Source organism: Lemur catta, chromosome 2 (genome assembly GCF_020740605.2).
Source record: "Lemur catta isolate mLemCat1 chromosome 2, mLemCat1.pri, whole genome shotgun sequence".
Classification (NCBI taxonomy): Eukaryota; Metazoa; Chordata; class Mammalia; order Primates; family Lemuridae; genus Lemur; species Lemur catta.
The window spans coordinates 86,209,399-86,331,294 of record NC_059129.1 but is presented as its reverse complement, the minus strand read 5'-3'; the positions used below and the strand labels follow the sequence as shown (position 1 = coordinate 86,331,294).

Genomic DNA, 121,896 nt, shown 5'->3' with positions numbered 1-121,896 from the left:
TTAAAAATTATCAAAAAGAAAAAAATCTTTAGGGTTGTATTAGTTTCCTGGGGCTGCCGTAACAAAGTACCATAGCCTGGGTGGCTTACAGCAATAGGAATTTATTGTCTCACGGTTCTGGAGGCTGGAAGTCCAAAATCAGGGTGTTGGCAAGGCCAGACTCCCTCCGAAACCTGTAGGGAAGAATCCTTCCTTGCCCCTTCTGACCTTCTGATGATGGCTATTCATCCTCGGCGTTCCTTGGCTTGCGGCTGCATCACTCTAATCTCAGCCTCTGTCTGCATTTGGTGTTGCCCCTTTTCTCTGTCTCCATGTGCAGTTCACTTTACAAGGTCAGATTGGATAAGGGGCCCACATCTGCCCCACACCTGCAACAAACCTATGTCCACATACAGTCACCTTCTGAGGTACTGGAGATTAGGGCTTCAACATTTCCTTTGGAGGAAGGGGGGACACAATTCAATCCATAACAAGGGTTAATGAAGCACTTTTAAAAGAGTACTGGAGCTGCTGTAGAAGAATGTTTTAATCCAGTTTTAGGGACCGAGGTGTGAAGTGTGCCACTGCTGAGCTCTTGCAGAGAGAGGTAGCCTGATGCTGTTTCCACCAAGGGTGTCATCTCCTTGGCCATAATTCAGCTGCTGGAAAACGAGGGCCTAATCCACTGACTTCTGTAGTTAAGTTAAAAGAAAATAAATGAGGAGTTTTTTTAGCTCCTTTGGTAGCCTCCTGCATGATTCTATAATTCTTAAAACTAGGGGCTGTTTGTTTGTAGGTTACAGGCTTGGCACAATATGACAGTTCATCTTCATCGTAAAGCAATAATGTTGGTCTGAAGATGGGATTTTTTAAAAAGCCTCCTCATTTTTCACATTTACTCCAAGGGTCCTGCAGAGCCCCGTTTTTCACGAGGCACGGGTATGGGTTTTATTTTTCTATTGAAGAGTCAGCAGGTTTCCAAATGAGTAACAGGCACAGGGTGTGGTATGTGGCTTCCTTTTTGGTCGTGCATCCAAATTGCCCTTGAGGTATAATTAATCCCATGATTCTCACCACCATTGAAGTTATTTTTCTAATTTAATGAAATTATTATTTTTGTTGTCACTGGTTTCCAATATGTATGGCTCACTCTAGATGCTCGGCAAGTGTATGTTGATTGAAAGAAGAAAAACAGAACAACACTTAGCCACTTTAACAGTCTCGAAGTTGAACTGATTTAGGGCAGGCAAAATTAATCTCTGTTAGACAAACATTAAAGCAGTGGTTGCCTTTGGCAGAGGGGATTGACTGGGACAGGACATAGGGAATCTTTCTGTGTCTTGATAAGGTTTGGATTACACAGATATTTATGTTTGTCCAAACTCATATATACTTAAGATATGTACATTTCGTAGTTTATAAATTTTACCTCAAGAAAAAAAAACTATAAACAAATCTTTAACTTTAGCAAATGAAATTCCCCCTAAAGGGAAAGTGTGCTGATTTCTGCAATTTATTTTGATATGCATTGAAAAAACAAGATGAATTGGTAGATGGATGGATAAGAGCAATGGGTATAGATGGACAAATGTATAATGAAATAAGCATAATAAAATGTTAATTGTAAAATCCAAAGAGTGGATATATAGGTGTCCACTATAAAATTCTTTAAACTTTTCTGTAAGTTTGAAATTTTCCATAACATTAGAAAAAGTTTAAGGTACAAAACCATACAGAACCTTGCAAATGTAGAACCGAAGTCCACTTGCCATTTTTATTCCCTGTCACAGCTTGAACGTCCACTACTTAAAACAGGGAACAATGTCACCTGCTACGGGTCTTTTACTGAATCCAACAAGAAATTTTCGGGAATATACAGGGAACCTGTTTTACTGCCCTACTGGGAGTAAAAAGAAGTAGTTGGAAAGGGTAAAGGAAATTTATATTTAGTGTGGCATCATACAGTATGGTCTTGTGCCAGCTACCTATATGGAGCCCAGGAAGAAAGCTAGTTAGGCACCATTAAAAGCATTCCTTGCTTTATAATTGTGCTCATGACTCAAAGGAAACACATTTTATTTTCACTTGAAGAAAGACATGAAGAGCCACAGTTCTGTAGTGTTCTCTTAGAATGACTCTTCCTCTACCCACCCCCAACGTTATACATAACCCCCTTGTAGAAATGAAATATGGGTAAATGGGCTTAATTTTGGAACAAAAATTATCTCCATATGCTCACCATGCCCCTCCTCCTCCTATATTTTCTTTAATACAATATAGTGGAAACCGAAGAGTCAGACACTTTTGGGTTCTCCTTCTGTTTCTGTTACTAAATGGTTCTGTGATCTTGAGTAAATTATTTAATATCATTGAGGCTAAATTTCCACAATTTTAAAATGAGCAGATTCAATGAGATGATGTACAAGTCCCTTCTACCACTGGAATAAAACTGCTTTTTCACCCTGTCTTCTTCTGTCATCTTTTTGGGGGCCAGCTGTAATGAAATCTTGAATCCAGACCCTGGCAGACTCCAGGAGGAGGAACCCCCGGTCCCAGCAAGACACACAAACGACTCTGCAAGGAGCTCATTTAAATAATGCCCAAGATTTTAGTTGCACTGAATTTTCCATCTGTTTCTCCATATTAGTTGAACATGAAGTTAGTCAGATACTTAAGGCATTCAGGAGAGTAAAGCCAAGATGTCTTACAAATCTCTTCTATAAATACCAAGAAGAAAGAGCAGAGAAGAAAGTGATTTTTATATTTGTGGAACTGTATGTTTAGTTCACTTGGGCTCATCCCCAGGTGAAAATTCTCATTTAAATACTAGTTATGGGAAGAGGCCATCAATTTCTAGCCAGGTTTTTTTCCCCAAGGAATGAAGCAGAGCAGAGTTAAGTATTCCTAGTGGATGAGTGTGTTTTCATTCTCAGGGTGTAATGAAGGGCAAAGGCAAGAGTAGTGTGGAGTGTCACAATATATAAACAACCTAGAGAGGGTCATTGGATAAACTTTGTATCTCTTCATGTGCTATTTACTCAACTGTATTGCCAAAGACAGAGACTCAGCTTCCATCAAACCAAGGGACACAGATGTTTGTCCCTTGGTTTGATGTTTCATTACCTGAGGGGTAATTATATATGATGTGTATTCATAGTTACACCAGGTGTAAGTTACATACCAAATGTGGTTGTATCCACATATCTTTTGGATAGGTTAGGTTTCTATATTTGCATATTTTGGCATGAATACCTACGTATAGTCTCCCTTTGATTAACTGCAAACCGAATGTGAGTAGTAGGGCTACTTAAATAATGTAAGAGGCTGATTATCGAGGACTTCACTAATGTACTCAGATTGGAGATGTTTTAGGTGAGGAGAGCATGGGCAAGCCACCTGATTTGGTCCATTATTATATTTTCAATTACCTTTGGTGCTCAAAGAGAGACACTAATGTAGCTGGGGATGACATAGCAAATTACCACAGCTCTCTAACCTTTTAAATTGCTAACACTGTTGTAATCTGTAATTATAGAAATCAGTGTGAGAATTGTGGCACTGCATAATTATCTTTCCTGATACTTTATTGCTGAATGAATTATTAATCAGAATCAGTCTTGTATAGTATTTGCAGCAACTCAGAAGAATAATGTATAATTAAATTTCATTATTCCTATTTTTGTGCTAATGTTTTATGATGTTGTAATTGATAATTAATTGGCCAAAAACTCACACAATACTTGGGACTTTCAGGTGCCTGGAAAATGTACAGTGTGCTGAGTTCATTAACTAAGTAATGATCATTCTGTAAAGACCAAGGGGTCTAGTGCAATCTGTACAAGAAAAGCTTTTGAAATTGGTATATTAATCATTAAGCTTTTCATGTTTGCTTAAAAGAAAGCAATAACTATGAGCACATAAGAATAATTAAGAGATTTTAATGGATTTCAAACATGGTCAATTGTAAGTAATCAGACATTGGTTATTAATATGAGACTAATACACTAGATACAGTTGGTGTGCTTCTGTCTGTTAGTTTCCATTCTAATTAAACAACCAGCAATCTCCATATAACCACAGTTTCAAAAAGAGAATAGTGCTATAGCCTTAAAAGCCATTTCCTTCTGCCTTTGACGAGTGTAACCCAGGGTAGCACAACTTTATAGACAAAGTCGGGTCTAATCTTCTTTTCCAATTGTCTAAAATACTAAATGGTTTTCCTCCTCACAGACACGCAAGATTTAAAATCTGAAAGGATTATGAACTTTTCCTTGACTCGCATTCTAACTAAGAATTCCTGGTGTGAGTCTCTTTGGGTATCCTTTGCAACCTAGGTAACCAGCAAAAGATCAGAATCCAAGAATGTCTTTCACTCAGCCTGAGTTCTATTGAAGAGAAGCATTGCCGGGCATTTTATGTGAACTTCTGCTGTGCCATTTGATTTTTTTTTTTTTTTAAAGAAGGTGATGCTTGTTTCTGGTTTTCAAGTGTCCTCCTTTAGAAACATACAATTTTTTTAAATGGGTGAGCATCTTTTTTCTCTCTGAAGAATTTTGAAAGCACTGTAATAGGGAATTTTACAATGCATATGCTGTTTCTAATCAATCCTTTTCTAAGCTGATCAGAAAACCATCCACAGGGGACTGTTCCTAGGGATTGCTGTACAAACGCATCTTCACGTTCCCAGGAAGATCATGAGTGATTTATTTTTACATGGTTGCATTGGCTCCAGTGTCTTACAATTCCAAATTTTCTTATTTTAAAGAGGAATTTATCATCAAAATGACAATGAGTAAGTCATCAAATGAGTAGAACTAAGGCACATTCCTGTAGCATGTGAGGAAGAATTGCTTAATGGCCTTCATGCTGGTATGATATTTGAGTGAAGATCAGAAATTTTCCTCTTAACCATCTTCTCTCAAACCTAGGCCCTCCCCCTCCCCTGGCCCAGAATTGTGTCTAGTCCCAGAGCAGCAGAGGCCTGGGCACAAGTCTCCCCGAGCTCAGTCATAGTCTGAAACCATCATCTTAAGGATGATGGTCCTTTGTGCCGGCCATCTCCTAAGGGCTCGGCGCTGCAGACAGGAAGAGCATATTTGGTCTTCCGTTTGGCTGTTGGAGGTGGGAGTCAGAGCCAGCATTCAGAAGCAGGAGCGAGGAGGCTCTTACCAGGATAGAACAGCTAAATTATACTCTGCAGGGACCCACACTGTACACGACCAGTGGATAAAGAATATGTTTCAGGGTCCATGAATATTTGAGCCCAGGAAGCTTTGGAAATAAAGCACACTTAAGACCCTTGTACGCAGAACCTCTGCAGATGTTAGCTTTTCCTTCACTGTGTCAGTCTAAGCCTTTCTTATAGCTTTTGTACATCCCATTATCATGGTTGTGTGTCGTGGAGGTTAGATCATTAGTTTCCTCTAACAATCACACTGCTTAGAATGAACTGAGTTTGCTGTGGATAAATGGATAGGCAAGGCGACCTTGAGGCCCAGAAAAGACAGGCACTTCTGGAGAGTATAGTAAGATGTGTAAAGAAGCAGATTGCAAGGAGACCTCAGCAGAAACAGAAGTGACATAGGGACCTGTTGGGATCTATGAAAAGTCTTTTTTATTCATTTTCTTATATTATGAAGAAGTGTAAACAGGGAAGGAGGATCAAGATTACAGGTGGGAGGCCAGGGTCATGGTTTAAATAGGGTGGCCCGGGACACCTTGCTGAGAAAGTGATGTCTGAGTAAAGACCTGAAGGGGAGGTCAGGGGTTGAGCAATCACATTTAAATCTCAAAACAGTCTCTCAGGAGGCAGGTTCTATCTTCATTTCACACATAAGGAGTCTCAGAGAACTGCAGTGAGCTGCCTAAGTCATCTGGCTCTAGGACCTGGCAGGTCAGGGATTCCTGGTTTGTAGATCTGCTTTGGGTCAGCTGCCATGGGGGTTAAAATGCAGATGTCTGATCCCACTCCAGTTACCCTGAACCCATGCAATTTGAGAACTGTTGTAATTCCTAGAGATAGGAAGGTGGTTTGCAGAGTTTGAGTGTTATGTAGACAGGGCTAAAAGCAGGAAATACTGATGTGAAAGAAAGGCAAGCTGTTGTCAATTGAGGAATGAAAAGTGAATGGGAAAAGTTGGCATGGTTGCAAAAGAAGAGCGAATTTGATTGTCTAGTTGCTATACGTTGAATTAGTGAATTAATGAACAAATAAACAGGTGAATGTTTTTTTCCTCACAACCCTATGAGATAGATGCTCTTTATCATACCCTTGTTGTACAGATCAGGAAACTGAGGCACTGAAAAGTTAAATGTCCTGCCCACGTTTCTGCAGCTAGTAAGTGGCAGAGTTAGGATGCAAAGCCAGGCGGTCTAGCTCCAGAGCCTCCTCCAGTTGCAACCTTTACTCGACCTTGCCTCAATAAATCATATCTGTATGGAGTATTTAACGAGCACATTCTACGCTCCAGGAAGCATTCTAAGCACTTCACACGTTTGTGTGTTAAGTTGCTTACTCCTCGTGACAACTGGATCACAGATGAGGGGTCCCTACACAGAGCTCATGTGGTTGGTCTGACATGGCACAGTGGTCATCATTCAGTTGCAGACAGCTGACCCCAGAGCCTGACTCGTCACCGCTGCACTGTGCTGCCTTTTATGATGGAAGAGGATTCTGATTTGTGCCAAGCATATATGCAAAAGCTAGCAGAGGGAGAAAAGAGGAAAAGCCTGGAACAGGAAGGTGGAATATTCAAAGCACACACATTCAACAAATATGAAGGGATAGAATCTTTTAGGACGTGTTATCAGAGGAGAATCAATGCAAGTCCACCATCTGCCAGACGCCTTCTTTTGGCATGAGAGTGAAATATATCAGGGTTAAGTGCCCATAAGAGCAGACATTCTTATGTAATTATGTGCAGAATGATAGTGAGGATAATTCCTGATGCAAGCAGAGTGCTTTATACTTCTCAGGGAGCTCTCAGATCCATTGACTTATTTGACCTTCACAGTCATCGTGGAATGTTGCAGACAGAAGTTTGCAGTGGTGTCCAGGCCAATGTTGCCAGAAAACACCAGAATGCACACCTTGTCCCATCATTCTCTTGCAGGCTTGGATGGAAATTAAGCAAATTGGACTTTCCCCAAGTTTCAGCATGAGAATCTGGCTAAAGAAAACATACATCATTCTTCATGCAGTCCAGATTTGCCTCAATATGAGAAATTCTCAATATGTGCAGAATTATAAATTTATATAATGTGCAAAGAAATTAATTTTCTTTTCATATTAATAGGTTTTATTTGTGAAATATTTACTATAAAACAATGACCATCCTAAGTACTTTATTGCTTCATCTCATTTAATCTTCACATAATCATTTAATCTTCACATAACCATTTTGAAGGATTATGTGGTCTAATTCATGTGCCCAAAGCCCTGCAGCTAGGAAGCAGGAGAGCAGGGGTCCAAATGGAGGCCTTCTGTCTAGAGATGGAAGAAGAAATGGAAAACAGGTGCACTGTAGGGTCAAGAAAGTGCTAGGCAGAGTCCTCCTGCCTGGTGCTTCTCTGGTACCCCCTGGCCAAAGGCTAATCCTTGTCACACATTCCTGACTATTTGAAGAGGGGATATTTTCTGCCCCCCGTGGCAGTACAATTTTGACATTTTATAATGAATGAATTAGAAAATAATCTCCTCTTTAATATATTTTGCTGTATCTGGAGCCTGTTGTGTGAGGTGAAATGGTGTGTGTAGGCATATAAGACAATATAGTTTAAACCGCATGCTCACCGTTGTGAAGCATTTGTGTCACTACATTTTGGTGACAATAATCATCACTCTGAGAAGCTACCAAGGGCATTCTTTCTCCTGCATCCCTCTTTGCCGACTTCGTGCCTTCTCCGCATACTCTCGGGAGAGCGTTTCACCTGTGTGTTAACATTCCTGCTCCATTCGACCTCTTGTATGGTAACAGATGGTCTGAGAGCTTTTATTGCCTGATATGGGGTTTAACAAACTGCCAACCAGTGGTCTTAGTCTTGTAGTTTTAATCATTTTTAAATGGAAAAACAGGAGTGTGTTTCACAAGTGCCTAGGCTTCCGTGGAAATGTACAAACCTTTGACAAAACACTGCCTACAGGACCTTGAGCCAGACGACTCCTCTGCACTGATCAGCTGCTGCCTTTGGTGTTGAGTTTTGATTTTCTTGATTACCAGGTGAACCATCTTACAATCTAAACTGCATTCATTCCAGCTTGCATCCCTGCAGAGAAGATGATAGTTCAGAACAGAACCATGTTACCCAAAAGACCCCGATTCGTGAAAGAAGCAAGTTTCCTTTTATTAAGAACCTTTTCTGTGAAAGCTGTATTTCTGCCAAGCCTCAGTAACTCACTTCTGTTTCCTTTCCCACCTGTAAGCAGCATGTCCTCTCAGGAGCCGGGGCAGGCGTCAGTAGAGATCAGGAGGATGAACAGCCTTGGAACTATAGATACTCTTTATGTACAGGCAGGCCTTTCTGTCAGAGTGTGTTTGGAGGTAAAGCCCCCCACCCCAAGGAGGAGTTTGATAATCCGGCTCTAAAATCATAATTCCTGGTCTGATGAATCTAACTTTGGCACGTTACACATATTGGCACCTGTAAGCAATGATTAGCCCAGAAAACGTGGTAGGAACAATGGCATTACTAGTATTGTTTCTTGACTTCACATGGAAACTCAAGCCCAGCATTGTCACTGGCCCAGTGGGTGTATTTCTAACTAATTGTCATGGTAAAATCTTTTGAAACTAATTTAAGGAACACAATTATTTAAGTAAAGTACTTAGGTGTTCTCTTCTCTCCTCTCTCTCCTCTCCCCCCTCTCCCTCCCCTCCCTCCCTCCACTCCTCCTCCCCTCACTCTCTCCCTCTTCTCCCCCCCCTTAGCAGATTTGAAGTCCACTAGTTACTGAGCTCAGTTTTTCAAGCTATGTCTTAGGTTTGAAGTCATGCTAAAGTCGGAATTAGACAGACTTGTAGTCTCCCCTCTTTTCTGCATTTGACTATCTGTTGTCTTTTCTTAGTCTTTGATTCTCTGTTGTGAGTTTTGACTTGGTTCTTTTCTAAGACAGAATAATTTATGTCAGGTTCTGGGAACTCCCCTCCCACCCGACAAAGAGGTTTTGGGGAGGAGTTGTGAGCCCGGCGCTGAACTGTGCACTGGGTACGAATCTGCAGTGCCTTCTATTAAAATGTAAAATGATCCGTTGAGTCATCCTCCCTCTGGTTTGACTCAGATGCTTTATGGCACACTTTGCATGTCATTTCTCTGTAATGATTTCCCCATGGAGAAGGGTGTCTGATAGAATCCAGGCAGACTGAAGATTGCTCTGAGTCAAATGGATCCGTTATTCTTTTAACATTAACCCTTATCTCTCTGTTTCCCGTCCTCGCATTTTCCCTGAAGGAACCTTAATGAAGTAAATAGGTTCCACCACCCTCATTTAGCCTCCTAATCACTGTTCACAATTTCTTCTCACATTAGCAGCGTGAAGCTCTAGGGTAATATTTCTCTGGCTAGAAGGGGAGGGAAGGGGACACTGGGAGAGAATATTTCACACAGATGCCCTGATAAAGAAAAATGCAGAAAAGAAATGACTTTTCTCTGTCCTCTAACTCCTAATAGGCATGAAGCAAATGCTAATAGGAAGCAGAGATTGATGTATGAGAAATGAATATAAATGGAGAACGTAGATACAAAGAAGTGATGCCAGAGACAAACTGGAAGTGAAATATTGAAAAAGAAAACTTGCCAAGGGTAGAAAATGACCCATCCCAGAAAAATAGACAGGGGCTTTAGCTGTACTCTTAGCTGGGGTGTTGCCACAAAAAGAATAAAAAGAGCAAGCATCAAAATATGGAAGAGAAGACCAGGGGAGATGATTACAGGGGTGCATAGCCAACTCTGCCCATCCGCAGTTGCACCCTTCCTCCCCACTCCACCCACCTCCCTTGCCCACACCCATAGCCCCGCCATCACCCAGCCACCACTAACAGTAATCATGCATCTTGGACAGCCTGGCATGGGGTCCCTTTCACCACTGATTTATATTTAATTCTTCTATCAACTTTTTGACATAGCAGTTTATGTGTTATTGTTAAATCCAAGCTGTATCCCTTTCCCAGGTCCCAGAACAGTGTTGTCCCACCTGACATGGCTGGGTGGAGACTCAAACAAGAGGACAGGATGGACACCCCACTCGATTCCATAGCCACATATCTAAGCCAGCTGCTGAGAGACCCTGTCCTGCACCACAGCACTGTTTTGGGGGTGGGAAAAGAGCAAAGTGTTGAACTATTGCTCAGGGCTGATGAGCACTCTCTCCCGTGACTATGTGAAATTGGCCTTAGATGCATCCTTCCTTTGGGTTGGCTCCATTTATAAGGGGGAAAAATTCATACTGTCATTGGGTAGGTCTTCCTCTCTCCTTCATCTCTCTCAAAAGTTGTGTGATGGTATTTTTCCCTTCCAGCCAGTTGTGTTCTTTTGAGCATCTCTAACTTCCTTGTCTTCTCGGGAACCTCAGAGAAGCTCATGTGTCAAGATTTGCCTAAAGTTCCTGTGATTTCATAGAACAACAGAAATTAAAACTAGAAATACCTTGGAGGTCACCTAGGTTATTTCTGCATTTTATAGATAAGGAAATGGAAGTGCATAAAGTGATTTGATTTTAAGAAGAGAGAAGACACAACAGAGGATCTTTGAAAAGACTTTTGCTACAAAGCAAAACCCTGAATTCAGTTTTCTCATCATCTCCCAAAAGGCCTAACCCCTGTATTCAGCCCATTTTTGTAGATTCTTATTGAAAACTTGTGACTTGGAATTGGTTAGATCTGATTAACTTTAAGGACACTTCTGATCATAAATTGTAGACTGTGAGGTGTGGGTGTATGTTTTTCTTTGAAACCCAGAGTCTACCCTAGTACCTTTGTGATTAAGTTGCAGAACCTAAGGCAGACTCTCAATAAGTACTTGAGTTGTTAACGCTTTCCTACAACCTTTAATTTTAGGGGACCTGGGGTGTGTGTGTGTATAGTAACATAGATATAGAAAAGTACATAAAACAAATATATAATTTAACATGAAGTGAGCACATATGTACCTATCACCCACGTCAAGAAAGAGAACATGTGACAGCACCCCTGAGACCCCCTCAGTGCCCCTTTCCAATGCCAGCCAGCTCCCTTCCCCTAAATAGAACTTCTATTCTGAGTCTTTTCCTTATAGTTCTGCCATCTTTGTAGGTGTCCTAGTCAGTTCAGGCTGCTGTTACAAAGCACCATAGATTGGGTGGCTTAAACAACAGACATTTATTTCGTAATTCTAGTGGTTGGAAGTCCAAGATCAGGGTACCAGCAGGATCAGGTTCTTGGTAAGGACACTTTTTGTGGTATGCAGACTGCCATCTTCTTATTGTGTCCTCACAAGGTGGCAGGAGAGGGAGTCTCTTCTATAAGGGCACCAATCCCATTCATGACGGCTCCACCTCATGACCTAATCACCTCCCAAAGGCCCTACCTCCAAATAACACTGGGGGTTAGGATTTCAACATACGAATTTTGAGAAGACACATTCAGTCTGTAACAGTATGTATGCCTAGATGTTTAAGTGTTGCTCATTTTTGAATTTGACCTAAATAAAATCAGATTTTATATTATTATTTTGTGTCTTGCTTCTGTAGCTCAGTATTCAGCATTAGGTTTCTGAGATCTATCCATGGTCATGTAGTGCTAATTTGCTTTGTTATATTCCATTATATGAATATACGAGTATACCTCACTGTGTTCATGCTACTGACAGACATGATGTTGTTTCCATTTGGGAGTTATTCTGAGCAGTGCTGCCATGAACACTCTTATACAGAGTTTCTGCTACAGATATGTGGGAATAATCTAGGGTGTAACCTAGGAACGGAATTACTCTGTCATAGTCTATGCACAGCTTCAGCTTTGCTGGATAATGCCAAAGAGGTTGAACAACTATCAGAGGACAGGAATTCCTGTTGCTTTACATCTTCACAAACACTCAATGCTGTCAAACTTTCTCATTTTTTCCAGGTTGGTGGCTGTGTAACATAGCTCTAATTCTTTATTGCTTTTAGATCAACACATATAGTCTGCTACCAACATTCTAATATTTCTTCCAGCTCAGCTTCTCTATCAGACCCCATCTCTCCATGCAGTTTATATTTAAACATGGGAAAAATGCTAGTAGTTGTCACTACTTAATTACTGCATATTTTGGAATTTTGCATCATTTTTTTATTTGGGTTTGTTTAAAAGAATAAGTGACAAAAAATTATCAGAAAATTGGGGCTTGTTATGATCGTCCCTTTCTTAAAAAACTTTTGGTATATTTTTCAGCTGTGCAGGAAAAACCATTGTCGCAAACTATGTCAGTAAATTGAACTTCCCCCCTGAAAGGTCAAGGAAAATGGAAGTTTATACTGAGGTACAAGAACCAGTAGAGCTATTAAGGATTTGATGATACAATTGCAAGTGCTTCCTCCTAACAACAGCCTTAAATTTCAGTTCCCTTGGCACTAACTACTAGTACGCACGCAGATGGAGCGTTTGAGTAAATAAAGAACACGAAACGTTTTAGCTGCTCCATGTCAGGCCCTTACTTTAGCTATCCAAGGCATTAGCGACGTTAAGTGACAAGCACTGCAGTTTTCCATTAGAAAATACTGAAATTGGATTGCTTTACACTTTAAGTAAGAAGTTTGAGTCTTGATGTGGTTAGAAAGTGTTTCCAATCCAAAAGTAATAACTAAGTAATTTTAATAGCACTATGCACTCTGAAATGTCTATAGACTTCTAAGAACCAGCCCTTACAGTTCTATGATAAATAACTTTTTTTTAAAAAGCATGTTTGATAGCAGCAGAAATTTACTCAGCAATTACTAAATAATTTAGTGTTTGATTCACAGAAGTATTTACTTAATGCACTGTTTCTGGGAGAAATGTAGTTGGAATTTCAAGTGAAATGGTTTATAATTTGGTTTTTTTCATTACCTGCAAGGCATATTCATTTCTTTTCATCTGAAGCACTCTAGACATGACAGGTTGTCTGAAAAACTTAACATTCTACTTTTGTGAATTGCAGCTTTTCAGATTTCCCACTGTGGATTTTTTTTTTTTTTACTTTTTTGATTTATACTTTTACCTGCAGAACTAACTGTTAGACATTTTAATTTCTGAATATGACCCAATAATGAATGAAGAGTGAAAGAGTGAGTTAATGAGTAAGTCTGCATTCATTAATACTATACCTTTGAGTAATAAGAGTTGTGGTCTGTGTAGCTTTTTGAGAGGATGAACATACTATGATAAAATAATAGTAATTAACTTTTACTGGTGAACCATATGATGAGATGATTGGGGTATATGTGTATGTACATGTGCAGCTGGGGTTTTTTTTTTTTTTTTTTTTTGGCCTACAAAAAGAAGAATGAGATCCAGCCAAAACCCAAATCAGAACCTTTGGAAAGCTTCCTTACAATCTGATTTCAGCTAATGTCTACATACTTTAACACATTGTCTAATGCTTAGAATAAAGACTGGCTGTCAGACTCCTACATACTATTTTGGGCTCTGTTACTCACTATAAACCATTTCATTCTTAGATCCCATGGGTCCTGCTTCAGACTTCAGGATTTGCTGCATTAGGGGAAAAAAATGTTGTTTCATTAATATTAGTAAGGCAAGTGAATAAAAACTTAATGGGACATAGGAGAAGTGGAATTCAGTTTGGCATTGGTCAGTGCAAACCAGACCAATTGGAGAACATTCATAGAAGGGCATTTGTCTTAGTTTCTTTTCTTTTACTGTAATTAAATACTTGAGACATGGTAATTTATAGATAAAAGAAGTTTATTCCTTAGTTCTGGAGGCCAGAAAGTTCAGGGTCTAGGGGCTGTATCTGGTGAGGGCCTCCATGCTGGTGGGGACTCTGTGGAGTCCTGAGGTGGCGCAGGGCCTCACCTGGCAAGGAGGCTCAGGAGAAATGGCCAAATTGGCTTTTATGGCAGACCCACTCTCTTGATAACTAACCCACTCCTTCTGTAACCTGTTAATCCATTAATCCAATCACCTCTTAAAGGCCCCACCTCTTGATACTCTTGCATTGGAGATTAAGTTTCAACATGAATCTTGGAGGGGACAAACATTTAAACCATAGCAGCACCCGTGATAATTGGAGGATGGGCAGGGCTGACTCATTTTTAAAGGAAGAAGAAACGTGTGCTTGAGGAAGGGCCAACAAGGAAGGGTGGATGAGGGTCAAGAGGAAGAGACTCGTATTGGCATGGCATGAAAAGGAATTAACAAGGAGTAATGTAATGTAGTCAAGAAAACCCTTGGGCAGGTTAAAGTCTAGCAACAGCTTCATGAGGATGAGGGGTTCCAGATTATACCATTTGATGAAAAGAACAAATACTTTTTCAGAGTCTTCCAAAATTCTTTGGGTGGTTTAGCCTAAAAGGTAGATGTTCATGTGTAAGTGGCTATTACAGCCTACTTCGTCAACTTGGGGTGCATATATTGCCTTATCTCCTTTATTTTCCCAAACCTGCCCTATTAGCAGAATATGGAGCCTTTCCTTGACACCCCCAGCTATCTTAGATTCCAGAAAGAGCAGGAGCATGGGTCCTAGTTTCTTCCCTCCCAGAAGGCTTTGGTTTCCTTGTATATGGTCCACCCCATCCCCTGTAACCAGCTCTGCAGGGGCAGTTTCTTTAAGCCATGCAACGTTAACAGCAGTAAAACAGGGCACATAAATGGTCATCAGAAGGTCAAAGAAAACTAGTTTCTCTCAGTTAAGATGACAGTATTCCCACTCCCTGTGATCAATTAGGTGTATTTCTTTTATAGACTCTTAGACTCATAGAATTATAGATTTGTAAGTACACTGCTGGTCTTCTAGTCCATGCTTTTCATTTTATGAATATGGACACAGGCTCAGAGAAAGTTAGGCAGTTTGTCCAAATCCACAAAGTTGGTCAGTGCCAGAGCTGAACCAAAAGCCCCAGACCCCTGGTTTACTCCTCTTTCCACTGCGCCTCACTTTCATTTCTCTTTTTATTTTCTTTCATTTCATGTTTCACTAGAGAATTTATGGCTTTGTACCCTTCATTGCAAGCTTCTCAAGGTAGGCATATTAATATATATTACCCATAAATGAATTGGAAAAATGAGATGTCTCTTATAAATCTCCTACTTCTTATGAATTGAGCACACTATCCAGGTCCTAGAACATTAAATATTCCACCTAGTTTTTGAGTGTTTCCTGATACATGCAAGCTACTATGATTTTTTTAACTCAATAAATTTCTGAGGACTAATTGAGAAAACTGATGTGATAGGAGAAACAGTAATAATTTAAGAACTAAGAATAGAGAAAATAAATCAGAATTGAGACCCTATCTGGGAAATAAGAAAATCCTGAGAACAGTCAAAGGAAATGAAGGACTAATAAGAAGTCAGAATAGAAAATATTTGTCATCTTACTAGATAATAACAAATTTAGCAACAGTTTCCTAGTCATAGACAGAAGCCAGGTAAACTCAATCTTACTTACCCCATGGCTTAGGGTCATTATAATTGAATTATGTCATTTAAAATGCTATTCTGATTGCACTTAAAAATGATTCCATATAACAAACCTTACAAATATTTTATCTTTTATTGGAATACCAAAGGACTGATAATTCTTTGCAGAAACATTTTTGAAATTAGGTATTACAAACCATTATTTATAACAGAGCAAAGTTTACACTGTATGATTAGCAATGTGGTAAATTATTGTTTGTAAAATGTTTAGAGTAATTATAGTATAAAGAATAAATCCAGGACTTTTACTTCTAGCCAAGATAGACCAATAGGTACTAAATTTACCCTCCCACCAGAAACAACTATAGAAACAGATAAAATATATGAAGCAATGGCTTTCCTGATATTGGATACCAGGCAACAAAGGATGGTAATCCCCAAGAGAAGGAAAACAAGCCGAGCTCAGCATACTGCTTTGGGAGAGTTTGCAGGCCCTGTCACAGGAAGGAGGAACCAAGGAAGAGCTGGCTGACTCCTAAATTGAAGAGACAAAGCTAAGAGTCTGGAAAAATGACAGTAGCTAGAGTTCAGGAAGCAGGGTAGCAGAGAAGAGAGAGAACTTCAGAGATCTGCAGAGAGTTTCCCTACAGTATTTTGCAGAGTACTGATCAGCACATGCATTTGAGGAAACTACCTAAAGATGGAGAGAGAACCACCCAAAATGATTAAAGGAAACACGGAGCTACAGAGGACAGGGAATAACATCATTGCTTACCAGCCAGACTAGAAAACCCATATATCAGGGGTCATTGTATCGAGTACTCAGAAGTGTCTTGAATCAGTAGCGGGGAATAATAAGCCCTAGACTAAATGCTGCTTTTCCCATCTAACAAATCTCAAGCTTCTAAGTAACTCAACTGTGTCTGAGAACAAAGCTCAAGAATATTTATAGAAGCACAAAAATATCCAGCATCTAACAAAGTAAAATTTACAATGTCTAGCATCCAATCAAAAGTGTCCAGTCATGCAAAGAAGCACTAAAATATAACTCACAATGAAAAGAAATAGCAATCTCAAAACCAAAAACAGAACTAATTGCAAATGTTAGAATTAACAGACAAGGACATCGCAATAGTTTTTATAACTGTATTCCAGATGTTCAAGAAGTTAGAGGAAACATTGAACATCTTAAGTAGAAACATGGAAGATATAAAAAGAAACCCAAGTTGGACTTTTGGAGATGAGAACCACAGTGTCTGGGATGAAAATTACACTAGAAAAGATTAATGGCAGATTACACATTGCATAAAAAAAAAAATTAGTGAACTTGATGGCCTAGCAATAGAAACTATCCAAAGTGAAACATAAGAGAGAAAAGAAGAGTCCCCCCCAAAAAAAGAAGGAAAGAAGGAAGGAAGGGAGGGGGGGAGGGAGGGAAAAGAAAAGAAAAGAAATAGTAGAAAGAGAAGAGAAGGAAGGAAGGAAGGGAAGGAAGGAGGGAAGGAAGGAAGAAGGGAAGGAAGGAAGGGAGGAAGGAAGGGAGGAAGGGAGGGAGGGAAGAGAGAGAGAGGGAGGGAAGGAGGAAGGGAGGGAGGGAAAGGGGAAAAAGAAAGAAAAGAAAAGAAAGTACAGAGCATTTGTGACTATGGGACAACTTCAGGTCATCCAATATGCATATAACTGAACTCCCCAATGGAGAAAAGGGGAGGAGACAGAAAAAATATTTGGCAAAAATATATGAAGAAATTATGCCTGCAAGTTTTCCAAATTTGATAAAAACTATAAACCCACATATCCGAGAAGCTTAAGAAACATGAAGAAAACTACAGCAGGGCACATCAGAATCTAATTGATCAAAACATGAGAAAATCTTAAAAGCAGCAGAGGGAAAAAAGACATTACATACAGAAGAACAAAGGTAAGGATGACAGACTTTTCATTGGAAACAGTGCAAGTGAAAAGACAGTAGAATGACATTTTTCAAAGTTCTGAAAGGAAAAGAAAACAAAAAACTGTAAATCTAGAATTTATACCCTACAAAGATGACTTTCAAAAATGAATGCAACAGGCTTTTTCAGAAAAAAGATGAAAGAATTCATCACTAACATACCTGCACTGCAAGTAATATTAAAGGAAATCCTTCAGGCAGAAGGAAAATATATATATATGTAACTTTTTCTCTTATTATTTAAATCTCTTTAAAAGTCAATAGACTGTTATTTAAGCAAAAATAATAACAATGTAGTGTGGGGTTTTTAACATTTGTGCAAGTAAAATGCATGACAACAATAGCACAAAGGCCAGGAAAGGAGAAATGGAAACATACTATTGAAAGGTTCCTGTACTCTACATGAAGTGATAAAATATCACTTGAAGATAGATTGTGATGACTTAAAGAAGCATACTGTAAATCCTAAAACAACCAATAAAATAACAGCATGCCAACAAAGGAGATGAAATTGAACCATAAAAAATACTCAGTTAACGGTTGGTCCAAGTACAGTGGTGTTTACAACTAATTCATCACAACCAGGTTCTTTTGTTCCTTCTCCACTTTTACTGTTTCACTTGACCAGCCTAAAAAAAATAAAAAATAAATAAAATTTAAAAATACTCAATTAATATAAAAGGAGTCAGAGAATGAGGGAAAAGGAAATAAAGAATAGATGGGACAAATAGAAAATAAGTAGCAAAATGGCAGATTTAAATCTATCCAGCTCAATAATCACATTAAATATGAATGTTTTAAACACTAGAATTAAAAGTCAGAGATTGTCAGACTTTTTTACAAAACACGACCCAGTTTTATGCTGCCTACCAGAAATACACTTTAAATATGAAGACACAAATGGGTTAAAGGATAAGTATAAAAAAAGTTATACCATGCTAGCATTACTCAAAATAAGATGGAGTTAACAGCAGACAAAGTAGATTTCAGAGCAAAGAATATTTCCAGGAATTAAAAGATCATTTCATAGTTATAAAGGAATGAATACTTAAAGAGAAAATGAAATCCTAAATATGTATGCATCTAATAATAGGTTTTAAAACTGCATAAAGCAAAAATGGATAGAATTACAATAACTGACAGATCCGTAATTATAGTCAAAGACTTTAGTGTCTCAATACACGGTAGAATCTCTAGACAGACAATCAGAAAAGATATAGAAGACTTGAACAACACACATCATACACTTTAAACTTATTGACATTTACAGAACACTCCAGCTAACAGAATATATATTCTTTTAAAGTGCATATGGAATATTTACTAAGATCATATTCTGGAACATAAAACAAGTCTTTATGAATCTAAAAGGATTAAAGTCATATGAAGTTTATTCTCTGACCACAATGGAATTCATTCAGAGAACAGTAACAAAAAGATAACTGTAAACTCCCCCAAATATTTGGAAACTAAATAACACATTTATAAATAACTTATGCATTAAGGAAGAACTCCAAAGAGTTGAGTAAAAATTAAAATTCAACATTTCAAAATTTGTGAGATACTGTTAAATCAATACTTAAAGTGAAATTTATAGCATTAATGCCTATATTAGAAAAGACAAAAGATCTCAGATTAATGAGCTCAACTTTCACCTTAGGAAACTGGGAGGAAAAAAGAGCAAATTAAGCCCAAAGTAAGCAGAATAAAGGATATAACACTGAGAACATAAACCAATGAAATAGAAAACAGAACAATAAAGAAAATCAACTTAACCAAAAACTAGTTCTTTGAGAGTATCAATAAAATTGTTGAACCTATAGCCATACTGATCAGGGTAAAAAAGAGAGAAGCACAAATTTCTAATATCAAGAATGAGAGAGGTGACATCAGTACAGATTCTACTGATATTAGAAGGAAAATTTTAAATAGTATATATAATTTTATGCCAGTAGATTTGACAGTTTTTAAATTGAATATATAGTTAAAGAAAACCCCAGGCTCAGAAGGCTTCACAGGTAAATTCTACCTATATATAAGGAAGAGATAATATACCAATTCTACAAAAAAAAAAATCTTTTAGGAAATTGAAGAGGAAGAAATACTTTACACCTCATTTTGTGAGAACATCATTATCCTTATTCTAAAACAACAGCCAAAAAAATTATAAGAAAAGAAAACGATAGACAGATATCCCTTATGAATATAGATGCAAAAATTCTTAACAAAATGTTAGCAAATTGACTACAACAATATGTAACAAGGCAAATATATCATGACCAAATTGAGTTTATTCTAGAAATGCAGCATTCTAAAATCAATCAATGTTATTTATCACATTAACAAACCAAAATGAAAAACTGCACGATTATCTCAATAGATGCAAAAAAAAAGCATCTGACAAAATCCAACAGCCATTCCAGATTATTTTTTTAATTTTTTTAAACTAAAAAAAAAAAAAAAAAAACTCCCAACAAACCAGGAATAGGAAGAAACTTCCTGAACTCAACAGGAGCATCTGTGAAATACCTCTAGCTAATATCATACATGATGGTGACAGGCTAAATGCTTTCTTCCTAACATCAGGAAGGCAAGGATGTTTGTTCTCACCACCTCTATTCAACATTGTAATAGAGGTTCTAGACAATGCAGTAAGGCAAGAAAAAAACATTAAAACCATCCTTATTTTGAAAGGAAGCAAAATATCTTTATTCATAGACAACATAATCTATGTAGAAAATTCTATGGAATCTCTCCAAAAACAAAAAAAGGCTCTGACAACTAATAAGCAAGTTAAACAAGGTTTTCAAATACAAGATTAATACACAACAATCATTTATAATTATATACTAGCAATGAAAAATCAGAAATTAAAATTAAAAAACAATACCATGCTCGCTTCAGCAGCACATATACTAAAATTGAAACGATACAGAGAAGATTAGCAGCATGGCCCCTACACAAGGATAGCACACAAATTCATGAAGCATTCCCTATTTTTTGATGCAGGACTTGGTGGAGGCTGTGTCTTAGATCCAAGATCGGGTCACCTCTCTGGTTAACAGGGCTCCATTTTCTCTCAAGCAAGCGTGGCAGTCACACCCCAGTGAGGAACTTGATGTCCACCTGCCTGTCAGTCCTCTGCTACAAGATAGTTTGCATCAAAAATCTTAGAAATCTGCCACTGGAAATATCATATCCAGAGTCCTTAAAAATACATTGCAGTATTTAAATCCCCAAAACATACCATTTACAATGGCATCAAAAATATTAGTACTTAGATATAAATCTGAAAAAAGATGTACAAGACCTATAGACTACTATAAAACACTGCTGGGAAAAATTAAAGATGACCTAAATAAATAAAGATACTGTGTTCATGAGTCAGAAGATTCATTATTGTTAAGATGGTAGTTCTTCCTAAATTGATCGATAGATTTAGTGCAATCCCAGTAAAAATCCCAACACACTATTTTGTGGAAATTGGCAAGCTAATTTTAAAATACATATGGAAATACAAAGGATCAAAACAACTTTGAAAAAGAGCAAATCAAAACACTGTGAATGTGGCATAAAGATTGTCAAATAGAAAAATGGAAAAAGACAGTCTATAAATACATCCACACATACATAAATGATTGATTTTCAATAAAAGTGCAAAGGCAATTCAGTAGAGAAAAGATAGTCCTTTTAACAGTGGTGCTGGAATAATTGGATATTCATATTCCAAAGGAAAAAAAGAACCACAATTCATACCTTGTAATATAGATAAAATTAACTGAAAATGGATCATAGACCTGAATGTTAAGAACTAAAAAAAAAATAAACCTTTTAGTAGAAAACATAGGAGAAAATATTTGTGACTTTGGTTTAAGCAAAAAGTTTTTTAGATAGGACACCAAAAACATGATCCATAAAAGAAAAAAACTGATAAATTGGACTTCATCAAATGAAGACTTTCTGCTCTTTGAAAGATACTACTAAGAGAATAAAAGGACAACCACAGACTAGGGGAAAATATTTACAAATCACATGTCTAATAAAGGACTTTTATTCAGAATATACAGAGAACTCTCAAAACTCAATAATAAGGAAACAACCCAATTAAAAATGGGCAAAGACTCTAAATAGACATTTCCACAAAGAAGGTAAATAAGCACATGAAAAATTCTCAACAATTTTAATCATTAGAGAAAGCAATTTTAAAACCACAAAGAGATATTCCAGTGTGCTTATTAGAATGTCCAAAATTAGAAAGACTGACCATATCAAATGTTGGCAAGGATGTGAAAGAACTGGAACTCTCATACACTGCTGGTAGAAATGTAAAATGGTACAACCACTTTAGAAAACGGTGGCAGCTTCTTAAAAAGTTAAGCATACCATATGATCCGTTCATTCTACTCATAGGTACTTACCTAAGAGAAATGAAAGCATATGTTCATACAAAGTCTTATACACTAATGTTCATAGCTTTATTTGTAATAGGCAAAAACTGGAAACCACCCAAATATTCACCAATAGATTAATGGGTAAAAAAGTGAGCTATATCCATACAATAGAATGCTACTCAGCAATAAAGAAACAAACTTTTGATACATGGAGCAACATGGATGAATGACAAAATAATTACACTCAGTAAAAGAAGCCAGACAAAAAAGAATATATAATGTATCATTCCATTTGTATAAAACTCTAGGAAATGCCAATTATTTAATAATATACAATGTCAAAAAGATGATCAATGGTCCTAGAGGATGGGGGGAGACACAGAGAGGCACAGGGAGGTACTACTATTAAGGGGCTTCAGGAGACTTTTGGTGCTGATGGATGTATTCACTGTCTTGATTGTGATGATTTCACAGTTGCATGCATATGTCAAAACATCAAATTGCACACTATAAATATATGCAGTTTATTGTATGTAAAAGCTGTTTTAAAAAAATAAGAATAAAGCCAAAAAGAAAATAAGACTACTGGAATTCATACTAGCAGTAAACATTATGGCAAAAAAAATGTTATGTAAATTAATTACAGGTGCTGTATTCTAAAATACCTTAATGAATACTTTTTAAAGCATAAAACCCTTTTATGAAAGAAATTTTCATGGTTGAACACCTCTTTTTTCATGACTCCTATTGTGATATATTGTGTTTCCTTAAAAAGGATATACGTCAGGTCTGCTGGGATAATGACAGCACACTTCCACATCTCTCTAGGAGCCTGTTTGTGCTTTGTCTTGAAGTGGCAGAGGGCAGATGCAATAGCTGACTGTATCTGCTCTGTAGTGTGCATACAGTTTGGCTCACTTGTTAAATTATGCATTGTGATTAGATACGTACTCTACTTGGCATCTTAGCCAAATTTCAACTTAGGAACTTACATGTACTTCGTTAAGACAGGTTTACAAATACTTCAAAATGATTCATTTCCTCTTTACACAAATCTCAATTAGTACTTGCATTGAGGCTATTTATATGTGAAAGTTCCTTTTCAGCCTTCTAACAAAATCAAAACTACCAAGTTTTAAAGTACATATGTGTTTTGAATGTTTTAAGTGTTCCATTAAAAGAGCTGGCTTTGTTACCGTGGGGTAAAAGAATGCAGTAAGTGGAAAGGATAAAAGTCAGCTATAGAACTTTCCAGATACATTTTCTGAGTTCATTGTGCTAACTGAGCATGAGTGTGCCGAGTGGCAGTCCTGCTCCCTTCTGCGGGCTCATGGCAGTGTGACACATGCACCGTGATGTTCTTTCTCACCTTCCCTTTCTGACTCTGCAGCCTCAGTGACTCAGCCTTTCTTTCTTTCTTTCTTTCTTTCTTTCCTTCAGGGTGTGAACGGCATGTCTGTGGATGAGAAGCCTGACTCCCCCATGTATGTGTATGAGTCCACAGTCCACTGCACCAACATCCTCCTGGGCCTCAATGACCAGCGGAAAAAGGACATTCTCTGTGACGTGACTTTGATTGTGGAGAGGAAGGAGTTCCGGGCCCACCGGGCTGTGCTGGCCGCGTGCAGTGAATACTTCTGGCAAGCGCTGGTCGGACAGACGAAAAATGACTTGGTGGTCAGCTTGCCTGAGGAGGTACAGTAATTTGGTTTGTTTGTGTGGTTGTTAATGGACATTCACTGACTTATAAAAAACTAGCTGAGCAGGAGCTACAAGGCGCGCCGTGTACACATCCCCACTCAGGGGCTGATATCCAAGTCACCCACGTGTTAGGTTTGTGGCACAGCCGGGTTTCTGTTTGGTACACTTACAAGTGTCAGAGGCACGGAGTAGGAACAGAGCATCTTTCTTTAAGGGAACTGAACCTCACCTGTGGCACAGTCTCTTGTAGTTTCCAGTTCACTTACACTTCAGGTTTTGAGTAGTTCAGCCTGAGTTTGGTGCGGTCCTTGGTGTGGGATCTAAATCACTGCTGTGATCGCTCTTTCAGATGGTTTAAGGATCGCTAGATTTCCCTTGAGAATACGAGAATGAAAGCATTCACAGCGCCTTCCTTGCTTGGGGGAAACATAAATGCAACCAGTTATTTTCACCATTAGTGTAGTAAGATTCTAAGAAGTATAAACTTGTTTTTCTCACTATTGTTGAAAATACTCCACTCTGGTTTCTTAATTACTTCAGTGAGTCTAGTCATTTTGGTACTTTAGGGATATACCAGTAGCTGGACCTGCTCTGTCCAGAGATGACATTTGACTGGGTAGTTTGAGCTACAGGAATTCAAAAGATGGGCTTCACAATAGCAAACCGTGAAACTGGTCACCATTTGAATTATATATGCAATTCCTCTTCTTCCTCCAACATCCTGATTTCCCTTCATTTTCTTTTTTTTTTTTTTTTTGAGACAGGATCTTGCTCTGTTGCCCAGGCTAGAGTACAGTGGCATGATCATAGCTCACTGCAATCTCAAACTCCTGGGCTCAAGTGATCCTCCTGCTTCAGCCTCCCAAGTAGCTAGAACTGTAGGCATGCATCATCATGCCCAGCTAATTTCAGCTAATTTTTTTACTTTTTTTTTTGTAGACATGGGGTCTCACTATTGCCCAGGCTGATCTCAAACTCCTGGCCTTGAGCAATCCTCCCACCTCACTGCCCTTCATATTCATAGAACTAAAGATAATGCTTTGCATTCAGGGCAGACTCACTCCCTATGTACCACAAACAGTTGTGCAAGCTGTCTACTGCACAACTCCCAGGAGTACAATTCACATCAATAAATTTTATGAAAAGACCCCAAGTTGTGCAGTGTTCCACTGAACAGCATAAGACAGTAGGAAGTAATGGGGTCAGCACCTGCTCCACAGAAAGGCACCCAAATTCAGCATAAAAAACAAATAGGCAGACAAGGTATGGGGAGTGAGGGGGGTCATCAGATGCCCGTCCCTTGTTGGGCAACACCTGCTGTTAGCCCTGCTGAGTGGGAGAGCAGCCTGTTGACAAAAATGAGGACTGGGTAAGTACTCAGCATTTTCACATTAGTGCCCTTATTACGTCCTTGCCATAGAATGCTCCGTTACCTTTCCTCATACCACTGGCAAGTAGATAGACAGATCCCAACACTGGAAGCAAAAGGACGAATCACTTGCAGACGCGTAGCTGGGGCTGGGATGGGGCGCAGAGCATTATGTCCCGAGTAACGTGGGAAGGCCAAGGAACGCCCGCTGTGGTGTGGCCGGGGATCCTGGGCTGGATTTTCCTCATCTGCACTGGTGGCGGCTGCTTAACCCGTCAGGTGGCCGTGACCATTAGGTGAGATGATAATACAAAAGTTCTCAGCATGGTGCTTATTCTCTGGTAGGCATGTGCCAAATGTAAGACCCTTTCTTCTCTAGATGGGCAGCAAGAATGCCTTTCTTATTTACTGAAACTCTCAAATTCTCTGGAAATATTTAGAAAACTTTAGTTATCCAGAATGGTCTTAGAGAAGGAGGTGGGGCTTACAGTCAATTTATTATCTGTTATCTATTTGGGAACCATTTATTTTTTTTTCTGGTTTTCAAAAAATTAAGTCATATTAAAATGTATTTACAAATGAAAATCATACTTCACGTAATTTAGTCTCTCTTCAGTGACTCTGTTGGCCCCATCTTGAGACTCCCTGGACCGTGGGCCCTAAGCCCCAACAGCCCCCAGTTTAGCACTGGGATCCTGGTCTAGTCATTTAAGCTCTCAGCCCCAGTTCTTACCCATAAAAACCCCTAAAATTCTGAAATCCTTAAATTATTTATCAAAATACAATACCAAGACAGTAAAGGAAACTGGGATACACATATATATGACATAACCTTAAAGTGTCTTTTTAGATCAAGTCCTTGATAATTGCTTATTTCCATGGCATTGGGTGCTTTTTGAAAATGAGGCACACTGTACAGACATCACACAAAAATCTACTATTTGACCTTTCTGATTGTATTCTAGTGAGAATCTGCAGTAGGCTGACTGTCTTTATTCCTAGCCCTATAAGGTGATTGTTGTCCCTGCATCATCTGCATCCTCCACATCCTTAAAACATTCTGGTTGCTCCTGTACCTGGAATCTTCAGGTAGAATAGATACTTTTCCCCCCATGAGATGTGAATTCGTATTGTCAGTAATCCAGCGCCAATTATCTTGATGGAGCATGCAAGCCGGCCCCAGTGGCATTCTCCTTTGTGGATCTGTCATTGTTTCTGAGGCCTCCTTTGAAGAGCCCTCCCCCTCTGCACCTGCCTGTGGCCCCCTGCGCTGGGCATTGTCTTCCTCTGCTTGCTGTGTGCACACTAAAACGTCCCTGCAGGCTCGATGGTAATTGTCACACTTAGCTCAGTGGATGATTTCATAGAATTTGAATTAAGTGGTAAATAAGCAAACATTCCAAACACTGCCTTGGAAAGTAGCTGCCTAGAACTTACTGGCATTTGGTCCATAGGATGTAAGGAAGAGCATTAGATTAGCTCCTTAGAAATCTTTAAACCTCATCAGAATCCTATCACTGAATTCAAATCAATTTCTGGTCCCACCCCACCTTTGTTCACACTTGACCCATCTATACTGCCCTGGCAGCCTGACCAACCACTGTGCTTCTGGGGGGAGGAGGGCAGAGGAGGGGGCAGCATGAGAGCTCCTCCTTGGACCAGGAAGCTTCCAAATGCAAACTGCCGCCCCTCCCTCCCCGCTTCTTGGTCACTATAGGCCAAACCCAGATCTTGCCTCCAGCTACTGTCCAGTCATGCAGCTGCCCCAGAATCCTGACTTCTGATGGGTCATGCCATTACTGGCAAATTAGAGCCACTCCCAGAGCCAGCATAGCTGCTAAACTGAAAGGAGAAGAGACAGAAAATAGAGGCCTCCCTCTAGAAATCAGGGAATAATTGAATCGTCTTGCTTTTTCTTTTCTAAAATAGAATGACAGTCCCTAGGATTTCTAGGACTTGAGTATTGGCTCCCTATTGAAAAAACACACCCAGTATATTTACACCATGGATTACTACTCAGCCATAAGAAGGAATGAAATAATTTCATTTGCAGAAGCTTGGATGGAACTGGAGACCATTATCCTAAGTGAAGTGTCTCAGGAAGGGAAAAACAAACACCACATGTTCTCACTAATAAGTGGGAGCTAAACAAGGGTATGCACAATGGGTACACACGGGCACAAAGGGATATAAAAGACATTGGAAACCAAGAAGGGGGAGGAGGGATACAAACTTACCTACTGGGTACAGTCAGTGTACACTACTCTGGTGACAGTCATACTAAAAGCCCTGACTTCAGCATTATGTTAATACAGTTCATCCGCGTAACAAGAATGCTTATACCCCCTAACATTGTGAAATAAAAATTATAAAACACACACACCCAGGTATGTGTGTCAGCAAATAGTAGGAGATAAGCCATTGCACTTAGTACTTCTGTTACATGGTAAAACCGATAATTTATAATTAGTAAATATGTTTTGTGCTAAGAGATAAAGAGAAAGTGGTTGATATACCAAGCACCGCAGGGCCGCTCTTCCACTGCTCATTAGGATTAAAGATGGCTCAGCAAACACATCCTTGCTGTCGTCATGGAGACCATCTCGGGCTAGATGCCAGCCATGTTGGAAGTGACATCATGATTGTGAACTTCAGTCTTATGGTGTGCCGAGGACAGAGGGCAGGAATGGGATGTGCTTCCTTGGAAGACGTGCAGCCCACAGTGATTTGTGCCTCAGCCCCATGGTCATGAGGCTGCGTGGCTCCTCGCAGAACGCCAGGGGAAGAGCTGCTGTCAAGAGGCTATTGGCAAAGCCCCACCACCCTTCTTTGACTTGTTTCCTGTGTCCCTTCACCTGCTAGAGAAGGGGACAGGTTTGTGTGGACAGTTGGCTGTAGAGTGGGAAGAAGTATGGCCCTTGCAGGTATAAATTTTTTAGGTATAAATATATTTCAGACTTCCCCTGCTTTACACTCTCTATCTTTTGCATCCTCTCCCTCTCTCAACATTTTGGGGCAAATCTCACTTTTCAGTGCTAAACGAGAAGGAAAGCTGACCCAGAAGGATTCTAAAGAAAAGGCATTTGTTGTTAAGTCTTAACCACAGGGTGCAATAAAGTACTGCCAAGCACAGATGCCAACAAGGAAATTATGGAATCTTCTTGTCTGGAAGTTTTTAGAAGACATGAAAGCTGTTAATGTTTCTGGGATGGTTTGGGTTCGTTCTTTTAAGGAAGCAATAAGGCAGTCATCATCACTATCTTTGGACAGTCCTTTCAGTATGTAATGCCACAGGAAGTACATTTTATGCCACAGTGCAAGATGCTAACAGCACTCTGAGCCTGAGTGCGACTGTAGGGGCGGGTGCAGGTTTGGTGGGAAAGAGGGAAAAGTCTTTGGGCAGTGGCATGACCAGGATGAGAAGGGCAAAGCAGTCACCTCCCCCAGAGCACAGAGCCTGCCCTTTGGCCTCACCTAAACAAAGCTCTGAAGAGGACACCACTACTCTGCCTGAAGAAGAGTAATAGGCTGATTTTAAAAGCTGAGGTGCATCAGCCATGGGGGCTGGGACCCACATTCTGAGCCTTGGCACCAGCTGCCTGTGAGGTCTTGAGCAGACCAGTCAACGTCTTCCGGCTGCAGTTTTCTCACTCATTTATTCATTCATTTAACAAATATTTACCAAGGTCCTACTATGTACTAGGAGGCACTGCTCTAGGTGCTGGGTGAGCCTAGCTTACATTCCAGTGGGGAGAGGGAGGAAAGAGAGGAAATTAATAAATATCAAAGGTACTTCATTAGGTGCCATTGGGGAAAATAAAGCAGAGAAGGGAGTTTGGGACTGTCAGGGTATGGGTATTGCAGTTTGAAATAGGGTGGTCAAGAAAAGCCTGCTTGGGGGAGTGACTTGAGAAGCCTGAAGGAGGTGAGGGAGCCAGGCATGCTGACTTCTGGGCTGAGCGGGAGCCAGCAGAGGAATAGCAAGGAAGAGGCCCAGAGGCAACAGCAGATGCACAGGAATAGAGTGAGCAAGTGCACAGTGGGAGGAGACGAGTCAGGTGATGGGACTGGACTGCACCTCGTTAGACACTCAACTTTTGCTGGGAACGAGCTGGGAGGCCACTGGAAGGTTTTGCAGGAGACCCTGTTGACTGTGATGTGAGAAATGATTGAAAGAGGTCAAGGGCAGGACCAGGGAGAACATGTCAGAGGCTAAGGCAACAACCCGGGTGCTCCACGGTGGCCCAGACCAGAGCAATAGCAGTGAAGTAGTCATCAGTGTCAGATTTGGGTGATATGTTAATGGTAGAGCTTATGAGGTTTCTTTTAGGTTGGATATACGGTAACAGAGAAGGAGGAGTTACAGATAATGCCAAGGTTTTGGGCCTAGGCTGTTGGAAGTACCAAGTTGCCGTTAACTCCCAGTCCTGCTAACGGCACTGGAGGAGTAGGTTTGGGAGTGGGAGGACTGGGAGTTCTGTTTCATATATATTAAGTTTGAGATGCCTACTCACATCTAAAGAGAGATGTCTAGTACACAGCTGGATTATACATGGCCAGAATTCATGGGAAGAGTCTAGCCTGGAGATAGAAGTTTTACTACCAGAATATTAGGAATATTCAAAGCCATAAGACTGGATACCAGCACCAAGGGAGTGAGCTTGGACAGAAAAGAGGTCACAGGACTGAGCCTTGGGCTTTCCAGAATTAAGAGGTCAGGGAGATGAAGAAGAGCCAGCAGGGCAGACCACCAAGGAGTATCCCTTGAGGCAGGAGGAAAAGCAGAAAGTGTACTGTGCTATAAGCAAGGTAAAGAAAATACTTCAAGGAGAAAGCAGTCAATTATGTCAGATGATGCTGAGAGTCAGCTAAGAGGAAGGCTGAAAATTGACCATCCAGCAATTTGGAGGCCATCTGTGATTTCATTGAGCACTTTTGGGGGAGTAATAGGAGCAAAAACCAATTTGATTGTGTTTTAGAGAGAATTGGAGAAAGCTAATGTAGGCTGTTTTTAAGGCCTTTTGCGTTAAAGGAAGCGAAGAATCAGACCAGTAGCTGGAGGGAAATGGTATCAAAAGAGGTTTCATTTGGTTTTTTGTTTTAAGTGGGAGGGAATTGCAACATGTTTGCACTCTGTGGTGAAGATTCCCAGTGCTCAGCCACACCCAGTTTTCCTCTCTTTCCTAGATGTACAGGAAGATTAAATTTGTGCTAGGGAGGTCGCGTGACTAGATGTGGACAATGAAATGGAGGTAATGTGTCACTTCTGGTTGAAACTTGATGGTACAGGAGACACAAGTCCAATTGCTGAATGCATGTACACAAGAGAGGATGGGATCTACTGCCCAAATGCAGACTCAACTTAGCAAGGCACACCCTTATCTAAAACCATGGAGTTGGACTGAAGGATCTCTGAGGTCCTATCCTGTGTTAGAAGTGTATGGTCCTTGAACTTTGCTAGCTTCCATCTGGAGGGAGAGAGAAGAGATCCTACTGGTCAGGAAGAGAGGAGAGATGTTTGGATTAAGAGGTAGGGAAAGGCCGTGAAGATGGGAGGCAAACTGCCCAGGAAAAGAGAACCACAGGACTCCACAGGAGCAAGCTCAATTCTCGTACCCCTTGTTTTGACTGCTACCTGCCTTTTCAGAAAGAGTCTTAGCAGGCATTCCCAGGAGATGACAGTTAAGGAGCTGTAGGACCACTGGGCTATTTGATAACCTAGAACACAGGCAGACTGTAAAAGATACAGATCATGGCTCTTTAACCATTTCAGGGGGTTTCAGGATTTTGAGACAATTATTTTACATTTAATGACCTCAATTTCAATATGAGTATGCAGGGAGTAACAATGCTAGTTACGAGCTTGACTTGCAGGGCTGCTGTTCAGTTTAATGAAATGCGATATGTTAAACTTCTTGGAAGGATGGTGCTATAGAAACAGTAGGTGTTATTATTCCCATAAAAGGAAAGAACAGTCTTCTCTGATGAAATGGCTCTTACCTCAGAATCCTCATTAAAAGCTGTGGTGCAATTTTCCAAGTTGCATTAGTGAGACTTGGCAGCAGATGAAAAAAGAAGCAAATAAATAAAAAGAAGTCAAAATATTCCAGGTAACTACTTGCTGGCAAGTAGGAAGTTTTCAAGCCCTGGAACCATGCTGATAATTTTGAAATGCCTAAAGGCAGAACTTATTTATAGTAATGCAAAGGTGACTTCCAGACCTGAAATCTGGGCCTCAGTCTCCGATGGGGGTACAACAAAGCAAAGCCCTGAAAAGGGGAGCTAATACTATTGTGATTCTGTCTCTGGAGGCTGTGGGATATGCTGATACAGAGGGAGGGAAATCTAGGGTGAAAATAGCCACAGCAATAGCTAATTTTAAAACTGAGACACATAAGCTGTTTCCAAACCTCTTACATTTTTTAAATCCTGAGGCCAGTAAGTCCTATTTAAAGAAACTTATGCAGAAATGCATTCCTCTTTTTGGCATGGTAGTAGGAGTTGAGTAGACAAAAACCTAAGACATATCTAAAAATTATTTTTAAGTGACCTGGTTTCAAAGCCAGTTTTGAGGTTTCTTTTCACTATACTTATTTATCCCTAGCTGATATATGATGACCACAATAATCAACATTTTTAAGTGTATTTATACACTTAAAAGGCCTTTGACAGTAAAGTCGTTTGCATTAAATTTTCCAATATTAGTTACCAGTATAACTATTCATTTTAAAACTCTTCTCCATATATGAACAAAATGTCCCTTACATTTCTTTCTTTCTCCTATTACAGAGCCTCTTAGCTGTTTCAATTAAAATTAATAATAGCTTTAAAGACAAAGTTCGGAGCTATAAAGTTCCTCACTTGATCAATAATCATAACTATTATTTTGTCATAGTTAATCATAGAACCTGGGCCTTTAACGGAGTACTTAATTAAATTTTTAATTCATGATAAGAAGTTAAATAACACTTGGGAAGGATTTAAAAAATTATTTCCACTTCCCATCTAGATTACACTCCCCCCCAAAAAAAAAGTTGTGATAAAGAGACATAATGGCTGTGAGCCAGGGGAATTGTAGGTCAGGCCAACATGAGCTGGCAGCAAGCCATTGTCCAATTAGCATGGCTTCATCCTTGCAGAGTAATCACTCTTGAGTAGATGGTTGAGTCACTCATGATGTAGTGGTACTTCACTTGAGCCAGTACTTCTTAGAATAGGTTTCTTGTTCACTGTTATTACCTGTCCTACTTTGCCAATAAATGTGCAGGACCATTTAGGCTGAAAGCCGAGCGGAAGGGAAATATCGATGATGTATCTCATTTCTTTTTGCTTCCTGAAAACCAAGATTGCAATTAAACAGTGAAAGCGTAGTGTGTTTTTAAGCGAGTTACAAGAAAATACAGTTCCCACACCAAAATACTCAAGAGTTGGAATCCAAGAGTCAGTTTTTGTTCTGTCTTTTCTTTGGCAGCTTTCTCATTTGGCACAAATTTGAGGATATCAATAAAGTTACCTAATAATCTTAATGGATTCGCATTCCATTCAAAAACTTGGAACGTCACCAAACTTCTTCAGGTTTCAGCTCTATTGTTGGGGTGTTCACGACATTTCTGGTGGGTGTGCAGTTATAAAAGCAGACAGATTTTGAAAGAGGCCTTTCTTATGGTGAGAACACCTGGAATCTTGGTTGGATAAGCTGTAAGCCAGGAAACTGATTCAGGAATTTTTTAATAAAATGGATCATACGCAGGCATTGGAGTGATGCATGATTGTCAGTTTAAAAAAAAAAAAAGGCTGTTCTTAGAAGCACAAAGTAGAATAAAATTGTAGGTACTAATCAGTTAATACCTTTATATTTATATTCTTGTTTGTTTTGGTTCTTAACCAAATCACAGGCTAGATAAAGGATTGGCTTGTTTTTGCTTTGAGGAATAGAGCAATTAAACTTCCTGTTTCCTAATATTTTGGAAGTGTTCTTTTTTTTCTTGTTAACTTAGTGCACATAATAAAATTCATCACTTTGTCTTATTCCTAAAATATGTTGACAATCTCTCTAACTGACATTGGCACCGTCTCCAAGCTAGCTAGTGATGCAGTGAGCTTTACTGTCTGAGATGGACTTTCTTGTGCAGCCTGGCAACCACTGTTTGTAAAAAAGTTACTGCATTCAGCACCCTGGGTGGGATGGAGCCAGGCCTCCAACGTGAGCACATTTTTTGACTGACTGGCAGCTAAGAGAAATACTGGCAGCTGTTCCCAAGTAAGCCAAAAAGTTGGCCTGGAGGTGAAAAAAATGCTGGGATTTAGCCAATGAAAGATTCCTGGATTTAGAAGAAAATCAAAGGAAGGATACAGAAGGTCACAATTATAGGCCTCCAGCTTGTTGAAGTAACAACTATTAACATTTCATTTTATCTTCTGTTTTATAAAGGATAGTATTAAAGGTCATTGCTACTCACTTTTTCCTGATTCTTTATTTCTCAGCCATCATTTTTGTTCTATTGATCTATTTTGTTCTATTTTTTTTTTTGGAGGCAGAGTCTCTCTCTGTTGCCCAGGCTAGAGTGTAGAGTACCATGGCATCAGCCTAGCTCACAGCAACCTCAAACTCCTGGGCTCAAGCAATCCTCCTGTATCAGCCTCCCGAGTAGCCAGCACTACAGGCATGTATCACCACACCCAGCTAATTTTTTCTATTTGTAATGGAGACAGGGGTTTCATTCTTGCTCAGGCTGGTCTCGAACTCCTGACCTTAAGCAATCTTCCCACCTCGGCCCCCCAGAGTGCTAGGATTACAGGCATGAGCCACCACACCCGGCTTCTTCTATTGATTTCTTTAATTTTTTCTTCTTTATATGCAAAACCAAATGATACATTATTCTTCTTAAAGTTGGCATATGGACGACATCATTCCTGAAGGCAGCGTCAGTGGCTAGAACTGCATAGAGCACAGCAGGTCCGAGAGCCCTGGCCACACACTGTGTGTGTCGAGCCGTGTTGAGTGGCACTGGTCAAATGGAAGGATGCACATGGGTCACTGCAAAGATTCATCCACAGAGACCCTCTGACACCTCGTGACTTAGCCATTATTCTTGTTTTATTAGTTACTCAGAATGGTAGGGAAAACAGGAAAGTTACTAAAAGGCCAGGAAAATGGCTGCTCACAGATAGACCTTCAGGGGTCTTGCTGCATAGAAAAGAGCGCCCACCACTGCGAGAGGTGTTCTGATGTTTGACTGTCATTCTTCTTTCCCACTGAGCACCTTAGACCACGCGGGGCTCTTCTTTTTGCTGCTTGTATCTGCCAAGTGGATCTGTAGTAGCCAAGGAATTGAATCATACCCTACCAATAGGAAGGTGGAAAGATTGAAAACATGGAATACCAGGATTCAGGGTAAGAACTTCATAGTTTTCGGAAATCAGCAGGATACTAAGGTAAGATAATTGAAGCACACTTTTTGTAACTCTGAGGATTCTTTGGATGAGTTAAATCCATCAGATTTACAAGATATTCACGTAGAGAAATGCAGTAACCTTTCAAAGTTCTGTTTAGCAAAGTATCTCCATGCCTCTCAGTTCAGGCTGTTACAGTAGATGTTGGCCAGATGTTCTCATTCCCTGGCAACAAGAAGAAATAGCATCCCAACTACAAGTGAGGGATTTCAGCTCTATTAAAGGAGAATTTTATAACAGTACAAGATGCTAAACACTGGAGTAAGTTACCAAAAAATACAGAATTGCCTTCAGAAGAGAGAGAGAGTGTGTGTTTAAAGCAAAAACTTACCAGGACAAAATAATTTAAGTATAGCACTTTGTAGAAGGGGAGGAATGGACCACATGATCCCTTCAAAGGTCAATTCTTTGGTGGATTAACTTAGAAATGTAAGGCAAGATCATCTCCTTCAAGGAACTTACAATATAGTTGATGAATCAAGAGAAAACTATACAAATCAAAGGTGAATGATTTGAGAGCATTTGTTGTAGATGCCAAGTTGTACTGGTGGGTGGTTGTGCTGCAGAGTTTCAGATGGAAGGAGGGACAGGATTTTTCTTCCATCTCCTCCATGAAGTTTATACCACCTAAAATCAACGCTCACAAGACTGATAGGACTTCATTAGGGAGCCAGTAGAGGGAGATCCTCTAGGAGAGGACACTGCTATGGTGAATGCCCAAAAGAGGCCCTCAGAGGGCATTGAGGAGCCAGCTTTGATCACACAAATGATGCCTCATGACTTATCTATTATTCTTGTTATAATTTGGGGAAATAATTCAAAATATGGTTAGAGGCCTGGTGCAGTGGCTCATGCCTATAATCCTAGATGCTGGGAGGCCAAGGCAGCTGGATTGCTTGAGCTCAGGAGTTCAGAGACCAGCCTGAGCAAGAGCAAGACCCTGTCTCTACTAAAAATAGAAAAATTAGCCTAGTGTTGTAATGGGTGGCTGTAATCCCAACTACTCAGGAGGCTGAGGCTGGATTCTTTGAGCCCAGAAGTTTTACATTGTCGTGAACTACGATGATGCCACTGTACTCTACCCAGATGACAGAGCAAGACTCTGTCTCAAAAAAAATACGTGTGTGTGTGTGTGTGTGTGTGTGTGTGTGTATAGTCATACATGAATCTCGAAGAATGTCAACTTCTTTGTCTTTTAGAAAATCCATCATTTCAGACCAGATGTGGTGGCTCATGCCTATAATCCCAGCATTTTTAGAGGCCATTGGAAAATATTTAAGCCCCAGTAGTTTCTCAAACCGAGGATACATGTAAAGTTGCTTTCTAAGTTACCTTTTAAGGCGTGTGCCTCTCAGGTGACACTGTGGGCATCAGCCCTTCCTTAGCATAGCTGGGTGCAAGGACCTGCAAGGATGTGCTAGATTTCTAGAGGACAAAGCCCTTGTTCTTGAGGTTATTTGTACTCCAGTGCCCGTGTTTTTAAAATGCCGTGAACATATTCAGGCACAGATGATCACTTGGGATTAAACCATTAAGATGAATGTTTGATAGATAGTAGCGTAGTACCAAACCAAAAAATAATCCATTATATTCCCTCCATATACAGTTTACCCTGCTAACACTTTAGCGCATGTGTGTTTAACACACACAGACATAAACTAATACTTCTCTCTCTCTTTCTCTCTCTTTTCTTTCTCTTTTCTAGTCAAAGGGAAAAGTCAGAACTGTACACTAAAGGATCAAACTGTCTTCACAGTAACCCAGGCAAGGTTCAATCTGAGCATCACTCCTGGTGGGTCAGCCAAGTGTTTGTTGTATTCAGATCCAAATATTCATGAAATACACACCATCCCCAGGGATATAGTCAATGTATAACTTGACCCCATAAAGCTTTGAGATATAACTTCCAGTTAGAAAAATCAAAGATTAGAGAAACAAGCTTAACACTATAAGAAAACTATGGGAGAAATCCAGAGGGTGGGCCATTATGTAGGACAAATGGCCTGATTTCCTCAGTAAGTCAGTGACATAATAATTGACTATGGTAAATTAAACAAGATTTAGGGGATTTAAACGCCAGATGCAGTACGTGGTTCTGGAGTGGCTGTAGGCTTGGACAAAAAGTTATTAATATAAAGGACTTTTGGGGGGAAACTGGAGGATCTCAACTATGTCTGGGTATTATATGAAAGGTGATAATTAAAAAAGCAGACTGAGGAATAATATGTCCAGTGTGATCTCAGTTTGGTTAAAAATGCAAATGTGGTGTACACACATGCAAAGAGCTATGTGGACGTGTGCTAAAGTGTTAGCAGGGTGAACTGTATATGGTGGAAATGTAATAGATTTTTTTCTGTTTGTCTGCATTTTCTAATTTGTTTCAGTGTATATTATTACACTTCTGTAATGATAAAAGGGTTATTTAAACAGGCAGGTGGATAGAAGGGAAGAAGAGAAGGAAGGTCATGTATAACTTTACATGTGGTTTCTGAGGTTCTATGGGCCTTGTGAGTTTTTTTCTGTAAAGCTGCTCCCTGATCCCTGTGTCCAACTCAGGGCTCGCCGTTCTCCTGACCAAGAAACCAAAGTCTCTCACGTGAGCTGAACAGGCTTGCACTTACAATCTCACTGGTAGAATGAAAATCAACCCAAGAAGCAATAAGGGGGTTCAATTAGATTTCTTCTAGTTCCTTCTAATTAAAAGTTTTGAGGCCTTTTTTTATATTTAAATTTACCTAGATCATTAAAACATGCAAATGCCTTTGCATTCCTGTATGTTTTCTAGGGTTACATCTCTGGAAATTACTAGTGTCATTTTCAGTGAAAATAACTCAGGTGTTTTTCCAAGCCTCTGTCCCTGTGCGTCCCTGGACAGAGAAGAAAATTCTCAACGTCTAGTCAAATCTTGTCTGACTGGTAAGGAAGCAGGGGAAGTGAGGAGCGTCTCTCCTTTCCTGTCCCCCTGAGATACAAGTCCTGAAGTAAAGGAGAGAGGAGAGTCCTGTCATGGGTTTTCCAAACAGATATAAATATCTGCAAGTGTATGCTTTGGGAAGTTACTTGATAGGAGTAATGTGCAACTTTAGGTTGTAGTCGAATATAGAATATCTCCAAGTAGCTGCTTCTAATGCAGCAGAATGCTCAGTAATAAGGACACGTTGTTCTATTAATCAGAGAGATGATGACGTTTTTCAAAACTTATAATAAAAGAGGCCATTTCCATCTTCAATTGGACTTTGTAAAAAGAAGTCATCGAGTCACCCTAGATGCGGGAAAGCATGGACCCGTGGGTGTCCCTGCAGCTCACGCCGCTTTCCTCCCTCTCCACATCTCGCCTGCGTTAGAATCCGGGAGCCATTTGCTGTGGGCTGCGCAGTGATGCGGTGGTTTCCCTCCATCGTGCCCAAGGTGGGGAAGAAGACAACTGACACATGTGTGGCTGAGATTTCAGAACAGTGAGTCAGAATAAAAGGTGATACTCTTAACGGATATGTGCCTGTAAGACTCACACTGATTTTTAAAACGACTTAATGCAAACTGTCACCTACTCTGTGGTCAACAGAATGCTGGTCTTCCTAACTTCCTCCTTAGGATCCTCCAGAAATATCTTTTGTCTTTTTTAAGTTTTATTTTTTTAAGTTAAGTGATTTTTCTCTTAAATCAATCTTTAGCTCGTTTTCGTGGGAGATCTTCAGCATTTAACTCCTCTCATATCCATTAGGCTGTTTGGGCTGCCATAGCAAAATACCACAGATTGGGTGGCTTAACCAGCAGAAATTCATTTTCTCACAGTTCTGGAGGCCAGAAGTCCAAGATCAAGGTGCCAGCAGGGTTGGTTTCTGGCAAGGCCTCTCTTCCTACCTTGCAGACAGCCGCCTTCTCACTGCGTCCTCATGCAGCCTTTTCTCTGTGCATGTATGTACAGAGAGTACCCTGCTGTCTCTTCCTCTTCTTATAAGGACATCCCTTCTATCCGATTAGGGCCCCACCCTGGTGACCTCATTTAACCGTAATTACCTTTTTAAAGGCCCTATCTCCAAATACAGTCACACTGGGAGTTGGGCTTCAGTATGCAAATTTTGGGGGAAACCAAGTCAGTCTAAAAAATAACAGATTTGTGCAAATACATATGCACAAAGTTATCCACATGTGTACAACCATACAACAACAAACTATGGAGCGTATGAAAGATAAAAGATCTCTGTGAACTCTGTGGAGTAATTGCCAAGATAGATTTTAAAAGCCAAAAACAAAATGTAGAAGTATATATACTATGTATAGTATACTTCCTTTTGTACAAAGAAGGGAAAATAAAATATATTTATAACATATAAATATATACACATGTACATATGTTGCATATTTTGTAAAAAGAAACAAAGGATAAACAAACTAGTGAAAAAGGTTACCTATAGAAAGTGTGTGGAAACCGAGTGAAAGAGCTGGGATAGAAGCAAGACTCAATGTATCTTTTAATTTTGTATTGACTTTTGAACCATTTAAATGTTTTACATAGTCAAGAAATGAAAATTTAATCAAAAAAGATGATAATCAGCAAACCTGAATATTTAAAACAAACAGAAAAATGACTCACTGTATATTAAATTGGAAAAAAAAGAATAAATTAGGTTAACTGTTGAATGCAGTACTATGACTAGACGTCCTCTGCGGAACATTCTCCCAAGACAACTTGCCTGAACTTTTCAAAAATGTCACTGTCATGAGACAAAATGATGGGGGGACTGTCCTAGATTAAAAGAGGCTAATGAGACCAAATGGAATGAGTGATCCTTTATTGGCTCCCAGACTGAAAAAATATATGTATAAAGGACATCCTTGGAGCAGTTTAGAGAATCTGAGTATAGACTGTGTATTAGTTTATGGTATTGTATCAGCATTACTTTTCTTGGATGGGAAAATGGTATTTTGGTTGTATAGAATGTTCTTGTTTCTTGTTCTCAGGAGATGTATGCTGAAATATTTAGTGGTGAAATGTCATGATGTCTGCAATTTACTTCCAGATGGTTCTGGGAAAAAATGTGTGTACGAGCGTGTGTGTGTGTGTGTGTGTGTGTGTGTGTGTGTGTGTGAGAGAGAGAGAGAGCGCACATGCATGTATAGATAGATATAGATGGAGAGAAGAGAGCATACAAATTTAGCAAATTTAATGATTTAACACAATCTGTCTCCTCCCAACATCCCAGATTCACCCCAGGTGAATAAACATTTCTTTCATCTTTTCTGTGGGTTGAAATTTTCAAGATAAAAAAGTTAGGGCAAATAAATAATGAATAGGGATTGACTTTGTCATGAAGGCACTCTAATCATTGAAGTATTTACTGAGCATCCACTCTGTGTTAAGCCCTGTTCTAAGTGCTAGGAATGTAGCAATGGATAAGACAGAGTAAATTGGAGTCCTCATGGGCCTACATTTAGTGTGGAGGACAAATAAGAAAACAAGATAATTTAAATTATTACCAGTACTAGAAGTAAAATAGAGAAAGCTAATATGACAGACAGTAATCAACATGACATTAGATGGGGTGCCAGGGGAGGTATCCTTAAGGAGGAGACTTTGAGCTGAGACCTGAATAACAGCGACCCATTCGTTCATTCAGCAGATTTGCATTGAGCACCTACTGTATGCACTCTTCTAGGTGCTAGGGATATAGTAGTAAACAAAACAGACAAAACTCTCTGCCTTCCCAGAGCTTATGTCCTGGTTAGGGATGACACACAGTAAGCAGGGATACCTAAGTTAGTGATCAGTATTACAAGAGAAAATATAGCAGGGAAGAGAGTGGTCATTGAGGACAGGTGTTGATATTTTACATATGGTAGTTAGGAATAGGGCTCACTGAGAAGGTGACAAATGAACCAGGATCAGACCAGGATCAGACCAGGAATATAGGGAGGAGACAGATCATCTGAGGTTTGAAGGGGCCATTTTCATGACCTTGGCTTTTCCTGCAAACTGACTAGAGGTGGGATGTGAGAGAAAGAAAAGAATCCCAGGTGACTGTGGGTTTTGGACTGAAGAACCAGAAAGATGGAAGATGCCATGAACTGAGGTGAGGAAAACTGCCCAAGGAGCAGGTATAGGAGAGGAGACAGGTTGGATAGGCTGATGGCAAGATGAGTGGGTGACCGGCCCCCACAAAGAAAGCAGTCCAGTGGAGGAAAAAGGCAAAAGCTAAAAGTTTTGCTGAGAATTTCACAGCAGGCTTATGCAAGAATAATTAGGAGTGCCTTGTAAAAATCTTATAATAGAATTCTTTTTCATTTACAAATTAACCTATTGGCAGGTGGAGCTCTGTCAGCTCAGATGAAAAGGTTAACTCCAGTCTGCACTGACTTCTACCTCTAAGAGTCTAGCTCCCCACACAGAGCTGCTGTAGGAGGCCTCGCTTGTTCTTAGTGCTGGATGGAAGTTCCAGTGGGAAAGGGGAAATTTGTGCAGAAGATGTGGCCCTGGTCACAGTGACATGTGAGGTGGCATTGGTGGGAGTGGCCCTGCAAGGTTCAGCCGGAGTGTAACAGTGGTTCCCAGACATTTTTTGCCAATGACCCCTTTGACATGTGACTAAATTTCACAGACTGCCTTTCAGTTTTGAAGCCAAATTTCCCTTCCTTCTTTGCCCCACGCATAAGCCCATGAGGAACACACATTCTAAGCATATTTCCTTCCTCAAGAGCAGACTCTGGCAGCTTTGAGACAATTCATTCGCATTCCATTGCCTCTTCTACCCTCCCTCCAAAATTCCTACAGACACTGCTCTTAAAATAATGCAGCCTTATTTATTCAGATTCTTCCTCCCCCAGGAAGATGCTGAGAGCTTTTCATGAGACTTCTTCAAGAATTGCTGAGGTTCTGTGGACTTCAGAGTATACTTGAAATGGAAATTCCAGTAAGTTAGGCACCGGGTAGATGCTTATTGACAAAGGTGACGGGCCTTGAACCCGCTCTGCCAGGAGGACCTTCTGCAGCTATAGCATGTCCTGCCCACTGTGGTCCAGCCGAAGAGGACATCCCAGGGACCTTCCCTTTCCAACCAACACCTGGACAGAAGGGAGGTGGATTTTTCCCCGTCTCTCTCACTTTTTTTTTTTTTTCCGGACAAAGTCTTGCTCTGTCAAGTGATCCTCCTGCCTCAGCCTCCTGAGTAGCTGGGATACAGATGCGCACCAGCATGCACAGCTAATTTTTCTATTTTTCGTAAAGACGGGGTCTTACTCTTGCTCAGGCTAGTCTCGAACTCCTGACCTCAAACAGTCCTCCCACAGCTCTAGGAGTACAGGCGTGAGCCACTGCACCCAGCCTCCCTCTCACTCTTTATACCCTCTCTGACTGCATTCCTGGATTTATTGTAAAAGCTGTATTAATGACATAAGCCAGTCACACACACATACACACAAAAAGAATACTGTATTATTCCATTTGTATGAGGTATCTAAAGTAGTCAAATTCATAAAAATAGAAAGTAGAATGGTAGTTACCAGGGACTGGGTGGGGGCAGAGGGGAGTTGTTGTTTATTGGGTGTAGAACTTCAGATTTCCCACATTAAAAAGTTCTGGGGAGCTGTTTTGCAACAATGTGAATCTAGTTAACACTACCAAACTGTACACATTGTTAGGTCAAATTAACTATTTCTGAAAAGAGTATGATTGTCTTACCAGCCAAAGCCTTCTTCCTTGCTCTGTCTTGTAGAACTAGAGGGGCACCTTCTGCACCAGCGTGGCCGTCTGTGATCAGAGGCCACTGTTGGGAGAAGATCCTTCCACTGCCAGCTGCACAACATGATTATTCACCTCAAATTTGTGTCTAGAGTTTAACTTAGAATCGGTAATTGGACTGATTCAACATCACAGACCTGGTAGAACTGCCAAAAAAAAATTTTAACCCAGAGTCAGGTACTAGCCATTGGCATAGAAAACAGATGACTAACCAGGAACTAGAATAGGTGACCTCCAGGAACTGGGAGGTCCCACCATTGCATGAGCATCTCTTTTGCCTTCACCTCAAGTTACCCATAAAGAACTGTATTTGCTCCTAATTTCTGCCCATTCTTGATAAATTTTCAATATTTATCGAATATCAACCATGAGTAAATCATGGTAATTGTTGCCCTGTTTTAGAATATGCCCTTCGCTGTCATCTCCCTTGTTTCATTGCCTTGTGTCCTCCATCTCTGCCACTCATAGTCAGATCTTCTGGTTTCTTTTCCACTTGTTGGCAAAGATTTCGAGATTACCTGATTGTGTCCTGTAACCTGTCCAGGGGGTCATTAAGGAGGAAATAGCTTTGGGCTATTTTCCCCTGGCACTTTAGCGTGTAGAAAATGGCAGGGTGTGTATAACATTTATGATATTTTTTAAATGGCTCAGTGATTATTTCCAGCCCAGGAAAATACAAGATGGGGCATGCTGCTATCCATTCCAACAGAATTGTGGGTCTGTGTGACTGACTCCCCTTGCTCACCTGACAGGCCTAAAGGGAAAAGTCTTACTTGCTCAGTGAGGGAAACTAATGCCTTGAAATAATGCCCGTATAAATGTCTTGAAACTCAGATTGCTGCAGTTTACATTTATTTATTTAATTGCTTCTGCAATTGTACAGTTGGATTTTTGTTGAATAGGAATGATGACCTTTGAAAACTTACATACTTGGGAATTCATTGACTTCTTTTTTTAATACTGCCTTCCATTTCATCCTGTCAAGGCTCCCTGTGTTCTCTGCAAATTGTTCGTGATCTCAGCAGACTGGTTGGACAAGGTCAGCATTCCAAACTAAAGTAGCTTGAAGTAGGTGTCATTCACAGACTTATGAGAAACTTGGCGAAGTTCAAGAGAGCTCTGTTTGTTTTGCTAACGCACAAGCCCATATATTTTGCCAGTGGTATCCAGAGTAAACCAAAATACTATCAACCTTGTCTTTCTTCCTTGTCAACTTCTGTATAAAGTGCTTAAGGAATATTAGGAACCATAACATTTCTCGGGCTATTGTGGCATGAGGTAGGAGCATCAAGGATTGGGGGTTTAAAAAAAGGTGTGTTAGAGTCCAAGCTCCCATCCAATTTGGAATCCTTTTATAATAACAGTATAGGTAGCTCTCCAGCCTCTTCTTGAACACTTCCAGCAATGGGAAGTTCACCACCACTCTAGAGAGCCCCTTCCATGTTATACAACCATGATTACTAGAAAGTTCTCCCTTATTTGTACCAGAAATCTACCCCCTTAAGTTTTCCTTTGTGATCCTATTTATGCCTTGTGCAACGAAAGAGAACAAATGTAATCTCATCTTTTCATAATAGCCTGTTAGCTCTCTGAAGGCAACTCTTACATGGGGCTCCATAAATCTCCCTCTCTCAGGGTTTAATGTCCTCTGTTCCACACGCCACCTGGGACGTCGATTCAGTGATCATTGTGAACCTTGTATGTCAGGCCTACCCTTAACATACAGCCCCAGGACTAATACAAGGGTCTCCGTGTGATCTGAATGGTAAAGAGTAGCGTGAAAGTGTGACTCGATGTCTCTGTTGCCCATCTTCCAGTGTGTCCCAGGATTGCATTCAATTTCCTGGCAACTGCATCACTATACTGACCCACCTCCTTAAGCCAGGACTCTCCCATCCTGTCCTTAAAAAGTTGAATTTTTTAATCCCAGTACAGAATCTGACATCTATTTTTGGTAAATTAAATCTTTATGCATTTGCCATATAATATCAGCCTGAGGTCATCATTTGGGATCTTGGTTCCGTCCCCTAGGGTAGCTCACTGGTTGCCGCTTACCTCTTGTCTAAGTCAGAGGTAGAAGCTAAGCATGACCGAGCAGGCGACAGAAGCCTGGATCATATCTCACCACGTGCTTCTCCTTGAGTTGAAGTTGACATTAATCCGTCAACCAGCTCCTCACTGCGGAATTTTACTATCATGCAGACCTTATTTTTTCATATTATCAAAGAGTGACCTAAGTGATGTCAGCTGCCTCACTGAAATCCTGAGATGCTATTTCCACTGCATTTTCTGAGCAGTAATCCCATCAAGACCAGAAATGAAGTTATGTTGGCATGACTTGTTCCTAATGAAGCTTGAATCATCTGCCACTTTCCTGTCTAGGCTCTGAGTGGGTGATGGTTTGTTTGCCAAGCCCAGAAAGATCAAGTATACAATTCAGATGGAGGTGTTGTTCAAAGACTTCATTTTACTCACTAAGAGCATCAAAACATTCAGAGAGCGGGTGGAAAGGTTTTAAACGTGCCACGTAAACATCCAAATTGAGTGACAGGGGCAGTGCCAGAAAAAAGAATTCTCCATTATGTGTATTCATTATAAAAATGAAAAGAAAAGCAAAAAAAAAAAAAATCATTCATTACTATTCTTGGGAGAATGGCTGATAAGATTTGGATACGATTAAAAATCAGAAATGGAAGCTGGATATTACGGAAAAAACACAAACGTTGAGTCCCTGGAGCCCACAGTGCTGCAAATGTCTATTAGAGAGAAAGCAAGTTGAACAAAAGCACAGTGGGAAGCAGCCCCTTTCAGACCAGGCGAGGGGTCCGGGGCTGGCATTCCTTGGAAAAATATGCCTACAAAGTCTCCATGACCATGGAATGGGCTTGTAAATCCCGCAGAAGGATACGCAGACTGAAAACACACCAAAAAGAGCCACCCTCACGAAGCTCCCTGTACATGGCCCAGGCACTAGCAGCCCATCCTACCCTGCATCCTACCCTTCACCTCTAACATCAATCCCCCCAGCTTTGTCTCCATTTTCCTGTTTTCTGCTGTTCTCAGATTCTGAGAAGGGCCTTGCAAGTCCTGCTGTAACGGGACCAGGGAGCGTGCAGGCAGCCGCCCCGCAGCCCTCGTCCCTCCAGCCCTCCCTGTTCTCGTACAGCTGCACTGTGTTCCGTTCCTCAAGCTCCTTCTTTCCAGCATCAGAAATGATTGAGTCCTGAAAAATGCCTCTGTGGAGTTATTTTTGGCTCCCTTCCTTCTAGCCCTGGTGTCTGCCTGCTCGTCGACAACCATTAACAGCTGTTAGAAGGGGCTTTCAGTTGCCTGGCTTCTTGCTGAAGTGCTTCAACACCAGTTTCTAAGAGCTCAGCTACACGGTAAAGGTGAGAGAAAAATGGCAGAAGAGTTACATAAAAAAAGCCCCTTCGTTTGGGGAGCGAGAGTTTTCTCTCCTTTTTGCAGGAAAACGAAGCCTCTCACAAAAGCTGCAGAGACTCTGCCCAGCCAGTCCCTCCGGAGGTTCACAGCTCAGACGATCTCCTGTGTCACTCTGAGGGGCACAGTCGAGCAGTGCCGGACGTCTGTGCATTGCTGATGTGAGAATCTCAGCGTCCCGCCCCCACCGGGCTTCTGCCACCGCCCCAAAGCATCTGGAGTTGTGCACTAGACAGAAGATGGCCTGTCACCACAGAGGCTGGAAGCTGCCGCCAGGGCCCCCTGAGGCCACCCGCAAACCCAGACTCCCACCAGCCCCTCCAGCAGATGAGGCTCCCAGGAGGGCTTCACAGTTGTTTATTCCCCTGCAGAGCATTGAGCTCCACAGTGGACATGTGGAAAGTTCTGTGTTCCTTGTAAATGTTAATCCATTACTTCACTAGCCGCAGCAAGAATAGCCATGCTGCTGCTGCTGTCGTTGACGGAAGGTTAATGCTTCGTGTCTACACCTCACTCTTCGGTGATTATAATCACCCAGCCCCTACTGCAGGGGAGTAACACGCAGTCCTGTCCCCGTGTTTCAGACTGGAAAACAGGAAAGGCTGTGTCCAAATGTCTTCCACCTCAGGGCCTAACGGCTAGAATAACTGATCGAGCTCCTAATCCCAGTATTTCCCAAAATATGAATATGTACAGCCCAACTCGGAAGTGAAATGATTTCAGGTGGTGTCTGATGAACTGCTTTCAAAATCATTGTGTTTATTTTAATATGTATTAGAAAAATTAGAATTCCTGTGTTAAACCTAAGATTTCACAGATATTGCTTAGGACAAATTGCTTTTTAAGCTATATTTTGAGAAGAAAGTGAGTTGTATTCAAGAAAGTATTAAAAATTGTGACAGTGAGTCATAAGTGTCTGTAGTTTGGGAAACACTCCATAATTCAGTACTTTTTCTGTTTACTAGCCCTGTCTGTCTTATGTAGTCCCAAAGACAACTACAATGACATCTTGTTGGGAGCGCCTGTTTTCCTAAGTTTTGTATAAAATATAGGCTTCTTGAGTTAAGTCCATTTAGATGAAAACACTTCTTATGTGTGCTTCTTTAAATCAACCATTCTTGGTTTTCAGATTTGTGTGTTTCTTCCAAAGTATCTTAGCTCTTCCGCTCGGGTCCCTAAGTGTCTAGAAAGCCTCCTCACCTATCTCTGTCGCCCTCTTCACGGTGAGGGTGGAGAATGTCATTCTACCTGACCAGTGCTTTTTGTGGCATAATTTCTTCAGGACTAGCTTAGGTGCTTTACAGTAATCCTATCTCAGTTCTCTATAATCACACTTCTCTCCCCTCGTGTTTTAACTCAATAATGTTCTAAAAAGGTCTATTTGTTTGCCTCTTGCTGCGGACATCCTTATAATTTAGGTGTTCTTCCATGGAATGGATGTGGAGGGCAACAGGTTTGATATTAATAAGCCTGTTTTCTGTTGCTAAAGTCTGGTTTAGGAAGAGGACGTGGCGAGAGACAGGACAGTACGGGTCCGTTAAGCCTGGTTATAACGAGCTTGAATGGCATGCTGAAGGGGCTTGGATTTTATTCTGTAGGAAGCAGAGAGATAAAATGACTGTCATTGGGAAGGTCAGTGAGGCAGCAATACAAAGGAAGGGCCGGAGGAGAAAGAGATAATGGCCAGGTTGCCGCAGTGGGCTAAGCAAGAAGTAATAAGGCCATGAAATAAGGCATTTGTTGGTTCCCATATCCCTACAGCCATTCTAACAAAGTAACACATTTTTCCTCCATTCCCCCATAGGTCTTTCCACTTTGACTTTTACCCTCACATGTTTCAGTACTCTACAATAGCCTTTTCTATGATGATGGAAATGTTCTTCTGCACTGTCCAATATGGTAGCTGCCAGCCACATGTGGCTATTGAGCACTGGAAATGTGGCTCTGAGGAACGGAATTTTTCATTTTACTTAATTAAAGAGCCACATGTGAATAGTGACTACCATATTGGACAGTGCAGAACTCTCTGAGTACAAGTTCCAAGCATCTTGCCTGCCTTGTTCACCATTCTATCACTAGAGCCCAGTATAGTCTGGCACATAGAAGGTACTCAATAAATATTTGTGGAATAAATAAATAAAAAGAAACATTATAAAATAGAGGCAAGAATTATGTCCTATTAAAATCCATATACTACTTTATAGAGACTTGTGGCCCCCACGTAAGGAAGGAGAAGGATGGGGATTTCCCATACACATTTAGGATAGTTTCCAGATGTTTAAACTCAAGCTCTCGGCACCTGCAGTGGAGCAAAATAAGCCAGCGGGGATCTGTGAAAGCTGGCCATGTGGTGGGAAAGACCAGGGCCGGGTCTGGTCTGTGGGCCCTGCCTTCTTGGTCTTCCTTCCTGACTCTTACAGTGCCCGTGCTTTGTTTCTTTTTATTGTCCATTTCTTTGTTTTCGTTGTTTTTTGGGGGGGAAACATGTAAGAGCGATAATCAAAATGGAAAAAAAATATTTTAGGAGGAATGGAGAAAAGAAAATATGTTAGAGTCACTTTGTCAGAATGTCTGTAGAGACGTAGGGGAGATGGCATGTGATTTGGAATGCGGGGGCTCGGGACTCAACCCCCAGCCCTATTTGCCGTGGCTCTGCGACCTTGGACAGGTTGCTTACGCTCTCCAAACCACAGTTGCCTAGAAAATAAAAATGAGAATCGTAACACCTCGCTTAACCAAGTTGTTGGGGGAGAACAAATAATATAGTAATAGGAAAATTATATTTTATAATCCATAAAGTACCATTCAGATATTTATTATAATTTGCAAATGCTGGAGTTTTATCTAAACATATGCCTGAAAGGCACAGCTGTATTAAAATGTAATTCTAACATGTGCCTTTCAGGGAAAAAAAATAGTGAGTTATCAAATTCTATCTGCATCCAAAACAGAACCCAAACAATCCAGAAAAGACTTTTATCTTTCTTAATATTTTTTAAAAAGTGACCTCTGGGAGAGCTGATGCCAGCCCCTCTTTCTAGTGGCTTATTATGATTCAGTATGCTTGCTGTTGCCAGGGCGTTCTTTGCGTCCATCCCATCTCTGCCCTTTCGGATGCAGTGGCCACCTCCCCACCCCACCACCCACCATTGCCCAAGACCACCTCTCATTACAGCCCTTCACCCTCTTCTCTCATGTTTCCTGCTCTATATTTTACCACCTGCCTCTGGCCCACTGTCTTAGCAATACATTTAGACTCTTCTCTGTGAACTGAACTCGCCAAACTCACAGCTTCTCCTGCACCTGTTGCCTTCCTTTAAAAAACATCTCCTCCAGCAACCTGCACCCCACAGACCCATCACTTCCCTTTGTGCCCTGTCCCCACCTCCCTTTCTTCATTCTCTCTGATTATAGCAAAGAGTTGCACTAACCATCCACAGACACAGAGCTCTGTATAACCCTGTCGCAGAATCCAGCACGTTGATTAGGTGCTGCTTCTAGGCAATAGCTACTTACAGGAAGGGCTCAGGCCAGCCTGTGTGCCAAGTTCTCACACTGCTCCCAGACCCAGGGTGTTTAAAGTGAGTCCACTTGAAAAGAGCCAGTTGCCACTAGAATTATTGTCTCACTAATAATTCCATTTGTTCAAGACTTCCTTAAATGTGGCATCTTTTCTGATCTTTTTGTCATTTTATTTCTGAGTTTAATGTGCTCATTAAAATAAGGAGCCATAAACTTAAACAATTCAAATAGATGCTTGTCAATTCAGGGAACCTAAATACCAATTTGCAGTTTTCACCTTCATATTCGCTGATAGTCTCTCTCTCTGAGAACGTGTTCTCTCTCTAACCATATTTAACATAGGAATCACTATTAATTCTATTGGGTTTTATCATATTTAAGCTCAAATATTTATTCTCTATCTTGCATTTGGGTTATATCTTTTTTCTTCCCAAAATAGTATTACCTAATTAAGCCTAATCAGAATTTAGACCATTTGTCATCTTTAAACTTTAATTCAAACATATCTTTGTGATTAATACATATAGAATGAGGCCACTCTAACCCCATTCATTGACAAAAATACTGAAAATTGAACAAAAGAGTAAAATGGTAAGTATGCACCAGCTATACAAAAGATAAACAGTGAAAATAATATATTTTAAAATCCTGTGATACTAAGAAATAAAAGTTATATGGACTTTAAAGAAAAAGACTCAACCCCTTCCAATGGGGGACAACAAGATTCTGCAGATGTACTATTAGATTATCAGTACAGCCAAGGTCTCCTCAGGCAGTTGTCCTCAGAGCTGAAAAGCAGTAAAGAAAAAACGCCAACTGACCCTTCTTCTCCTTCTAGACAGTGGCCACCGAGGCTTTGTACCTGGTAGTAAAGATTACCCCTGCGGTCTGGCTGTGCCCCTGAACTAGCCACTGTGGGCAGCCTAACCTGGTGATTATAATCATAACCAGATTAACCCGGGGCACCTACTTATAAGGCACTTTTCTATACAGCACTGTACATGGCCAAACACAGCCCCATGTTCATGTGTATTTCCAGGTGTGCTTTTCAGTTTTCATTTTACACAGGCTGGTGTGGGATGGGGATCCTCCTCTAAACAGTCGGACTTTTTTAATATGCAAGTTACATGACTGTAAGAAGAATCTTCAGTTCATATTTGCACTACTAGAAGCGTTTCCATTATCTCATGCATTTAGTTCATGCAAATGCAGGTTATATTTTTGGTCGCTCAGTGTCTAAGGAACAAAGAATAGGTTAAGCAGTTTGGATAAATAATATTCCAAAAGTTTGTTGAAAAATTAGTTTGAACCCATAATGTATTTTTTCCTAGAAACAGGTTATGAATAGTGGTTAGTTTCCTGAGTCAGCTCCCAAATTTCATATCTGGGTAGCCTTTCTTTTTTTGTTTGTTCAGTGAACAGATGTTTATCATCATGCAAAGAGAGAAGAAAATTGATTCTATAGTCTAGGTATAAATGACGGGCTATGAAAGTACAGAGGAGGAGTAGATAATTCTAGTGAGAGAATGAGGGAAGACCTCATGGAAGAGAGGAGGTTCTGGTAGGATTTCAGTAGAAGGGGAAAGGCCACCTTGGGTTCAGTGTCCCTTCAGTAGATGTCTGTAGCACCTTCTCTGTATTTCTGTCATAGCAGTCATTGCATTGTATTGTAATTGACCTATTGCTTGTCTGTCTCTTTGTTTGGAAAGATCCTTGTGCAGAATTTCTGGGTGGTGGGGCTGGTTTCAATCTATAAATCTACCACTTAGAACAAGGCCAACATGGTAGTCATTTGGTTATTGTTTGCCAAATAAATGAAGGGCATCCTTTAGCAGAGTTCTAGAGGGAGGAAAATGTGTGGTGTGTATTAGATGAGAATGAGAGAGAGGATTGGAATCAATTGGTTGAAAGTCAGAGGCCTTAATGCCACCACACATGATATCATTGGAGAAAGAAATTCTGGTGCACTTTTTTCAGCCACTAACTATTCATATGGTTATTTTTTATGGGAAAATATCATTGGTGTTCCAGCTAAGGACCCTATCTTCTAACAGTATCAAGGAAGCACTGGCTTCCTCCAGGGAAGGACAGAGATCTCAGGGCAACAGTAATTTATCTCTGTAGATTGATATAAATGAGCCAGTGGATCTCCCTCCACCAACCCCCTACGAGTTCACAGTGGGAGAACAAAGGGGAGTTGCTCCCACAAGCTTTCATGAGGACTTGCCTGCCACTCGCTTTTAAGTACGTATAGCTTATTCATAAAGTGGAGGATGTTTCTAAGAGACAGCATGCGTTTTGTAAGAATTCTCTCAGTCTCAGATTATTTGTACACCAACACAAACATGTATCGATAATTTTGCTTATCTTTCCTTTGCATTATCAATTTATTTCTCTCCCTCCTTCCCTTTAAAATCCTCAGCTAATGTTTTTACGTGTATTTTTCATTTTTTTTTAAAGCCAAACTCAACCCAGTCGGTAAATTTAGGTCAGAGTGGCACTCGCCCCAGCTGATGGCAAACAGCCTTGCATCGGAGCCTGAGCAGCCTTCTCTGGCTAGCTGCAGAGTTCGCTCTCTAGGCTTCAGTTTCACCACTATAATTATGAGCGAGAAGCCTATGGTTAATTACAATGCATGAATGGGAGATATTCCTGGACTTATTTGCATTCATTACTCCCTGGTAGTTTCTCTGTTGAGGTCTCCATCCTTGTTTTTACAGAGCTTTTGGCAGTGTTTCTGCAGTTGGTGTGTGAATTTTTATGATCTGTTGCATGTTATTCATGCAATTTCCTGCCCTGTAATGGTATCAGTTTTCCAGACGCAGAGGAATACAGACTAAAACCCAGGAGCCTGCATTAGCATAAAATGTCCCAGTTCTGTCAGTTTGATTAATTTGTCTCTTTGTCTCCACTCTATATGATAAGTGCTATTAATGGTTGCAGCACTTCATATGTCAAAGTCTTTCTTCCTAATGACTTGAAAATGCGGTTTATTTCCCCCTTTTTGTATTATTTTTCTCATTTAGCATTCCACTCAAGTATAGATTTATGCCATGCTCTTTCATTATCTTACTGGTTGCAGCACTGGAGTGATTACATATGGTGTAGAGTATGCGTAAAGATGTGATCCCAGGGGCAGCAGCTGCTGATGCAAGCTGAAAATAGATCCAGCGTACGCTCAGCACTTTTCCCAGAGGCCTTTTATTTATTAGTAACAGTCTTAGAACAGGACAGCTTGGATCCTCATTTAGCAAGATGACTTTTTGCCTTTCCGAACACTGCAGTGACTTTGCTCTATTTACTGACACTGCTGTGTAATTTTTTTCTTAACCGTCTTGTATCTCAGCAATGCCTTAACCTAACATAAATTGTAATATAATCTCGATATATAATGAACTCAAGAAGCGACAGGCTCCATTTGAAGTAATAGAGCTTGACAGATCTAAGGTTTAAATTAAATAATCCTATTTGTAAGACAGCGTTTGTACATGGTACACTGCTTTAAAATGAATTTCTATTCTTCTCCAGTGATTCTTACACCGTTTTTAGTATTCTCCCTTTCAAAAGGACTTTTCCCCAGAAAGAAACTGCATTGCAAAGCCAGCGGCTCTTTCATAAGGAAAGAATATGATGAAATGTTTTTTTTTTACCCAGTTTAATCACTGAACTGGAACCAGCATCATTAATGATTTGAGATGGGTAGTTATTAATCCAAGCTGGCAGATCCAAATAGCTCAGACTTTTCTATCAGCACAATACATCTGTGATACAAATATAATAGTGGAATTTGGGATTAAAATAATAGCTAACCACCTGCACATGTTTTTAGGATCAAATAGGTATTTTTTCATAAATTTGAGAAGTCCCAATAATGAATATATCTATTCATTTTTTGAATAAATCCAAGAAGGATTCTTACTTTGTAATGTCATTGTTTTTGAGAGATACACTTTAAACAGGATAAGGAGGAATTCATTGTACATCTTAGCAGATAACATCTAGATAGTAATTTCTCACTGCATAATAAAATTTTCCAGATTGCAGAAATGAAAAAATAATAACATTAAAAGTTTACAGACAAATGACAAATTGAGAGCATTACTTATTGGCAAGACCTAGTAACATGATGAGGAAGCTTTAAAGAAAAATGAATTTATAAATAGGGAGCAGACCTCTTTCTGGTGAAGTAGTAGAAAAGGGAGGCAAAAAGCCCAGGCAAGTTAATAAAATTTGCTTTTTGCTATTTTATGGGTGATTTTTACCTGCTCCAGAGCCAAAAAGGCATCAGTGGAAAGTGGGATGATTCCCTCCTAAAATCTGTTCTTGCTCTGAGATACTGCCATGAGTTTTTCTTTTTGGTAACAGAGATTTCATGAATTCCATGATCAAACAGAGCTAAACACATGATTTCCTGCTGCGTTATTAGGTTAAAAATTAATTAGTGATTCAGGATAAAGACATAAAGCGTGGTTGTTTTATTTTAGCAGGTATGTGACCGATAGTGTTGTCGAAAGAGCAGTCATTCAAGCCATTCCTAAAATAAGCAGACCAAGGGGCATTGGAGTTGAGAAGAGAAGCCCCCCCTTTTCCTGCCCACACACATAGTTGCAGGAGAAAGTGACCATAGCATTTTATCAGCTGTGATCCTTGTGGTTCAGATAGTCTTTCAAGTTTGTTTGGCAGTTTAGACTGCTAATAGCCCGGGCTGCTGTAGTGACAGCAGCAGCCAGCCTCTGCCTTGAAGATGCCCCCTAAGGCAGTAGTGAGGTGGGAGTAATAGGATTAGAAGCAGGCAGGAGCTCACCTGCTGCTAATGTGCCTGAGTGCTTGCTCTTCTTATTTTTGTCTTCCTCTCTTCCTCTCCCATCCCGCCCTTGCATACAAAGAGCACCCAAGCTGGTTCTCTGAGCTCATCCCTAATTCCCTCCTTGTGACACGATAATGTTCTAGCTGATTTCCTTCTATGTCTAGTGGCCTCAGAACAGTGGGTGATCTTGCTTGCTATAGGAGAAGTGATACTCAGGCATGACGAGATGAATTAAGGATGGGGTTTAAGTATTAACTCTTAATTTCCTAGCTCTTGTGGTTCTAAATTAGATTCAATGTTTTTATAACTGGGAGAGAGAGTGTGAACATTTTTATGTATGTGTGTCTGTTGCTGAAACAGTGTTTGATCAATTGAATTGACCTTGTTTATCTCCTAAAACACATAGACTGTATTATGAAAAAAGCAGCCCAAATGAAGAAAAACATTTCACATATCTTGTCAAATATTTCACTAGGACCTCTGAAAGATGATATTGCCCTTCTGCCACCAGATCTGAAATGAGAACAAAAGCACTTCATTTAGATAAGTGGGACTTTGTTTTTCTCTGCAACCTTTCCATTTCCAAAATGTCTTAGGAGAGTTATCTTCGTTTGGGCTTAGCTTCCCAATAAGTGAGGTAGACTCTGAAGGAGGCTCTTGGAGCCATTTATTTAACAAGTGGTTTGTAAACCAAAAACTAAAGGAAGAAGTACATTACCAGACAGGGGCCAAGCAGAGAAAGAAGGAGGAAGAAACCAACTTTTGAGTACCTACTGTGAGCCAAGTGAATATGAAAGTATTGATAATTTGAGCAAAATCACAAAGATTTTAATATAAGAGGAACAAAAGAAGAAGGCTGAGGGACTTACAGAGGTTTTTTTTTTTTTAAATGGGAACACTATGTTTTACAGAAATGTTTGAATAGAAGAAAAGAGAAAAAGACAAAGAAAAAAATGAAGTTGTTAAAATCTATCTAAAAAAGTAATAAAAAGGTGGAAGGATTTCAGTCACAAGGACAGAACAAAATCTGTGGAGTTCAATACCAAGATAGTTGCTAGCAAGTGGAAATATAATATTCATTTTTTTCCTATATTCCATTAGCAGTTTCTGCCTCTTCAAATTCATTTGAAAGTAAAAGAAGAAATCTGCATCCAAAGCTATGCTTGGCTCTCAAGTCTGCCTCTCCCAGAAAACATCGTCAGGAAGCCCAAAATCAATGGGATTTTTTTTCAATGGCTAGTACAAGTCAATTTTGAGTCTGATTTAAAATGCACTGTATGAATTCATCCTGGCTTGCTACAGCTGTGAGTGTACTCTCTTTTCTATTGCTGACTCTTTCAGTAAAACATACATCCACTCCACTTTCCACACTTGAGATTTCAAGTGGAAGAGAGCTATTTGAAGGCCTACTCTCAAAACTGACCTGTTGGACCTTGTGGAACTTGCTTTAAAACCTACCACAAGCATAGATATGTATGTGTCTACTTTTTGAAAATGACCTTTGATCCAAGAAAATTACAGCATTTGTATTTATGGGCATGCAATTATGCACTGAGCTTTCTTAAGGGACTGTTGCAAACAAGCTGGAGCCCATATACCTTTAGTGTTCCTTATACTCTGTTCCACTGAAAAGATACACATGCTTAATTAAGTTAAGATTTATTAGCGAGGCCAGCAGGCAATAATGGACAGTAATTTTTACATATCAACTTTGACTTGGTGCCCTTTAATTGGCAGCGAGGAGTGATGTTTAAAGATCTTGCTAACGCAGCATGATGCATGGGAAGTGAGGACGTCAGGGAGTTTTTCCTCCTGTGATATATTGAGAATCATAAAACCTTAGTCTTAAAAATCTTCTGATTCAGCACTAAAAAAAAGAGCTATGTTTTATCTTTTGTATATTTCTTGTGTCTAATACAGTGATGATGATGATGATGATGATTAAAAAAATAACTTTTATTGAGCATTCACTGTGTGCCTGGCAGCACCCTATGCACTTTACATGTTTAACTCATTGACACCATGGGATCACTACTGTTTTCATCTCCATATGCAAAATGAGGAAACTGAGGCAAGAGAGGTTAATTAACTTGCCAAAAGGTCAGCTCCTAAGCAGAGAAGCCTAGATTTAAGGCCAGGGAGCTGGACCCCACAGCCCGTGCTTTCAACCCCTTGCTTCAGTAACAACAGTAATGCTCATTAAAGACGCATGTGCCTGTGTTTTTAACAGGTGGGAAAATGAAGTCCAGGGGCACAAAGCAGTCGGCTGTGGGTTCGAAGACTCAGCGAGTCTCTCCAGCTCTAGTTCCAGATTTCCCTGTGCCACACAGAAGTCACCACGAACCCAGCACTAGAAATTTGCCTTTACACAAGAAATAATGGAAAAGAAGCTGAAAATATTGAAATATAAAGTGATAGCAAAGAGAGAATATCTGAAACCTGAAATAAATTTTCATCATTCTTCTTTCACTTTATCCATTAATGGCTTTCCTCAATTTATGCCTTAATGTCTAGGCTACTTAAACTTACCTGAGAACCTGCCTTCCTCTGGGGCCTCAATTTGGAGGCGCTGAGGACATAAGACTCCGCTAGGAAACCAGCGATGTAGATTTTATAATCCAGCGTGGCCGGCAGAATACTGGCTCCCAGAATGTCCACATCCTGACATTGTCCCTGAATCCTGGGAACGTGTTATCTTATGTGGCAAGAGGGACCTTGCAGATGTGATAACGTTAAAGATCTTGAGGCGGGGAGCGTATCTGAATTATCCGGTTGGGTTCAGTGTCATCACAAGGGCCCTCAGAAGAGGGAGGCAGCAGAGGCAGAGTTGGGGCGTCCACGCTGCAGTTTGCAGTCTGCTCCAGCCATGATGGAAGCAGCTTCTGGAGGCCCAAGTGCAGACGCTGGCCATGGAGCTGGTCGGCTGTTCCACGATTGTCATGAATATCAACAAATGGGGCCTGGGAGGAAGGTTGCCCTTCCCCTGGCTTCTCCCCATCTCTGACTGTAGCTATATTCGACACCATCTCACATTATACTAGTTCATGTAACTTCCATTAACCTTTATTTTAAAAAAAACAAAAACAAAAAACCCTCACATCCTGTAAGAGCTTGTACTTCTTCCTCACTGCCAGACCAGAATGACTTGCTGGGCAAGTTTGCTGTTTGTAAAAGTCCTACCAGACAGTAGCTAAAAACTGACGTCAATGGTGTCCCCTCAAAGAAAGCTCTAGGCTACAGAATTCCGAGCCCTCCTCAGTAATCTATGACTCTGGAACCTAAGCTGCCTTGGGTACACCTGTGAACCTTTACATAATTCCTATTGTAACAAACACACGGTAAAGCATCCCAAGTGGCTTCTGCCTGGAACCTTATTTTCGCCAGTGGGGTATCCAGGTTGTGGCTTTGCTTAATGGGTTAGAAGCAATGTGATGCTTTCTCAGTTGTTCTCAGTCTTGACTGGCCTGTGCTCACACATCGCCACCTCTTCCTCCAAAGGCCTCTCTGATCCTTCTACGTTGCCCTTCCCAGCACCACTGCCTGTGTTCCTGCCACGGGTGGGGCTTGTCTGGACTTCTGTGACTGGCTTGTCACCTGTCTAGGCTGTTTCCCAAATGCAGCCAAAGTAATCTCCTAATACTCTCCTGCTTGACAGACTCCAGTGACGGCCCTGTGACCGGCCACCCGCCTCAGTGTGACACGGAGGGGCCTTCCTGGCCTGGCCCCCTGGCTCCCTCTCTGTGTCGTCTTGTGCCCTCACCCCAACTGCTGTCCTGCCATACCACGCTGTCTGCTGTGTTCTCTCGTGTGTCTCTGCACCGTTCTCTTCTTCCTTCTAGAATCAGTTCCCACCCAAACCCTGGCTGACCGGCCTCGGCTGCAGCCTGTATGTCACTTCCTCAGAGTTAGGTGCCCTCCTGCCAGCAGCTGCACTTCCCCACTGTAGCTCGTGTCAGGCTGTGTTGACTTGTCTCTGTCCCATTAGCCTAGAGCCTTTGAGACCAGCCACCCTTTCCTTTGTCTTTGTTGTTGTATCCCCACAGCACCTAAGACTCTGTGGACCTGTGGAAGGTGGCCAGTATGCACTTGTTAAAAGAACAAAGTGATTTGAGCCTACATTGCAGGAGTGGTCACCAGTGATATCCCATATTGTGAATTCCCTTTGGGGGAGCGTGCCTGGTCTCACTGCCTTGTCCTGGGCGACAGACTCCTCAGCCTATAAACGTATCCAGCTAAGGCTGGGGTGTCACTGGGACCCACTGGTCTCTGTGGGACTGCACTCCTCCTCCCATGTCTCTGTGTGGCAAAGGTGAACTGAAATGCTTAGGGAAGGGGGCTAGCTATAAAGTGTTACGAATTGCTGGCAGACTTGGCAGTTCATGAAGTAATAGTATCATCTAGGACAAACTAATAACAAATAAAATGGCCTTTAAGGTGTGTATTTGTTATAATGTAAAAATGTATTTTATGTGATGAACAAACAACAGGTTTCAAATTCCATTTTTTTTTACCCCTAAAAAGTACACCATTCAGATCCCACATATATTTTTTGAGGCCATTTGCTTCTCTTTGCCTCACTCTCTTTCTGTGACTTTCTCTACGACTCAAATATATAAATATCTTGTGTGCTTGTGCTCCCTCTCCTGGTCTTTTCTGTCTTTCAGCCAGATCCTGTTCCTAGAACATTGCACCACCCAGGTGGGGACCTGGGCGTGTGAACAAAGAAGCCAACCAGCACAGCAGCGCTTGTTGTAGGATCCATGGGGGAACAGAAACCAATTCCCTTCTTGCGGTCGGCTTGACCAAGTGTAAAAGGGCCGTACTAGCGCAGGAAAGAAATGTGCCTGACATCATTTTTGAGAAATGAAATGCTCTCTAGAAAAAAAAAAAAAACCATTATAATAAAAAGCACTTGATACTACATTTTTGCAAATATGCCTCCCTGGAGATAGACAAATGCATGTATGAATGTGCCCGATCTGTTAATAGTGCTAATTACCTAATTATCTGGTCAGGTGCAGCAATAAACCCCTTTGACATTCTGTTCCTTCCATATGCCAAATAAAGTGTTCTGATGTCTAGTCTGTGACCGTGGTGAGGTGCAAACTGTACCTTTTCCTGCCAAGAGTCAGGATGTGGAGTGGTCTTCACAGCCTGGCTGAGGCAGTGCTTTGCTTCAGAACACAAGCCTGGAGAATGGGCAGTGCAAGCCCTACCTTGGGTGGCCGGACGACCCTGTCCCTACTCCTCACAGGGCATCCTTGGGCCTCCTTGGCCTTCTGCGTCCTCTGAGCCCTGACCCTGCCCACCTTCTTTGTCCTGTTGCAGTCACTTCTTAGACATTTAATAACTTTACCTGTGTGCCTTATATTTTTTCCCCATTTGAGTTTCTGAAATACATGCAAACTATGTTGTCGTTCCTACTTTGGTATAAAAGAGGATTTTTATGTTGTCAAGCCGATCTAGAAGAGAATCCCCCCACTACGACCACCAATCTAAAATTCTCTGATTTTAACTTAGCAGGTTAAGGAGGAACCAGTTTTACTCACCCACTTAACCCTCCCCGCCTTCACTTTCAAACCAGCTTGCAGGCTTTTCTCTCCATCCTGCAGCTCCGACAGGGATGCTGCGTGTGTCCTCTCCCATCTGTTCTGCTCCACGGCTTTCCATGCGCTGTCGGCCTCTTCCCAGCGGATCGGCTCCCTCTAACATGTCGTTGCTTTTACGGGCCCAGTGAAGTTTCATTCGGGTGGGGTGGCAGGCACTGGTGGTGTCTCTCAGGGATAGAAGCCTGTTAATCCTAGGTGCCTAGGGAAGATCCTTTCCTAGCCTTTCTGTGAGGCTGTTTCTGACATTTGCCAAGGTCAGGATCATGGTATTTGGAGGGCACAGGCTGACTCTGGCTCTCACCTGCTCCCATCCAAGCATGGTGCCGTCAGCCCACAGTCATCCCTCATGTCCTGTCTTTTGTGGCACCAGGAGTCGCAACAATGGATAGGTTAGCATCTAACTGTTCTCCACCTGCTTTATATACCATTGGTACATTGTGAGTTACTCCAGGGTAAAGCTATATTTTTTGCTACTTCTTCCAAGTTAACCTCAGCACCCAACACAGTAAACGCTTAAGGAAATTCGTTGCATTGATTATTTAGTAACATCTTATGTACACATGATATCTCATATGTACACAAAAATACTCACAGCTTTAGCACTTCTCTGTGATGTCATGATTTCCCATCCTTTAACCTTTCTTGAATACTGTATCATCCAGTTGACATGAAAATGTGACCTTTTGTTAATTCTTTCTAAATGCATAGTGTTACTGCCTTCTTTAAAAAAAACAACAAATTCTTCATCACAATGCAGGTATTTAACAGATTTTATTAGAATTCATGCAATAGGCACATGAGAAGTATAAGACTTGGTCCTTGACTTTGAAGAATTTCTAATCAAGACAGGCACAGTCGAATATTCAGATAACAATGCAAAACAGCATTCATGTGATTAAATGCCAAGGCTGGTGGTCTGTAAGCAAAGCCCATTGTTCAAGTCAGAAAAGGGAGGGTCCAGTTTATTTGCCACCTCCTTTGCAAAGGGTTTCCCTTTCATTCGTACTGGTGGACACCACCTTCCCTCTCCTCCACAGCTTCCATAGGTACAGTTGGAACTGGTGAAGCAGAGTCAGGAATGCATCCAGGCTGTGGGCACAGCTGGAGCAAATGCCACAGCCAGAGGAAAGACTGGAAGTCTGGCTCTAGAGGATAACAGGAGATGAGACTGAAAAGGGAGTAGATTTGGGGGTAAATTTGGAAGGCTGGGCACAAGAGAATCAAGTTTGCTTTCTAAAGCCTGAAGTTGCTACTTCAAACATGGTCCATGTCGGGAGCATTAACTCAGAAACGCTGTAGCCCCCTTTGATTGACTATCCAGAGAGATGATGGAGGTGCAGGAGAGAGGAGAGATGGTATCAACAAAGAGGAGAGTTCATGAGCAGAGAAGTGGATAGAAAAGCAGTATTAGTATTCCCTTTTGCTGTGAGTGTCTGTATTTTTACCACAATGGTGACTCTACCTAGAGATTCTTAAGCCCTGGCCTCCCACGCTTGTTAAAGAAAGAAATGACGATGCCATCCAGACACCTGCTAGCTTAGTTGAGGTTTTCAAAGCTGTGCTGCTTTGGAAAGGTGCTGTTAAACTACCGTGGATGAGCTCTATGAATCCTCCCTCCCAGGAACCAGATATTTCCTGCTATAATAGTGCGAGGAAACTGGAGGGCTTGTTTTTCATTACGGTTTCTTAGGTTTCTGATTTTCAACTTCAGTGACTAAAACTCCATCAAAATACTGGAACACCCCCAGGTACTATAGCCACTTTAACTCACATCCTTAAAGGATGCTCAAAAATAGTTTGATTCACCCAAAACAAGAACACCTGGTGTTCTTGAGATTTGGTATTTGTCAAAAACCAGAAGTTCGTTTTCAGGATGTTTGGATATCTTCATTTATAGTGGAAAAGGTGTTTTCCCAATTAGGAGCTGTAAGTAAAGAGCTCTTTCATAACAGTTCCAAGCCACATTCAAAATAGATGGCCCAGAACAGCCTCCAAGGTACACTCTGGATGCACCTGTGACTTATTTTCTTTTCTCACCATCCCCGAGTCAGTGTGAAAAGTATGTTTCAGCCCCACAGAAACTGGACATAACCAATCATTCACTGTTACAAATGTCTTCTGCCCCACCTTGGCAGCTCTGCTGCTGCCAGAGATGACACCATTGTCAAAAATAGGACCCTGCCTTCATGCCCCAGCAACCTGAAGTCCTGGACACACTGCTCTTCCCTGAAAAGGCTTGCTCCCAGTCCCAGTTGATGTCATTTGCAAACCTGGAGCTCTGGTGTCCCCAGGAAGGCTGTGGGAAGGCTGCAGGACATGAGCCCAACAGATCCAGGCAAAAATGGCAACTGTGGCCGTGCTGGTGGATGGCATCACCTCCCTTTTCATCCCCTCTCTTGGAAGACAGCAATCATGGATAGAAAAAGATTTGAACTCAATTAAGGGGGGCAGGGAAAGTGGCTGAGTGACAAACCTGACTTCATGCTCCACTCCAGGGCTGTGGGTGTTGTGTCATAACGATTTCTGCAGCCCTGAGAGCTACAGGGCCGTTCCCTCTATCTGGGAGTCCTATAGCTCCAGGGCAGCCATTGTCCCATTCACATATGGGGTTTTGTGTTAATGGCCGCTGTTTAAATCCTCACAGAGCACAGATGGTGCCTGCATTGCATCAGCATTAACTGTTCTCCATGGGCAGAGCCCATTCTGGAAACATGAGAAGGGAGGAGAAATCAGAAGTGTACCGTCCCTTTGGCAAAAAGTCTGGTTTCCATATAGGATTTTACCCTGACTTACTGTATTACTGTGCAGCCTTGAGTTGCCCAGTCAGCACGTCTCAGCTTCTGGTATATGGTGGTTAGTGAAAGACTTAGATGAAAGAAACTGAAGACTAGAAATACTATCACTGCTGTTGTATAAACCATGCTGATAAGGCAAACTCTGTAGCTTTGTTCCTTCTGTAAGCCACAGTAACACCCACTCCTGTTGCAAAGGAAAGGGCTCTGCTTGAGAAGCTCATACATATATTTTCAGAATTGTTAGTGTTTTTCTCTTAAAAGCCTTTCAAGTGTGTATAATCTACGTTTCTTCAGCATGTCCCTGTTTATTTTTATTTTGCAAATGAAAGGGACAAATGACAGCAGTTGTCAAGGTCAGAGTGCCTTCCCCACTAAAGATCAGGGGTCCTTTCTTGGTGGCACTGGGTTCTCATGGCCATTGGAGCGTTAGTGAAGTGTCAACCCACTTGCTTCCAAAGGACAAGGAGAAAATAACATTTTCCATAAGAGACGTGTGATCTGTCAGTTCTTCAGTTTTGATTTCAGACGGAAAATATGACTTCAGTTCTTGAAGAAAAAAAATTCCCTAACCAGGCATGACAGATGTCTTCAAATATGTGATGGATTGTCATGTGAAAGAGGGACTCAAATTGTCTGCTTACCCCAGCGGGCATTACTAGGGCTAGCTCAATTCAGTTCAACTAATAGTTATTGAGAATCTCTGGTGCACAAGGTACATGCTTTAAACTGAAAGTGTGGAGGGGGTGGGAGAGAAATTAATATCTTGTTAAACTCATGACACCAATTATGGCAGAAGCCAACAAGTTTGACATTGATAGGAAAGTGAAATATTTGGTGAATCATGGGATAAACCAAGGAGAAGGGAAAGACAGAAGCAATGCTTTTAGTCTCCATTGTCTATCCATGGGTGAAACAGGATTAATTAGAAAATTGAATTGGAGATTATTGCCAGAGTGATAAATAGAATTTATTAGGTAACCCAAATAACCTTGGGAGCAAAAGGACGTCACATTGAAATATGGCTATGGGAAGGAACTGCATATTCAAATAAAAAATGGAACCACTAGAAAGAAAAGCAGAGCAAAAATTCTATCCAGAAGCTCTGTAAGCAAGTTCAGAAACACAGGGCAAGAGCCCCCTGAAGAGCGCTGGGAGGAGATGAGAAGAGAGAGGAACAAAATCGATATTGTTGTAGGAGCTCATCATGGGTCACAAAGTCAAGGCAATCACAGGTTCCATGTTTCTATTTCTACTTACAAAATTAGGGCAAAGGAAAGGCATGGTGTAGAACTCTGACTGTACGAATAGCCACTAGAATTCTCTTCAACTAATGGCAGAATACCTGAGTGATTTGCCACACTGGCAGTTTCACCTTTCAGAGGGCAGAGAATGCAAGGGTAGAACTGCCATTTGGGTCCTAATCTGATTACCAGAGAAATTGACAAGAGTATGCCTGAGAAAATCCTTAAAATGATCTTCTAAAGTATCCTTTGGAAGAAAGGGATAGTATCACCTTAAAGAATATGATAGTCAAAGAGAAGATTTTTCACAGACCAAAATATTTAAAGACCTTTTTTATTGTGATTTAAAAAGCACATAACATAAAATTTACCATCTTTACCATGCTTATGTGTACAGTTCAGTAGTATTAAGTACCTGATTGTGAAACAGATCTCCAGAACTTTTTCAACTTGGAACGCTAAAACTCTATACTTACTTAACCACTCCTTTTTCCCCCTCCCCTCAGCTCCTGAGAAGCATCATTCTACTTTCTGTTTCTATGAATTTGACTACTTTTAAATACCTCATATAAGTGAAATCACACCGTGTTTGTCTTTTTGTGCCTGTCTGATTTATTTCACTTAACATAATGTCCTCAGGGTTCATCTATGTTGTAACATGTGACAGGATTTGTTTCCTTTTTAAGGCTGAATAATATTCCATTGTATGTATCTACCACATTTACTTTTATTCATTTAGCCATCGGTGGAAATTTGGGTTCTTCTACCTCTTGGCTATTGTGAATAGTGCTGCTATGAACATGGGTGTGCAAATATCTCTTCAAGATCTTGCTTTGGATTATTTTGAATATATACCCAGAAGTGAGATTTCCAGGTCATATGGTAGTTCTGTTTCATTTTTTGAGGAACCTACATTCTGTTTTCCATTGCAGTTGCACCATTTTATAATCCCATCAATACTACATGACGGTTCCAATTTCTCCATGTCGTCACTGACACTTGTTATTTTCTGAGTTTTTTTTTTTTTTATAGTAGCCATCCTAATGGGTGAAATCTCATTATGGTTTTAATTTGCATTTCTCTGATAATTAATGATGTTAAGCATATTTTATATGCTTTTTGGATATTTGTATGTCTTTGGAGAATGTCTATTCAAGTCCTTTGCCCATTTTTAAATTGTGATATTTTTTTGTTGTTGAGTTTTAGGAATTTTTTATCTAGTCTAGATATTAGCCCCTTATCAGATATATGATTTACAAATATTTTCTCCCATTGCACAAGTTGCCTTTTCACTCTATTGATTGTGTCCTTTGATGCACAAAAGGTTTTTTTCTTTTTTTATTGATATAGAATATTATAGTTATACATATTTGGGGGGTACCTATGATATTTTAATATCTGTATACAGTGTGTAATGATGAACTCTGAGTAATTGGGATATCCATTACCTCAAACATCTATCTTTTCTTTGTGTTGGAAACATTACAATTCTTCTCTTCTAGCTATTTTGAAATATACAATAAATTACTGTTAACTATAATTTCCCTACTGTAATATTGAATACATTATTCTATCTAACTGTATTTTTGTACCCCTTAACCAACTTCTCTTAACCTTCTCTCCCCTTTTCCATTCCCAGCCTCTGGTAACCACCATTCTACTGTGTACCTCCATGAAATCCACTTTTTTAGCTACCACATATGAGTGAGAAGAACATACGATATTTGTCTTTCTGTGCCTGGCTTATTTCACTTTAAATATAATGACCTCCAGTTCTACCCATGTCAATGCAAATGACAGGATTTCATTCTTTTTTATAGCTGAATAATATTCTATTGTGTATATATACCTCATTTTCTTTATCCATTCATCCATTGACGAATGGGTACTTAGGTTGATTCTATATCTTGGCTGTAGTGAATTGTGCTGCAATAAACATGGGAATATAGATATCTCTTTGATACACTGATTTCCTTTCTTTTGACTATCTACCCAGAAGTAGGATTGCTGGATCATATGATAGTTCTATTTTTAGTATTTTGAGAAACCTACATACTGTTTTCTGTAATGGCTATACTAATTTACATTCCCACCAACAGTGTATGAGCATTCCCCTTTCTCTGCATTCTCGCCAGCATTTACTATTTTTTGTCTTTTTGATACTAGCCATTCTAACTGGTGTGAGATGATATCTCATTGAGATTTTTATTTGCATTTCCCTGATGATTAGTGATGTTAACCATTTTTTCATATACCCATTGGCCATTTGTATGTCTTCTTTTGAGAAATGTCTATTCAGGCTTTTTGTCCATTTTTTAATCAGATGATTTGAGTTTTTTGCTATTGAGTTGTTTAAGTTTCTTTTTTTTTGAGACAGAGTCTCACTCTGGTTCCTGGGCTAGAGTGCCATGGCGTCAGCCTAGCTCACACAAATCTCAAACTCCTGGACTTAAGCAATCCTCCTGCTTCAGCCTCCCGAGTAGCTGGGACTACAGGCATGTGCCACCATGCCCGGCTAATTTTTTCTGTGTATTTTTAGTTGTCCAGATAATTTCTTTCTATTTTTAGTAAAGACGGGGTCTTGCTCTTGCTCAGGCTGGTCTTGAACTCCTGACCTCGAGTGATCCTCCCACCTCAGCCTCCCAGAGGGCTAGGATTACAGGCGTGAGCCACCTAAGTTTCTTATATTTTCCTATTATGAATACCTTGTTGGATGGTTTGCAAATATTTGCAAATAGTTTCTCCAATTCTATTGATTTTCTCTTCAATTCGTTGATTATTTGCTGTGATACACAAAAGTTTTTAAGTTTTATATGTCCAATTTGTCCATTTTTGCTTTTGTTTCCTGTGTTTTTGGCATCATATGCAATAAATCATTACCAAGTCTAGTGTCATGAAGCCTTCTCCCTATGTTTTCTTCCAGGAGTTTTCTTTGGGCTCAAGACATTTGAAAGTATTTTCTGTTTAAATAAGAGAAAGGTACAAATTATGCATAGGTGGGGAAAGATGATTCAGGAGGGCTAGGAATGCCCAAAACAAAGTTCAGAAGAGGACCCTTTTTTCAACAAAGTCGGGTAATTACACCATCAGTTCTGTGTTTCATTCAGAGTATTATTTTAAGCAGTTGAAAAACATGAGCAACTATGGAAGGTATATAGAACCACGAAAACAAGTTCAAGAAAATTCAAGCCCCAAATGAGTGGGAGACCTTTCAAAGAGGACCACAGAAAAGGAAAATGAATTTATAATTTTTTTTTGGAGCAAGAAGATGAGAAAACCAATAGCTGCTCTGTGGGGCTAACCATGTGTAGTATATTGAGGATGGCAGAGAGCCCAAACTTACTTTTACATTGTGTGTTAAGAACAATGACCTTTAGACTGAAAAGTGAGAAGAACTTGGAGAAGGGAATGGAAACCCTAGGTAGGTGAACAAAAAGAAAACACCCAAGCTCCCAGATTGGGTAAAGTAAAGCCCACAAACTACAGGAAAAAAAATTAGATATGATATGGTACAACTTGCTATGGTCAAAATCTTTGAGAAATTGTGGAGCCCAGGAAAGCATCGGAAGACTGAAGATCAGAAATGGCATCATTGTTGTTTGTTTGTTTGCTTGTTTGTTTGTTTGTTTGTTTGTTTTTAAAAGGAAGAAAGTGTATCTTAAAAAGTTTGTCTAAAGAGCAATTTCTATAATAGGAACAATTTCTAAATATCTAGACAAGTGTACGCTCTTGGGTCAAAAATTTGATTTTGCTAAGTTAAGATGGACACGTGGCTTATCAGCATGTACAGGATGGAAAGAGCTCAGAGATATTAATTGTAAGTAAATAAGTGACAGTGAAATAAATCTTAGCGTTACTAGAAAAATGGATCTAGACTGAGAGAGGTGATAGTCTGTCCTCCATATTGATGATTAGAGTATTGACCGAGTCCAGGCATCCTGCGGGATTGTAGTCACACTCAAGATGATTCAGAGGAGAGCAACAAGGAGGGTATTAGGGATTCATAACTGGTTAAGCTTCAGGGATGAGAATTTTGGCTTAATATGAAGAACCATTAGATAGTTCTAATAAAAGATTGAACTTATCATCACTGGAAGCCTTCAAAAGTGTTTTGTATTTTCTAATTGAAGATCAAGTGGTTGACGGTTGGTTTGAAATGACTAGGTGGGTCCAGGGGGTGAAACTAGACCTTGACTCAAGAAATTTCTGGTCTAGGAAGATCATTGGTTTCCTGAATGAGGAGAGGGTCATTTAAAATGGAAATTAGGTAATTTTTTCTAAATCTTCTTCTTAAAAATAATTTTCTTTTGGAGGTGGTTTTTCAAATGAAACTATAAACCTTTATGCAGGTTTTACCACTTCATTACCAGTGAGTGGGATGCTTTTCACTTTCATTTTACACTGAAAAACGTAAAAAGTTACTACGATTTTATATCTATTTTAGTATCTACACTTATACTGAAATTGGATTTTTAAAAATTATTCTGTGAACTTCATTAGTTAAGCTTTTGGAAGGGAGATTTTTCTGTTTTCATTGTATGCTGTTAGAGTAAATATGAATATAGTTCCTTGTATTTATATCATATATGACTTTTGCCTGTCACTTACCTGGGAAATATAACCATCTATATCTGACTGAGAAAATAGCGAATGCCACACATGAAGGAAGTGAGGTGAGGGAGTAAAACCACCCAGTTGAAAAGAAGGTTCTACAGACCCAAAGTGTTGTCTTTCCTCAGGAAAGACAATAATGAATGTTCACTACCTGTTCTCCTGTTTTCATCAACCTTGAAACATGGGCATGGGCATGGGCATATTTCATTTTCAAAGAAATACCTAAGGGAAAATTAAAAGTAAAAATAACAAAAAATAATTTTCAAAAAGAAGAAGAAATACCTAAGGGGCAGTTTCAGCTGTTATGTAGCCCCATGATAATTCTGAGCCAACCAGCCCAAATAGGGGACACATAATCTTCCTCTAGACATCATCTTTATCTGCCTTTCTAATCTGGAACAAAGCTTTGGTGCCATGTGGTTCCCCACCAGAAAGACATTTCTGCTTCATCTTCTAGATTCTAAGGGCTTCGTAGGATTTATAGAGTTTCACTGATCAGGAGAGGGACATCGCCCCATTATCTTCATGCTTCAGGAAAACTCTAGGCACTGGAATCTGAACCATGCCCATGACAATAGAACCAAGTATGAGATTCACCCTTCCTCATACCCAAGGACATACCACATCCAGTTGGCCAGACACCTTTAGACAGAGCTGTATAAAACGGAGTGTCATGAAACTTACAATAATGTGTTTCCATAGAAAATAGCATTTCTCCTCTGGTTCACTTCAGAGAAACAGCAACAGGTAGGAAAGGAGTGTGAGAGTTGAACTCTGAGGTCAGAAGACTTGAGTGAAGCCCTGGCTGACCAGCCATGTGACTTTGGGTAAATCCCTTTGCCTTTCTGGGCTTTGGCCTCCTTGTCTGTAAAATGGATGATTAAGTAAGGGAAACAGAAACCATGCCAAGTGTTTCAAATAAAGGGGGTATAAAACAGGAAATTGGTTACACAGGTGTTGGAAAACTGGAAGAACAGAAAAGGGAAGGAGAGTTAACCCAATGATTAATGACCGCAGGAAGTGTCTACCTCGCCTAGGGCTGGAGGGGATTACAGGGACCTGTGAGCACTGAGGAGGGGCTGATGCCTCAGGAGCTGCTGCTATGGAGGAGACAGCTCCTTCCAGAGCCTCCTCCAGGGAGTGGGGGATGCAGCCACTTCCAGAACATACCACTGGGGAAGGAAAGAAAAGAGAAGAAGCAGAAGGAGCCACAGCTTCTTCACTCCTCCCACCTTCTGAGCTCCCAGAGGTGCCCCTTACTGGCAGAAATCCAATAAGTCAACAGCAAAAGCACCTAGGAAATGGAGTTGATAAACTCCCAGCCTCAGCACTGCAGAGGGTTTTATTCTTTTATTAGAAGGGTCGGTGTGAGACTGAGAGACAATAGTCAACAACCAGCAGCACATGAGTTTATAATGTCAAACTAAAATTAAATTAAATATTAGAAGTCAAAGATAGTAGATGGTCAGAACTATTTAGATTTTCCTGTTATATTCATATTAAAGTAGTATTACAGAAATACAGAGAGAGATAGATATGTAATAGATTTGGTTCTGGTCAGAACAGGTTCTGAATAATTTAAGAGTTTTTGTTTTCTAATTTTAAAAAGTTTGTATTAAGTCATGATTTAGGAAAAACTAGAAGATGTATGTTCCTGCAAACCCTGTGACAGGAGAAACCATAGCAGAAGTGTGAGTTGTTGTGGGCTCCTTCCTCAAGAGTTCCTGGGAATTGATTGCAGGGAGTGTGGAATCATGACTCAAGTCACGTCTCTGTTCACTGAACCTACATGATTTTCTTTTCTTTTTTTTTTTTTTTTAACCAATCAAAAAGTACCTTGGTGGTCTGGCCACCTTTTTCTGCCCAAAGATACCCATGATCCTACCCCTGACCTACGCTGCTGATCCCAGGAGCCCTGCCAGTGACCCTTTGGAGTTCAACTCAAGTGGAGTTCCACTGTTTGACCTCTACCCTGAGATGCCATCACCACCACCCCCAAAACTAAGGAGTCCATTACAGCTGGCTTCATAGGTGTACAACTTGTACAATTAATTGCACAAGGTCCCGGCTCAGAAGAGCTCTACACTTAGTTTAATGTTCTGCTGTCACTTTCCTAAAATTCTTAATAATGTATGAACAGAAGGCCCACATTTTCATTTTGCACTGGGCCCTGCAAATCACGTAGCCAGTCTGGTGTTGGGAGTAGGGTAGGGCATTTGCGAATAGAGGGCCAGGAAACGCCTCACTGAGAAAATGGCATTTGAGGAAAAGCCTGAAGGAGATGAGAGAATGAGCCAAACCCTTCTTTTACTTATTCAGATGAACTTCAACTCAGCCCTCAATACTCAGGGCAAATGTCACCTGCTCTAGGCAGCCTTACTCTGATGTCCTTAGCAGTTAACTACCCCCAGCTCTGTCCTCCCTAGCACCCTGAGAATACCTCTGTTACATTACTTAGATGATGTTGTAAACATTTATACTGAATATCTGTCTCCCCGGTCACCCCATTAGCTCCTTGGAGAAAAAGATGGTATTTTATTCATATTTGTAATAATAGCAAGAATAATAAGTGTTACTCAATGCCAGATCCTGTTCCAAAGGTACTGTCAGTATCCCATCTTACAGTTGGAGAAACTGAAGCACAGAAGGGTTAAGTAACCAGCCCAAGTTACACAGCTGGTAGGGAGTAGAGACCTAAATTCAAGCCTGCTCAGAAGAGAAAAGACAATTTATGTTTTAAGCCATATTCACTAGCACAGGTAGTGATGTTCTTTAGCAAAAAGAAAAAAAGAAACACTATATGAAATTATATACTCGTATGTATAAGTCAAATTCATTGTTGATTTAGTTTTTATATTGTTACCTTGGGTATGGAAAACAAGATTGGCTCTATCTTTACCTACAATGAATACTAAAATAAGGCCAGGTGTGGTGGCTCATGCCTGTGATCTCAGCACTCTGGGAGGCTGAGGTGGGAGGATTGTTTGAGGACAGTTCAAGACCAGCCTGAGCAACATGGTGAGACCCCATCTCTACAAAAAATTTTTTAAAATATTAGCCGAGCATGGTGGCACACACCTTTAGTCCTAGCTGCTCGGGAGGCGGAGGCAGGAGGATTACTTAAACCCAGGAGTTGGAGGTTACAGTGAGCTACAATCATGCTACAAGACTCCAGACTGGTTGACAGAGCAAGACCACGTCTCTAAAAAAAAAAAAAATGAAAAAATAAAATGAATACTAAAATAACCAGAAGCTTTGTTGAAATAGTGAGGTTAGTTAATTTAACAAATGTAGTATGCTTGTATAGCATGCTGTTTAGGGGAGAAGAATGTGGTAATATTAATTATAGAAAATTAAGATTGGAAGTGATGCCTCATCGCTAAATCAGTCTTCATCACGTGGAGTGGGGTGCAGTGCATGTGGGAGTGGAAAGGAAGAGTTAGTTGTCACCTGCCTTGGTTTTGTCATTTGACAAGTGCCTTGCTGTGCAATACATCCCAGAGGGATGGTCGATGGCCCCAGGGTTTTAAAAAGCCCGTGGGCATGGGTTTGTTACCTTCATCTTCCCAGTTCCTACAGTGTGTAAGAAATTCAGCTTCATCAGGAAAGTGTACCGGCATTGCTGAAGGTATAAGTTTTCGTGTTTTGTAAGGGACTTTGAGAAGCGTGCCACCCCTCTCCTAGGGAGCAGTCAGTAGATCCCCCGACTCCTCTGCTTAGCCTTCTGCTGGGCCCAGTGCTACAGCCACGTGTATATATTGCCAAGACCAACTGGGGAGACTTAATTAATCACATGGCTTATGTGATGTTCCAAGTCTCATAAAAATTCCCAGACCTATTTTGATGTATCCCTGAAGGCTGACTGCCTGATCCCTGTCATAGTCCAGAGGTGAAACTTGTTAGAAGTTTCCTGTCATAAGCTCTGTCCAGCAGCAAAGTGGATTCCTCATGAAAGAGTGAGCTCCCCAGCTCTGCAAACAGCACCCAACCCCATCCTCTTACCAGCTGAGTTTTTATCAATTCATCTTCCTTTCATTAGCAGCGTAGAGATGATACATCAGAACCCAAAGGAATAATAGGTAAGGGTCATAGTTTCAATGGGTCAGATTTTCAACACATTGTCTACATGTGGATTCACCCCATAGCACATGAGTTTGGTAGCCTGGCCTTTTCTTTCAGGGCTAACCCATGTGTGCCAACTGCTGGCTGAGGTCATCACCTCCTAGGGAGCAGTCAGACAACAAGGGAGGTGTTACTTCCTGCCCTCTTCCAGGTCTCAGCCCCACGTGGCACACTCCATTCTGCCCCCAGTGTGTGGTCCAGTCTCATCTGTAGCTTAATGAGTATTGCATATTATGGGACCAAGTAGTTATATATTTCAGCATGATGAAAACATACTCTTTGAAATGAGCCACCCAAAATATTTTCATGAAAAATGCAAGACTGTTATCCCAGATTGTCCCTACTGTTGTATTTTGCATTTGTTTATCATACCTTTAGACCACTCCTGACTGGTAGATCTTAGCCTAGACATGCCTGCTTTCCTTGGAGCGGTGGGATGCAGCTCCATTAACATCGGTGAAATGGAACTGGTCTGCTATTTCTAGCCACTTCATTCCACTTTAACTCTATGATCATTACTTTTTTAAATACCATTTTTATGGGCCATTAGTTTTGTGTGTGATTCTCCACCTCCCACCCCCTCTTATTTTTTTCCATTATTAGAGCCTTATTTGTTAAGAACAAAAAGTAAGTAATAGTGCAGACTTGTGGTCACAGTTTCATGAACATATAGCTTCACACTGATGCCTGGAATTTGCCTTCTGAGAACAATGAGTGAGTTTTAATGGTTCCTGAAAATGGACAAACAGTGCAAGCTTCTCAAGATGGAGACTAAACCAATATTTAGGAAGCCTCTGCCCATTTTAACACTGGCTGGCAGGAGTGATAGGCACCTGTTTTCTGTTTTGTATATTTGGAGCTATTACCACTGCCTGAAGGTGCACCAGAGATGGGTTCCTGGGAGGGACCCCTGTGGCAGTTCAGAAGGCACCCACTGTACCAAAGCAAACTTCAGCCTAGAGTGGACACCCCAGGTGTCCTGGTGTGAGGGTTCAAGGGGCCCCCACAAACCTCAGCATCTCCTCCTCTCCTGAACTTGTCTTGATTTCTCAGTTGACAACCAGTCACATAATTTTACTATGGCCCTTCCGTTGTTCACTTACATTTTTACTTAATTGACTTCATTGTTCATGCCTCTTCTCCAAAGCTAAATGGTAGGTTTCTTGAGCACAGGGCCATGTCTCTCACAGCACTTAGCACAGGAGGAAGAATCAGACTGGACTTGGGTGGAATCCCCAACTCTCCACTTACTAGCTCTGTGACCCTGGATAAATTCCTTCACCTCCCTACTTCTGAGTTTCCTTATTTGCAAAATAGAGGCAATCATGCTGGGTGTTACAAGAGCCAGTTAGCGCAGCGCTGGATGCTAGGAGATGCTTGGTAAATGGTAACTGTGACTCACTAGACAAAGCTTTGCACAAGCTGAGCAAAATTTTGCAGAATTGAGTATGACAAAGCAGAACTTAAATTAATGTGGGAAAAGGGCTAGTTACGGGGTGTTGAACTTTCATGGTAAGGACACCATTTCCTCTGCCCTGGGGCTTGACTGACAGTTTACAAACCGATGTTTTTTTATTCATGACTCTTTCATGACCTATGATGATCATTTCAAGCTCAGCATGTTTCCTAAACCCAAAGGGTCTGTCTGTGATCCGTGGAGTGTCGTTGATTTGTGATGTGGAGACTTCTCAGCATCACCCTTCCCTGAGCGGTGATGCCTTCTCCAGCTCCTTGCAGCATGTGGCAGATGGTGACACTGAGTACTACTCCCTGATCTAAAGGTCTCATGAGTGTCCCTGACTTCTTGAGACGTTTTCTTTAAGAGAGGCCTTGGAGGGATAGGAATAAGGCTCACTGAGACCAACGGCATGAAAATAAATCAGAAATACTGGGACAGCAGCTCTGGTCAGGGGCAGCAGATCCAGAGCAACCGGTGCTCCCTTCCCCTGACCCTAGCCCTACCCAACCCCCACCAAATAATGCAGAAGCAGTGATAAGGATGAGAGATGAGGACTGTATGAAAAGTATAACCAGCACTGAGATCAGTTTCCCACGTTTCCCATATAAGTGAGCACATTTGCCAAAACTCAAGATGTGTCTTATCTACTCACTCAGCAACTGGCCAATTGCCTAGTAGCATAGTAGCCTTATGAGGGGTCAACTCTGCCTTGATTCTGCCATCTCTCTCTTTGTGGTGGATCCGTGCAGCAGTGAAGGAATAGGTCATGTGACAGTCTTACCACCTTCTTTAGTTACCTATAAATACACACTTCCTCACTTTTTTCACCCCTTTTTAAATGTTCCTGGGAGAAAAGTACACAAAACAGATATCGTAGGTACTACTTTGCTGAATCTGTTACCATGTCAGCTTAGCAGGGCACAAAAGTGTAGGTTAGATGAGCTCCTTTTTAATACTGGCCCTCTGGGACAAGACAGGGATTCTCGCTCGTCTGTCTTTGCTCTGCTAATTGGCTTGGTTGGCTGGTTTACACAATGCCGTGCTCCAAATGTAACTTGAGACAACACCCTCTAAACAGACTGTGTTATCACCTTCTGTACACAGTAGTAGTTAGGGGCGCAGTTAGACTCATGACATATTCAGTAACATACAAGCTTTTATCAAGTATCTGCCATGTTAGAGACCCTGAGTTAGATTAGATGCAGGGTTACTAAGAGAGCTGAAAACATCCCTGGGCCGGGTGTGGTGCCTCACGCCTGTAATCCTAGCACTCTGGGAGGCCGAGGCAGGAGGATTGCTTGAGCTAAGGAGTTCGAGACCAGCCTGAGCAAGAGTGAGACCCCATCCCTACTAAAAATAGAAAATCAGTGGGCACAGTGGCTTGTGCCTGTAGTCCCAGCTACTGGGGAGGCTGAGGAAGGAGGATTGTTTGAGCCCAGCAGTTTGAGATTGCTGTGAGCTACAGTGGTGCCACTGCATTCTACATGGGACAACAAAGCAAGACTCTCTCCAAAAATAAAAAATAAAAAAAAACCATCCCTGATCTGAAAGAGTTTGTTGTCTTATGGTAGAAACAAACACAGTTAAGTATAATAAAAGGGAGACAGCAGTGATTGCCTGTGTAGGACTGTAGAACTATAATGTTGCAGTCATGATTTTTCATTTGTTTTGTTTTTTAACCAAATATCTCTGGACTAAGATATCTGACAGAATTTTTTTAATTTGGAATTTTATTTAACCACTTCAAAAATATTAACAATTAAAATCCCATTCAGTTACGTGTCTAAAAAATTTCCTTTACTAGACAGAATGCAATGCTATAAAACCAGTGCTACCCTGGAGAACCCAGGACATTTCGTCATCTGGCTATGGGAGCTGAGAGGACAGTGTCATTCGTTTTCTCTAAAAGGATTGGAGAGGGCTCCCAAAGAAGTTAATGCCCAATTCAAGAAGTTGAATCTTGAACAGACACAGGTCCTTGCAAGAGTGTCAGCTCTGTGTGTTGCAGGAAATTTAATACACACAGCAGTCAGCTGCAAAGCTTGCCAGTTCGTCTTGCTCTGCACTCATTCTCTCAGCTGAAATTTTTGATCATTGTTACCATAGCTTCCAGCAAGGACCCCATGATTGGTGCTTTCATTTGATTTGTACACTTGATTCATAGACCCACCTCCCCTTCCTATGGGGTCAGCAGTGCTTACAAGAACCTGGAGGATGCTTGGCTTTATATGCGGGGTAAGGAAGCCTCCCCTGAACACCGGCAAGTTTAATCTATTTCCATCTGAAAAACCAATGGCCTTAGGCAACATATTCTTAATTGTTTAAGTCATTGTGTGGGCTCACAAGTGTGTTTGTGTGTGTGTGCAAGCTGTGCATAAACAGTACATTTTCAATCTGTGTAAAATATAATGGATAAGCGGCAAACAACAGTAGGCTTAGCCCCTGAAGATTTACCAGGAAAAAAGACAGCTGCATGGCAAAGCTGCTGCCAATAATTAAGGAAGGAATAGCCCATGTCCTGTGCCACTCAGCAGCTTCAGCCATTTAAATGACAGCCAGATTGTTTAGCTCTGTAGCCTCCATTCATTATGGGCCAGCAGTTAATTTTTTGGTGAGAACATTGCTTTTGCTTGTCATCATCTCTGTTATCGTTATAAGATCAGGTATGAATGATGCGGGAAAGCCCCAAGTAGAAACCATGATGGATATGAACACAACAGTTGTTTTTAATGTCTCTTTTCAAGTGAATGAGGAAAAACTATTTCTGCAACCCCACGGACTTTGAGTTTTTAACAGGGTCGTATTGCCAATTTTGTGGATGACAAAAAACGATAATGCTGTCTTTGGCTCAAGTGAGCTGCTCGAGTAGCTCCTTGTGTAGAATGGCTCTCAACAGGCCTGATTGGGAGGGAAATTAATAGGCTTCCCATTGTCACCGTGCATTTTTGCCAAGATATTTCATTAGTGTAAACACTGGACCCGTTGTCATCTTGTTTAGCCACTTGACCCTGGTGATTTTCAATTCCGCTTGGGCTGTGATGAAGTACAGCAGTGGCGTGCGGGAGACAGGCACTAATTATTGGAAGCAGCATCATTGCTGACCCAGTACAAGATTAACTGCTCCTTTGCAGTCTTTATTCTGGGACGTTAGCACTGTCTGGTTATCTTGCTTCAGTTGAGGGATTCGGGACAATAGCGGTGCTGATGGTAATGTTGGCGATTTCCCTGTTTGTTTTGCAGGTCACGGCCAGGGGCTTTGGGCCGCTGTTGCAGTTTGCTTACACTGCCAAGCTGTTACTCAGCAGAGAAAACATCCGCGAGGTCATCCGCTGCGCGGAGTTCCTGCGCATGCACAACCTGGAGGACTCCTGCTTCAGCTTCCTGCAGACCCAGCTCCTGAGCAGCGAGGATGGCCTGTTCGTGTGCCGCAAGGACGCTGCGTGCCAGCGCCCGCACGACGACCGGGAGAACTCCGCGGGAGAGGAGGAGGAGGAAGAGGAGGAGACCATGGATGCCGAGACGGCCAAGATGGCTTGCGCCAGGGACCAGATGCTTCCAGACCCCATCAGCTTTGAGGCCACCGCCATCCCGGCGGCAGAGAAGGAGGAAACCTTGCTGCCCGAGACCGACGCGCCCACGGACACCAAGGAGAGCTCGGAAAAGGACGCGTTAACGCAGTACCCCAGATACAAGAAATACCAGCTTGCATGTACCAAGAATGTCTACAATGCGTCATCACACAGTACCTCAGGTTTTGCAAGCACATTCAGCGAAGAGAACTCTGGCAACAGCCTCAAGCCGGGGCTTGCCATGGGGCAGATTAAAAGTGAGCCGCCCAGTGAAGAGAACGAGGAAGAGAGCGTCACGCTCTGCCTGTCCGGGGATGAGCCCGACGCCAAGGACAGAGCTGGGGACGTGGAGATGGACCGGACGCAGCCCAGCCCCGCCCCCGGCCCCGCCGCCCCGGTGGGGGCCGCCGGCCTGGAGAGGTCCCGGAGCGTGGCCTCGCCCTCCTGCTTAAGGTCTCTGTTCAGCATAGCGAAAAGTGTGGAGCTGTCTGGCCTGCCCAGTACGTCCCAGCAGCACTTTGCCAGGAGTCCAGCGTGCCCTTTTGACAAGGGGATCACTCAGGGTGACCTTAAAACTGACTACACCCCTTTCACAGGGAATTACGGACAGCCCCACGTGGGCCAGAAGGACATGCCCAGCTTCACCATGGGCTCACCCCTCAGGGGGCCTGGGTTGGAGGCTCTCTGTAAACAGGAGGGAGAGCTGGACCGGAGGAGCGTGATCTTCTCCTCCAGCGCTTGTGACCAAGTGAGCACCTCGGTGCACTCATATTCTGGGGTGAGCAGTTTGGACAAAGACCTCTCTGAGCCGGTGCCAAAGGGTCTGTGGGTGGGGGCTGGCCAGTCCCTCCCCAGCTCACAGGCCTACTCCCACGGTGGGCTGATGGCTGACCACTTGCCAGGAAGGATGCGGCCCAACACCAGCTGCCCGGTGCCAATCAAAGTCTGCCCTCGCTCGCCCCCCTTGGAGACCAGGACCAGGACCTCCAGCTCTTGCTCCTCCTATTCCTACGCAGAGGACGGGAGCGGGGGCTCGCCCTGCAGCCTCCCTCTCTGTGAGTTTTCCTCCTCGCCCTGTTCCCAGGGAGCCAAGTTCCTTGCCACAGAACATCAGGAACCAGGCCTGATGGGAGATGGGATGTACAACCCAGTCCGACCCCAAATTAAATGTGAGCAGTCTTACGGAACCAACTCCAGCGATGAATCCGGATCGTTCTCGGAAGCAGACAGTGAGTCGTGTCCTGTGCAGGACAGGGGCCAGGAGGTAGGGAACCCACATAAATTCAAGCATGTGACCCACTCTCTCAGTCCTTTATCTGGACTTTTCCCTGCCCTTCCCCCACCACTCCCAGATTGTTCTTATTTGCCAAGATTAAAGGTGACAGTGAAGGGACTGCCTCCCTGATCCATGGAGGAGGGATGCTGCAGAGTGATTCCAAATTAACCACTTTGTCCTAGAAGGCATGTGATGGTAGATCTAGATTTCAGTACTCAACAAGCAGAGGCGAGCTGCTTAGTGAAAAAAGCTTAAGCCTAATGCATGGAAGTGGGCTCAGGTACTTCAGATCATTCCCTTCCTCCTCTCTTTCTCCCCTGTCCTCCATCTGCTTTGAAATGATGCCGTATTCATCGCCCTCATCCTTGCCCTTTTGCTCTATCAGCATGAAGGAAAATGGAGAATCTTTTTCGAGATTGATTGGTTGAAACTAAATAGATTGACACAATACAGGTGCTCTCCCAGCACCTTTTAAATTTTGCTTGTCAGCAGAAGACCTCAGGGCCATCCCATGTCCATCACGGTGCAAATGATAGAATGCTCACCGTTCATCCAGGCCCCAGGGTCGTCACAGCAGCCACACAGAGCGTATAACAGATCATTTCCCAAGCTCCCCCAAAGGGTAGGATGTCATTCTGAGGAGTAGTGGGGTAGAGTCGTGGTTTTGTCCACCCTGAAACAGAGTGCTTTTTAGAAGAAATTTCCAAAGGTTCCATCTGTGTCTTACCCTTGCTGGGCAACTGGGGATGGAACAGCAGCGGCCACATCATGAGCAAGACTCATGTGACTGAGAAGAGGGAAGAATAGGAGCCCCCGCAGGTTCCCACTACCCCAGTAGTGAGAGTGTTCCCTAGAAGGACCCGAGGGAGGCTGTGTCATGACCTGGCATTTGCTGACTGACAAGGAACCAATCCGAGATTGCTTCCTGTGTCGACGACTGCCTCAGGAGCAGAGTGAGGGAACCCAGGGACGAGTCCCTCCTGAGAGCTGTGTAGCCACAAAGCACAGGGAGAAATGAAGCATGGTCCTCGCTAGGCCACTGCCCCTCATACCCGCCTGCGCTCCCTGGATGGCAGCCTCTGTAAGGCAGAGGATGCTAACCTGACCAGACAGCTGAAATGCCACACGGGGTGAGGTGGCTTTGCACAGAGCCACGTGCGGTTTATTCAGCCTCCACAAGATTGGCGAGAGGCAAATGAGGTTTTAGTGTGGGCATGTTTTGAAAATAGATTCCACAGTTCCCTGTGCCAGCTGCAGAAATGCCCTGTGGTCACTTTCCCTTCTCTGCTAGCTAGCCTGGTTTCTGCTCTTCTGTTACTGCCTGGCAGAAATGGAGAAAGGCAGAGAAACGTGGAGCAGATTTAATTTATTGAAAGAAATAATAAAGGAAATGGGAATGGGAACTAGTCCCATCTGAATACACCATATGCCCTTAGGTTCAGGATGGAGGGTCGTGCCCAGTCCCCCAAGCCAGACTCACATCTGTGTCCCTGACCTGAGAGGACTGAAATGAAAGGCTATGCACTCTCCTCACTCATTCTTTCCCTCTGGCCACAACGTTTGTGAGGTTTTCTTTTTGTCCCTGAAACTGTTAATAATCACTGGGCCCAGTTTGTCTGCATCGTGGTTTGTCTCACCAAGGACTGGTGTGGTGAGACGAGGACAAACGCCTGAGTCTTTGCTGTTTGTCTCTCCCTTAAGAGGAATCCGGCCATTCGGCGTGATGGATTGTGTTTTGGTGACATTTGCATATGTTCAAGGAACTGTCGGTTTCAGGTACATCTTCTTCTGCCCCTCTAATATCCCAAAAGACAGCTTAGAGTCCCTTCTTGGAACTCAGTGTCACAAGAAGAGCACATGTGTTTTTTCTGTGTTGGGCTGTATCAGTTATCTACCTTAGAACTGAAAATAGTGACTCAATTAAAAGGATGCTCATTCAACTTGTACAGTAGTCATGACCAGGATTAGTCTCCCCTCAAGAAATACCCCTGCTTTTAAAAATAGTTTTATGTTTTTACTTTCCAAAAAAAGAAGCTGTTGTTTGCATGCCTTAACAGTGAAAGAGGAGACATTTACCAAAGCCCTATGCCATTTCAGGAATCGCAGCCCCTCTCGGTAGTACATTTTGGATAGGATAGGTATAGTAAAGCTAAGGTTTTCCCAATTTGACATTTTAGTATTCCTAGCATAGAAGTTAGATTCTCTAAGAACTGTCTCAGGGACTTAGCATGACTGCTGCTCTTAAAGTTTATAACTTGCTTTCGGGAGTTAATACTCGGATGCTGGTGGAACTGTGGTCCTCACTAATGACGCTGAGGGCAAATCCTTCCCCAGGAGTCAGAACCTGTTTTCCTGAACTGATCCAGAAGAAGCCAGCATCTGTTGGGCTGATTCTGCCTTGATCTGCTCTCAGATGAGGCTCAGGTGTCTTCTCTTCCAAGTGAACCCCAAGGAGACACCACAGTCAGAAACCAAAAGGGATCCTAGCCCTGGCCAGCCACCAGCCTGACACTTTAGATGCACTTCCCCAGTCTCTCTTCCCCCACCTCTGGAAGGAGCCAAAATGTTAGATCAATGCAAAGTGTGAGCATACCTTATTTTCTATAGGATGTTCTGGTTATGCCATGTTAAGTAGCTCTTCCATCTCATAAACATGAACTTCTCCCATCTCCGATCCTTTTTAACTGTTCCCTAGCTTTGAAAAAGCTTGAATTAACACAATGTTGGCCTTTACCAGTATTCAGCTTTTTAAAATCACTTTCTTTTATTTTCTTTTAAATACTAGAACACGACATACCTAGCCCCAAACATACCACACTTAGCAGGCTTTCTCTGTGCCTACAACAATACACAAATATATATTCACATCTCTAGAAGTTTGGGTTTTATTTTAATGCCATTATATTGTATAATTACTCAAACTCCTTTTTTTTCCACATAGCTATCTACTGTGTGCATGGCTCTAGGTCGATCACATAGTGTTCACACATGCTTCCTTAATATCCATGGTTCTTATAAATCACAGTTCATTCAGGTAGCACCTAGTAACAGACATTTCAGTTGTTTCCAGTTTTTTTCCCTGTTATGAACATTGCCACAATAAACATTTTTGTGAACACATTATTAATAGTGGTGCTTTTATTTTTGTGGGTTAAAGTCCCATAAGTGGGTTAAAGGTTGTGCCCATTTATTAAATACTACCTAATTACCTTCCCAAGAGGTTGTAGCAATTCACATATCTTTTGGCAATTTAGGAGTGTCCATTTTCTCTATTCTTGCCAGTACTGGTAATCATCAGTCTTTTTAATTTTTGCCAATGTGATGGGCAAAAAATGGTGACTACTAATGAAGTTGACATCTTGTTTTATGTGTATTCAACATTTATTTTTCCTTTCCTATGAATTGCCAGTTTACATCTTTGCCCACTTTTGTGCTGTTTAACTTTAAATCAATGTATAGGAACCTTAATTCCTAATATTAGGAATATTAGCCCTTGCTCATAAATGTTGCCTAGATTTTCTCCTAGTTTGTTTGTTTATAGTATCTTTTTCCATATAGAAAATTTTAATTTTTGTGTAGTCAGAGTATCAGTCTTTTTCTTTGTGACTTCTGGATTTATTACATTCTTTAAGAAGTCAGCTTGGGAATTTTTTTCTTCCAATGATGGAAAAAAAAATGAACAAGTCATGTTAAGTGAAAAAAGTCACAAAACAGTATGCACAACAAGGTCCTACTTTGTTTCATAAATATACATACTGTATAAATAAAATCAGTATAGAGAATAAGATGAAATTGGAAGCAACTTTGGGGAGAGGGAGAGTAGGGAAGGCTTCATTTCCATGGATGTCTGTAATGTTTGAATTTTAGATGTGTATGTCTCACACAGGCTGCTTTTTTAAATTGAGACATAATTCCCACATCATAAAATTTACCCTACTGAAGTGAACAATTCAGTAGTTTTTAAATATAGTCACAATGTTATACAACCATCACCACTAGCTAATTGCAGAACATTTTCATCACCCTAAAAGGAAACACCATACCCATTAGCAGTCACTCCTTACTGCCTGCTGCCCTCAACCCCAGGCAACCACAGATCTGCCTTCTGTCTCTATAGATTCGCCCGTTCTGGACATTTGGCACAAATGGAATCTTAACAATATATGGCCTTTTGTGTCTGGCTCCTTTCACTGCAACATGTTTTCAAAGTTCACCCCTGCCATTGATGTACCTTGTCATGTGTTAGTGCTTTATTCCTTTTTATTGCTGAATGATACTCCTTTATGTTGATCCATGCCACATATTGTTGACCCATTCATCAGTTGAGAGACATTTGGGTAGCTAACACTTTTTGGCTGTTATGAGTAACACTGCTACGAACACTTGAGTACAAGTTTTTTGAAGACATATGTTTTCATTTCTCTTCATTATATACCTAGGAATGGAATTACTGAATCATATGAAAACTCTGCATTAAACCTTTTGAGGAACTACCAGACTGTTTCCAAGGTCACTGTCGCATTTTACATTCCCACCAGCAGTGTGGGAGGGATCTAATTTCTCTACATCCTCAACAACACTTGTTATTGTCCATCTTTTTTACTATAGCCATTTAGGGGATGTGAAGTATCTCAGTGGGGCTTACAGGTTTGTTTTTAAATTTTGAAAATTATAGAAATGTCACAATCATTTTCCAAGTAGTAAGCTTCTTAGTAAGACAGTTTTGTACCTGAATCATTTCTAATTAATTGTGGATTTTAGTAAAGAAGCACCTAGATAATTTATTTGCACAGCCAAAAGTATCAGTTTAGTTGGGCTTGCTTTATTAACATGTTTTATGTCGAGAGGAATAAAATATATTAGAGTGAGTGTGTGTGTGCAGCAGAGAGAGAGAAAATGAGAAACAGGTCCAGAGCAAACATAGAAATGGTATAGAAGAGCCATGTCTGACTCTAACTCTTCCCACCCAAACACTGACTTGGAGACACATGTTGTATGTAAAATTTTTACAATCATTTTTGTGGTTTGGTGGATCAGCCATGTTTTTAGAAGTGTCTGTAATTGGTCTGCTTAATAAAAAGAAGCCTTGCTGGGCAGCATAGAAGTCAGCCATATTGCTAATTAAAACAGTGTTTTCATGTTGTCTAGAAGAACATTCTTAGCGTCTGGAATTCCAAAGCACACTATATGTCTGGAAGAAGAAACCATGTGACAAAGAAAGATAGGGCTGACAAACAATAGCACTTCATGTTTATAAGGCAGTTCAAACTTTTCAAAGCACTTTCTCCACCTATTATCCAGTTTTATTCTTCATAGCAACCCTATAAGCGAAGTAGGGCAGGTATTATCTCCCTCTGACTCACAGATCCTCAAAGAACTTTAGGACAGAATAAAGACTCGTCTGAGCTCACACAGCTAATTAATTGCAGTATCACGACTAAATCCCAGGTGTCCTGCATTTGTGCCAGAAACTGGGCCATGAGAATAGAATGTAGAAATACAATTGTGCAGGAAACATTTCTTGGTCTGGGAGGGGAGATTCGTCATTGGTTTCTGCCCAGCACTGAGCTGGCTGTCGCGGTTCCAGCAGCTCTGGAATTATCCGTCCAATGGGCGTCTTGCTCCACAGACAACTCATGGGGATCTGAGGGTCCTATAAGAGCACAGGTGTCAAAGGCTTTGAGGAGCTGGCCACACCATCATTGCCTCAGGGTGTCACGTTAATGTGACCCTGTTCCTGCAGGTTCCATACAACATCTGGTAGTAAAACCAAGAAACGAGATAGGAAAAAATAATTCACAAACCGCTCTTCCACTGGGATTTCTGGAGGAAGTAGATGCTTGTTTCTGGCTTTTTCTGAGAATTCTGCAGCTACGTCCTGCTTCTCTAGTAACCTTCACCCGGCAAACCAGAAACACCAGGGAAGTGAAATGAGCGTTAGGAGGTATGATGAGGTGAGATAGATTCAGTACCGTCTGATTACAGCTCCATGAAAAATATGAAAACAGAGATCACAGGGAAATCCACCAGAGCAAGAGAGTCATCGTTTGGGGGGGTAGAAATTGTTTTGCCCTTTCTGTATACGTACTGGAATATTCTGAAAGAAACTATACATATTATATAATTTTTAATGATTTTTTTTAATAGGAAGGGGCTAATGGTTTAGGCTGCAGAGTGGGGGTCGTGGTTGGCAGCGGGGAGAAGTGGAGGGGGTGATTGCTGTTTGGTGAGAAGGAGGCGCTGGCATCTCAGGGTCCAGCCTGCAGCTCCCCTGCTCGAGCCCTCTGCCTCACCGGTGCAGACAGCACGTTGAGGAGGCATGTTTAGGTTTTGTGCACCATCCAGCTGTCACATCTTCCTCCTACCTTTTGCCACCTTCTGAGGCCAGAGGTCCCTGGGCACACTGCAGGGACCATCAATTTCCTTAACTGCTAAACAGCAGAAACCCCCAAAAGGTCTAACCCTCCTCTGGTCACTGTTTAGCAGGGCAGTGCAGGTCCCGTGCTGTACACCGAGCTCTACTCTTACTCCTCCTGTCGTGTTCCAGAGGGAAGCGACGAGTCAGCACTTTGCTGGAGCTGGGTAAAATCAACAGTAGCTTATCATGCAAACTGGCACTGCCCCGTGGTGCCCTGTTTGGCCCTTGGCTTGCTGACTCAGTGGCTGCCCCTGCCTCACTGAGCCTCTTCTGAGAACCAGGTCAGCACCCACAAATCCCACATGCCCTTCCCTTTATATACAGCCTGCTCACCCAGAGCCACGTGTGGCTGGCTGAGTATAATGAGGCCATTCAGACAGGTGGTTGGCAGGACTCTTTCATCTTGGCAGGTTAGGTATTCTGCACTATTTATGAGGGGCTAGTGAATGAAAACCAAAGCACCGCTGAGCAGTGAAATCCTGGGAGAGTAAGTGTGTGGAGAGACAGTAAACAAGGTGTTCAGTCCTGCTGGGCCTATATGTGATTATTCTCTGGAAGAAAGAGGGGAGGCCCTTGATACTTCTCAATCAGCTTTCCAGGGCCAGGAGGCAGTATCTGACTTTTCAGCCCCATGTGGCAATGTTTGGGTGCCAAGAGCCTGTGAGGAGAATGTTCTCCAAGGGAGCAAAGGATTGGTGGCTGCTCCCTATTTCTGGGGAAGATGCCCCTTGGCTTGGAACTTAGTGCTCTGAAAACAACAAATGGCCGTGGTGAAGTCCCCACTGTGCCTTGCCAAGAGCACCTCAGGGAGTCCCCCACTTGTTCGTCAACGTAAGACCTCCATTGCTAAAGGGTAACAGAAACCTTTAAAAAGAAACACAGGTGGGGTTTTTTCCACATGGAAGAAAGTCTATAGCTGACTCTTCTTTGCCTCTGACCCTCTTTAAAAAGTGGCTTGAGTTGCAACAGATCTGCTGAAATTTTATATGGCCTTTTGCTTCAGGGACTTTGAAACTGGCATTGTTGATTTTTCCTTTTTCCTGGCAGCCCTCTGTCCTGTTTCCCTAGTGTTTTATATTCACTGTCTAGATGATTTTAAATATGGCAGCTCTTGGTACAGAAGCCCTTTTGACTTTCCTCATAGCCTGAACTCTAGGTATATTTTCTTTCTGAAAATAAGTAAACACATTTAGAGCAGAAGCGGAATGGCTTTGTTGTCTGCAGAGGGGGAAACTCCACAAGCCCCTAAAGTGCCACAACCTCTGCTGTGTCGAAACATCCGTGTCTCCAACAGGCAGGTCTCTGTGTTGTTGAGGCACTGTCCAGGATCCAAGTGTCTGTTTGTTATCCAAAGGGTATAAAAGGGAAATCAAACATTCTTTCATATCATTCTAAGCCCTGTGCAAACAGCCTCACGGACAAAGGCCCTTCCCGAGCCCATAACAAGGAGCCGTTTGTCCCGGCTGCCTGTATCTAGCAGTCGGAGCATGGCTGAGCTAAGAGTGGTGTCCTGTGCCCTGCTGTGACTTTGCTTTCTTAGACCAAAATTTTGCAGGTGTCATGGGACAGAGTTCACCATGTGGAAGGTGAATCAGAGCACCCATTGGGAACCTTCAGCAAATGCCACGTCAAACAGGCTCAGGGCGGTGAAGTAACCTGACAAAGAAATTGCACCCAACCACAGAAAAGTCAAATGATCATTTAGTATGTTTGCCTTTGTGCATGGGGATTAGCCACGAATGCCAGGATCAGGACTCGTGTCTGCCTGTATCTGACGCAACCAAAAAAAAGCCTGAGCTTAGGATAAAATATCTTCATTCTCACTCCCTGGAAGAACATAGACTTAACAATGCAGCATCTGAATACTAACGAGAGTTGGTTTCTTCTCCCAAAAATATTTTGATCCGTTAAACCCAGGCCTGTGTGTTTTTCAGGCTCCTCGGGTATACCGAGTCCATTTGTCTGTCTTCTGGGGCTGTGTTGTCCCATACAGCAGCCACATTCTGCACATGGCTATTGGGCCCCTACAGTGTGGCTAGTCTGAATTGTGACCTGCTGTAAGGACAAAATACTTTTTAGATTTTGAAAATATAGCACAGGAAAATGTAACCTATCTCAATAATTGTGTTATGTTAAACTACAGGTTGGAATTTTGGGATCTATTGGGTTAAATAACATACATTATTAAAATCAGTTGACCTGTTTCTTTTTACTTCTTTTAATGTGGCTACTGGAAAATTTTTAAATCACATGTGGCTCGTGGTGTTTCTAGAATATTAGCGCTGTGCCAGCCCTTGAAGGAAGTTTGGGTTTGTAGCGCCACCTGCTGGCTGGCTAAGGCAGACTCGCATGTAAGCGAGCACTAAGCAGGCTGAGCTGGGAAACACCTCGTCTCTTGGCCTGGCAGCGTGCAACCTTCCTTTTCCAGGAGTTTCAGAAGCAGGACCAGAAGGTCACCCAAAGCCCCTGAATCATCAAGAGCCTTGGGAAGGGTGATATCAAACTGCCTGAAGGTGCAGACCCGTGTTCTTCACTTCATGGGTGCTGAGGAGGCCCTAGAGATAGACAGCCTGGGTTCACCCCTCACCTTTTGCACGCAGGGCTTTTATAGGCACTCTTTTTCATGGATTGTGTTTCTTAAGAAATGTTTCTAACAGCCATAGGGTTATAGCCAAGCATTTAACAATACAGGGGAGGACACAGATCCAGCCTCCAAAGACTGGTATCCTCTCTTTAGATAATGCTTAATTTGCCTTGATTTGTCAAGAGTATGAAAGTAGAAATTTTGTGGATAAGGTTCCTGCATCGGTTCTCTATTGTTGCACAGTAAATCACCCCAAAACTTAATGGCTTAAGACAATAATCATTTAACCTCTCTCACAGTTTCTGTGAGACATATAAATGTGAGTCAGGAATTCAGGAGTGACCCGTCTGAGGAGCTCTGGTTCAAGATCTCTCATGAGGCTGCAGTCAGATGTTGGCTGGGGCTGCCTCATCTGAAGGTTTGACTGGGGCCAGAGGCACCATTTCCAAGGGGGCTCATCCCATGACTGGCAGGGTGATGCCGGTTGTCGGCTACAGGCACCAGCTCCTCTCCACCTGGGCCTCTCCATAGAGCCGTTTGTGTGTCCCCAAGTCACAGCAGCTGGTTCCCTCCGGAGCAAGCAGTGTAAGAGGCATAAGGGGAGGATGCAGTGCCTTTGATGACCTAGCTTCAGAAATCACACGTCATTACTTCCACTGCATTCTGTCGGTCAAAAGGCAGGAAAGGCATCCTACCTCTCAATAAAGGAATGTCAACATTGCATTGTAAAAGGAAATGTGAGATGGGATGGCCATTTGTGGAGAAAACAATCAGCCTAAGTGCCAAATACTGATATAGCACTATACAGCAAAAAAAAGGGGGGGAAGTGCCCCATTTTTCAGATGAGGAAATTAAGGCTCAGAAAGAAAACGATTTGCCTGAGGTCTCATGACTGGTGAGGAGGATTAAAGCCCAGTTCTTCTGACTCCCGGTCCACGTGGGCGGAGCCTATCCAAGTTATCTCCTTATCCTGCCCTGATGCTGTTGTAACTAAGACTCACCCTGATGACTGTTTTTCCAGCATCTTCAAGATGTGTGGGGCTCTCTTCAGTCAAGTACTTTAGATAAGTCTTTTGTTATCTCCCTATAATTTGTCATTTCATTGAGTTAGGCTATATATATCTTAGGGAAGTAGATTTCAACTAACTATAGAGTCCTTAAAAGAGTGCTGCAACAGTGGAAGATGACACATTTTTCAATATTTTCCATGCCTTCTGCTTCAAAAATCTCAGGAATGACAACATTATAACATTTATGTGTTCTTAGTTCTGTTTGTCGGAATATTACATCTCTTGTGTACTTGAACAGGGAAGAATTCGTCCCTACTTGCTTTCAGTAGTGTCCATATTACTTGGTCATCTTAAAAAGGAGGTTTAACCATTTTTTTTTATATTTAACCTGCCATAATTAAAACTAAAATCCAGCTGCCATACTCATATTGTGTTATTCTTGGTTTCAGGTCAAACTTCCTTTTCCTGTAGATCAAATCACAGATCTTCCAAGGAACGATTTCCAGATGATGATCAAGATGCACAAGCTAACCTCAGAACAGCTAGAGTTCATTCACGATGTCCGCAGGCGCAGCAAGAACCGCATCGCGGCCCAGCGCTGCCGCAAGAGGAAACTGGACTGTATTCAGAATTTAGAATGTGAAATCCGCAAGTTGGTGAGTTGTGATCAGCCACCCCAAAAATGAAAAGTTACAGCAGTGAAGGTTGAAAAAGTAGAGAGAAGGGTCACCCTTCAGGGAAGTTTGGGTTTACTTTTAAGCAGATTTCTCAACAGCAATAATAGCTTTACATCTACAAGGTGTGTGTACGTGCAGGTGTGTAATAGTCTGTCAATATTTTACATCCTCCAGCCGTTCTATATAGGTAGTTCTTTTTTATTTTCCATTTGACAGAGAATAACAGCTGGTATTTATTGCCTGCATCTGTGGGCCATGTAGTCTTCTGAACTATTGTTTTTGTGGAATCACATTTAATCCTCACACTAACCCTATGACTTAGGTACTGTTTTATCCTGTTTACAGAGGAGGAAACCACGACACAGAGAAATTAGGTAACTTCCCAGTACACAGTAGGGCTTGAATGCAAACCCAGGTGTGTGATTGCAGTTTGTATGTTTCTTACAACTGCCTTCTCTTTCCTCCCAGCAGAAGAGTGTAGGTTAGAGATAGAACCCCTCATTGCTCAGCCAGATGATCTCATGGTGCCCCTTGCAGCCCCAGAGCCCTTGCTTTTGCAGTTCTGCCTTGGAGTGACTGCCTTATCTTTCCTGGGCCTGAGAGTGTTTTGTCTCAGACAACAGACTTCCCCATACTCCGAGCTACGTGCCCCCACTCCTTCTCCTTGATAAGCAACCTTAAGCTACAGGAAATAAATGCAGGTGGCCTCTTGCTCCTGGCTGTAGCTTTGAAGGCAATCGCGGGGTCGACCTCCTTCATCTCGACTTTTCAGTTGGCCAAATGCTGGAAACTCATCTCAGGTGCCATGTCTGTGTCAAGCTGAAGAAGAGGAGGCTGCGTAATGTGATCCTGATCCAAGTCTGGGTCCTCAGACTACTGGCAGCAATCTTTTGCTCATGGAAAGCCACCGTCCTGATGAGAACCTAAGAGTGAGGATGAGATGTTTGAAAAGTACAAGGAAATGGCATGTGTTATCAAGATAGCTCTGGACTTCAGGGTCTTTTTTTTTTTTTCTCACTAACACCCACCAAGCAGGGAAAATCTGCCTGTGTGCAATAGCTCCCATCCCCAGCAAAGTCAAGCCCAAGCTCCTTAGCAAGACATCCCTGCTCTGGTTCAGTCTGTAGCTGCTCCTCCAGTGTCACCTCCCACTCCCCTCCTAGGACTTGAGCCACGGTAAGATCAAACTGTCTGCAGTGCCCCACATCTCCTGGGTCTTACACCCCTGCGCTTGTGCCAATGCCCCTTCCCCTCTGCCTTGGACATTCCTCTGCTTTCTCTGACCCTCTCCATTGTTCTTTAAGAGTCACGTCACGAATCACCTCTCCAGGAAGCAGGGCGATTTTCCCCGAGTTCCCAGTTAGGCCGGGCGCCTGCCCTTGGAAGCCTGACCTGACCTCTAGCTTGGTGCCTGTCACTCAGTCTTGAATTATCTGTGTATGTGCCTGTCTCCCCAGCACCTGGCCCTCGACTCTAAGTTCCTCAAGGATAAGGACAGTATCCTGATCATCTCTGAATCTCCACTTGGGCCCATTGTGAGCTCTCAGGAAATGTTGATTGCCCCTAAAATTTACTGCGAATTGTGACTATTCAGATATGGATATTATGAATTTCTTCTTTCTTTAAAATTTTTCTGTCATGTCTTAACAACAAGAAAATTTAACTTAAACCACATAAGGAAACGAGATGTTCCTGCTGGTGAGCGTGGGTCTTCCGAAAGCCCCCCGGGCGCAGGTAGCTGAGCCCGCCGGGTGTGAGTACACAGGGTCTTAGGCACATGTCTGTAGTAATGCTTGCCCTGTGCTGATCTTCAAGTAGTAGAGTAATTGTAATCACCCGTATTTGAGAAATGCCTGGTTTTAGTAATTAGCATCTGCTTGGAGTGATTTTGTAATACTGAACAAATAAAATCTAAGCCGCACACCAGGCAGATATCTCAAGCGCTTTGCTAGCTGGTAAACCAAGAGGGCATCTCCTAGTCCTCCACCCACGTTGGGCAGCTGCGTGTCAGTGCTGACCAGAGTTCCACATGCCCGTCAGTGTTCACTGGGGACTCAGAGCTTCATGCTTTTGACCAAGGCGTGATGGTTACTGCCTTTCCCGCAGAGAGCCAAAACACCCTCATATGTGGCGCCACATTTTCTTCCCCCTAAAAAGTGGCCCTGAGCATTTAACCCATGAGTAGGCCTGCAGAGCTCAGTGCCTTGGCCAAGATGGTGGGGCGGACTTGAGCTCGGGATTCCTCTCCTGGGGCCCCATAGCGCTGCCCCCCACGTTGCAGATTTCCAGGTTACAAGCAGAGAGGTCCAGGGTGCACGGCCACACATATAACGTTTCTTTCCCCAAGGAGACCTCCCAGATGTGCTTTGTTTCTTTTTTTTTTTTGAGACAGAGTCTCACTTTGTTGCCCGGGCTAGAGTGAGTGCCGTGGCGTCAGCCTAGCTCACAGCAACCTCAAACTCCTGGGCTCAAGCGATCCTACTGCCTCAGCCTCCCGAGTAGCTGGGACTACAGGCATGCGCCACCATGCCCGGCTAATTTTTTCTATATAGATTTTTAGCTGTCCAAATCATTTCTTTCTATTTTTGGTAGAGACGGGGGTCTCACTCTTGCTCAGGCTGGTCTCGAACTCCTGAGCTCAAACGATCAGCCCGCCTCGGCCTCCCAGAGTGCTAGGATTACAGGCATGAGCCACCACGCCCGGCCAGTGTGCTTACCGGCCAGTGTTTCTTATCGGCCACTCGCCTGGTCCAGTGGCGGGCATGGTGCTGGCGGGCGGGGCAGCTGCCACCTCCGCAGGGTCCCCAGCGGCCTGCGCTCCCTCCCCACTCCCGTCCCCCACACCCCCGCCGCTCAGCTGTCGCAACCTTGCATGATGTATTTCTCTCGAGTTGTACTTGTACATCTGTTTATTTTTCATGTTTAAAACATGTTTTCTTGATAAATTTATAAATATTTTAGCAGGTGCCCTTTCCCCGAGTAAATCTCTCTCCGACACACACGCCCACGCCGCCTGCCAGATTGCGTTTGTTACCGCACGTGCAGCTCCCGCGCAGGGGCCCCGTCCCTTGGGCATGTCCTGCGCTCGTTCCTCTCTCTCTCCCCGCCGCCTTCATTTTCTCTCCCATCCTCGCCCGGCCCGCCCGCCAGCCCGTGCCCAGGGTTGGCGAGGACTGGCCTTCACCCTGCTGCCATGGCCACTGTCTTCCTCCCTTCAACCTCCTCCTCTCCTCTCCTCACACAAATACCGTGGTAAACCTTAGTTATTCTCGTCTCTGGGGCTGAATTCATCCCTCCGATGGGGCAGTGAATTTTAGTAACACGGAGCATCTGTACGATTCTGCTTAAGGGGGAAAACATCTCAGAACTTAGGCTGGTGCGTGAGGGCTCAGGCTCCTCACTTCCGTGCCCCTTCCACGTCCAGGGAGAGTCGCTGCTGGAGGTTGACTGCGCACTCCCCAGCTGTCCCCACGGGCATCCCTCACGTTCCATCCATGCTGCTGCCCAGGCCAGGGAGCCTGCTGGTGTTAGCTTGAACCATTGGAAATTGCTGATGGTTGACTTTTTTTGTTTAGTTTTTGAAATATAGACTCAGTTTTTTAGGAGCAGTTTTAGGTTCACAGCAGGTTGAACAGAATATACAGGGAGTTCCCACACGCACAGCCTACCCGACTATCAACACCCCCCACCAGGGTGGCATGTTTTCTATGACTGATGAGCTGACACTGACACGTTACCGCCCAGAGCCCATGGTTTATATCAGGGTTCACTCTTGGTGCTGTACATTCTATATAGCTTTGGACAAATGTATGATGACATCAATTTACCATTATAGTATCACACAGAGAAGTTTCACTGCCCCAGCAATCCTCTGTGCTCTGCCTACTCATCCTCCCCACCCTTTACTGAGCCCTGGCAACCGCTGGTCTTCTTACTGTCCCCATAGTTTCGCCTTTTCAGAATATCGTATCATTGGAATTAGTCCATTTCTGTCCTTCAAAAATGGCAACCTAATACATTTGGGGGAGGTTTTCAACCACAAGATTTGGGACTCAAGAGTGTTCCATTAATTCTCTATGAACCCCAAATTCCAGGAAACCAGAACATTGACTCCCTGAAGTTTTCTGGTTGGTGGTGATTGGCTGGATGCTTGCCTGGGCCTCACGGAGGGAGGAAGAGACATCAGCAGCACCTCCGTCTGAATGGGCGGCTCAGATAGGAGACGGGGCAGGAGCGTGTGTCCAGGCTCCGTGGATGTGTGTCTTTCATGTTTCTAGATCCTGACCTGGTAAACTCGTCCATGAGTGACATTGTAATGTAGGATACAGAAACAAGGGCCGGAAAACCCCCAGAAACAAGGCCTTGCGTCTGCCACTTCGGGCCTGATGGAACCTTGTCTTTTCTTTGTTGTCCAGGTGTGTGAGAAAGAGAAACTGTTGTCAGAGAGGAATCAGCTGAAAGCATGCATGGGGGAACTGCTGGACAACTTCTCCTGCCTCTCCCAGGAAGTCTGCCGAGATATCCAGAGCCCCGAGCAGATCCAGGCCCTGCACCGGTACTGCCCTGTCCTCAGACCCATGGACCTGCCCACAGCCTCCAGTATTAACCCCGCACCCTTGGGTGTCGAGCAGAACCTTGCAGCCTCCCAGTGTGCAGTGGGGGAGAGTGTGCCCTGCTGCTTGGAGCCTGGTGCGGCTCCCCCCGGGCCCCCGTGGGCACCCAGCAATGCCTCCGAGAACTGTACCTCTGGGAGGAGGCTGGATGGCACTGACCCGGGAACCTTCTCAGAGAGAGGACCTCCTCTTGAACCCAGAAGCCAAACGGTGACCGTGGACTTCTGCCAGGAAATGACTGATAAGTGTACAACTGACGAACAGCCCAGGAAAGATTTCACCTAATGACTCGGATCTGCCTCCCAGTCCTCACACCTCTGCCATCCAGGTGTTCTGCAGCCAGCCTGTGGCACTGTTCCTCTGTTGTCTCGAAGAACCAAGAACGAAATTGGTGCACACTACAGCGGTCTTAGCAGCAATACTGTTCCGAAGTATTCCCTCCTCATTCAAGCAGGAGTGCTAGATAGTTACCTTCACTATGGTGCTACCCCTTGCTCAGGCGAGGAAAGACAACAGTGACAACACTGTCTGTCTGTGGCTTAATTCAGTCTTCACAGGGATAGACTACAACACCTCTAGGACCCAACCACGGATTTTTTTTCTCAGTGGCCCATGTCACAAACCCTATCTCAGGAATTTCTTCTGAATGTTCAATTTTTTTCATTGAAGACAGCTTCTATACACATCAAAGTTTTATAGCTAGACTGTACATATTATATATAATATATATAAGATATATATATATCTCCATATGCAAAAGTCCTGCATGCCTCAATTTTCTCATCCTAAAACTGGAAACTTCATTTCTCATTTATAAACAGGTTCCAACATTCCTCTTATTTTGTCTCTTATGCTAGAACTAGTTTGGTAACTGTTAACATGGTCATTTTTCTTGCTTCTCAGTTCAATTCAATTGTACTTATTTATGGACAAAATTCAATGTTGGAAGCTTTTTTTCAAGGTTTTATTTCAGACCTTTTTTTTTTGTTTGTTTGGTTGGTTTGGTTTTGGCCCCACCAAATGGTGTCATTTGAGCATTGTGGGTTTGTTTTTTGGGTTTTTTTTTTTTTTCCTTGCAGATACTGTACAGTAATGGTCAACTTTGCCACTTGCACTGAGTTTTGGGTCAAACCTATTTTCTTAAATGAAGTTGTAACTTCAGTATAACTCAAGTATACTGTATATTCTTTGCTTTTAGTTAAAAAGTAAAACATTTTAGCTAATTAAAAAGCACTCAGGTGATAATTATGTAGGAAAAACAATCTTGCCAAATAATGAATTCATCCTAGGATGTGTAGACAATAATCTGCTTGAATATTTTTATATTTCACCTCCTCCCCACCTTTCCCTAAGCAAAGTTTAGATGCAGATAGAGAATTCAGAGTTGATGCTGGATGTTCAGATTCCTAAGTGGGGAGAGTTTGGACATCTCACTCAAAAGTCCATCAAAACAGCAGGAATCCATGCTTTTAGACCAGAGCTCAGCAGGCATTGGCTCCTAGCAATCCAGTTGGAACTGTTTTCTCACCCAGGGAGTAAGTCCCATTCATTTCAACACTTCATCAGGCCTCAGCCTGCTCTTGGAAGTGTTGTGCAGTAGAACCTTCTCCTCTGAAGGAGCCAGCTGGCCAGCCACCCTGCCTTCCTACCCAGGATCGGCCTCCTAGGACATCTCGCCTGAGGGGGATTTGAATTGCAGCACCAAGGGTCCTGCCCTTAAGGGGCAGTGCCCGGGTTGATGCAGCTCACCCAGCGTAGGAGAGAGCACGGCAGACTCGAGCCTGAGATCCATCCCTTCTCCAGACTGACACATTTCTTTCTCCTTTCCTTCTCCAAATGCTTTGAGTTGTATTCTGAGGTTCTTCTGCCGGTCTCTTGTCTGAAGGCAGACTTCACTCTGAGGCTTTGGACGAGATGTCACCAGGAGCCCTCCCTGTTTCCTTCCCCAGTCACACACATACCCTCCCCTCACCTGATGATAATTTTCTTCTCTTGCTGCAAAACTGGTTGACTTGCAACCCAGAGAGAGCAGCTTCCCTTGGCTCTGGGGGCGCGCTGGCCCCCGGGCACGTTTACAGGAAGGTATGCCCCAAAGGAGGAGGAATCAGCTCCCTCCCTCCGATGGTCCTAGGCCTCCCTCGGTGGCAGTGCTGAGGGCCACTCCAGCCTGGCTGGGGAAGAGAGTCCTGAGCGGTTTGATGTGGGGATGGGGTGGTGGGCAGTGGGGAATAGATGGTTGACTTTGTTTCTTTATTTGTGCCATTGTTTGGACAATATTAAAGCTGCATGTAAAAGGGGAAATTAGTATATGATGTAGGCAAAAAGTGAAATCATAGTAACATATGTTTTAGTATTATTAACTTTTTTCTGTACAAATATTAGCGCTAAATGTTTAAATATGTATGAATGCCAGAAATTTGTTGGTTCATGCAGTAGGATAAAAAAAAAAGGCTTTTCTTTTAAAATGGCTCCCTTTTAAAACCTGCCTCTGGGTTTTTGTTTTCTCTCATGTGTGTATGTATGTGTGTGTGAGACAGATTTTGATAAAGCTCTGTGTTGGAGCTACTGTTTTTGTTATGGTTGTTGGAATTTCTTGGCCTAGTAGAACAGTTCTGTGCTTCACCATGAATTTGCCTTTGTAGAAAACTGGTGACAGCTAGAATTTAAACTCAATGTGAGCCACGTGATACTTCACAGGTATGTGTTATGGTGGAGGAGTCAGCGGACAGTATTTTGTTTTTTAACTCTCTTGTTGCCTTTTTAAGTGACCTCTTCTTTTAAAAAAGGAATGTTTTCTGCTCATATCATAACCAGGTCCAAACCAGCTTCCTGGCATGATTTACCCTGGTGACAACTCACGTGCAACTGGTAGTCTTGACCACATTCCACCTGTTTCCCCAGGCTTCTGTGGTTCCCAGCCCAGACCTGTGTGGCAACCATTTCCGGGAGGGGTGGAGTCTCTTTATTTCTCCCCTAACTCCCTCCTCCTCCCACCAACCCCTGCCATAGGAACTGGTTAAACACAATGCTCTAAAAACTGTCTTTCTCTTTCTTAGGGATTTTTATCAAGTTATTTCATTCATTATCCACCGTGAACAGTGACTGGCTTTGTGCAGTTGTTCGTGTGACGTGTGTGTCTTTCTCTGTTCTGAACTATGTGCTTGTCAAAATTATTTCTGGGTTGATTCGAAAGGAAGATTCGCTGGGGACCAGAATCCAAATTGCCTCAAGTGGAATTTAAAACCCAGCCTGTCTCCTTTCCCTGAGATCCCTTAGTCAACCCCATGCCTTTTATGAACATGAAAAGCAAGTGAACAGCAAGGAATAGTGTTTGTCCAATTTGGTGACATTTAACTGTGTCTTTAAGGACCCTCCTCCCACCATGGGCTGTTTAGGAGGATCCGGTGACAGCCTGCTGGGATCTCCGAATGGCTGGGGTAGGAATGGTTGCTGAGGCAGAGCCGGTGGAGGTGACCCTGAGACTAACTAGCATCCCACCTAAGTCTAGCCCTCCCCTGGGATCTGCCTTGATCTTACTTGTTTCTCCAGACAACCTCCCTTCATCCAAATTGGTCAGGCTTTGGGCAGGTGAGTGCTTTGCTATATGTGTTTGTTTCTCTGCGTTATCTGGGGGTGCCTTGAATAAAATTGAACTTCATTACATACTGATTCTGGAACAAAACAGTTACAAAAACTTTAAAAAAAAGAAAAAAAAGCTGGCAAAATTACTAGGCCATCCTGCTACTTCTCTTCTGAGTTCCCTAACAATGACTCAGGCGTCAGAGGTGATGCTGCAGTAGAAAACGTTATTTTGTATGTTGTACAAGTAATTTATTAACTGTCTTTCTAAAGGTATGCTGCTTTTAAGATGCACTATAATTTTGGATGTAATCCTTGTATTGCTTTTCCAAGGAAATAAAAAAAGGCTAGCGATCAGTATGCCAACTGCCACTGCTCCTTCAAAAGGAGCCCGGGACCAGCCGCAGGACTGCGTGAGAGGACTGGCGAAAGTTACGTGTGCACAATGTGAAGTTTGATGCTGTTGTCAAGAGGCCTAAACCCACACTTTCGCTTTAAATATTTTATGGTTGCTATTAAAGAAGAAAAAGAAGAAACAAACGTTTGAATATGATAAGCCTTTTAAGAAACTGAAAAATCCTGTCCCAGGAGGCTGCTCTAGATCTTATGGAGTAGCATAATCCTCTTAAAATGAGTAAAAGCCGCCTGCAAAGTTTCTCAAATCCCCCTTTGGCTACCTATGTCTATACATTATGCCCTATTAAACTAGGAGCTGACTTCAAACTGCTCCACTGTCACAGTGTAGGAGTTGTCAGATCGACAAGAGAGCAAGAATCAAGTTTGGTCCTCAAATCACTGTAAATAGAATAGAAAAACAAGATTTAAAAAAATAAATAAATAAAGCTATTCACTGTATCATGAGTTAGTGTCTCTTCCCCAAATTGAGGATTTTGTTAAGTTCAATTTCTGGCGAGTCAGTCCACAATACAATGCCCTGTGTGGGGTTGGTATTCACACAGGAAGTCTGTGTTCATGGAGGCATTCTGTGTTCAAAGTGTATGTTTATAATACTGCCCGAGCCATCTCATGACCCAAGCATCAAAGACTGATGCTGTAGAATAGAATTTATTTGTACACAAATAGTGTGTGCAGATAGTATTTGTACATAGAAAAGACTTATTGTGGCAGATTAAGGATAAGTTATTCAACAGACGGTGCAAAAACATTACTTGCAAAGAAAAGTAAGTTTATAGTATTTTCCTACACTCCATCCTGGGAGATAGTATTTATATCAAATGATTATCAGTGCATTTTAATTGTAATAGGAAAATGATGCTGCCATTTTGTGAAGAATTCCCACTTGGTTGCAGAGGCCAACTTTCATAGCTCTGATTTATGTTGTGACATGGTGTATGCATTTTGCTATCAAGCAGTGGATAAACAACTCTGACTTTCATTTTCATTCCAGTTTATTGACCTCAGATAAAAACACTGGCCCTTCTTAGAAGCAGAAGTGCACAAAGACCATTCGTTTCAGGTAGACTCGAATTCAGTGCCAAATGCTCCCGTGGGGATAATCAGACATGTATATTGGGAAAGAGTGAAGGGACTTGGACAAAGAGGGGTTTGCCTACAGATTGATGCTGAGTCGTCTACCAAAACATGTCTGGAAACAGAGGGGGACCTCCACTTGAGTCCTAACTGTGTTTTGCGTGTGCGAATGCTGGGATGCCCGTTCGTGCTCTAACATCGAAGACGTGGCACCTCTGGTGAGTAATCAGGAAGATTCCATGTGCATTTGGGAGCTTCAGGTGCTTGTTAGACACAGGGAGCCATGCAAGGCAAGCACCACCTTTGCTTGTGAGGCCGAGGGCCTGTGAGAATTTGTTCCAGAACCAGTCTGATGCAAGTGCACCTCTAATATATGCCTTACAAACTCCAGAGGCCATATTCAAAACAGGGTCTTCTCAGTGTATGCAAGGGGCTGCATCCCCTCTTCTCTTCCTCCCCAGGTCGAACAATACGGACAGTTTTCACACATATCTACCTGTATAACCCTCTGTACCTCTCATAACTGGTCAACGACTGTAACAGGTTACATCAGGTGTTTTTCTACATACTTTTTACACAGATTCTATGCGATTAATGTAACTTAATTCAATGCATCATTTTATTGTACTAGTTCTTAGGCTTGTCCTTATTTTTTTTCTAAGTGATTGTGGTTTTTCTTGTGGTTTTTATTGTAAAAAGGAAAGGCTGTTGATGCTTATTCTCTGTAACTAAGAATTTTTACCTTTTGGGGAAAAAAAAACATTGCTATGAACTAATGAATTTAAACTTCATTTACTCATTGTAAATACACTATTGTGCAAAAAAATTTTCACTCAATTGAATTGCTAGTGTTAAATGAATTTTGTCTAGACACCATTTCTGTTGACGAAATAAAGACATATCATTATGCATTGTAAACTGATTTTCTCTGCCTCTGATCCCTGTGTTCCAGATGGTAGGGCAGGAAGCCTCAGGAAATCTTTTTTCCCAAAGGGGCTATTTCTCTTCCTCTAGTTTGTACCCTTGCCTGCTACCTGATTAATCTGATTAGAAATCTTAAAAACTTGATAATGCTAATGTGATTCCTAAATTCTGAATTTAAAAAATCCCTAGTGCCTTTGAGAGTAGACAAAAGGCATTAAACCCAATAGCTTGATTTTGACACTGTACTATTACTATGCAAAATGTTACCATTGGGGAAAACTGACTGAAGCTTATTGTTTCTTGCAACTGCATGTGATCCACAATTATATCAAAATAAAAGATTTAATTTTTAAAAAATGAAAGTAAGTGAAGAAAAAGGCATTAAACCGACACCAAGATGCAGTGAGCTGCAGGGAGAGTTTAGGATTATGGTTGGGGAGTAAGTACAGTCATGTGTCACTTAATGACAGGGATACATTCTGAGAAATGCATCTTAGGCAATTTTGTTCTTGTGCAAACATCATAAAGTACTTACACAAACCCAGATGGTATTATACCTACAACACACTTAGGCTATATGATATAGCCTATTGCTCCTTAGCTACAAACATACCGCATGTTACTGTACGGAATACTGTAAGAAATTGTAATACAATGGTAAGTATTAGTGTATCTAAACATAGAAAAGGTACAGTAAAAATATGGCATTATAATCTGATGGGACTACTGTCATATTTGCAGTTCATCATTGACCAAAATATACACTTAAAAAAGTGTATTTGATTGTATCAGATTTTGATGTAAAGGGAAAAGGGGATAGTGAATGGTGGGCAAACCAACGGCCAGGAGTAGTGCTGGACCAGAGCTCTGAGGTGGGAGAGACCCCCAGAGCAGAGCAGGAGCAGCCTGACTGGGCTGCCGGGAGCCTGTGAGTACTGACTGTGCAGGGCAGTGCTGTGCTGCCGAGATCCATGTTTCAAGAAGTGCAAGGGGTCAGGCCTTATCCCATCCACCAGATGGGAAAACTGAAATTAAAAGCTGCTGAATTCTGCTCCCTCCAGTGAGTCTCCAAGGGCACCTACTGAGTCAAGGAGGGCTTCCCAGGGAGCATTTAAAGGGTTTTGCAAATGTTTTCTGAAAACATCACAGTCATAACATTTTTGGTGCAAGAGGTAGATTACCTTTACCTGAAGACATGAAGTTATTCAATCCATTCTGGAAAAAACAGGTGGGTCAAAATCTCAAATTTTTCTATAGGAAAACCTGGTAATTTAGAACTGTTGGTCATTTGCATCTTCAACCCTGACACTTGCTTTTGTGGCAGGTATGACAGTCATGGTTTGAAACAGAATAAACCTCAGCAGTCTTTGCGTCCTGCACAAGGGGAAGCGTTCACGCACTGTCCAGCCCAGATGAACGGCAGCCAGTCTCTCTCCTGCTTTGCATGTGCTCCGTATGAGCGAATCGTATCTGCTTCTGGGTGCAGTGAGGGCTGATTCCCTCTACAGCTCTAATATATGCCTTACGATCTCCAGAAGCCCTGCCAGCACTTTTGTTTTGTGTATTTGGAAATAACTGAGTTGTTCTTTGAAATAGTTTTAGAATTTTTCACTCTTCTCCAACCCGCCACCCCATCCCCTCAATTGGGATGCATTAGCAAGACTGTACTTGACTTTACTTTTTTGTTTTTGAGGCAGGGTCTCACTCTGTTGCCCAGGCTGGAGCACAGTGGCTTCATCAGAGCTCACTGCAGCCTCCAACTCCTGAGCTCAAGCGATCCTCCTCCCTCAGCCTCCAGAGTAACTGAGACTATAGGCCCGTGCCACTGCACTCAGCTAAGTTTTTTTTTATTTTTGTAGAGACAGGGTCTCACTGTGTTGCCCAGGCTGGTCTCAAACTCCTGGCCTCAAGTGGTCCTCCCACCTCAGCCTCCCCATGTGCTGGGATTACAGGTGTGAGCCACTGGCCGTGGGATGGAGGATGGAGGAGCTAAGTGGCTCCTTTCATGGGAATTGAGCCCACATTTCTAGCTCTCAGAACTCAGAACAAGCAAGAATCAGCCAAGCAGCCTCACAGTTGGCTACTTAGTACACAGCACATGGCCATCCCATCTCTCTGTGCCCTAACAAATGGAAGGGCTTTTTTTTAAATCTCAAAGTATTACAGGGGTACCAATGCTTTTTTTCTTCAGAACATTATGGGGGTACAAACACTTTGGTTACATATACTGCCTTTGCACTGCCTGAATCAGAGCTACAAGCGTGCCCATCCTCCAGAAAGTGCACACTGCACCCCTTCGGTGTGAATTTACCCATCCCTTCCCCCCCCCCACCTGCCCAACACCCAATGAATGTTACTACTGTATGTGCACATAAGTGTTTATCAGTTAATACCAATTTAATAGTAAGTACATGTGGTGTTTGTTTTTCCATTCTTGTGATACTTCACTTAGAAAAATGGGCTCCAGCTCCATCCAGAATAATACAAGAGGTAGTTCATTTTTTTTATGGCTGAGTAATACCCCATGGTATACATATACCACATTTTATTAATCCACTCATGTATTGATGGGGACTTGGGTTGTTTCCACATCTTTGCAGTTGTGAATTGTGCTGTTATAAACATTTGAATTCATATGTCTTTTTTATAGAATGTCTTTTTTTCCTTTGGGTAGATACCCAGTAGTGGGATTGCTGGGTCAAATGGTTATTCTACTTTTAGCTCTTTGATGTATCTCCATTCTACTTTCCACAGAGGTTGTTGCCAAGTGCTTTTGATGTACCTCTCCGGGATGGCTTGGGACCACTGGGCGAGTGGAGAGGGTGAGGAAGAGGTGCTGGCTTCTACCACTCCCCAGGAAGCACCTGTTGGGCCACAATCTTGGCATCACCACTCATGATGAATGACCCCAGATGGATACAGTAAAATCATGTGAGTGTTTGCCAGTGTTGTAATCAATATTTTATTTCCATGGCATTTACGCACTAAAAATCCAACTGGTTCAGCCCCAAGAGATGAACTGATGAGAGAAAGAGAATGGAAAAGCTTCTCATCAACCTCTTCTTTACAGACAGGAGCATGTTTGAGTCCAGGCTGAGTGCAAAGCTCCCGGCCTGCTCTGGACCCATGTTTAAGGGGCCAACTGCTACTGTTGCTGCCCCTGCGGAGCTGGGGCAGCAGCAGCCCCAAGATAGTCTCTGGTGATGCACAGTTCCTCCCTGCATGTGCATTGGACCTGCCTCAGGCAGTGTGGCTGGGTGGGGCAGTCAGAGGCTGACCCCAGCCCCATAAGAGAAGGGTCTCCTGCGGAGGTGAGCCCAGGCTGGGAGCACACTGTTCACAGCCCATTACCTGGCGGTTGTCTCTGTGGAGCCTGTGGGTCCCCAAGTTCTTCCTGCAGTTTGAGCTGGCAAAGGTACAACTTTCCTCCTGCAGTTACCCACTGCTCCTGGTGCATTATTTTTTCATAATAGATGAAAGTTCTAGAAGCATGTTCTAAAAGAGATGGGAACCAAAAAACAAACAAAATAGACTCAGAGGGGTTGTAAAAGTCAGCTCTGCCCACCCACCTGGGGCTCTATGTATGTCACCAATATCAGGGATCCAAACAAAACCAGGGACCAATTCTCCCTGTTTCCCCACAGATGAACATCCTTGTAAGATGTCCTGTTGCTTGACAGTGTTACTGTGAAAGATCTGAATCCTACCTACCAGCTCCTCCTCTTCCTCCTTCTCCTGTTGTTGTTGTTTTGCCCAAAATCCAGGCCTAGAACCAAAAGGTCAAACTTTTCATAAGCATCTTCTTAGTCCCTGCTACAATTAGCCATATTTTTTTGTTTCGCATGATGTGGAAGGGGAAAATTGGTTCAAATGTAGAATGTTCCATTTTGTAGTAATCTATCTCTGATCCTGAAAATATGCTCAACTCAGGCTGCCATGTGCAGGGAAAGCAGGAGTGTAGGAAAAGAAGCTTGGGTTGAGTCAGACAGCCGGGGATAAAATTTCAGGTCATCTATGCATCCAACAAGTACTAACACAACCGAATTGTGAGACTTTGGACAAGTCACCTCCTTCCTTATCTGTAAAATGGGGGTTCACACAGGGTTACACAGAGGAGGTCCATAGTCTGTACAGGCACGATCAGGCCCTTAGTAAAGTGGGTGTCCTTCCTCCTCTTCTTTAGATTCTTTGGTAATTGATAAATTGTGTAAAACTTAGCCAAAAGGTTCAATAAATTATAACAATCCACCCTCCAAATATCTACCTAATAACCTTTGTTAATAATGTTGAGTCAAAAAAATACCTTCTCAAATGAGACAGAACCTACAAGTCAAAGAGAAATCTTTAGATACCATAAGCAAGGATAAAAGACCAGGAGACTGGGAGAAAATCTTTTAATGTCTACATAGACAAGGGATTGCACACAGCAACCTCAAATGCCTGAGTTCAAGCAATCCTCCTGCCTCAGCCTTCTGAGAAGCTGGGACTACAAGCACGCACCACCACACCCAGCTAATTTTTTTGTTTTTAATAGAGATGGGGTCTCATTCTTGCCCAGGCTGGTCTCAAACTCCTGACCTCAAGCGATCCTCCCATGTTCGCCTCCCAGAGTGCTAGGATTACAGGTGTGAGCCTCCGTGCCCAGCCAGATAAGGGATTAATATAATACCATATAAGAGCTCCTACAAATCAGAAGAGAGACAAATATTCCAACAGCAAAATAAGCAAGGATGATTCACAGTAGAAATACAGATGGCAAATAAACATATGAACAACCTTAGTAGTAATCACAGAAATGTAAATTGAAGCAAAGAGAAATACTTTTAGTTCATCAGATGAGCGGAATAAGATAATGTCTGCTGTTGGCAAGAGTGTAGGGAAATGGGTGCTACTGTAATGGTAAGAAGATATATTGGAATAGCCCTCCCAGACCAACAACTGGCAACATCAAAACATAAAATGTGCATGCTTGTTAAAACCAACAATGCACCTTCTATATGCATGAGACACTCACTGCAACATTGTTTGTAATAGAAAAAAACTAGAAATATACTAAGTGGCCATCAAGTAAGTATCTTATGGTTCATCCATACCATGGGAAAGTATGAGCTGATATAAGACAGAGGCAGCTCTAGGTGCCAACAAAGAAAGATCCCTGAGACATATCATCAAGTGAGCAAAAGCAAATTGCAGAGACATCTCGGAGTATGATCACACTTGTATGTTAAAAAACGAACAATATGTGTGGACATATATTTGTTCTCAAAGATCGATTATGAAGGCATTGAGGAAGACAGGGCACAGCCATGCTGTTCACAGAGGTTGCCCTGGGGGAAGAAAATAGGAGTTGAGTCCAGGCGAGAACAGGAGATGAACTTTCCCATGGTAGGGTTCACATTTTACTCTATGTTCTTTTATATTGTTAGATGAGCATGTATTAATTTAGTTTGAAAAACAATAAATAAGAAGAAAAACAGTTGTTCTTCCAAATCATTAACAGTGGTACCCCTGATCTGAGCCACCCTGGTGTCTCACTGGACCACTACACAAGCCTCCTACCTGGTCTTCCTGATTCTACTCTTACCCCACAATAGATTCTCAGGAACAGTGATTCTTTTTAAACATGTGTATCAGACCATGCCTACCCGTGTGCCATCCAACCGAAATTCCTACTCATGGTCTATAAGGCCCTTCATGTCAGGTCCCTGCCCATTCCAGCCTCACCCCCACCGCTCCCCATCTTGATTATGGCCACAAGAGCCCTCTCCTTCTGAAGCTTCAAAGAGCTAAGGACCTTGGCACACTGGCTCCTTCGAATCTCACCTTTTCAAGAGCCTACCCCTGAAGACCTCATCTAAAGTAGTAACATCTACTTCCCAGTGTCCCTTTGCCACCTCACTGTGTTATCTTCTTCTAGCACCTAAACTATCTGAAGTTGTTTTGAATATTTGTTTATCTTTCTTTACCATGAGAACACTTTGTTGCCCTGTTTACTGTTGTATCCCAGCACCTAGAACAGTGCCTGGTACCTAGTAGGCATCCAAAATATACTGGATTGGCCGCGAACAGTGGCTGACTCCTGTAATCCCAGCACTTTGGGAGGTCAAGGCAGGAGGATCGCTTGAGGTCAGGAGTTTGAGACCAGCCTGGGAAACAGAGAGACCTAATCGCTACAAAAATAAAAATAAATTAGCCAGGTGCAGGGGCACACACCTGTAGTCTTAGCTACTCTGGGGGCTGAGGCCAGAGGATCTCTTGAGCCCAGAAAGTTTGAGGCTGCAGTGAGCTATGATCATGCAACTGCACTACAGCCTGAGTGATAGAGTGAGACCCTGTCTCAAAAAATATATATATATATATTTTAAAAGTGTGTGCATATATAATATATAATGGGTTTGCGAATGAATTAATGAATGAAAAGAGAATAGATTTAGGAGCTGTGAAAAGACAAAAATAAGAGAAAATTTTCATTTTTGGTCTACTTATTTCTGTGTTGCTTGAATTCCTATAATTTAAACACATTTGCACAAGACAAGTATTAGGGGTATGAGTTTCTTTAGAGTTTTGGGCTAGGAAATACAGATTAGATGCTATAAGACAGAAGGAAAGACTGTTTCTCTGTTTTTCCAGGAGCAAGTCTTAGTGCATTCTCCTTCTCTCTAATGTCCCAAAAGATTGGAAGAGTTCACAGGGCAACCTTCCTCCTAGTGCCAAAATCTCCTTCCTCTACAGCCACAGTTCTGAACTCGAGTTTCAAACTGGAATCACCTGGAAGCTTTACAAAATACTGGTGCCTAGATTCCATCTCCAGAGATTCTTACGAAGGCACGTTTCAAAGCTCCCCTGGTGATTTGATGGGAAATTGGACACAAGAATTACTGCCCCACAACATCCTTAACAGGTGCAGACATTCACTGATGAGGATGTTCACAGTACAAAGGGCGGCGTGAGTTCCTAAGACCCAGCTGGCCTTCCTCCCCAAGCTCACTCAGCCAGACTGAAAGTCTGCTCTGCATGCCCAGTTAAGTTTGTCCTCCAAGAACCAGCCTTAAAAGAAATTTGCTCAGTAGTCAAAAAGTTTGGACTTGAAGAAATTGTGGTGTGTGGGTGGCATCAAGGAAAATGGGAATATAAAATCATGGCTCTGTCAGGTAACTTTCTGAGCTTCTGAAACACAAAGGATTTCTTTCAAGGACAATTCTCTGTAAGGGGACACATCATACGTGGCAAAGCAACTGTGATCCTACCAGGAGTCATTTCACTGTGAAATAGCTGCTGAAATCAGAATTTATGTGATTGAGTCCTAGAAATTCTGCCATCTTGCACCTAACACAGCATAAGAATCAATTTACAATCCATATATCAAAAGTGGGTGATCATAATCCTTTGTTTGATGAAAGATCTGCTGTTTGCAAGAAGCACATGTGTCAACCACAGTTTGCTGGAGGTGACAGCTGTGGCCTCAGTTCCCATGTCTTCCCATCATTTGGCGAGTAAAGTGGCCTGTCAACTGGGTAAAAGCCTTGGGAAAGGGTGACCATCAGTAGGAAAGCTCTGTGGTGAAAGGTATTATTTATAATTCCTAAAAACATAAAATTAATAACAGAGAAGAAAGAGGAAAATGAAATAAGAAAGAGCGTTCTGGTCTGGCATGTAAAGAGCTTAGAAGTCACCACTCTGTCCTAACAACAAGTAAAAAGCTGAAAAACCTGAAAAGCCAACAATTTTTCTTAGATCTTTCAGAGAGGGGAGGTCACAGGGCAAACCACTGCCCATAAAAGTAGAGAGACAGGCAGATACCGAGAATTATGACTTCCCGGAGCAGAAATCCATGAGCAGGAACCAGTCCCAGGGTAGGAAAACCTGAACTATAACTGATGTATTGGTAGAGGTTCAGTGTAGATAAGTCTAAGAGTTAAAAACTTCAGGGGGGTCAGGCACAGTGGCTTACACCTATAATCCCAGCACTTTAGGAGGCCAAGGCAGGAGGATCTCTTGAGGCCAGGAATTCAAGAACAGCCTGGGCAACATAGCGACACCCTGTTGGCTACAAAAAAATAAAAAATAGCTCACGCCTATAATCCTAGCACTCTGGGAGGCCAAGGCAGGAGGATCATTTGAGCTCAGGAGTTTGAGACCAGCCTGAGCAAGAGTGAAACCCCATCTCTACTTAAAAAAAAAAGAAAGAAAGAAAGAAAGAAATTGGCTAGACAACTAAAAATATATAGAAAAAATTAGCTGGTCATGGTGGCGCATGCCTGTAGTCCCAGCTGCTCAGGAGGCTGAGGCAGGAGGATCGCTTGAGCCCAGGAGTTTGAGGTTGCTGTGAGCTAGGCTGATGCCACAGCACTCTAGTCCAGGCAACAGAGCGAGACTCTGTCTCAAAAAAGTAAAAATTAGCCAGGCTGGTGGCACACACCTCGCTTGTAGTCCTAGCTACCCAGGAGGCTGAGACAGGAGGATAGCTTGAGTCTAGGAGTTTGAGGTTACAGTGAGCTATTACTCCAGCCTGGGTGACAGTCACGTGAGGCCCCCACACTTTTGTGAGTTAAACCTCCTGGAGCTCTACCATGTGCTCATGATGAATATCAGAGAAAAATCCCCTCATGATTCCAGTAGGGAGAGGGAAAAAAGAACCACTTCAAAATATACCAGTGCATTCCATTCTTCTTAACAAGGCCTGCCCTCAGGAGAAACTATTGAACCAGACCCTAACTTTCTGGGGTTTTATCAGAACCTACCTTATCTCGACGAAAGGAAATACCCAACTCCATCTGGCTCTAGGCTTCCACATGGGATATGGGAAATAAATACTCAACTCCAGCCCCCTCTAGACATCTTGTGCCAGTCAAGGACAGGAAAATAAAAACTGAGAAATACTGGTGAAATTCACAGCCCAGGGCATAAGCTCACCCAAAGATTGAGACTTAATCATGGGACTGTCCCCTCTCTCCACACCTTACCACCACACCACTAATGGCCTATTTACCAGATTCCTTTCACCCGTACATAATGTCCAGTTTAAAAAAAAAAAAAAATTACAAGGCATACTAGAGGGCAAGAAAACACAGTTTGAAGAGACTGAACAGGCATCAGAACCAGAGTTCTGATGGCACAGATGTTGGAAGTAGCAGACTAGGAATTTAAAACACCTGATTAACATGGTAAGGGCTCTAGTGGCAAAGGTAGGCAATATGCAAGAATAGATAGATAATGTAAGTAGGGAGATAAAAATTCTAAGAAGGAATCAAAAAGGAATGCTAGAGATCAAAAACACTATGACAAAAATCAAGAATGCCTTTGTATTAGTAGACTGGACACAGTTGAGGAAAAATATCTCTGAGCCTGAGGATATAACAACAGAAATGTCCAAAACAGAAAAACAAAGAGAAATGATACTGAAGGAAAAAAAAAAAAAAAAACAGAACATCCAAGAACTGTAGAGCAACGAAAACAGTTTTCACATACATGTAAACCAGAAGGAAAAGAAACAGAGAAAAGAAGAGAAGCAATATTTGAAGCAGTAATGCTAATAATATCCCCAATTTCATATCAGACACCAAATCACACATTCAGGAAGCTCAACAAACACCAAACAGGATAAATACCAAAGAACATTACATTTAGGCATATCATATTCAAACTTCGGAAAATCAAAGACAAAGAAAAAATCTTGAAAGAAGTCAGGAGGAAAAAACGCCTTCCCTACAGAGGAGCAAAGACAAGAAGTACATTTCACTTCTCAGAAACCATGAAAACAGGAAGAGCGTAGAGCAAAATATCTAAAGTGTTGAGAGGAAAATACCATCAATCTAGAATTTTGTACTCTGTGAAATTATCCTTCAAAAGTGAAGGAGAAATAAAGACTTTCTCAGAACAAAAAAAATTAAAGAATTTGTTGTCAGTAGATGAACTTGCAAGAAATGTTAAAAGAAGTTCTTCAGAGAGAAGGAAAATGATACAGGTCAAGAGCCCAGATCTGCATAAAGAAAGGGAAAGCATTGGATAAAGAATAAGTGAAGGTAAAATAAAAATTTTATCTTTCTTATTCTTAAGAATAATATATGTATACACATACATGATATACATATTTCAGCTTATATATGCATGAAACAAATGACAGGAATGGTACAAGGGACAGGAGGAAGGCATTAGGAACATCTTGTTATTAAAAGGTACTTACACTACCGTAAGATGATATAGTATCTGAAAGCACACCTGGATTATTGTAAATGTATGTTGCAAACTCTAGGACAACCACTAAAAAAAGTTTTAAAAGAAGTAAAATTGATATATTAAGAGAGGAGAAAAATGAAATCATATAGAACATTCAATTAAAACCAAAAAAGGGCCGGGCGCGGTGGCTCACGCCTGTAATCCTAGCACTCTGGGAGGCCGAGGTGGGTGGATTGCTCGAGATCAGGAGTTCGAGACCAACCTGAGCAAGACCCCGTCTCTACTAAAAATAGAAAGAAATTATCTGGCCAACTAAAAATATATATAGAAAAAAATTAGCTGGGCATGGTGGCACATGCCTGTAGTCCCAGCTACTCGGGAGGCTGAGGCAGTAGGATCGCTTAAGCCCAGGAGTTTGAGTTTGCTGTGAGCCAGGCTGACGCCATGGTACTCACTCTAGCCCGGGCAACAAAGTGAGACTCTGTCTCAAAAAAAAAAAAAAAAAACGAAAAAAGGCAGAAAGGTTGTGGAAAACAAAAATAGGAGCAATGAACAAGGGCAACAAATAGAAAACAGTAACAAATGCAGTAGCTATTAATGCAACTATACCAATAATCACTTCTAACATCAATGGTCTAAATACATGAATTAAATATAAAGACATGCATGAGCTAAAAGTAAAAGGATGGGGAAAAATATATCATGCTAACACTAATCAAAAGAAGGCAAGAGTAGCTATATTAATTTCAGACAGAACAAACTTCAGGAAAATTATTAGGGATAAAGAGGGGCATTGCATAATGATAAAGAGGTCAATAATTCCAAGAAGACACAACAATCCTTAACGTGTATGCACCTAAAAACAGAACATCAGAATATGTGAGGTAAAAACTGCTAGAACTGCAAGAAGAAACAGATAAATCCGTTATTATAGTTGGAGCATTTAACATCACTCTCTCAGAAACTGACAGATCCAACAGGCAGAAAAGCAATAAGGACATAGTTGAACACGACAGCACCATCAATCAACTCAATAGAATTTACATCTACAGACTAATTCATCCAGTAACAACAGAATACACATTTTTCTCAAGTTCACATGGAACACTCACCAATATAGACTACATTATGGATCATAAAACACACTTTACCAAATTTAAAAGAATAGAAACCATATAATGCTTCCTCTCACATCACAATGGAATTAAAGTAGAAATCAGTAACAGAAATATAGCTAGAAAATTCTAAAATACCTGGAGATTAAACAACACACTTCTAAGTAACACATAGGTCAAAGAAGAAACCTCAAAATGAATTAAAGCACATTTTGAATTGCTAATGATGACACAACTTATTGAACTTAGTGGGATATAGCAAAAGCAGTGCATAGGAGGGAAATTGAATAAGCATTGAGAGCATATATTAGAAAAGAAGAAAGCTCTAAAATCAATAATCTAAGCCTAGGAAACTAAAAAAAGAAGAGCAAATTAAATCCACAGTAAGAAGAAACAAAGAAAATTACAGCAGAGATCAATGAAATTGAAATAGGAAATCTATAGGGAATATCAACAAAATCAAAAGCTGCTTCTTTGAAAAGATCAAGAAAATCAATAATCCTCTAGCCAGGCTAACTAAGGAAAAAGAGAGAAAACACGAGTTACCAATATCAGAAATGAAAAAGGGGACATCAGTACAGATCTCATGGACATTAAAAGGATAATAAAGGAATATTATGAACAACTCTATGTCCACAAATTTGATAACCTAGAAGACATGTACCACTATATATTCTGGAAAAAGCAAGACTATGGAGTCAAGAAAAGATCAGTGGTTTCCAGGGTTTGGGGAGGGGAGGAATTAACAGGGGAAGCACAGAGAGGTTTTTAGGACATTGAAACTACTCTGTGTGATACTACACTGGTGGGTACATGTCATTATATATTTGTCCAAACCATAGAATTTACAGCATCAAGAGTGAACCCTAATGTAAACTATGGACTTTGGGTGATAATGATGTATCAATGTAGATTCATCAGTTGTAACAAATATACCACTCTGATACAGGATGTCAATAGTGGGGGAGCTTTGTGTGTGGGGGGTGACAGGGTGTATGTGGGAACTCTCTGTACTTCCCATTCTATTTTGCTGTGAACCTAAAAACACTCTAAAAAATTAAGTTCATCAATTTTTTAAAAAAGAATTATGACATTCAAAGAGTGAAACATCCCTGATTAGACTGTCATGTCCTGTATTTATAAAAATGTTGGCGATGTATGTCCTCAGTGCAAATTATTTTTGGCTCTTACTTATATTTGTGAATGTAATACAGTCCATATGAGAAAAAAAAAGAAAGAGCCCATCAGCTTCATCGCCTTTCCTCTGGACTTCTTAATTTGGCTGGCCTCTCCCAAAAGATAAGCTGAAGATTAAGAAAGTCTGTCTCACCTAAAAACTGCTGTCTCTCCCTCAATTCTCTGCCAATGCAAAGGTTCCTCTTGCATATAAGGTACAAGAAAAGGAAAATAGTAAAACTTGCATTGCTCACTTTGCAAATGCAGTTAAGAAGCAGTGGCCATTGGCAAAGTTATTCTAAAGTAATGGTTCTCAACCTTGGCTGCACATTGCAATAACCATAGGAGTTTTAAAAATATTAATGTCTGCATCTCACCCACAGAGATTCTGGTTTAATTGGAATTGGATGGGTCCTAGGCATGAAGGTTTTTTAAATCTACCAGATGACTAATGTGTGGCCAGCATTCAGAACTCTGCTCTAGTTTGGCATAGGGTTGTAAGCACCCATACATTGATCCTAAACATAGTCTCCTGGAGAGATGGCTGGTCACTGACAAGAAATGAATATCTCAGTTCAAGGGAAGCATTTTAGTAAAAGTCCCAATCGGTTGATTCCCATATAAGTTATGGCTTTGGTGCAGTAACAATAGTAACATCTCTAAACCCATAAGAGATGTAAAACTGGGGTAGAGGAATTCAATCATCATTAACACAAGGAATGATACAAAGGAAGAAATAAGTGTGTGAGCTTAACCAAATGAGCTCAACTGGGAAGCTCTCCCACCAAAGTTGAGGGAGTTTTCTTTTTAATGGAAAAAAGCTGACTATTGGGAGAAGTAGATAAAACAAGTGTCATCCTTTGTTCCAGAATTGAGAAGAATCCACAGTAAAATATCCATCATGTTTTATGATGGCTGGGAAATGTTTATCCCAGAGTGGCTTTCAGAGAACAAAATTAAAATCAATACAATATTGATTTTCTTCTTTGTAAAATATATCACCAAATATTTGTATATGACTTTTAGATGCCAGAAGTATTAAAACAATGGTGTACACCCCCCTTCCGTAGTGAAAGGAAGGCAACGTAAGGTTACAGATGATCCCCTCCTCTGGTCCGCTTTCCACATTGTGACAGAAAGAACTTTCTAAAGTGCAACTCTATCCAGTCCCTCTTCTGCGCCACATTCTCTATGGTTTCTCCTTGTTCTTTATTTTCTTAGAGACAGGGTCTTGCTATGTCGCTCAGGCTGGATTCGAACTCCTGGGCTCAAGAGATCCTCCCACCTTGGCCTCTTGAATAGCTGGGACTACAGGCATGCGCCACCACACTCACCACCTCTATCGGTTCTCTACTGCCTCCATACAAGGCCTCCACGCCCACTGCTCCAACCTCCCCTCCCTCCGCACCCTTCCTACCACCCTGTGCAGCAGCAGCACACAGCTCCTCAGACAGCCCTGCTGGGCCACACCTCTCAGCCTTTGTCTGTTCTGCCCCTTCAAGCAGGATGGCCTTCTACTGTATACCCCAGTCCTCTCAGTTTTAGAGAAACTCACCACATCTTTCAAGATTCAATTGAAAGTAACTTCAATTTTGAAGCTTTCCCTTACCCTTCCATATGCAACTGACCACTCTGTCCTCTGCCCACTCACTCCCGCTAACATGGCACCTTACACTTGATCACATTTACATGTTCACCTGTCTACCTTTTCCATCTAGACTCTGAGCCCTTTGATGGTAGAAACTGTATTTTATCCATGTATATGCTCAGCACTTATAAGAGTGATTGGTATAAAGTTTTCTGTAAGTTTACTTTAAGAACTGAATTTAATTGAATATATTGAATGAATGAATTTATCTCTCCATAAATTAATCTTCCTCTCCATCCATCTCTCTCTCTCTCAACACATATACACACCAGGAAAGAGGAAAGGGAAAAAAGTGGCCAGAGCTCTTGTGATAGTTCCACGATCAGTAGGGCTGTCTGTCTTACCATTGACGTTCTGTGCCCAGTGGCTGAAGGCAGAGGCGAGGGGCTGTTTTCCCGGTGTGGACAGTCCAAGCAGGAGCTATTCTGAGAACTGGAGCTTCCTGAGTTGCTGTGAAGCTTTCCCTTTTCAGACAGCAATCTGGACAGAAAGCTGGCCTTCCGACTGCCCGGGCGAGATCTGTCTATCCAGACCCCACTCTCTCTCATGCTGCCATCACTGTCCCTGCAGTGACTGTGCAGATCTGTGAGAAGCTCACCTGAGGGCTCCACGTCCTGGGGCTGCTCCCAGGTTCCCATTGCATAGGATGGACAGTTTGTAGGGGCTGTCGTTGTACCCAGCCAGGACTGGGACATTGCAGTCTGTAGGCCAAAGGCAGACTGGTCTGGCTGCTGTCCTGGGTGCTGAATTCTAGAACTGCCAGTCCAGGGACATGGGCTATGGACATGGAGCTGTCCGCTGTGCTGAATCTTCTCAGCCCAGTCTTTTTTGCTACAGGAAGGGTCTACCTCAAGTTGCCTGGGCTGTGGGATTTGCCACATGGTTTTAGACTTTGGCACATTGACTTGGATGACTTGCTGTTGATTGTTTGCTTGAAGGAGAGAGATTCTTTCTGGCAAGGAAGAGCAAATCATACACTGCTGGGCCACTGAATATTTCTTCACATGAAAAGGAGGGCCCCTTTCATTCTCAATGCCCTCACTGCTGGATTTCTTATAAAGTGTCCTCATGATTTTTCTGATGCCCAGATGAAATATTTCCAGTATATTGAGTAACAAGGAGATGGCTGCAATGCTATGCATAAAGAGCATGAAGATGGTCTTCTCTGTGGGCCTGGATACAAAGCAATCCACTGTATTGGGGCAAGGGGGTTGCGTGCATTTGTAAAGCGGATGCATTTGAAACCCATAGAGAATATATTGGCCTATCATGAACCCTACTTCCAGCACAGATCTGGTCAAGATGTGTAAGACATAAGTACGCAGCAGACATCCTTTCAGAGGGACTTTATGGATCCTCTTCTGCTCGTCTAACCTCCTCAGTTCCCTATCTATCCTTTGTTGCTCCTCCAGGTCAAGCTCTGGATTCTCCATTTGGGCTCTAAGGTGTGACTTTTTCCTCTGCCTCTCTTTCTCAAAGGCCCTGAGCCTATAAAGTGCATGGCCCATATAAACCAGAGAAGGAGAAGATACAAAAATGATCTGTAAAACCCAGAATCTGACCAAAGAGATAGGAAAAGCATCATCATAACAGATATTTCTGCAACCTGGCTGCTGAGTGTTGCAGGCAAATGCTGACTGTTCATCATCCCAGACACCCTCAGCAGCCACACGAAGTACCAGCATTCGGAAGATGAAGAGGATGGTCAGCCAGATTTTCCCCACTATGGTTGAGTGGGAGTGAACTTCCTCTAGGATGCCACCCAATAAGTTCCAATCCCCCATGGTTTAGAGACTAATGTCTGAAATATACAGAAAACACTGAGGTTAATAGCACCCATGGTTGTAATATATAAAGACATAGGCTCATAAACACAGCAAGTTCTTTTTTTGGGGGGGGGGGACAGAGTCTCACTCTGTCACCCTGGCTAGAGTGCAGTGGCATCATCATAGTTCACTACAACCTCAAACTCCAGGGCTCAAGTGATCCTACTGCCTCAGTCTCCTGAGTATCTGGGACTACAGGTGTGTACCACCATACCCAGCTAATTTTTCTATTTTTAGTAAAGATAGGGTCTTGCTCTTGCTCAAGCTGTTCTCTAACTCCTGAGCTCAAGTGATCCTCCCACCTCAGCCTCCCAGAGTGCTAGGATTACAGTCAGGAGTCACTGCACCTGGCCAAGTTCCTTTTTTATGTCGGCAAAACTATGAAGGATTCTCCAGCCCTAATAATATTTATGGCCCATGCTTGATGAAATAGGATGTTTCTAAGGATATTAGTTTTTGAAAAAACACTAAGGACCCTCCACAATCCGACCCAATTTACTTCCTATCCTCTTCTACTCTCGCACACACAGCTGCCTGTCATTCTAGCATCATAGTTGGACCCCATATTTACACAATGCATTCCCATTCCACAATTTCACTCATTTTTCTACCCATATGAGACACCCCATTTGCCATACACCTGACATGACCTTAAATAAGTCTCAACTTCTCAGGAAGTTTTCCCTAACCATCCAAGTCAGAGCTGTTTTTCCCTTTCTTGAATTCTCACACTATTGTTAATACCACTCATTTGGCACTGTGCCTAAAAGGTTTTTTGATGGTTATGTCTTATGTACCCCCCTCCTGGAAAGGTACATCCCTTGCAGACAGAGACTCTTTCTATAGCATCTTAGTTTTTGCACACAGAAGCCAGCAATATGTAATAGTGGATTGAATTTTCTTTTCATTTTAAAGTTTGGTTCCTTGACCCTATCACTAAAATAACCATCAACAGGGAAAACAAAGTAGATCCTCATCATATATTATCCATAGCTTTCACTGAAAGACAAAGTATAAATAAAGACATAAATTAGCAAAATAAACCTTCAGGAATGGGCTGGCTGTAAGGTATTCTGTATCTTCAGGGTAGCAGTAAAGATTAGGCAGACACAGAAACAGTGCCAGCATAACACATAATTACACGTACTAAGCCACATCTGGAACATCATGTTTTCATGGAATTTTTGCTAACTTAGAAGAAAATTTAATATAAACTGCTTCTCTAGCAAGCGTGGGGGCTGAGATAGAATTAAGGCATAGCTGACCATGAACAGGTTACTTGGTTTATTCTGAAAAACTAACGTTTTTCAAGGTTCAGTAAGGTTGAAATAGTTAGTAGGTTAAAGCCTTCTATGATATCGAAGACTTCCAGATATGAAAGATAAAGAGGAAAAACAGAAAAGTGTTTCTAAGTTAAAATAGATAATGAAACCATTTTCTACTTCCATAATTCATTCATTCAATAATATTTACTAAAATCTTACTGGGCATTGTGCTAAATGCCAGGAATTCAACAGCAAACAAGTTCTCATAGCACTTGATCACTAAGGACTCTCAATAACCTATAAAATGGATTAAGACTAAAAACACAAAAATGAATATAAACCAAAAAAAATACAAGAGAAAAAACATGGAATCCACAGATTTTTTTCCTACTTATCTCCAAACACAAAAATAAATTCCAGATGAAATAAAGTATTAAATGTAAAAAATTAATCCATAAAAGTATTCAAAGAAAATATAAAAGAATGTTTTATAATCTCTCAGTAGACAAATCTTTTTTTAAGTACATCAATGCCAGAAATTATAATTAGGAAAAAAATACAGATTTTTACCCAACAAAACTAAATGGCAGAAGTAGAGATGTGCAGAAGGCATTTGGGTCTAGAGAACAAAACAAAACAAGACAAAAAATGAAATGGTGCAAACAGGAGATAAACATTTGTGAATAATCATTGAATAAGCAAAGGAGATCATTCAAGAACAACAACAAAAAAAAGTGAGGCAATGACGGAACCCTGAGAAATTGCATAGGAGAAAAAAGTCTACAAATAAAAATGGGAAATGGCCAAATAGAGGGAGAAGGAAAACCATAAGGGGTGGTGTCACTGAATCCAAAGCCAGACAGTTTCAAGAAGGCGATAGTGACAGTATCAAACACACACACACCCTACTATTTAAATACATTTAATGGTGACATGCCATGTTCAGGTATTAGAAAACTCAATATCATAAAGATGTCAATTCTCCCTAATCAATCCATGAATTCAATGTGAGACTGTAAAACACTGAGTAAAATATAACCCTATAAATGTACATATATGTGTCTGCATGTGTATGCAAGATGTATATGTATGTGATTACACTGAGCATGGAGGAAAAATGCAGCAGGACATACGGTCCTACATATGGACATACATCTGGAAGTTTATATAGATTACCTGAGGTCTGTCAAAGGTAATGAGGGTGGAGGAGGAATTTGGAGGGAGGAGAGGCAAAAAAGACAAAGGAAAAGGAAAAAAGACTTCTAAGAAAGTATGACTGATTTTTATCCAATGTATATATTTATGTAAACTTTTATTTGTATGTGCACACATATGTATAAAGAATTTTTTAATAAAATCGAGAAAGTGGTAGATGCCTCTCAGAATTTGGAAAAGGTATTAATGAGACTTTTATATTTTACTCTATATACTTGTGAATTGTTTGAAATTCAAAAATTAAGAACATAGCCAGATATATTACTTCCAAATTAAAAATCAGATCTTAAAATTCTGGATGTATACCTCATTAACCAAAGCAATAATTTACTAAGTTCTATCCTGTCTTAAAGAGTTTAGGTCTTTTCCCATAATTATTCCTTTAAAGATTTCTGGCCATTATTCCTTATTCAAAAAGGATTCCTTTAACACTGAAAAAAATCTAGAGTTTCTATTTTATATAAAAATGCTCAGGTGGGAAAGCTAACTTATTTCAATTAACTTATTCTCTATTTGGCAATCCTAAACTATATAATGCTTCTTTTTGCCACTATCTCTTTAAAACACAGAAATTATTATTTTTAAGTAGCAAGTAAAGCAAAACTGGGCCTATATGAAACACTGAAATACAATCTTATGTGTTGGAATGCAAGAGAAGGTCCTTTAGACAAGCAGTCCTATGTTTCCTAAAAATAACAAACTTTTACTACTGAATGAGTGTAGGTCCTAAAAATATTACTGAATTTTCTTTTATCATAGTACTAATTTAGCATTTCTTATGTAAAAAGTTGTTGGTCTTTTTCTGAATTTTATTTCAGATCTTATCTTTCTCTCCCCACAGGGATTTTGTATATATTTCTCATAAGCAAGAGCATCCACATATTTATCACTTACCTTATGAGTAGACAAAAATATCACGATTGGGCTCCCAGAACCTTAAAGTTGCACCGTGTACAGCTAATTAGTGGAACAACAGCTGCTGGTTGCAAATTTAAAGGCTCTGATCAGGTGGCATTGGGGCCCTAACCCAGAATGAGCACAGTTATTTTGATCAATGGAGCCTAACCAAGTCTTCTCCTGAGGTTCAAAATGTTCTTTGGTGCTTTGCAATTTTTTTATAGTATTTTTTTCTAATTGACACCAAGCTGGGACCTCTCCTGGTGTATGATATTTGGAAATAAAAAGTGAAACCAATAAGAATTTTCCTTTTTCATTTGTGAATGATTACAGTGATTTGAGTTTGGGTACATATCTTTTAGTCCATTGATTGCTCTTGGGAATCAAGGCTCACAGATCAATGAGTCATGTCCGATTTCATAAATAGCTGCCTGGGGTGAGTCTGGCTTCATCAAATGTGAACAAATAATAATGGAGTGACAATCAAACCCAAAGTGTTCTTGCAAATCATGCCATGCTGAAAGAAGAAACATCTGAAAAAGAGAATAAGCATTTTAAACCATTAAGGGGGGCTGTGCCTGCCTGTCTATAGATTACGCATTCTAGCAATATTCTTCTTCTTCTTTTTTTTTTTTTCAAGAAATGGGATCTCACTGCTTTGCCCAGGCTGGACTGGAACTCCTAGGCTCAAACGATGCTCCCACCTCAGCCTCTTGAGTAGCTGGGACTATAGGCTATAGAAGGGTTTTCCATCAACCCTGATTGAGTTAAAGGCAGAATGGAAATCCAAAACCAAGTACTAAAAAAAAGTTAAAAGGCCAGGTATGTTGTCTCACGCCTGTAACCCCAGCACTTTGGAGGACTGCTTGAGGCCAGGAGTTTGAGACCAGCCTAAGCAACATAGCAAGACTTCGTCTCTACAAAAAATATAAAGATTAGCCAGGCATGGTGGTGCCCACCTATAGCCCCACTTACTCATAAGGCTGAGGCTGAAGCAGGAAGATCGCTTGAGCCCAGGAGTTTGATGCTGCAGTGAACTATGATGATGCCACTGTACTCCAGCCTGGGTAACAGAGACAGAGCAAGACCCTGTCTCTTAAAAGAAAAAAAAAAAGTTACAAGTGTTCCTTGCATTGGCTAGGTATTGTCACAACTAGATTACTAATTTTTCTCTAATGGCCCAACTTCTTTTTGCATTACTAAAAATTGACCAGCCAGAGCCCTTAATTTGGACAGAGGACAGCCAGAAAGCTGTCCTGGATCAAATCAAAGAGACCCTAATGAACACTCCAGCTTTAGGACATCCAAATTACAAAATGCCTTTCTCTTTATTTATGCATGAAGCACATGGGAATGCCTTGGGAGTTCTTACACAGAACATGGGGTCATAACAGACCCATAGGTTATTATAGCCAGCAGTTGGACTCTGTGGTTTGAGGCCTGCCCCCATGTCTAAGGGCTATTTCAGCCATTGCCTTGCTAGTTAAGCCTATGGAAGAAATCATAATGGGCTCCCCTATAACTATATATTTACCTCCTTCCATTGAAGTGCTCTTAAATTCACAGCCAACAACATTCAGTGAATTGGTTGGATTCTTATGCAATCCTTTTACTTTTATCTCCTAATGTAACTATTGCTTGATGCAATAATTTGGATCCTGTTCCTCTTTTGCCCTTTCCATTTGATGAATGTCACCAAGACCATTTTGTTTTTTCAGACAGGGTATCGCTCTGTTGCCTGGGCTAGAGTGCAGTGATGTCATCATAGCTCATTACAACCTCAAACTCCTGGGCTCAAGTGATCCTCCTGCCTCAGCTTCCCAAGTAGCTGGAACTACAGGCACATGCCCACCATGCCTCACAAATTTTTCTTGTTTGTAGAGATGGGGTTGGGTCTCACTCTTGCTGGTCTCAAACTCCTGAGCTCAAGCGATCCTCCCACCTTGGCCTCCCACAGTGCTAGGATTACAGGTGTGAGCCATTGCACTGGCCCTCATCAAGACTCTTTGAAATTTACTAATCAACTCCTCCTCCCAACAGCTGATTTACAGGAAAGACCCTTGGACAACCTAGATTTTATTTGGTTCACAGATGGATTCTACTTGAAAAACAATAATGGAAAAATTTCTGCAAGTTATTCAGTAGTTTCGCTTATAGATGTTATAGAGGATAGATGTCTCCCAAATGTTTCATCAGCCTAGCAGGCATAATTAATTCCTTTAACTCATGCTTATATCTTAGCTGAAAGAAAAACTGCAAATGTTTATACTGACAATGGGTATAATTGCCTGTTGCTCATAATTTTGTCATGTTATAGAAACAAACAGGATTCCTCACCTCTGATGGGCAGAGCATTAAAAATGAAAAACATGTTTCAGGGCTCTTAGATGCAATTCAAAAACCTAAAGCTTTCAGCTGGTCCAATGGGTTATCAGAAACTATAAATATTAGTGTCACTAAAGTTGGTATACAACTGCTAAATTTGAGTGACTTTAAAAAACAAAACAAAACTAAAGCTTTGGCCATTATAAAGGTCCCGGGACACTCTAAAGCTGTGGTCCCCAACCCCAAGCTGAGGACCAGTAACACAGTAGGAGGTGAGCGAGCAAAGCTTCATCTGTATTTATAGCCACTCCCCATTACGGCATCACCGCCTGA

At 41.8% G+C, this 121,896-nt stretch overlaps 2 protein-coding genes and 1 non-coding gene across 3 annotated transcripts; 2 read left to right on the top strand and 1 right to left on the bottom strand.

The window, feature by feature from the left end:
• Positions 1 to 20,411: 20,411 nt before the first annotated feature.
• On the top strand, positions 20,412 to 20,521 carry LOC123633658. The gene has a single exon (XR_006733685.1). It is a non-coding gene; the product is annotated as a U6 spliceosomal RNA (small nuclear RNA).
• A 2,836-nt stretch (positions 20,522 to 23,357) lies between these two features.
• On the top strand, positions 23,358 to 94,990 carry BACH2 (BTB domain and CNC homolog 2). The gene is made up of 4 exons (XM_045544032.1): positions 23,358 to 23,606; positions 77,020 to 78,612; positions 89,086 to 89,292; positions 93,729 to 94,990. Exons 1-4 carry the CDS (start codon positions 23,364 to 23,366, stop codon positions 94,209 to 94,211), a joined length of 2,526 nt encoding a protein of 841 aa, XP_045399988.1. The 5' UTR covers positions 23,358 to 23,363; the 3' UTR covers positions 94,212 to 94,990.
• A 19,210-nt stretch (positions 94,991 to 114,200) lies between these two features.
• Positions 114,201 to 115,819, bottom strand: GJA10 (gap junction protein alpha 10). Its single transcript, XM_045542279.1, is given in 2 exon segments — positions 114,201 to 114,331; positions 114,334 to 115,819. Coding segments are annotated over 2 exon segments (1,617 nt in total).
• Between the last annotated feature and the right edge of the window lie 6,077 nt (positions 115,820 to 121,896).

What these genes read in the sequence shown, in the direction of transcription:
- BACH2 (XM_045544032.1), top strand. Translation starts at nt 23,364, where the DNA reads ATGTCTGTGGATGAGAAGCCTGACTCCCCCATGTATGTGTATGAGTCC. An exon ending in TGGTCAGCTTGCCTGAGGAG is followed by an intron (nt 23,607 to 77,019) that starts GTACAGTAATTT and finishes TTTGTTTTGCAG; the next exon opens with GTCACGGCCAGGGGCTTTGG. An exon ending in AATGTGAAATCCGCAAGTTG is followed by an intron (nt 89,293 to 93,728) that starts GTGAGTTGTGAT and finishes TTTGTTGTCCAG; the next exon opens with GTGTGTGAGAAAGAGAAACT.